A 144,179-nucleotide genomic window follows, 5' to 3' on the forward strand; every position below is an offset into this window, starting at 1 on the left:
GGGGAGATATTGCAAGCAATAATAAGAGTGATGGAACATGTGCTTTGGTGAGAGGTTTGTGCCATACCAGAGATTGAGTGAGTGTGAGGTAGCAGAAAAAAGATGGTGATACACACACCCCTTTTGCAGAGGAAGGTCAGCGATCTCCTTGTGACACTGCCAGCCATTCATTTGCAATGTGCTGACCCGTCTGATGACCATGGACAAGGCTGCCAGACTCTATTGGCATGACCTACTGTGTGAACCCTCCAGGAAGCAGATTGCCTTTCATTTCCACCATCTGGTCAACAGACCTCCAGGTGCCTTTAGGACAACCATGGTGCCACCTTCTCCTTTTCCAACATTTTCAATTCTGTCCGTCATTGAGCAGGGCAGCTTCAGAATGCTGGTGATCATCCCAGTGCACAGCTGATTGATTATAGTGCAGACATCTCATGCTGGTCTTTCAACAGATCCTCAATGAGTGGTGAGTTTTCCAGGAACAGTATAATTCCAATATAAAGGCTCAACCTTACCTTTAGCTTCATTTTTGCCTCACACAGGTGTGCAAATTTTTGAGCTGATACAAAGCACTATCTGACAATTCACATTCACTGGACCTGATCATTCTGCTGTCACCATTCAAACAGTCACAAACTATTTAACACCTTTAGACGCACTGACCTCAATGTGGTGTGGAGTGATTCATTACAACCATCAGCTGACATCCCTCCAGCAGCCATCATTACTAGATTACTGTTGTTATTCCTTCGAATACTCCATTACCAGAGACTGAGTACAGTTTTACAAAGCTTTCATTCAAATGACACAGGGAGAGCACCATCTCAAGTAAACCAAAGTGAAAATCTAAAGGATTACAGAAAACTTGGGTATCTTTTATCATTTATAGAGTTATGTAAGCATCTCAATATCTAAGTTCTAATTTTGTTTCACTCAAACATAAAAACAAAGTGTACATTCTAGGTATTGGTTAAAGTTATTAACATGTTCTTCATCCAGCCAGGGCACACTTAATCTTAATCCTAGCTGCTGTGATTTCAATATCTGGCATCCCCTGTTTCTCTCTCCTCTCTTAAGGTCTCCCTTGTATATTTTATTACATAGCCTTCTATGTGTACAAAGCTGCTTATAGTTCCCACTGACACACTAGTCTCTAGAATGTTTAAGGTTCATTAATTAAAGTCTGCATTTTACCCTAGCCTGGAAATCTTTGTCTAATGTTTATAGTCTATAAATCTAAATTCACTCTAGCAGTTACGTTGTTTCTTTCTAGCTAAACATTTATGTGCAAAGTGATTCAGTTTCTTTCGCTTAAAGCATTACCTTCCCCATGCTGTACAGTTTTCAAATCTTTTATGATATTGTCTGCAATATTTACACATCATGTTCTCCAATCTTGTTCTTTCTGCTGGCTTCTCTAAGTATTTCTTCCTTTTTTTCCAATGTGGTGTTCTTGTTTGTCTCTCAGCAAAACGCAAAGGGTGCTCCCATTAATAAATAAATTTTACTAATAACTGATTATCAGTGCTTCTGCACACATTGATAACTTTCTCCTTTCTCAACAGAGATGCTTTCACAACAGGATCTCTTACCCTACGGCAATGTTATCTTTAACGAGTGATAATGGGAACTGCAGATGCTGGAGAATCCAAGATAATGAAATGTGAGGCTGGATGAACACAGCAGGCCCAGCAGCATCTCAGGAGCACAAAAGCTGACGTTTCGGGCCTAGAAGCTCTGATGAAGGGTCTAGGCCCGAAACGTCAGCTTTTGTGCTCCTGAGATGCTGCTGGGCCTGCTGTGTTCATCCAGCCTCACATTTCATTATCTTGTCTTTAACGAGATCATCTTTCAATTGTCCAACCTCTCAGAATTCAGCTAGATGTATCACAGTAGCCACAGTCCGATCATTAGCCTCTCTGTCTCAAGTTCTGATGTTGAATGCATACTATTGTTGGAATTGTAGTAAAAGCAATGTCCTATTAATAATCAGCTGTCATACATTGACTATAATACCAGAGACTTTAATGAACTCAACAGAGTTTTAAAAAGGACATTGCTGACCTAAAATAACTGCAGTGGTCATTTGACAATGAACACGGTGAATTCCGATTGGCTGCCTTGAAATTACCAACTTAATTAAGAGACACTGAAAGTCAGTGAGGCATCAGGAAATTTGCAAATCTTATTTCATTTACACTCATAACAACTTTGCATTTGGAGGGATTGCTTTAGCTGTGAGGGCAATCATTTTGAAAAAAATGAATGGAACTGGTCTTGGAACCATACAAATAAATCATATATGAGTAGCTTGCTGCAAACACAGAACAGAGAGTGAAAACAACATTGACTGACAACACCAAGGACCCTCTTAGTTTTAATCTCAACAAAGCAATGTTGCATAAAAAGAACTTGCAAAATCCAACAATGACCGAGAATCTGAAGATATCTGCATACAAGGTGAGCTGATGGCCCAGTGGTATTATTGTTAGACTATGAATCCAGAGACCAAAATAATATTCTGGAGACCTGGGTTTGAAGCCTGCCATGGAAAAGGGTAAAAGTTGAATTCAATAAAAATATGTAATTCAGAGTCTGGTAATGATAATAAAATCACTGTTAATTGTTTGGAAAACCCATATGGTTCACTAATGTCATCAGGGAAGGAAATTGCTATCCTTACCCAGTCTGGTTCTACACCCATAGCTTTGTGGTTGAGTCTTAATGGGGTAATTAGGGATGGGCAATAAGTGCCTGCCTAGACAACGATACCACATCCCACGAATAAACAAAACAAAACAAAAAAAGACTTTACATTACAAAGGAATCAGGACAATTGCCAAATAGTTGGGACTCTGATTTGGGTGAGTAAAACCTAAGACTCTTCAAATTTGTAAATTGCAAACCTTGGAATTGGCATTCCTTCATTTCTGATCTGGTTAACTATGAAGTGCGATAGCTACATGCTAAAAGCATTTTTAAAAAAATATTGTTGCAGCTGACTGAGAAGCTGTAAAGAAAAGAAAGGACTCTTCCTTCACCCCCCAGCCTTTATAAGTAACATTAAGGTATGTTTCAAAATGCAAGCTTCAAAACCTGCAAAATTTTTCTGCTCCTCAGTGAGGTCAAAGCTACAATACAATCCATAGTACTCTTTCCCCAGCACTGATGGCAAAGATTGCTTTTCTTATTTGCTTAGGTTTGTCGAAAATATAGTTCTGTAGTGATTTCATAGCTTTTTGTGCCCACCTAGAGTGAAAACAAGGCCAATTTTGACTTGTATCTCCTTTCATTTCCACAGCAGCTGTGAATGGAACAGCTCAGCACAGAAACAGCCTTGCATATCTCCCTTAAACTTACCCCTCTCACCTCAAGCCTATGCTCCCAAGTATTTGACATTTCCACACTGGGGAAAAGACTCTGACTAACCACCCTATCTATGCCTCTCATAACTTTACACAGAATGAAGATCTTCCAACAAATGCAATGTTGATGTTACATGTGACGATAAAGATAGTGACTGTCAAAGGGACGGAGAGGATGCATCATACAGTCAGCTGGAACAGAAGATATCCAAAAGTCAGGGGTTGGGGGGATTAGGTGAGGAGTCTGGGGTTGGGAGCTGGGGTGGGTGGAATGAGACAATGAATGGGAGGAGGAGGAAGAGAACAGTGAGATAATTGTTGATGATTCAGTAATTACAGTCACAGGTCCTTGTAAGCAGAATTGATGTCCCATCTGTTGCTTACCAAATGCTGATGTAATGGGCATTGTGAACCAGGTTGGGGGAAAGGGTTCAGTATTTGTGACCCTTGATGAACAACTTTGGGAAGAGCAAGCAAGAGGTACTGTTTGGAGAGTACCAGGATCTCGAAGCAAAATAAAAGGACATGACCTCCAGCGGATTATCCTCTACTGTGAACTGTCAGGGCTGCACACAAATTGGCAAAGGTTAGGTCAATTTAGGAGGCGAACACATGGGCAAAAGAAAAGGTGTGGGAAAGAAAGGGTTCCAATTACAAGGACACAAGCACTAATACTGGAACTGGAAAGAAGTCACCTTTGGAATAGATTTCAGCTAAATCGAGTGGAATGAGGTCCTCATGGAAAAGATACATGAAGATGTCACAGGGACCTCAGTAAATTTAGGAGAGAGCTCAGGAAGAAAAGTTAGTATAAATATTGTCTCCAATGTAAGGAAAAGGGAAAAAGAGAAACTTATTGGAGTTGAGAAGAATGAGAGGTGTTCACATTGAAATATACAGGACTGTTAAGGGACTTGACAGGATAAATTCTGAGAGGATGATCCCTGTCATGAGTGAGTCTTGGACCAGAGGGTATAGTCTCAGAATAAAGGGGCACCAACTTAAGACTAAGCTGAGGAGGAATCTCTTCTCCCAGAGGTTTGAGAGTCTTTGGAATCCCTTGCCACAGACAACTGTGAGAACAGACTGTTTGATTGTATTTAGGACTGAGATAGATTTTTGATCATTAGGGGAATCGAGGCATATGGGGAAAACACAGGAAAGCGGATCTGAGGAATGATGGATCTTATTGAATGATGAAACAGGATTGAAGGGCTGAATAGTCTACTCCTTCCTCTTCCTATTTCTAATGGTCTTATTGTCTAACCTGTGCTTTAGGGACCGATGGTAAAAGGATATTTGAATGAAATAAAAATGCTTGAATCAGGAGACAGAAATACAAAAAAGTTAGCAAAATGTTAGCGTGGAAGGACAGACTAGAATATTGTTCCCTGTAAGCATATTTTATGCAAAGGCTCTGCATATGAGGAGTAAATGGGATCAATTTCATGTGCAAATTCAGAATGGTTGCCTTTATTGAGTCACAGTTACAAGCTGGCCAGGCCTGTGAACAAGATATATATGAGATTAAGCAAAATTTCACTAAAATGCTTTGCCTGTTCAGTTCGATGCACACAATATGGAAAGTTTTGGTTATTTTTTAGTATCTTGCAGGGAAGAATCTGTGAGCAATTATTGCTGTATCTTCTGGGGATGTATGTGAGCTCATGTGATTGCTAACAGGGTGCATTGGTCATAACATCTGCAAGAAAGATTGAAGAAAATAATGGGGGGTGGGTGGTGGTGAACAGCTTTAGTTATTAGGGATAAAAGTACTTTATTAGTAAACATACATAAAGCAAAATAATAAGCCAGCAAGTAGAATTAAAAATACAAAAACATGCATGGTTGTGGTCATTGTTGTGTATGAATCCCTCGTAGCAGTTATGAAGTGGAGGCTTGTATAAATACAAAGATTACTCAAGCACAGAGCAGAGAGTGTGAATTTAGTTGGGGATTTAATTTTTATTTGGATTGAATGGGTGGTTGAGCACATATTTGGAAGGAATTGAATATCTTGAGTGGTGTCTGGATTAGATTTCTGCGACAATTTGCCTGATAGTGAGGAAGAGAGCACAAAAAATTAGACACGGCAATGAGTAATGAGCCAGATTTGACTAATAGTGTAATGGTGTGAAAACATTTTTGTAATAGTAAACGTAATATAGTCAAGTTCAATGCTGTGTTTGAAAGGGCCAAAAAGTGAAGTGGCTACTTAGAGCAGAATTGAGTGAAAATTCTGGGAATAGGAAACAAGGTGGACAGGCGTGGGTTGGAGGTAAAATGTCAAATTCCTGATCACAAAGACGAAAGTCAGGAAATAAGTTGGTGATGACTAAAAGCAGATCATGTTTCCCAGCAATAAGTGTGGGAACTTATATTTAATGCATTAGTATGTCATGCATTTTCAATAAAATGCATGCCATCAGATTAAATTGTACTTCTGTGACGAGAAGAGCAACAAATGATTCACTTTTGTTTCAGGTTGGCACACAGCATGTAGGGTAGTCTTCCTGATGGATTTGGCATTAATTGGGCGTTCCTCTTGCACATGGAGTTTGTGACTGGAGAGAGGAGGCTGAGCTGATGCTTTGAGCTCAGGTAGTGGCATTCCAAGGGGGCCATAGCATGATTGCCCAAGAAAGGAAGGTCAAGTTGTGGCAGCTAGTCCAGGGGGACAGAAGGAAGGGAGAGCATAACTGTGGGAAGGTTAATCTCCACTGAAGGCAGGTCAAACAAGATACAGCAATGATTGACAGTGATTGAGGGCCAGGCAATGGTCAGACTGGCAAAAAACAAAACAGGGTAGATCAAGGGTGAAGAATGATGGTTGATGGGTGAGGATGCTAGCAGTTCAATAGCAATATGGTGACAGACATTTGGTCAAGGGTAACATAAAACAGGGCTACAGTGGTGGAAACTGATTGAGGGTGATGACAAGTAAGTCAAAGGTGATTAAGGGAGATGGGTTGTCGCTCCTGGGATCCAAGTGTTTCCAGTGATAATGAAACAGTGGCAGCTCTAAATCCTCCCCTGAGACAAAGTACAATGAGGCCAGTTTGCCATGTGAGGCTACCTATCTAAGTGTTCATGTAACAATGGCTCTTGACTTTTCAACCACTGTGAGAGAATGGTGGGATCAGCAACTTCTTTATTTGTCCCACACCAGCCCCGCACCCCCTACCCCCATTTCAGTGATATAAAATAAAGGTGTAAATTACCCTGTGAAAAATGTTCTCTCAATCTGAAGCAGGAGAAGCAGAAGTTGCAATAAAGCCCCTTCCTAGCCACAGTACAATTACAGTGAGAAGAGGGCAGCGCAGTGGCTCAGTGGTTAGCACTGCTGCCTCACAGCTCCAGGGACCTGGGCTTGATACCTGCCTCGAGTGACTTTCTATGTGCAGTTTTCAGATTCTCCCTGTGTCTATGCAGGTTTCTTCCAGGTGCTCCGGTTTCCTCCTACAGCCCAAAGATGTGCAGGCTAGGTGGATTGGCCATGTTAAATTGCCCATAGTGTCCAAGGATGTGCAGGCTAGGTGGATTACCCTGGTCAATGCAGAATTACAGGAATAGAGTGGGGGATGGTGGGTCTGGGTGGAATGTTTTTCAGAGGATCAGTGCAGACCTGATGGGCTGAATGGCTTCTATTTGCACTGTAGGGATTCTCTGAGATCTTACTACTGATATTACGTCTTACTACTGTTTTGTGAATTTCCTTTAACATTTAATTCCTTACTCTCTATTTAAAACTAAGCCTCAAGCAAACACTCGTTTCATAATATTGATGAGTCTCTGCAATTTACTGTTTAAAAACCAAGCTGTGCTGCCAAGATTGTAAGTATGGATACTAAGCAATACACAGCCCTTTGTTCTAGTAGTGAGATTTGGAGCGTATGATGTGACACAAACCAAGGTGCCCTTTCCCCTCAAAATAATTTCTTACATGTTCATCAGTGTGAGCAAAAAATGCACATGAAACACTTGAAATTGGAGGGCTCCATAATGTTACAAATTTGTTCCCGGAGAAGACTTTTTGCCTCATGTCCCTCTGATTCTACCAACCCCACCACTATTAGCAAAAAACACACTGCAGAGAGCAAAATAAGACAATGCACAGAATGGTTTCAATGAATTTTAAATCAGGCTCTAGACCCAACCATCACAAATCGAAAGCCACTAAGACTTACTCTTCATTTTAGAATTCCTACAGTGTGAATGCAGGCCATTTGGCCCATCGAGTCCACACTGACCATCTGAAGAGCATCCCACCCAGACCCAACTCCCCTACCCTATTTCTGTAACCCTCCATTTCCCATGGCTCATTCACTTAACCTGTACATCCTTGGACTGTGGGATGAAACTGGAGCACCCGGAGGAAACCGCTCAGACACAGCAGCACGTGCAAACTCCACATAGTTATCTATGGCTGGAATGAAATCCGGGTCCCTAGCACTGTGAGGCAGCGGAGCTAACCACCGAGCCAAGGTGTCACCCTTGAAAACATACAGAATGAAAGAGACTTCCACTACATGTGCCAGCCAGTGGCCTGCAGTTTACAATATACAGGCAGTATCTGATAACGCACCATCACCAAAGAAGAGAAGAACAAAACTTTTTTTCTTTTTGTCAATTAAATAAAATTTCTCTCCAGACCGCCTCCTCTCTTCCTAAAAGTTGCATTTCTAATTATTTGACGGTTGCTCACCATACCTCATACCACGATTTTATCACAGCATAGGGTGAGGAGATAGTCAGCACCGTGATCAAACTCTGCACTGTTGGCTGTATCCTGAACAAAACACTAGCCAACTGAGCTAACAGGCTCCTAGTGAAGACTTGGGTCTTCGATTTTACTGGGCTTAGCTCTTCGGAAAACGTAACTAATTCTTAAAGCGAGAGTTGATTGATGCAGCAGGTATATCCAATGCAACACATTAGGTAAAATCATTCTTACACTTTTCCTGCTGCCCTGTTAGATTCCTTGTTTTGTAGGCATGCAGTAAAACAAATTTCAATTCCACGGTTTCGACAAAAAGTGTAATCAACGTTACGGCATAACTGCTACACATCCACAAAAAGAGAAACAGGAGAAAGTGTGGCTCGTTTATAACCCGAGCATAATAAAACAGTTAACACTTACAGGCAGGTGGTTTAAAAATAGGTAATCAAAAGTGAGATTGAACTGAAAGGAAGCACATGATTTTCATTACTACCTTTTGTGTAAAATGAAGGAAGGGAACATCGAAGCAGCTTCAAGGACACAAACATTTCACAAACATAACTATGTAGGTTGCTAGGGTTGTAGTTGCATAGTGATAACATTTCCAAAATAAATCTTCTCACGGGGGCGTGTGAAGGGCAGTCCTGCAGGAAATTAAGGTCAACTACTTTCTGAGGGCATTTACTTGTACAATTATCCAGAATCTATTAATATGATGATATTTACTTAAGTGTAGTCCCAGCGACAAGAGCTGTCTGACCTGTTAATTTCTTGTTTCCCTGAACAAGAAATCCAGGCAGTACTTTTCGAATGGCATTTTTGCCAGTGGATTAAGCCTGCCGGTGGACAGATTGTATTATTCCCTCTTCTCCTCAATGCCTTTAGGCTATCACAGGTTTCCATATGTGAGGTAATTATGTGCACTGAGGGAAAGAATGATGACATTGCTGTCATGTTGTGTGCTGAGAAGGAGGCAACCATTGTACAGTACAATTGCCCTGCACAGTGACAGTTGACAAAGGAAAAAATGGACTCTGCACTAGGTTAAAGCTAAAATTTCTTTAGCACCAAAATGCCCATATTAACGACCACTCTAATTTCGTTTGATTTTACTGATTAATAATATATGCATTTCAGGTAGTCAGGTCCAAAATCTGGATATGTCTATGTGCCTGCTGCCAATAAAATGCATTTTAATTAACAAAGAGTTTTGTTTAGCTGTAACTGATTATAGGCACTGCAGTGAATGACTTATCAAAGTCTGTATAACGCTCAGGGGGTTTCCAATTTCTTTCATGAGACAACAGTGATCAAGAACGGCATATTAATGAATATTTCAACTCTGTGTTGTTCACATAGTTACGCTAATTAGGATCAGTTATTGTCTCTGCTGCCAAGGTGCCACTATAAGACTTTATAGAAAATGAATCTCCTAGAGCACTACTCAGATTTACAATGAGCTCATTTTCATCAGGACCTGTGATATTCATTGTTTAGACTGAAACTCAGCTACAGAATGGATAATAAAGCAGAGCTTTTAAAGCTTTTGGTAGAGTACTGAATATTCTTTGTAGCATTCACAATCCAGCCATTTTAAGAAATGATGGGGAATTGGACTGAGATTATAAATCAAAGGGTTTAACCAATTGGCTTATTATGTTCAGCCTGTTGATGTGTGCTGTATCCTGTACATCTCCTGATCCACCTTGATCTGCTGTAATCCGTCTGCCTTATTTCATTGTACTGTATTCTAATCAGTCAGTCTCAAATACCAGTTTGATCTGTGATGCATCCAGCCTCTCTCTTGTACTGTGCTGCGTCGAGTCCAATTCCTCAGCTGCATTTGATGTATATATATATTAGACACACATATATACATATATCGAATCTAGAAAACCATGTGAGGGAACAAACATGTTACCTATGTCAGATGTAGAAATTCAACTACAATTTCGCATGTTCCATAAACCTACTTCAATAGTATCGTCCAAGCCCGAGATTCAGTTACAGAGGGACAAGAGAAGGAGATGCATGGAGACAACATCTGGAAGTTCTCCTCCAAACCACATACCAGCCTGACTTATAACCATATCACTATATCTTCACTATTGCTGTGTTAATGTCCTGGAACTCTCTTCTCGTGGTTATCCTTACACAAGGTAGTGTGCCAGTGCAAGCAGCTTTCTTACCATCACCTTCTCAAGGGGAATTAGAATGGACAATAAATTTTGGCCTTTCTAACAAAGGGTCACCTCTCAAGCAAGAATGAAAAGCCACTAGCAGTTTGAAAAATGCATAAAATAACAGCTCACCATTGAAGACAAATAGCAGCCACGGCAAAATCCCTCCCTAAAACTTTCATCCTTAAAACAGTCTGCAAAACTTTATTTGACCAAGGTCTTATCCACCTATCTTAATATCTGTTTGTGTTTCAGTGTCATCTTTCTTTCACTGATTACACACCCGTGGACCACCTTGTGATCTTTTACCACTTAATGGCACCATATAAATTTATATTGCTGCTGTTACCATTTTAGCATTTTAGCAACAACCCTAATGTGCGATGTTGCTCACTTGTGAAAAGTTTGCATATGACAAATCGTAATGAAATAGAACTGAATGTATGCTCTGTTCAATGTTAATCCTAGTTATTGATGCGCCATATACGGATTCATTTCACGAGTCTAAATGTGTGATGCATCCAGCAAATCCCCTAAACGGCACTCTATCAGGCAGCAAATCAATTTGAAGCATTCTCATGGACACAAATAAGGAATTGAATGCACTGATAACCCTTCACATTTTACAGATGTTGTGGAGAGCAAAGTAAAGATTGGCACTTGCATTAAAGCCTGAATCATCATGGTTTTGAAACTTTTTCTTTAAACCGATTAATTATTATTGATAATAGAAGGCTAGGGAGGAGAGCTGGGTAAGGGTTGTGGTCCAGGAAAAACCTAGAGGTGTGCACTGTCTGCCAGGGCCCATGAATGGCCACAGGCTAGTCTGTACAGGAGCTGTCCTCTTCACCCTTCGCAGTGGTGGCCTGGTTGCTGTGTATCTTTTTAACTTCAAGATTTAGAAAACTGAGAAGAGGGTGCCTTTATGCTGAAAAGTACTGTCATTCCATTGCAGCTTGCTGTTCCTCTCAAACTGGAAGGACTTCAGTCGTGGGTTGATTACAGCAAACTGGTATGTTCAGCGTGGCTCAGTGGCTAGCACTGCTGCCTCACAGCATCAGGGACCTGGTCCAATTCCAGCCTTGGGCAACTGTCCGTGTGGAGTTTGCGCATTCTCCCTGTGTCTGTGTGGGTTACCTCCTGGTGCTCTGGTTTCCTCCCATAGTCCAAAAACGTGCAGGCTAGATGGATTGGCCATGTTAACTTGCCTGTGCTGTTCAGGGATGTGCAGATTAGGTGAGTTATAGGGGGATGGGTCTAGGTGGAATGACAGAGGATCTTGATCGGCGCAGGCTTGGAGGGCCAAAGGGCCTGTTCCTGTGCTGTAATTTTCTTTGTTCTTTGTTCTTTGTTGAATGCTCTGAGGGTCAGTGTAGACTTGTTGGGCTGAAGGGCCTGTTTCCACACTATGGAGATTCTATGGTTCAAATAACAACCAGCTTGTTATATGTGAAGGAACTAGAGACAGTTCTACTTGACTAGGTCTCACAGGAAAATAGCCAAGATCATTTCTCTCCAAGTCTTTCAGTCATGTATTCTCTCAAATCATAATGGGAGGTATTATCTATATAGAGCAGGAGATCAATATTTACAAATCTTAATACCACATTTTCCCCTCCACCAAGTTTTTGTTCATATTTAAATATTACTCCAATCTCCATCGACCCTTGCCTAAGTTTCTACCATCACAGATTCAATCAGTCAGGAGGCTTTGAAACTCTATTTTATCATGTGGTTCTAAGATGTGAAAGCTCAATAGTCAGTCTGTCTGTCTCGTTTTCTGAAAAGATTTTTTGTTCATTTTGATGGCCTTCATTTAGATCTGCAACATTTGGTTCTTTATACATTTCTGGCTTAATGTCTGATTCATCCAAACATATGACTTATTGTCATCTTTGATGAATAGAAATAAGATTCACCTAATTTCCACATGTAATGCCTTCTCTAGTGAATACTAAATAATACCTGTTGATCATCATCACTCTGTACTAGTATTCCTCTGTCTCCCGGTCTCTAACCCAAACCTTTTCACCCTTCATCAACTTGGGTATGTTCCTGGTTTGATATTTCTTGCCATAATTGTAAGCCTGTTGTTTTTAGGTAGGACTATTTCCAGTCTTGAATTCTTCAATAATTCTGAATTTTAGTAACGCTTTGGGAAAGATGGGAGCTTTTTGTCCATCAAATTTCTTCTCTCTAAGGTCACAGAATAAACCCCCAACCTCAAAATTTATGTGGCGTTGATGAGTGAAGGCACAAACCCTCATTTATCCTCATAGCATTTTGATGATTCTGATGCCTTTTTGTCTCCACCTTTGGAATGGGAATGCAATAAGACAAAACTAAGTACTAAAAATTCAAAGTCATCCTTGATGTGTGTGAAATGATTGTTGGCAAATTGTAGGCCACGATGGAGGACAGTCTGGTCAGGGATGTCATGTGATTTCCTTTAAAATCCGAATGACTGTCTTAGCTGTCATTATGCACAGATATTTGCCTTCAACCCACCTGGTAAAATAATAATCGAAGACAGTAAGGTAGTATTTTCCATTTAACACAAATAGATCTATCTCCAGATGTTCCTATGGTTTGGATGTGAATTAATAGTGAGCTGTGGTTCCCTTTGTTTCTGTCTGTGCAAACAAGGCATTGAAAAATCATTTCTTCTACAGATCCCAATATTCCTGGCTATCACGTGAAAGATTGAGCCCAAGCTCAAGATATGCATGTGGCCCTGCTAGACTTTCTCCAAGATTTCTGTCCAGTCTGTGCCTGGCACTATGTGCCTTTCGTCATAAATGGGCAATGTATCCACAATAATGAAGTGCTTCTTTTGTTCAAAGAAGATCTTTAACACCATACCACTGGGACACTGCACTGGGCAACCTTATATGCTGTATTTGCTGATGTAGGATGCAGCTCTGAGCTTACATAAGCATGTGATTAAATTCTTGCAGATTTTTTGAGCTTTTGTCCTGTGGCTAATCAAGAATTCAATATCATTAAATGTGATTTATGTCTTGTCATGTAGGATGGTCAATGGTGGCTCTGGACATCTGAGCTTGATGTCACTGTTGACAATATCTTCCAGCACGTCATTGCAGGTTGAAGTGGACTACTGGGATGGTAGTTGGGTGGATTGGATTTGTTCTGCTTTCAGGAAACTATCTCAGCCTTAAATATACCACAAGGACTCTGCCCCAACAGTTCTCCGTGGTGAGAAGTTCCAAAGACACTCAAAGAAAAGAAGTTCCTCCACATCTCAGTTTCTAATGGTGCCTGCTTATTCTGAGGCTATCCCTTCTAGCCCTAGACTCTGCCACAAGGGGAAGCACCCTATCAACATTTACCCTGTCAAGCTCCTAAAGTATCCTATATGTTTCAACCTTGCATTCTTCTAAATCCTAGTGAGTAGAGCCCCAATCTGTTACTTATAAGCCAATCCTTCCATACTGGGGATCATCCTAGTGAGCCTTCTCTGAACTGCCTCAAATGAAATAATATCTTTACTTAAAATGAGGATACCATAATTGCCCTCACTTTTCTAGATGTGGTTTCCCCCATAACTTGTACAGTTGCAATAAGACTTCGCTACTCTTATACTCCAAATCCCTTAACCACTTTCACTGGTCTGACTTCATTCTTCTTTAAAGTTGAATTTCCAGTGTTTTGGAGTCCATCATGAATGCCATTATGTTGTATGTTGATTAGTTGAGTTTCAGAGAGATTACTGAGTCATTGATAAATTTAAATAAAACTACTTTATTGTGTATTGATATAATTTAATCCAGTTCACATGACTGCAGAAAGAATTGTTGTATAAAACTATTATTAATTTCTGCATTGAACAAAATAATTCACTTGAGGGAGTAAAATATTACCATGAATATCTTATACTATCTTGTGTGTGCATCTATTTCTGTCTCCCACTGTGATCCTTACTACAACAATTCAGTAAAAACTGAGATATCCTATGTAAGTATATATTTTTTAAAAATAAATCATATTTCATTAATTCACTGAAAATGGAACTGTTGCTGAATTCTGAAAGTTCAGCATTGCAAAGTAGAATTTGAGAAATGCACAGAACCAAATGCTTCTTTATTCCTTCTACAATATCCTGCAAAGTAGATGGCTGTGACCCCTCCTTTTAAGTGCAACTATAGTCATTGCAAGAAAAAAAATGTGAAAAGGGCTGAGTGACAAAGCCCAAATGACCTATTTTATTATCTTCTGTAATGGTTGACATCGCAGGTGGGAATACAAAAGGAGAGAGCGTGTCTCTACGTTAGACAGGATGATTTACTGCTGACTCTCTTTGCTACGTACAATGTACTTTACATACCCTGTCAGAAAATTTAATCTTTGCTTTATTTTATTTTTATGATCTCATGGTCACACCAAGTAAACTTTCTGTTGCTTCGAGATAAATTTTGTTTGCCCCTGTCTGAAGCAACACTATGTGTGTCTTTGGCTCTCAAATCAATGTCATTCAGTTCACCCCAATAACCTGGTACCTGATCATTTCATTTGTTTAACAGTAATAAGTAATATGAGTCTTAATATTCATTTCATTTACTGAAGAATTCTGATCATTAATTATTCTTCTACCTGAGTGCACTGTTGACAGCTATTTCAAAGCCTTCCATTATCACAAATATGCTTCAATTCTTTTACCAGCTTTAAACAGGCATATCACCATACTTGTAAATTCATGTGTAGATAACATGCAGTGTGAACTGTACACTTCCTTCCATGAAGCCCACTTGCCAAAAATCAATAGCTTATTTTCTGAAGCATGCATAGATCTCTTTAGGGTCATCGGTTCTTAGGTGATAATAGGTTTTAATTCATTCATTCCAGTTGTTTTTTCAAATGTTTGAAGATGTGTTTCTAAAAACTCAGTAGCCCGGTTTCTTATAAAAGGCAGCATGTCTCAAGAGTAACTGCAGTTTAGCACAAGAAACTTTATGGTAACATACTATCTTGCACAATCTTCTATTAAAATTAAATGTCAATTTTGAAAGCCTTGTGCTAAACTCAGAAGAATAGAGAATTTATAATGCTTTCAAAATGCTTTTGTACAAAGTGTCCACATTATTGAAGAAAAGGAAACCTGCCAAGTATTTCTAAATTCATAATCTTGGTGGGGAAAAAAATAACTTTTTAACTTCCATCACTTTACTCAGAAGGGTAATCTTAGATTTCAAGGAAAAATAATAATAGATTAACAATTGCATTGATACTAGTCTGTCAAAAGCAAGTTTGCACTGCCAGTTACAGAGAAAATGTATTTTGTGAACAGATTATTTCTATAGAAAGAAGCTTCTTTATTATTCTAACATCTTTATGTCAATTCTATTCCAAGTCTAGTGGTACAATAAAATGTCTGAAAGAACAAGTAGTTCTCTTTGAAGGACAACATATTTTAGATTACACAATATAAATCAGCAATCTCCATTCCCCGCCCACCCCCCTACACCCAAGAGGCTGGTAAAAGAGGGGCTGCTGCAGATGACCCCTGCATTTTAATGTAATCTTTTTGGAATTGTGTCATATGGACTAAACAAAGGACCTTGGCAGAATACATTTCCTGTGAACGTTAACACTGATTTCCAAAGGTACAAAAATAATGGCAGTCACTTTAATACTTTGACTTTCTTCAAGCAAGCCTATCTACAAAGATTGTCAGATGTGAAACCAAACAGATATTAGACTGTCAGTCAGGGAAATTACAAAGTTCACCATAACTGGGGCAGAAATTATATGTGGGCAACTTTGATGGACACAGGTGTTAAAGTATTATGAAATGCCATAGGGTGTTAGAGTGAATGATGTGGTTCATAGAAGCTCTGCTTTCTTTTCCCAGCAGGGATGTACTTCCATCATCAGTCCCTTTTGCAGGAAGGACTGAAGACCTGAGGACGTAGTGATCGCTCTCCAGAGCACTACCCTGGTCAGATTATATGGGGCTGGGTCATTTCATTAAGTACGTAATGTCTCCTTTTCCTTTTTGTATGAGGAAGGTTAATGCAGCATCCAGCTTGGCTTCTCAGAGCGGGGCGGGGGGCGGGGTGGGGGGGGTGCAATCTTATGAGTGCCAATGGTTTGGGGATGTTATAACCTTTTCAAATGAAAAAACAGTCAGTTGTTTATTGCACTTGTTGATAATCTGTAAAACGTAGGACAGAAGCTTGTTTCATTGCTATGATGGCAGAGGTCCTCATTAACGTGGCCTAATGTTATTAAATATGAGCTTTGACACATCCCCAATAAAAGAGTGACCTTACCAGCATAAAAACTGTGCAAAGCCCCATGCAATTTTTCACTATGACTATCGTTTTACAAAATCATCTCTTAACATATTTGTCTCTATTTTGTGTTGGTGGTAAGTGAGCAGAATATACTGCTCATCACCATTTTCTTCCTAGTTTCATACAGTTTTCACCCAGTTGCAATTCAATTTGAACAATGTCAAGCAATACAAAAATGCAGAATCCTATTTAGTTTTATACTGAAGGTTACTCTCAGACCCGACTAATATAATCTGTTACAAAACATGTACAGTATATGCTTTAAATTATTGAATACATTCTAGTACACTCCAAACATAAATAGCAACAATAAATATAAGTGCATACAAGTTCAAGTTCAATTTCTTACAGAATTTTTCACAGTTCAGAATGAACTATGAAAGATTCTTAATGTCTCAAGACAATGCATGTTAAAATCAGAAATAAAATGAAATTAAATACTGATTTTTTTTTGACTCACTAAAGTAAAATGACAAAAAATGCTTGTTTCTCAGCATGTTTTGCTTCCCATTTTAATACATCCTACAGAAGGCAGAATTGGATTACAGTTCTAACTGTCCGAATAATAATCCATGGCGCCCTCCTTGTTAAACCCAGTAGAGTACGTATGTGCATTTATTACACATGTAGATCTTTTAAGAGGATTTTGTAACCATTGTCGTCAATTTTCTGGGCAAGGTTTTCGTTACAACCTCAAAAATAATGCAGCTCAAGATGTTCTCAGAATGTTCTGAAAAGGGAAAGAATGTAAGTAGATTGCAACAGCCGTGATAATAAAGGGTTGAAGCTGAAATGACATTAATGTACGACATGGGGATAAGATTGGAATACGATTACGAATTCAAATGATCAAATATAGAAATTATGGTGCACAATTGTAACTACTTACTGTCTAAGGTAATGCTGACTTGTTTTAGGTTCAGAATGCCTTTAAAGATAACACTTAATTTGCAATGTTTTCACTTTCTACCGATGAGAAAAGCATAAATTTTGTTAATCTTTTTCACTTGCATTCCTATGAGAAATATGAACATCTAATTATGTTTGATGGATATATTTTCCCTCATGTTCAGCCTCTAAGCCTTTGTGCTTTATTAGGCTCATTCTAATGAATACCCTGCTGCTTTATATGTTTTCATGTATCCTTTTGAAATGTGATCAATATACTTTTGTCCTGCAATACTATTGCAGAATGTCATGCATAACCTGAGTGTCTTTATTTTTTATCCACACAAAAGGATTTTCATTAACAGCTATGTGTTTTCAGTACAAATGGGCACTTCCTTGAAAATTTACATAATCGGAGACACTTTTAATTAGAATTAAGTCTTGTTCATTTACCTTTGGATTTTATCGTCTCTGCCATGTATTTCCATTTCATTCAGCAATTCATCCTCAGTAGCTAATTGTCAGCCATTTTGTACTTCTGTAGTTAGTAGATTCTGCAAGATGAATACCTAATCAGATTCATAATCAAATTCAACGGCTTCAAATAGTTTGAGTCTGCACACTATGATTATTCATGGAACACTTAAATAAATATGCACAAACTAAGTTGTTACTTGTCGTTTGCAGCTAAATAAATATTGCTATTCAACCTGCTCTGTATTTACATTGTACATGAGGCCATGACTCAAGATGAATGGGAATGATGAATGAAGCTTCACACAGGCCACAAATTCAAAGTGAAAAATGTTTGGCATATGGAGAAATCATGCTCAAAAGCAATATCATTTGTTTGAGTCTCAATTTATTAAGTAAAGTCTTATTTTGCTTCCACAGCTACACTGGCACTATCCCCCACCTCTTCCTCATTGATGACTGTATCGGCACTGCCTCATGCTCCCATGAGGAGCTTGAACAGTTCATCAACTTCACTAAGACCTTTTATCCCAATCTCAAGCTCACCTGGGCCATCTCTGACACCTCTCTCTCTTTCCTGGGCCTCTCTGTCTCCATCTCTAGTGACTACCTCAAAACTGATATCTATTTCAAGCCCACCGACAACCACAGCTACCAGACTACACCTCTTCTCACTCACCTTCTTGCAAGAATGCAATCCCCTAGTCCCAATATCTCCACCTCCGCCACATCTGCTCCCAAGATGGACCGTTCCACTCCCAAACATCCCAGCTGTCCCCTTACCTCAAGGACCACTACATCCCCCCTTCAGTGGTTGAAAATGCTCTCGACTGCATCTCTTTCATTTCCCGCACCTCTACCTGCACATCCCCTCCCCACAATAAAAACAAAAACCGAATACCCCTTATCCTCATATATCATCCCACCAACCTCCATATTCAACGTATCATTCTCTGCCACTTCCGCCATCTGCAATCTGACCCCAGATCCAAAAAACATTTCCCTCCCCACCCCTGTCTGCCTTCTATAGGGACCACTCTCTCCATGACTCCCTCGTCCGTTCCACACTCCCCACTAACCCCACAACCCCAGCACCTTTCCCAACAACCGCAGGAAGTACCACACCTGCCCCTACATCTCCCGCCTCACCTCCATCCAAGGAACCAAAAAACCTTCCACATCAGACAGATGTTCAATTGCACATCTCCTAATGTGGTCTACTGCAATTGCTGTTCCCGATGTGGCCTCTTCTACATCGGTCAGACTAAGCAGAGGCTCAGAGACTGCTTTGTCGAGAACCTGTGCTTGGTTCGCGACAAATGACAACATCTTCCACTCGTGGACCACTTCAACTCTTCCTCTCACTCCCTGGACGACATGCCCATCCTCGGCCTCCTCCAGTGTCACAATGACGCCACTCGGAAACTGGAGGAGTAGCACCTCATATTCTGCCATGGGAGCCTACAACCCACTGGCCTCAATGTGGACTTAACTAGCTTCAAAATCCCTCCTTCCCCAACCTCATCCCATGACCAACCCTCCCTCTCATACCCGCCTCCTTGACCTGCCGCAACATGTCTGTCTTCTCTCCCACCTATCCTGTCCTCTCACCTCACTGATCAATCCCCACCATTGCCTGCCTGCACTTACCTATCGCCATCCCACCTCCCTTCCCAGCCCCACCCCTCCTCTTCCTATTTATTTCTGAGCTTCCTTCCCCCTCCTCCAATTCCGAAGAAGAGTCCCAACCGAAATGTCAACTTTCCTGTTCATCTGATGCTGTCTGGCCTGCTGTGGTCCTCCAGCTCCACACTGTGTTATCTCTGACTCAAGCATCGGCTGTTCTTACTATCTCCTTGCTTGGATTTTGTTGGCTGTATCTTTTTACTAAGGAAATTAAGGTTATAAAATGTCATAGATCCTGCTTTTCATAGTCTGAGGCTGAGAAAGGAATGAGGGCATCTAGGATTGGATTGGGGTCAGTAGGGGGAGTGGGTGGAGGGCCAGTGAGTAATGTTGATGTGAAGATGAGATCTTCAAAGAGCTATACTGTCCAAACCTTGACACAGGCGAAGATTGTGGAGAAATCCACAGACTCAAATATCTCACTGTCCTTGCTAAGGAAGGCACTACAGATGTGGGTGAATGGCTTAAAAGGGAAATATAATTTAATACTAAAGGAAAAATAAATCAAACAAAAAACTGGGGATTGATTCCAGAGCATCAATTCAATTGAAGTGATGATGCCTCTTAAACCATGCAAGTTCAGCTTCAGTAGTTTGCCCAATACCTGGGTCTCAAGAAGAACTGTTGCATCAAATCCTTTGCCCCTGATTGAATATTTTGATTTGGTGTAATGTAAACCTCTGCCACCAATCCTTTACTGTACATGCCATTAAAGGATGGCGTGAAATGGTAAACAGTATCATAGAATACCAATTCATTTTCCTTACAGCAAGTTACAAAAGATCATTCCTGTACTGAAAATGTACTTTTTTCAGAAGCATAAAGAACAATTGTCAAGGGAAGAGACTGTTTCTCGATTAAGTATTCAACGTGAGTGACGAATTTCATCAAAGTACCTGTCAATTGTACAGCAGGACACTTTTTTACAGATGGATTCAAGTATTAAAAAGCAATGATTGCAACTGGTATTGACAAAATGAATTACCCCTTCCAGCGCTAATAGCACTTGATTTTATTTACGTATAATCAAATTTACATTGTAAAAGTTGAATGAATTCTAATTGGGAATTATTTTTAGCTCTCACAATGCAAGACAGAAGAAATTCACGAACTTGTGAAATTGCCAAATAGCGATCATGCACAGCTTTTAAATACCTATTAGGAGTCGGATTCCTACATCAGAACACGTTTCCACATTTAAGGCCACATGAATTACAATATGAATAGGGGACAGGTGACATTTTATTTGGTAGATTTCCACTCCTTCCCTTGCAGCTCAATAGAACCAATTAAGTCACTGACAGAAACATTGGGAGGTAAGAGCAAGAATGTGATTTCTGACCTCAACCATAGTTTCATGTTATAAAAACCAGATTCTGTATTTTACATATACATGAAGCAAACTAATGAGTGATTATATTACACTGCAATAATTAGCTAAATAGGATTGGGCAAGGAATATACATGATTGGAGGCATCTATGTTGCAGCTTGGTGAAAGAAATTTTGGAAAAGCAGCATTTTTAAGCTTAAAAATTGGAGCCATCTTTGAGACAGAATGCATAATCACCTGATATTGGGCCTTGGGTCTCATTCATCCAAAACTGCTAAGATCTGTTGGGCACCCCTCAGTAGCTCACCAGTGAAGAGGAGTGCCCAAATTCATTTTACCCTCTTTCACCCTCTTCCGTCAGACAGATGGTAGACAGGAAGGAAACTAGCCATCAGAATACATGAACATCAATTGGCAGCAAAACGGCATAATGAACTTTCCTTAATATCAGTACACTCGGACAATTAAGGTAATCAGTTTAGCTGGGACAAGGTAACTAGTAGCCCAAGCCAAACATAGACATGCACAGGAAATCCTAGAGGCATGGTTCTCCACTCATACTTCAATCAACAAACATATAGAATTGGATCCCATATACAAACCCATGCAAATCAAAACTGGAAATGACACTACTCACCATAACGGACCAGACTGTGTAAATTCCAAGTGGAGTAGAACAATATCGCTTCATTGGAGGCCTCACTGATGATGTTACCTAGCATGGTGATGAAACGTCTGAACGGGAGCAAGCCAGCTCAGCGAGCAAGTCAACAATCTCACCCGCAATCCGGGCCACAGATCTTTGCCAAAACATTACACGCCGACTATTGTTAGTCGCTAACAGTCCCCATTAACAACTAGTCACCCTCCCAGCCAGATTGTTATCAACACCTTTGTCTATCTAGCTGCTCTTCTCTCCGGGCTGTATCCTATCGTTTACTCCCTACCCCATTACCCTCCCTATTTTCTATATATAAACTGATGTTTTCCCAGCTACCATCAGTTCTAAGGAAGGGTCACTGGGCCCAAAACGTTAACGCTGATTTTTTTATTCACGGATGCTGCCAGACCTTCTGAGTTTTTCCAGCAACTTTTTTTTTCTCCATTTTTCTTTTTATTCATTTACAGAATGAGGGGATCATGAGGCCAACATTTATTGTCCGTTCCTTATTGGCCAGATATCAGTTAAGAGTCAACCAATTTGAAACATAGAGTCATACGGTATGGAAACAGACCCTTCGGTTCAACTCATCCATGCCGACCAAGTTTCCCAAACTAAATTAATCCCACTTGCCTGCATTTGGCCCCTATCCCTCTAAACCTTTCCTATTCATGTACCTGCCCAAATGTCTTTTAATTCTTGTAACTGTACATGTATCTACCACTTCCTCTTGCAGTTGATTCCAGATACGAACAACCCTCTGTGTGAAACAGTTGCCCCTCAGGCCCCTTTAAAATTTTTTTCCCTCTCAGTTTAAAAATATGCCCCTTAGTTTTGAACTCCCCTACCCTAGGGACAAGACCTTTGCTATTCACCTCATCTATGCACCTCATGATTTTATAAACCTTAGTAAGATCACCCCTCAATCTCCTGTGCTCCAGTGGAAAAAAGCCCCAGCAGATCCTTATAACCCAAACTCTCTAGTCCTGGCAACATCCTGGTAAATATTTTCTGAACCTTCTCCAATTTAATAACATCCTTCCTATCACAGGGTGGTCTAGAGCCACATTTAAACCAAATCCATTAATGATGGCAAATTTCCTTTCCTCAGGGCATTAGTGAGCCAGATGGATTTTTTTTTGACAATCAACAATGAATTCATTGCACCAGACTCTTAATTCCAAATTTTTAATCAAATTCCACCAACTACCAAGGCAGAGTTTGAACCTGGGTTCCAGAATGTTATCTGAGTCTCTTGATTAACAGTCCAGAGATAATACCGCACAGCTTTTGCATCTTATCTACCTGTCCCACTGCCTTCAAGGATCTCTAGTTACACAAAACAAGCAATTTATAGTCTTCTGTACTTCCTAGTGTCCTAACATTCAAAGTAGACTTCTTTTTCTTATGACTCCACCCAAAATGTATCACCTCACTCCCTTCCTGATGTTCAGCCCATTTGAGCATGCCATCTATATCTTCCTGTATTCTGCGACTTTCCTTCTTGTTATTTATCGCGCTACCAATTTTTAATCATCTGCGAATTTACTGATCACACCTCCTACATTCACATCCACACCATGAATGCACACTACAACAAGAAGGCACACAATTGCAACAATGTGCAAGATGAGCTTGAGGCAGAGGTGCTCTGTTTATTTAATGGAAAAAAATACATCCATTGATAGGTACTGCACTTTAGGAACATAGGAGCAGGATTAGCAGCATCTAGCCATCAAATGTGATCACAATCCACCTCAATTCCACTTTTCTGAGCTATCCCACATTAGTATCTGGAAATCTTGTGATTCCTATCTTGAACAAGATCAATGCCAGAGCTTCCATGGCCCTTTAGGGTAGAGAATTCCAAAGTTTCACCACCATCTGAGTGAAGAAATTTCTTATCATTTCAGTCTTACCTGGCCGATTGATTTGCCTCAGACCATATCTCCAGTTCTAGACTCAACAGCCTGGGGAGGCATCCTAGTCACATCCACTTTTCGAGTAAACCCTGTAAAAAAAGTTCTAAGTTTCAGTTAGATTACCTGCTATTTTTTGAGAACCTAGTGAATACAGGCACAGTCTTTCCACTGAAGATAAGCCCACTCTCCCAGGCAATAGGTAAACCTTGGCTCTCATTACATTTTTAAATTAGGATAAAAGGTGAAACGCAGCCCGAAGATAGTGATTTCAACTGCAAAGCAGGGAAGGAAGAAGTTTCTACCAAGACTCAGCACCTCCATAGCTATCCACTGACCTCTGTCAGAAACTGACCTCTGGTCAGGACAGAATGAGGATCAGCTTTACTGCTCTCGACTATCAAACAACTCTATAACATTCACTATCTGTGTTGATGCACATTTGGCACTTTCAAATGCAATACCAGCCCTCTTAGAATATCCCCTTGAGGTAGTAGGTCCAAGGATTGATGTTGAAGTGGGAGCGAATTATGCTATTGCACTTTTGTTCTAATATTTGGCAATCACTTTCAAAATGCCAACAACCCAGTTTCTTCTCATTAACCTGAGGATGACCTGGGTTCATCCTATGAAAAGGAAGAACAACCCAAGAAGGCACGCAAGTTATGGACGACAGTACAGCATCAAGGGGTGGCACGGTGGCTCAGTGGTTAGCACTGCTGCCTCACAGTGCCAGGTACCCGGGTTCGATTCCAGCCTTGGGTGACTGTCTGTGTGGAGATTGCACATTCTCCCCTGCCTGCAGGGATTTCCTCCAGGTGATCCGGTTTCCTCCCACAGTCCAAAGATGTGCAGGCTAGGTGGTTTGGCCGTGCTAAATGGCCTACAGTGCCCAGGGATGTTTAGGTTAGGTGGGTTAATCATGGGAATTGGAGGGGTAGGGGATTGGGTCTGGGTGGGATACTCTTCAGAGGGGTGGTGTGAACTTGTTGGGCCAAATGTCCTGTTTCCACAGGGTAGGGATTTGATGACTCTATGATGAAAATAACTTCTCTTTTAGAGATAGCTTGAGACAGAACCCCGAAAAGAGTTGGTGACACACAACCGGAGAAGCATTAAAGAATTTGGAGATAGAGAGAAAATGGATTGAAGAGAATGAGTTGGCAGCCTGCAGAGGGAGAAGGGATGAGAGACTGAGGTTGAGAGGAGGAAAGACAAAAGTCTTCAAGAAGGATAAAAAGACCTGCAGCACTTCAGGTTCAGAAATCATTAGGGCCAGATGGGATGCATCCTAGTTTGCTGAGACAGTTAAGGATGCAAATTGCACAACGATTGACAAAAGTCTTCCAGGCCTCTCTGAACACAGGATTAGTCCCGGGGGCTAGTTTAACTTGGAAACCTGGTTGGCATAGAAGAGCAGGACTGAAGGAATATGTTTCCATGCTAATGACTCTATGACTGGAGGATTACAAATGTGGCTGTTGTTTAAGAAAGGGACACAGAATAACCCAGGAAACTACGGAGCTGTCAGCTTGACATCAATAGTGACAAAACTGCTGGAGGCCATTATATCAGACAACGTTTATGTAACTTAGAGGAAAATAATTTCACACTAGACAGCCAACATGCTTTTGTCATGGGTAGGTCATGTCCGACAAATTTAATTGAGTTATTTGAAAAGACGACACAGGCAGTAGATGAGGTTAATGCTGTGGATGTTGTATATTTGGACTTTCAGAAAACATTTGATACGGTGCCACATAGCAGGTTAGTTAACAAATTAAAAATATTTGGGATTATTAGGTGCTTGGCGGCATTGATTAAATGAGGTTGCAGACTTGCTCGCCGAGCTGATGTGTTTGATTGCAGACTTTTCAGTGTGCCTCAGGTGAAGCGTTGATGTTCTGTCTTGCTAATTATTTATACACCTCTGTTTGCTGGGGTGGTTGGTATTACTTCCGGTTCTGTTTCTCAATAGTTGTATATTGGGTCCAGTTCAACGTGTTTGTTTCAGTTAGAATATGAGTACTCCAGGAATTCCCTGGAATGTCTCTGTTTGGCTGTGCTATTATGGATGTGTTGTCCCAGTTGAATTTGTGTCCTTTTTCTGTGTATTGAGACGAATGATTGAGTCTCTTGAATAGAAGTTGGCTAAAAGATAGGAAGGAGGAGGTAGGTATAGATTGGCATTTTTCAGACTGGAGATGAGTTGAAACGAGAGAAGCAATGAGACAAAGTAGCATTCCCCAGGGATTGATGTTGCGACCCTTGCTTTTTCTGATTTAAGTAAATGATTTGGAGATAGGTATTGGGGGAAAACTTTCTAAATTTGCAGATGATGCTAAACAAGGGAGAATAATGAATTGTGAGGATGATGCTGACCAACTTCAGAGAGACTTTGACAAGTTGGCCAAATAGGCAGACATTTGGCAAATGAAATTCAATACAAAGAAATGTAAGATAATACATTTCGGTAGGAGGAAGATGAAGAGACAATTCAGGCTCAGCGATACAGCTTTAAGGGGGGTACAGGAGAAGAAGGATATGAGGATTCACATATGGAATCCTCTGAAAGTGACCAGGCAAATTGAATTAAATGAACTCAGCAGGCCAAGCAACATCAGAGGAGCAGGGAAGCCGATTTTTCAGTTTTAGACCCTTCTTCAGAAAGAAAGAGGGTCTAGACCTGGACTTCACCAGTTTCAAAATCTCCCCTTCCCCTACTGCATCCCTAAACCAGCCCAGTTCGTCCCCTCCCCCCACTGCACCACACAACCAGCCCAGCTCTTCCCCTCCACCCACTGCATCCCAAAACCAGTCCAACCTGTCTCCGCCTCCCTAACCTGTTCTTCCTCTCACCCATCCCTTCCTCCCACCCCAAGCCACACCCCCATCTACCCACTAACCTCATCCCACCTCTTGGACCTGTCCATCTTCCCTGGACTGACCTATCCCCTCCCTACCTCCCCACCTATACTCTCTCCACCTATCTTCTTTTCTCTCCATCTTCGGTCCACCTCCCCCTCTCTCCCTATTTATTCCAGAACCCTCACCCCATCTCCCTCTCTGATGATGGGTCTAGGCCCGAAACGTCAGCTTTTGTGCTCCTGAGATGCTGCTTGGCCTGCTGTGTTCATCCAGCCTCACATTTTGTTGTCTTGGATTCTCCAGCATCTGCAGTTCCCATTATCTCTGATACTATTTTAACCTCACTGCGAAGCCTCTTCCAGGGATGCCTAACCTGAAGAAGTTACCCTCCTCCCTCCGGACCAATCTCAGGGAATCTCTCTCCCATTGCAACTCTCTTGTAATCTCTGTGGCCTTGAAACTGCTCGACCATGTCCTGAAGCAAACCAGGTACCACAGCCACATCACCTTCCTCAGCACCTGCCTACGGAACCGGATCATCCCAAAGGGACTACAGTCCACATTTCAGCCTTCCCAATTTGGCCCCAACCGTGACCACCTCTACACCCAAAATATCCAGACCCTTCAGAAGCGTTTCTCCCTGCAAGTCCTGAAACAGACACTCGCAGCCATGCGCCAGCACCCCCACACACTGCAATCCAGCCTGCCCCAGCTCAGAGCCTCCCTCTCCCAGACCTGCAAAGGACCCCTGCTGTTTTTTATCCTCCGCAGGATCCACAGACTGAACACTGAGTTTCACTCAGCTTTACTGGACACCAAAAATCGTAAGTACAACCAACTCACTGGCCCCTGCCACCCACAAGAGGATTCCGGCGCCTCCCAAGTCCCGAGTCTGTCCCTGCCCCTCCCCCACCATGCACCCGCCGCCATTGACCATGAGGACACGGCCGGAGACCCCACCGATGACGTCACATCCACCTCCGCCGGCCACACCACTTCCAGGACCGCTGCTGCAGTCACCCTCACCACAGCCGCTGCTGCCGCCCACCCCGACACTCCCACCGCCGACGGAACCCCGCCCACGGCCGACGCCGAACGGAACCCTGCCCACGGCCGACGACCTCATCGCTCCACCCACAACCTCCACAGCCAGCAACTCCAGAGAAGACAGCCACACTGAGCCCTGCCGCATCTTCACCATCCCCCCAGGCCTCCCACTAACTGAGGACGAACGGTCAGTCCTTAGCAAGGGGCTCACCTTTGTCCCCCTACAACCACACATCAACGAATACCAGTCACGGTCGGACATAGAGCAGTTTTTCCGCCGCCTTCGCCTCCACGCCTACTTCTTCAACCGGGAGCCTAACCCTCCCTCCACTGACCCCTTCACCCGCTTCCAACACAAGTCCTCCTCCTGGACACCACCCCCAGGCCTCCTACCCTCCCTCGACCTCTTCATCTCCAACTGTCGTCGAGACATTAACCGCCTCAACCTCTCCACCCCTCTCACCCACTCCAACCTCTCCCCTGCAGAACGGGCAGCCCTCCGCTCCCTCCGCTCCAACCCCAACCTCACCATCAAACCCGCAGACAAGGGTGGCGCAGTGGTAGTATGGCGCACTGACCTCTACATCGCCGAGGCCAGACGCCAACTCTCCGACACCACCTCCTACCGCCCCCTCGATCATGACCCCACACCCGAGCACCAAACCATCATCTCCAACACCATTCATGACCTCATCACCTCAGGGGATCTCCCACCCACAGCCTCCAACCTCATTGTTCCCCAACACCGCACGGCCCGTTTCTATCTCCTTCCCAAACTCCACAAACCTGCCTGCCCTGGTCGACCAATCGTCTCAGCCTGCTCCTGCCCCTCCGAACTCATCTCCACCTATCTGGACTCCATTTTCTCCACTTTGGTCCAGGAACTCCCCACCTATGTCCGTGACACCACCCACGCCCCCCACCTCCTCCAGGACTTCCAATTCCCTGGCCCCCAACACCTCATTTTCACCATGGATATCCAGTCCCTATACACCTGTATTCCGTATGCAGATGGCCTCAAGGCCCTCCGCTTCTTCCTGTCCCGCAGGCCCGACCAGTCCCCCTCCACCGACACCCTCATCCGAATAGCCGAACTCGTCCTCACCCTCAACAACTTCTCTTTTGATTCCTCCCACTTCCTACAGACTAAGGGGGTGGCCATGGGCACCCGCATGGGCCCCAGCTATGCCTGCCTCTTTGTAGGTTACGTGGAACAGTCCCTCTTCCGCACCCACACAGGCCCCAAACCCCACCTCTTCCTCCGGTACATCGATGACTTTATCGGCGCCGCCTCTTGCTCCCCAGAGGAGCTTGAACAGTTCATCCACTTCACCAACACCTTCCACCCCAACCTTCAGTTCACCTGGGCCATCTCCAGCACATCCTTCACCTTCCTGGACCTCTCAGTCTCCATCTCAGGCAACCAGCTTGTAACTGATGTCCATTTCAAGCCCACCGACTCCCACAGCTACCTAGAATACACCTCCTCCCACCCACCCTCCTGCAAAAATTCCATCCCCTATTCCCAATTCCTCCGCCTCCGCCGCATCTCCTCCCACGACAAGACATTCCACTCCCGCACATCCCAGATGTCCAAGTTCTTCAAGGACCGCAACTTTCCCCCCACAGTGATCAAGAACGCCCTCGGCCGCGTATCCCGTATTTCCCGCAACACGTCCCTCACACCCCGCCCCCACCACAACCGCCCAAAGAGGATCCCCCTCGTTCTCACACACCACCCCACCAACCTCCATATACAATGCATCATCCTCCGACACTTCCGCCATCTACAATCCGACCCCACCACCCAAGACATTTTTCCATCCCCACCCCTGTCTGCTTTCCGGAGAGACCACTCTCTCTGTGACTCCCTTGTTCGCTCCACACTGCCCTCCAACCCCACCACACCCGGCACCTTCCCCTGCAACCGCAGGAAATGCTACACTTGCCCCCACACCTCCTCCCTCACCCCTATCCCAGGCCCCAAGATGACATTCCATATTAAGCAGAGGTTCACCTGCACATCCGCCAATGTGGTATACTGCATCCACTGTACCCGGTGTGGCTTCCTCTACATTGGGGAAACCAAGCGGAGGCTTGGAGACCGCTTTGCAGAACACCTCCGCTCAGTTCGCAACAAACTACTGCAGCTCCCAGTCGCAAACCATTTCCACTCCCCCTCCCATTCTTTAGATGACATGTCCATCATGGGCCTCCTGCAGTGCCACAATGATGCCACCCGAAGCTTGCAGGAACAGCAACTCATATTCCGCCTGGGAACCCTGCAGCCTAATGGTATCATAGAACATAGAACATAGAACATAGAACAGTACAGCACAGAACAGGCCCTTCAGCCCACAATGTTGTGCCGACCATTGATCCTCATGGATGCACCCTCAAATTTCTGTGACCATATGCATGTCCAGCAGTCTCTTAAATGACCCCAATGACCTTGCTTCCACAACTGCTGCTGGCAACGCATTCCATGCTCTCACAACTCTCTGCGTAAAGAACCTGCCTCTGACATCCCCTCTATACTTTCCACCAACCAGCTTAAAACTATGACCCCTCGTGCTAGCCATTTCTGCCCTGGGAAATAGTCTCTGGCTATCGACTCTATCTATGCCTCTCATTATCTTGTATACCTCAATTAGGTCCCCTCTCCTCCTCCTTTTCTCCAATGAAAAGAGACCGAGCTCAGTCAACCTCTCTTCATAAGATAAGCCCTCCAGTCCAGGCAGCATCCTGGTAAACCTCCTCTGAACCCTCTCCAAAGCATCCACATCTTTCCTATAATAGGGCGCCCAGAACTGGACGCAGTATTCCAAGTGCGGTCTAACCAAAGTTTTATAGAGCTGCAACAAGATCTCACGACTCTTAAACTCAATCCCCCTGTTAATGAAAGCCAAAACACCATATGCTTTCTTAACAACCCTGTCCACTTGGGTGGCCATTTTAAGGGATCTATGTATCTGCACACCAAGATCCCTCTGTTCCTCCATGCTGCCAAGAATCCTATCCTTAATCCTGTACTCAGCTTTCAAATTCGACCTTCCAAAATGCATCACCTCGCATTTATCCAGGTTGAACTCCATCTGCCACCTCTCAGCCCATCTCTGCATCCTGTCAATGTCCCGCTGCAGCCTACAACAGCCCTCTACACTGTCAACGACACCTCCGACCTTTGTGTCGTCTGCAAACTTGCTGACCCATCCTTCAATTCCCTCGTCCAAGTCATTAATAAAAATTACAAACAGTAGAGGCCCAAGGACAGAGCCCTGTGGAACCCCACTCACCACTGACTTCCAGGCAGAATATTTTCCTTCTACTACCACTCGCTGTCTTCTGTTGGCCAGCCAATTCTGTATCCAAGCAGCTAAGTTCCCCTGTATCCCATTCCTCCTGACCTTCTGAATGAGCCTTCCATGGGGAACCTTATCAAATGCCTTACTGAAGTCCATATACACCACATCCACAGCTTGACCCTCATCAACCTTACTAGTCACATCCTCAAAAAACTCGATAAGGTTTGTAAGGCATGACCTACCCCTCACAAAGCCGTGTTGACTGTATTTGATCAAGCCATGCTCTTCCAGATGGTCATAAATCTTATCCCTCAGAATCCTTTCTAACACCTTGCAGACGACAGACGTGAGACTTACCGGTCTATAATTGCCGGGGATTTCCCTATTTCCTTTCTTGAAGAGAGGAATTACATTTGCCTCTCTCCAGTCCTCAGGTACGACTCCAGTGGAGAGCGAGGATGCAAAGATCTTCGCAAGTGGCGAAGCAATTGCATTTCTCGCTTCCCAAAGCAGCCGAGGACAAATCTGATCCGGGCCTGGCGACTTGTCAATCTTAATGTTTGACAAAATTTTCAGTACATCAGCTTCCTCTATCTCTATCCATTCCAGCATGCACACCTGCTCTTCAAAGGTTTCATTCACTACACAGGTCGTTTCTTTCGTAAAGACAGAAGCAAAAAACTCATTTAGGGCTTCCCCTACCTCCTCAGGCTCCACACACAAGTTCCCTATGCTATCCCTGATCGGCCCTACTCTTTCTTTGACCATTCTCTTATTCCTCACGTAAGTGTAAAATGCCTTTGTGTTTTCCCGGATTCCTTCTGCCAAGCCTTTCTCGTGCCCCCTCCTGGCTCTCCTCAGACCATTTTTGAGCTCCTTCCTTGCCTGCATGTAATCCTCTCTAGCTGAACTTGACCCTAGCTTCCTCCACCTTATGTAAGCTACCTTCTTCCTTTTCACTAGAAGCTCCACCGCTCTCGTCATCCAAGGTTCCTTTATCTTACCCCGTCTTGCCTGTCTCAGAGGGACATATTTACTCATCACTCCCAACAACTGTTCCTTAAACCATCTCCACATGTCTATAGTTCCCTTACCATGGAACAACTGCTCCCAGTCCATGCTTCCTAACTCGTGTCTAATCGCATCATAGTTTCCTCTTCCCCAATTAAATATCCTCCCATTCTGCCTAATCCTCTCCTTCTCCATAGCTATGTAGAATGAGAGAGTGTTATGGTCACTATCACCAAAATGCTCTCCCACCACAAGATCTGATACCTGCCCCGGCTCGTTTCCGAGCACCAAGTCTAGAATGGCCTCTCCCCTCGTCGGCCTGTCAACGTACTGCGTTAGGAAACCCTCCTGAACACACCTTACAAAAACAGCTCCATTCAAATCTTCTGCTCGAAGGAGGTATCAATGTGGACTTCACCAGTTTCAAAATCTCCCTTCCCCAACTGCATCCCTAAACCAGCCCAGTTCGTCCCCTCCCCCCACTGCACCACACAACCAGCCCAGCTCTTCCCCTCCACCCACTGCATCCCAAAACCAGTCCAACCTGTCTCCGCCTCCCTAACCTGTTCTTCCTCTCACCCATCCCTTCCTCCCACCCCAAGCCGCACCCCCATCTACCTACTAACCTCATCCCACCTCCTTGACCTGCCCATCTTCCCTGGACTGACCTAACCCCTCCCTACCTCCGCACCTATACTCTCTCCACCTATCTTCTTTTCTCTCCATCTTCAGTCCGCCTCCCCCTCTCTCCCTATTTATTCCATCCCCCTCTCTGATGAAGGGTCTAGGCCCGAAACGTCAGCTTTTGTGCTCCTGAGATGCTGCTTGGCCTGCTGTGTTCATCCAGCTTCACACTTTATTATCTCTACCCGAAACGTCAGCTTTCCTGCTCCTCTGATGCTGCTTGGCCTGCTGTGTTCATCCAGCTCTACACCTCGTTATCTCAGATTCTCCAGCATCGGCAATTCCCACCATCTCAGGCAAATTGAATTAGTTGTTAAGACAGATTATACGATCCATGGGTTTATAATTAGAGGTATAGATTATAAAAGCAAGGTAGTGAAGCTACGCTAGGCTTATTATCCTTGGAGCAGAAAAGATGAAGAGGTGGTCTTATTGAGGTGTTCAAAATTATGAACAATTTTGTCAGGGTAAAGAAGGATATTCTGTTTCTGCTAGTTGGTATGAAGGTAACTAGAGGTCACAATTTCAAAATTGTCAGCAAGAGAGTTAAGAGTGAGTTAAGGAGGGTGTTAGTTGATGGGAAATGTTCATCCTGGAGACCAGTTACTTGTGGTGTACTGCAAGGGTCGGTGTTGGGTCCGCTGCTGTTTGTCATTTTTATAAATGACCTGGATGAGGGCGTAGAAGGATGGGTTAGTAAATTTGCAGATGACACTAAGGTCGGTGGAGTTGTGGATAGTGACGAAGGATGCTGTAGGTTGCAGAGAGACATAGATAAGCTGCAGAGTTGGGCTGAGAGGTGGCAAATGGAGTTTAATGCAGACAAATGTGAGGTGATGCATTTTGGTAGGAGTAACCGGAAGGCAAAGTACAGGGCTAATGGTAAGATTCTTAGCAGTGTAGATGAGCAGTGAGATCTCGGTGTCTGTGTACACAGATCCTTGAAAGTTGCCACCCAGGTTGACAGGGCTGTTAAGAAGGCATACAGTGTTTTAGCTTTTATTAATAGAGGGATCGAGTTCCGGAACCAAGAGGTTATGCTGCAGCTGTACAAACCTCTGGTGCGGCCACACTCGGAGTATTGTGTACAGTTCTGGTCACCGCATTATAAGAAGGATGTGGAAGCTTTGGAAAGGGTGCAGAGGAGATTTACTAGGATGTTGCCTGTTATGGAGGGAAGGTCTTACGAGGAAAGGCTGAGGGACTTGAGGCTGTTTTCATTAGAGAGAAGAAGGTTGAGAAGTGGTTTAATTGAAACATATAAAATAATCAGAGGGTTAGATAGGGTGGATAGGGAGATCCTTTTTCCTAGGATGGTGACGGTGAGCACGAGGGGGCACAGCTTTAAATTGAGGGGTGAAAGATATAGGACAGATGTCAGAGGTAGTTTCTTTACTCAGAGAGTAGTAAGGGAATGGACCGCTTTGCCTGCAACGGTAGTAGATTTGCCAACTTTAGATACATTTAAGTAGTCATTGGACAAGCAAATGGACATACATGGAATAGTGTAGGTTAGATGGGCTTGAGATCGGTATGACAGGTCAGCACAACATCGAGGGCCGAAGGGCCTGTACTGTGCTGTAATGTTCTAAGTTCTATGTTCTATGTTCTTTACCAGACAGTTGTTCAAATTTGGAATGCGCTGCCTGGGAAGGTGGTGGAGGCAGATTCCATTGGTTTCAAAAGAGAGCTGGATATATATTTGAAAGTGAAGAAGTTAGAGGACTACAGAGATATGGTCAAAGAGTGGGACTAGCTGTGTAGCTCTTTCAGGAGCCGTACAGACCTGATGGGTTGAATTCCTTTTGTACTGCAAAATCTTATGTTTCTGTGATTCAATGAATGGCTCTGTGGGTAAGGAGGGTAAATGAAGGCGCTGGACAAGGATCTTCCCTGTGACAATAGTTAAAAATAATGGTCTTAACACAGATTTTCTCCCCCTTGTTTACAAAGCTCTCAATCCTCAAGACACAAAGTATAGAAGCCACAAAGGATGCCTGGTGGGTGAGAGGTGGCCAGTAGTCAATTATAATTCACATTAGAGATATTAGGAACTGCAGATGCTGGAGAATCCAAGATAATTAAATGTGAGGCTGGATGAACACAGCAGGCCAAGCAGCATCTCAGGAGCACAAAAGCTGACGTTTCGGGCCTAGACCCTTCATCAGAGAGGGGGATGGGGTGAGGGTTCTGGAATAAATAGGGAGAGAGGGGGAGGCGGACTGAAGATGGAGAGAAAAGAAGATAGGTGGAGAGAGTATAGGTGGGGAGGTAGGGAGGGGATAGGTCAGTCCAGGGAAGACGGACAGGTCAAGGAGGTGGGATGAGGTTAGTAGGTAGATGGGGGTGCGGCTTGGGGTGGGAGGAAGGGATGGGTGAGAGGAAGAACAGGTTACGGAGGCAGAGACAGGTTGGACTGGTTTTGGAATGCAGTGGGTGGAGGGGAAGAGCTGGGCTGGTTGTGTGGTGCAGTGGGGGGAAGGGACGAACTGGGCTGGTTTAGGGATGCAGTTGGGGAAGGGGAGATTTTGAAACTGGTGAAGTCCACATTGATACCATTAGGCTGCAGGGTTCCCAGGCGGAATATGAGTTGCTGTTCCTGCAACCTTTGGGTGGCATCATTGTGGCACTGCAGGAGGCCCATGATGGACATGTCATCTAAAGAATGGGAGGGGGAGTGGAAATGGTTTGCGACTGGGAGGTGCAGTAGTTTGTTGCGAACTGAGCGGAGGTGTTCTGCAAAGCGGTCTCCAAGCCTCCGCTTGGTTTCCCCAATGTAGAGGAAGCCACACCGGGTACAGTGGATGCAGTATACCACATTGGCAGATGTGCAGGTGAACCTCTGCTTAATGTGGAATGTCATCTTGTGGCCTGGGATAGGGGTGAGGGAGGAGGTGTGGGGGCAAGTGTAGCATTTCCTGCGGTTGCAGGGGAAGGTGCCGGGTGTGGTGGGGTTGGAGGGCAGTGTGGAGCATACAAGGGAGTCACGGAGAGAGTGGTCTGTCCGGAAAGCCGACAGGGGTGGGGATGGAAAAATGTCTTGGGTGGTGGGGTCGGATTGTAGATGGCGGAAGTGTCGGAGGATGATGCGTTGTATCGGAGGTTGGTGGGGTCGTGTGTGAGAACGAGGGGGTTTATCTTGGGGCGGTTGTGGCGGGGGCGGGGTGTGAGGGACGTGTTGCGGGAAATGTGGGAGACGCGGTCAAGGGTGTTCTCGATCACTGTGGGGGGAAAGTTGCGGTCCTTGAAGAGCTTGGACATCTGGGATGTGCGGGAGTGGAATGTCTTATTGTGGGAGCAGATGTGGCGGAGGCGGAGGAATTGGGAATAGGGGATGGAATTTTTGCAGGAGGGTGGGTGGGAGGAGGTGTATTTTAGGTAGCTGTGGAAGTCAGTGGGCTTGAAATGGACATCAGTTACAAGCTGGATGCCTGAGATGGAGACTGAGAGGTCCAAGAAGGTGAGGGATGTGCTGGAGATGGCCCAGGTGAACTGAAGATTGGGGTGGAAGGTGTTGGTGAAGTGGATGAACTGTTCAAGCTCCTCTGGGGAGCAAGAAGCGGCGCCGATACAGTCATCAATGTACCGGAGGAAGAGGTGGGGTTTGGGGCCTGTGTGGGTGCGGAAGAGGGACTATTCCACGTAACCTACAAAGAGGCAGGCATAGCTGGGGCCCATGCGGGTGCCCATGGCCACCCCCTTAGTCTGTAGGAAGTGGGAGGAATCAAAAGAGAAGTTGTTGAGGGTGAGGACGAGTTCGGCTATTCGGATGAGGGTGTCGGTGGAGGGGGACTGGTCGGGCCTGCGGGACAGGAAGAAGCGGAGGGCCTTGAGGCCATCTGCATGCAGAATGCAGGTCTATAGGGACTGGACGTCCATGGTGAAGATGAGGTGTTGGGGGCCAGGGAATTGGAAGTCCTGGAGGAGGTGGAGGGTGTGGGTGGTGTCACGGACGTAGTTGGGGAGTTCCTGGACCAAAGTGGAGAAAATGGAGTCCAGATACGTGGAGATGAGTTCGGTGGGGCAGGAGCAGGCTGAGACGATGGTTCGACCAGGGCAGGCAGGTTTGTGGATTTTGGGAAGGAGATAGAAACGGGCCGTGCCGGGTTGGGGAACAATGAGGTTGGAGGCTGTGGGTGGGAGGTCCCCTGAGGTGATGAGGTCATGAATGGTGTTGGAGATGATGGTTTGGTGCTCGGGTGTGGGGTCATGATCGAGGGGGCGGTAGGAGGTGGTGTCGGAGAGTTAGTGTCTGGCCTCGGCGATGTAGAGGTCAGTGCGCCATACTACCACTGTGTCACCCTTGTCTGCGGGTTTGATGGTGAGGTTGGGGTTGGAGCGGAGGGAGCGGAGGGCTGCCCGTTCTGCGGGGGAGAGGTTGGAGTGGGTGAGAGGGGTGGAGAGGTTGAGGTGGTTAATGTCTCGACGGCAGTTGGAGATGAAGAGGTCGAGGGAGGGTAGGAGGCCTGGGGGTGGTGTCCAGGAGGAGGACTTGTGTTTTCCATCCCCACCTCTGTCTGCTTTCCGGAGAGACCACTCTCTCCGTGACTCCCTTGTTCGCTCCACACTGCCCTCCAACCCCACCACACCCGACATCTTCCCCTGCAACCGCAGGAAATGCTACACTTGCCCCCACACCTCCTCCCTCACCCCTATCCCAGGCCACAAGATGACATTCCACATTAAGCAGAGGTTCACCTGCACATCTGCCAATGTGGTATACTGCATCCACTGTACCCGGTGTGGCTTCCTCTACATTGGGGAAACCAAGCGGAGGCTTGGAGACCGCTTGGCAGAACACCTCCGCTCAGTTCGCAACAAACTACTGCACCTCCCAGTCGCAAACCATTTCCACTCCCCCTCCCATTCTTTAGATGAAATGTCCATCATGGGCCTCCTGCAGTGCCACAATGATGCCACCCAAAGGTTGCAGGAACAGCAACTCATATTCAGCCTTGGAACCCTGCAGCCTAATGGTATTAATGTGGACTTCACCAGTTTCAAAATCTCCCCTTCCCCAACTGCATCCCTAAACCAGCCCAGTTCGTCCCCTCCCCCCACTGCACCACACAACCAGCCCAGCTCTTCCCCTCCACCCACTGCATCCCAAAACCAGTCCAACCTGTCTCTGCCTCCGTAACCTGTTCTTCCTCTCACCCATCCCTTCCTCCCACCTCAAGCCGCACCCCCATCTACCTACTAACCTCATCCCACCTCCTTGAACTGTCCGTCTTCCCTGGACTGACCTATCCCCTCCCTACCTCCCCACCTATACTCTCTCCACCTATCTTCTTTACTCTCCATCTTCGGTCCATCTCCCCCTCTCTCCCTATTTATTCCAGAACCCTCACCCCATCCCCCTCTCTGATGAAGGGTCTAGGCCCGAAACGTCAGCTTTTGTGCTCCTGAGATGCTGCTGGGCCTGCTGTGTTCATCCAGCCTCACATTTTATTATCTATAATTCACATTTACATTTATAAAACATTGTACCAATAGCAGTTCTCTTTGCCACGTAGTGCAATTGTGTATTTACACCTAATTTACATTTAGAAAAATAAACTTTAAGCACTACTTCAAAATGATGTGTAAATGAACCTTTTGATGAATGTAAATGCCCACACATGTTTGCGCTGTGCAGAATTGAGTGCCTGGCAGTTTAGGTGCATTGTTGAAATGATCGATCTGCAGTTAGACTCTCTGATGACTGTAATCTATCAGCATTGAGGATAAAGGAGATCTGACACATGGAAAATGCATTCTTCTGATTGGTTAGAGATGCATTAAACTGTATAAATATTTCAAAATTAGGCACAAATTTGCCTTCTCTCAGAGACCGAGCTCTCAATACCAAATCTCTCTAATATTCAATTCTATGCAGTATGTAATTGTTACTACCTATTTCTTATTTCTTTTAGAAAGACAAATCAATTGTAGCAGAACAAATCTTCACAATATAAGCTAACTAAGCATTCAGTGCAGTTGTCAAGTCGTGATTTCATCTGTGTTGTTTTACTTATCATTTGCAACATGTATTATGCAACAATTGCAAATATTCACGGTCCACTGATGATTATTTTTATTAAGCAGTAAGTAACAATTTTACTCTGCTAGACACCTCAGGTGTACACATCATTGCAAAATCTGCTAATAAAGGTGTTGCTTGTTACAATCATACTATGTAATATCTTTCAGCAACATCAATGGCACATATGCGCTCACCTACCACAAGGTTTTTATTTGATTGAGACATGCTCTGAAAGATCAATGAGCCAGTCCTTTAAGCACATGACATCCCCGCTTCATGCTACAGACTTGTAACAAGCTCACTGGAGCTTTTATTCATTGGGAGGTTACATCTAAATTGTTATCCTACAATAGTTGTCTTTAAATTTAATAAATCCCAAACATGTTTTCAAAGTCCTCCACAGCGACACTCTTCCCCACCTCTGGAGGTTCCTCCACATCAACAAACCTCCAATGTCTCTGCACTTTTCCAATTCTGTCCACCTAAGAATCCCCAGTTTTCATGCAGTATTGATCACTATGCCTAAAAGTACCACAACTCAAAAGTCTGGAATTCTCTCCCTCTTCTGCCATTCTCTCTCTCCTCACTCCTTTAGTCCCCATCTACCTGAATGGTGTCAAGTGTGATTTGATATCACTGCTGTGAAGTACATTGGAATGCTTTATTATGTTAACTTTACGATACAAATGGAAGTTGCTGAGTCAATTTTAATGGCTATGAAAGGAAGTGGCTGTGATCATTGTTCAAGCTTTTTGGAGAAGCAATACGATTATAAACTCATGGAGGTCATCAGTGGAGTGAAGACCAGTAGCAAAGGTGGCTTCCCTGGTGACTTGACCTCTTGCAAAGCCATTGAACTGATAGTGATATGTGCAGTACAAAAGAAAAACGCACTTTGTTTCTTATTCACTCACGAAGTGAGCACCACTGAATACTCTAACATTTTTACCAATTCCTCATTACCTTTGAGAAAGTGATGGGAGCTGTCTTCTTTAACTACTACAGTTCATGTGCTGTGAGTTTACCCATAATGCCATTCGAGAAGAAATTTCAAGATTTTGACCCAGCGACTGTGAAGAAACAATGAAATATTTCCAAATCAGGATGGCGTGGCTTGGAGGGGAGTTTGCAGGTGATGGTGTTCCCATGTACCTGCTGCCCTTGTCCTCACAGATGGAAGTTGTCATGGATTTGAAAGGAAGTTGCTGCCTTAAGGATCTTTGATGGATTTCCGTAGCGTATCTTGTAGTTGGTACACACTGCTCCTACTGAGCATAGATGGTGGAGAGTGTGAATGTTTGTGGATGTAGTGCCTGTCAAGCAGTTGCTTTGTCCTGGATGGTGTGAAATCTCTCGAGTGTTGTTGGAGTTGCACCCATCCAAGCAAATGGAAAGCATTCCATCACATTCCTGACTTGGTCTTGTGGGTGGTGGACTGGTTCTAGGGAGTCAGGAGGTGAGTTACTTGCTGCTGTATTACTTCATTCATGGGGTGAGTGCACTGTTGGCTAGGCCAGCATTTATTGCTTGTCCCTAATTGCACAGAGGGCAGTTAAGCGTTAAACACATTGTGGTGAGTCCACAGTCACATCTAAGTTACACCAGGTAAGGATGGCAGATTTCTTTCCCTCAATGACTTAGTGAACCAGATGGGTTTTTCCCAAGAATTTACAAGTATCTGTAGCCTTTCACCTGCTCTTGTAGTCAAAATCCTTATTTGGCTAGTCCAGTTCAGTTTCACTAAAATGAATAACCTGCATATTGACAGTGACAATTCAGTGTTATTAACAATTGAAAGCCTATAGGCTCTAGGGATTAGATTGTCTTTTATTGGAAATGGTCATTACCTTCCAATAGTGCAAAGCAAAAGCTATTTGGCACTTTTCATCCCAGGCCTGGGTATTGTCCAGGCCTTGCCTCATTGGACATGGACTGCTTCAATATCTGTAGAGTCAGAAATAGACCTGACAATTTGGAATCATCAGCAAATATCCCCAGCTCTGAGCTTACAATGGAAACATGAAACAGCTGAAATAGCTGGGCCTAGGACACTAACATGAGGAACTCCTGAAGGTATATCTTGGAGCTGAAATATCTGACCTCCAACAACCACAGGCATCTTCCAATGTGCCAAGTATGACTCCAACCAGCAGAGAGTATTTTTTACCCTGATCCCTCTGTCTGTCAGAAATCTTGAATAAATTCAATGACCCAGTCTCCACTGCTTTTAGGGAAGGTAATTTCATACCCCATTGAATCCAAGACAAAAAGTTTCACATTGCTATCTGAAAAGTGAAACCTCTTATTCTTAACTTTTGCTCTCTCCCTCAAGAGAAAACATCCTTCCAGTGTTCACTCCAGGACGTGGCCTCAGAAACTTTCATATATTGATAAGATCTCCAATATCTTTCATGAAACTCCAATGGGTTTAGGCCCAGCCTCTTCAATCTTTTATCCCCTCATTTGCTAAGTCCTTTGTCCCAAGAATTAAGTAATATATTTGAAGAAAAGACTTTACATACACGATGTTAAACAGAAAGCAGCTTCTGTATGTTGAATTCAAGTCATCGGACTGCTACATCTTTTCTTGTCCTCGGGTAGTGGTAGACTGCAGGTTAAGAAACGTCCTTTTGAAGAAAAGTAGAGACACATCACATCACAACAATGACTTTTCCAAGGGCTGTTAAGGTTGGGTAATAATTATTGGCCTTGTCAGCAACACTCACACCCCATGAATGAATTTAAAAAATGGAGATTTCAATGCTACATTGAAGGGCCTGAACATCGCAATTTACAGAGATTCTTTGTTAAACATCTTGTTTGCATCTAACATATAGCAACAGGTTGAAACCCACCCTTCAGAATTTTCCCCTCCAAATTGAACAGGAAGGAATTAAATAAGAACATTTTGGTATGAACACTGTTCAGTGACAGGAATGTGGAGAATTGCCAAGCATCAAGAAGGGCAAGTGAGTATTTTTCCCCTGTTGAGAAAAGTTACTCTTTGAGTAGAATGCTATTGTAAGTTATTAAGGCCATGGTGATTCTTTTCAAAGGAAAACTGTATCTTAAAACTTTGTTTCACAAGACACGCTTTGTCTTTATTTTATTTGTATTCAATGCTATTATGATACAGATGGAACCTTAAATTTAGGAACATAGGAACGGGAATAGGCCACTCAACCTGTCAAAACTTCTCTGACATTCAATTCAATCGTAGCTGATTATTTCCCTGAATGCTACTTTTCTGCGCTCATCCTTTCAGTATCCTTGATGTCCTTAGTCTCTATGGAAGTCTATTTTCTTCACAATGATGACCATATTTTTGTAAAGTTCCAGAGATACTGCACCTTATCTAAAATGGTGCTGAGACTCCAAATCTGGATATGACCCCACTGAGTTTCTTGCAAGTAGACAAGAGCAAGCATAGCATGTGGATAAGGGCTGTACAAGGTCAAGCTTTCATGTTATTTAAATTTTAAAAATATACAGCCTCCTGTGACTCTCAATTGGAAAGAAAGATCAGTACTTGCGATCTTAGCACCTATTGACATAAGACTGAATATTTATCACTACTGCTTCAACAACTATTTATTTTGCATTGTGGGTAATTGTAAATTTACAGTTTGAACAACAGCTCTGTAAGATTGTTTTTGATGTGGTTTAATGAATACTTCTTTTTTTAAAGAGACTAAGTACTTACTGGTCTTGTAGATTGAAGATTCATAGTGTTATAGTGAAAAAGCTGGAATACATCACTAAAACTGACAGCTCATGCAAAGAACCAGCAGGGCCACGTGTTGAATGGCCTCCGTGTTGTCTACGATTCAATAATTCTGAATCACATGATTTATGAACGTTGACAATATTTTTCTCCTCAACACATAGAAATACACCAAATCATGAATAAAATCCAAATCCTCATATTAAAGTTGCCTGCCTGTCTGGTCTCTAATTAGTGTTTCCAAGGACTTCTGTGCCCATAGCCCTGTGTGTCCTGGATTTGCCTGAATTTTTCAGGCCTGGAAGATTGACTAAAGCTGCTCCCTATTTGTTAGGAAGAGATTTCCTAGCTGACTCTCAAAGCAGTTGTTTAAAAATGAAGAAAATGTCATTTCTAATCTTCTAGGCTTAGGAAGATGTCTGGAAGCGGTGGTATAGCAGCAACATTCCTGACTAATAATCCAGAACAAATCAAGTCTCAACTTAGCAGATGGTGGAATTTGAATTAGTTAAAAATGGAAATCAAATCTAACCTAATGGTGACCATGTAACCAATTGTTATATAAATCTATCTGGCTCGCTAATGTCATTCATGGACGGATAACTGATCTAGCATCAACTGTCATTGGTGGAACAGAGGTCCTAACATCTACCACTCAGTGTGTCAAAGTGCTTCCTAACATCTTTCCTGAATGGTGTAGCCCTAAATTTTAGACAATGATCCCAGATCTGCAATCTCGAGCCAGTAGAAATAATTTCTTTATCTACTCTGCCTTTTTCTGTTAATATCTTGAAGTCTTCGATCAGATTACCCCTTCACCTTCTAAGTTCTTCAGAAAACAGACCTAATTTGTATTCCTCCTCTTAACTAAATGCCTGAAGCCCAGGTATCATTCTTGTAAACCTATGTTATACTACCTTGAGGGACAATGTCTCCTTCCTAAGGTGTGGTTGCTAGATCTGCTCACAATTCGATAGGCAGGATCTAAAGTTGTGTGGAGAAAGAAATCTGTCATCCTTACTTAGTTTGGCCTCGATGCAACTATAGACCCATAGCAAAGCAGTTGACTCGTAATTGCACACTGCGCAATTAGGAATGGACAATAATGCTGGCCTCAGCAGTCATGCCCAGATCCCATGAAAATAAAAACTGATGAGAATCATAGATGGAGCTGACATGCGCAGACAGAGAAAGAAATTTGCTTGGGCCGGTCAATAGGAACTCGTGGGGCACATTAACTGTCTGTGGATTAACTTTGGTGAGTGGAATTCTATAGCTTTTAGGACCATGTGAACGCTATTCTTGGAATGGAAAAAAATGCCTGGGTAAAATAGTGCGGATGCTAGTACTAAGCAGAAAGCCCGGGGGATTTGCTTATTTAGCTTTCAGGGTGGGAGAAATCAGACCATTTGGTATCTTTGAAACCTTCAACAGTGGAAATATAGCCTCACGAGGATATACTGGTAAAACCTGAAATAGCCTGCAGTGCAAAGACAGATGATGCAACCCAGAGACCTTAACATTCAGAGCACAATCTAACTGGCTAAGTATCGCAGTCATTAACTTTTAAGAACAAGATATTCCTCTCTCCACTGTCTTCATCGTTTTGCTACAGTAACCATGTGATTGCATATATACACCAGCACAGGTAGATAATTGCTTCAAGGAGAAAAAACTCATTAGGATTAGTCTGATCCAGTCGAGCAGAGTTTGACAGTGCTTGAGCTACAGATGGAGCTGTTACAACACAGCTATTGATTTTCTGCTGCTGAGTTCTTCTTGTTTGCTTTACACAACATGGAAGTAATTAGTTTCTAAGAACAACAGCAACTACAAGAAAAGGAAGGTCTGTATTCAGTAGCAGGCCACCCATTCACACCAGGCTTTCATACTTGCCTGTCTTCAGTTTCACTATTTTTGTCACTTTCCCACTTGGTTCTGTAGCCACTCCAGCTTGATTTGCATGACATCAAGTCTTGCTTCTGCTCCCAACATTGGTTGCTATGACTACCCACTAGCTTTTACCACTTCCTCAGCTTTAACTAGCCTGAATTCACAGCACTGAAAAGATGTGTTATTTCGAAGGCGTTTTATTACTAATACCTGACCATCTGTGAGGAAGAATGCTCAGGGCAATGACCTGGGTTCTATCCCATTAGAAAACAGCTTTTCCTTTGAGGATCATACATGCACAAAAGGATTTACAGGAAATCAATGGCATCCAGATCTCTTTTCTCCTATAGTTGAGGATGCGAACCCTCAGGCTGTCTACAAATCACACGTGGTAATTAATTGCTGGGAGGTGTGTGAAAATGGTGATGTTGGCCTAGTATCAAAAATCCTCTCTCCTTGTGAAGAAGCTTCATGCTTTCATTTGGCATTTTGCATGCATCCCACCTGAGAATGTATTAATGGATAATAATTCCAGTTTAAGAAAGTGCAGTGTTGCCAATTCAGCAAGAAACATTTTACCTGTTAGAATGTTGGAAAACTGAGCCACTGTTGCAGCGATGTTAGGAACACTCCTCTTGCAGTCTTCTAAAACATCTAAATTCTCAGTTTAATCTAACGGCACTCAGTGCACATCCCATCAACGAGAGTATTAAAATCAAAGAGTTGGAGATCCAGCAACTGGAGCTCTTCAAGGGCTACCTGTCACGTTAATGCTGTCAAAGCATTGATCGGATAAATCGTTGTTTTAACAGAGAGAAAAGAAAAGAGAATTGTTCCTCGATAGTGCAGCTTCCAGGAAGTCTTCTAAAGAAACACAATCCCGGATGAAACTGAGAAAATCCCCCAATTAAAAGAAGCTCCAGTTCAGCCTGAACAGACACTGCAGAAATGATGCATGGCAGTGGTTCCCTCACACCGGAACATGATCTGAACAGCGAGTAGCATTGGGAACACCTGTAAGATAATAGGAACCTGGAGCAGAAGTAGGCCATTCAGTCCATCAATTCTGCTCCACCATTCAATGAGATGATAAAAACCAAAAGAACTGCAGATGCTGTAAATCAGGAACAAAAACAAAGTCGCTGCAAAAGCTCAGCAGGTCTGGCAGGATCTGTGAAGAAAAATCAGAGTTAACGTTTCGGGTCCAGTGACCCTTCCTCAGAACTGAAATGATGGTTGATTTGTTAATCCTCAACTCCACTCTCCTACCTCTTCTCCATAACCCTTGATTTGCTTGCTGATTAGAAAAAAAGTCCATTTCAGCCTTGAATATACTTAACCCAGCCTTAACAGCTCTGTGTGGTAAAGAATTCCATAGATTAATTACCCTAAGAAGAAATTGTCTATCCTAACCAGGTGACCCATTGCTCTGAGACTAAGCCCACTGCTCCCACAATCTACCATAAGTGGATACATCCTCTCTGCATCTACTCTGTGAAGGCCCCTAAGAATCTTAATTGTTTTAACAAGCTCACCTCTCTTGCTCTTAAACACGAAGAAGCACAGGCTTGATCTACCCAACCCCCCTAGTAAGACAATCCTTCTAAGTCTGAGATCAACCTAGTAAAATTTCTCTGGACTGCTTACAATATCAGTGTATTTTTCCTTAGAAAAAAGGACCTAAACTGTTCACTCTATTTTATCTATGGTCAGACTAGTGTCTTGTATGGATTTAACAAGACTTCCTTTTTTTTATACTTTATTCCCTTTAAAATTCCATTTGCCTTCCCTACTACCTGCTGAACCTGTGCAAAAGCTTTTTGTGATTTATGGATTGGTGACTCCCATATCCCACTTTGCTGTGGCTTGCTACAGTCTTTCTCCATTTAAATGATATTCCCTCTTCTAGAACAGCACCCTAAACCAACACAACGGCCCAGGCAGAATCCCCTACAATGCATGTCTCTCACTTCTCTCCAGGCCATGGGCTCTGGCAATGAATCCAGTGACAATGCCTCTGCTGCTGAACTGCTGACAGTCTGAGTCCAGCTCAGTCACAATGCTGCAGAGTAAAGTGGACTCACCTTCAGCTTCCTCTCGACCCGCACTCTGTTCTTTCAATGTTTCTTCACCAAGGTCAGAAGAACAAGGGTCGTTTCTGTAGGGTAGGTGAGTTTAAAACTAGGGGGCATATTTTTAAGGTGAGAGGAGGATGATTTGAAAAGGGATATGAGGGGCAACTTTTTTTTTAAACACATAGAATGCTTCGTGCGTGGAATGAGCTGCCAGAGAAAGTGACAGTTGGAGGCACAGTTGCAACATTTAAAAGACATTTTGGACAAGTTCATGGATAGGAACAGTTTAAATGGATATGGGCTAAGTGCAGGTAAGTGAAACTAATTTAGTTTTGGAACTTGGTTGGTGTGAACTATTTGGAGCGAAGGGACTGTTTCCATGCTGTGTGACTATGGAGTGGTGAGTACCCAAAATAATAACCTTTTTTAGAATGGACTCATTGTCTTATGAGGAAAGGTTAGGCTTAGGGTGGGCTGATGCTCAGTTTAGAAAATAAAATGTCATCATATTAAAATGTAGAAGATCCTGAGGACCTTGGTACTGTAGATACTGACAGGGTGTTCCCTTCCTACAGGGTAGGTGGAAATGAGGGAGCAGCGTTTCCAAATCAGACAGCGATGAAGAGAAATTTCTTCATTCAGACAGTTGTTAATCTTTAAATTTCTCTTTCTCAGTGAGCAGTGAAAGTTAGTCACTGATTATATTGGAGGTGGGGTTGGACAGTTTGCTGATCGACATGGAACTCTGGGCTATGGTGATGGGTCAAGCAACCAACCTGACTTAAGATTACTCAGACTAGCCACGATCTTATTGAATAGTGGAGTAGGATTAATAGTCCAAATGAAACACCCCTGCTCCTATTTCCTCTGAGCATAATTTTAAACATTTACATTTATATACAAGGATTGTATTTATGTTCATCTGTAATACATGAAATTTATTAATTATATACCTAATGTTACAATGGCAATTTTTTTTTAGGTAGTTCTGGTAGGGAGGCATGAATTTTTAAACTGCTAGAATGGGGTTAAATTGGAAAATAGTTTAGGAAGCACTGAGGTATGGGGTTCAACATGTTAGGGACCATACATGGAAGGAATAAATTCATCTTTAAATGGGTGTCAGATTATGTCTGGAACATACTTCCTTTTACAAGACTACCATTTGCCAACAGAACATAACTGTAAGCTTGGTGTGATATTACAGACAAGTCAGGCACAGACACAGGCACAACACTTTTCAACCCCTGCGCAAATAAATAAACACAATGTCTTACAATGCATGCTTTATACAAATCCCCAGGTGCTGCTGCATATTTAAATTAGCACTGTGAACAGCCATATCACAAAGGTTGTCTGCACCCTGTATCTTAATAGAATTTGAATAAATATCCATGTGCAAATTCTGAGAGAAGTAGGCCTTTCAGCCCCTCTCACCTGCCCTACCACTAAATAAGATAACGGCTCAATAAGATGTGGCCTGACTGTTGTTATTCAAGAACCTACTTCTGCCTAAATGCATTCAATGATTGCCTGTGCCGATCACTGGACATGAGATTTCCAAAGACTCAAAATGCTCAGAAACTGCTCCTTATCTCCATCTTAAATACTGGGCTATGTATTTTAAACAGTGCCCCTTAGTTTTAGCCTCTTCAGCAGCATGCTTTCAGCATCCACCATGTCAAGTTCCCTCAGGATATAATAAGTTTCAATAAAATTGTTACATTACAGTATAGATTCCAGAGCAAACATTTAAAACCATTACATAAAATCTGATGTTCTGAAATAAAAGGTAGCTTCTGTTGCCTTCTGTTGCACTCTCTGTTTATCAGAAACTATGAAGAGACTTCAGTCACTTAGCTTTGTGAATGTGATATACAGTAGCAAAGCAAACCCAAGTGACACATCTACTTCCATGATATTGTAGCGATATAAATAGTTAGTATCAGAATAAACTTCAGGATATGTCACACGGTGGCTCAGTGGTTGACTCTCAGTGCTAGGGATCTAGGTTCAATTCCAACCTGAGGTGACTGTCTGTGTGGAGCCGACACATTTTCCCTGCATCTGCATGGGTTTCCTCTGGGTGGTCCAGTTTCTTGCTGCAGTCCAAAGATGCTAAAAGTTGAAAAGAAGATGGTAGTTGTCATAGTCTTTCTTCCTAACAGTCATACAACCTTTCTGAGTTCAGATCTGAAATTACAGCTTCAACCAAGACTAAAATTGCTGTAATATAAATCTGTACTAAAGCAGTGGCGTGAACTTTTGTGTTCCTAAGATACTGCTTGGCTTGCTGTGTTCATCCAGCTCCACACTTTGTTATCTTGGATTCTCCAGCATCTGCAGTTCCCATTACCTCTGATCACAATTTTAACCTCACTGCGAAGCCTCTTCCAAGGGTGCCTCACCTGAAGAAGTTACCCTCCTCCCTCTGGACCAACCTCAGGGGATCTCTCTCCCATTGCTGTCTTCGGTCCCCCTCCCCCTCTCTCCCTATTTATTCCAGAATCCTCTCCCCATCTCGCCTTTCTGATGAAGGGTCTAGGACCGAAACGTCAGTTTTTGTGCTCCTGAGATGCTGTTTGGTCTGCTGTGTTCATCCAGCTCTGCACTTTGTTATCTCGGATACTCTAACCCTCTCTCTCTTACAAAACAAGAGTTTACAAGACATCCAGAAAAGCTCTAATTAAAACAAAATGGCATTTTTAAAGATGCTGAAAGGATAGCTCTGAATTGAGGAAATGTTCCTAGATCAAAATACAAAAAAAATGTTAAAGGACTGTTTTCTATACCAGAGAGATCTTGTCCACAGTTCAGTTGCTTCAGCCATTATTCTTCTTCTAAATTAAGCAAAAATTTTTAAAAAGACACCGTTGCATCATCACTGTTTCAATTTTGGCATGAACACCATGTATGAAAATTAATCTTGCAACTTTTAAACAGGCAGCAACATTCAAAATTAGAGAGAGTATAAGAGAAGCTAATAACTAAAAGGAAAGATATTGCAGAATAGTGTTTTACAGATTCTTGCAGTGCCATTCTACAAAAGGATAAAGCTACATGAGGAGATAGAAAGCAAGTATCTTTCCATGGATTGGCAATCCATTGATATTGTGCCAGAACTTCAGTTGCTTGAAGAAGTAGTCAATCTTTTCTTCATGCGGGAGCAAATAGTTGACAAAGAATGATAAACAGTCAAAATTCTACTCATTTTTGGCACTGAAGAGTTAAGAATAAAATTAGATCCTCCGGTATTCCTGACAATGATCACATAGATCCTGTCAATTTAATTTCACATTTTCAATGGTTAATTTGAAGTTAGAATCAATTTTAGATTACACAGATTTGAGCTAATACCATAATGATGACAGACAATTAAAACAATCAACCAAATAGTTGGCTTGTGTCAATGCAAAGTGAAATGTAATTTCACTAATGACAAGCTTTGCCAAAAGGCTATTGAACTGGTCTTTGCCTCTTCACCCGTCAAATCCTTTAGAAAAGAACTTCTGGGAAAACTGAAAGAATGTATCATTGATGATGCGTTTGAAGAAGTATGCAGATTTGAAATAACCACAGCAGGCCAGCAGCATCTGTAAACACTTGATTCCAGAACAACTATTGCGGCCATCAGCAGGTTCAGTGCCATCTTCAAATTTTGTAAGATGTGCCTGACCCACCAAGACAGTGTCTAGCAGTTTCTGACATTAGCAAGATATGTTTTACAACTTGCATTTCTCTGGGCCACTGGACTTCCTGCACAATTTAACCCAATGCAAAACACAGTGCTCCCCAGCAGCACGTGAGGAGAGCTAACTAAAGAACAATACCAAAGAAGTTTTCATAGATTTATCCACGGACTGCAAAACATCCAAGAGATATTGCAGTTTACACAGACTCCAGTCAGTCAGTACATGTGGTAAACCTGACACACGACAAGTTCTTTTCTGAAGGATTTGATGGGTCAGGAGGCAAAGACCAGTTGCCATCAGGAAAACTAAAGCCCATATATCTATCCAAGTGATATATTCTTTAGCCAAACTGCTGACTCTTAAGTATTCTGGCACAGCGTAAGAATCAACAGCTAAATCTCTGCAAAGATAGTGGGAAAAATAGTGGTCACCTACAAAGCAACAATATCCTACTGTGCAAGACTGAATGAGGCACTGTTCATTAAGCAGAAATCTGGTGATAAGGAGTATTAAAGGGCTTCATTGTTATCAAAGTGACTAAATTAAACACAGAAGGGGAGACAACAAGACAATTGCACCTTGCCTATGCAATTTTTGAATGGATGATCTTAGAGTCACAGGGATCCTAAGTAAGTGTCAAACTTTCAAGAGAAAGGAAATAAAAATATGTGTTTTGAAGACATTGATAGGCAAGGCAACCAGAAACAAGATGCTGAGCTCAGAGTTTAGAGAAGAACAGACCCAGCTGAGTGATTGAAACTTGGCCAGCTCTCCCTCACCAGTGCAGACAATACCTGGGCCTCAGTCATGTGTCTGAGACAGATTTATTTGAAATCCAATGAAATTTTATGCCATCGTGCAAAAGTAAAGTACAGAAATGTAGATTGCAGTGATGGTACATAATCATTGTGTTCTCTGGAGAGCTAATGGACAACAATTTCAAAAAGAATGGTTATTGTGCAATATATGCCAAAAATGATAGTGGTATATCGTCCGTTTTCATAACTTATCTGAGATGTGCCATGGAAACTTTTCTTAATATGGTTCATTCCACATAAAATGAGTTAACTCCTTACAATGGATCTGACAACCTTACATTGGTATGACCTGTCTTAAATACCAATTCTCTCTGTACAATCTTACAACTTACTGAATTATGAATCATTACTTGCAACAATAGATTCCAGACTGCAATATTGAGTCTATCCATGATGTGACCAACCTTTGCTCAGACTGGTATGAAGCTATCACTAACTTTAAACACAATCCTGTTACATCTGAAAGATGATCACTAAACCATCTTTGACCCAGCTTGTAAATGTAGCATTCACATTCAACAAAAGTTGGAATGCAAATTGAATTCGATAATACACATCAGTAAACACCTAGAAAGTTAAGCATCATACTGACTGGTACAGCTCTATCCTTTGTTTTGATTAATGATGGTACAACACACATCAGTTTAGAGCAAAGCTAACTAATTACTGCATTAAAAAAGACGTTCATACACGGCCCGTACCTGGGACGAGATACCCAAGTTCTCCAGCAACTAACATTTTGCTTAAGAATGGACACTGGTCTATAAATTCTTTCCCTGGAGTCACAGGAACGCACACCTTTTCAAATATCTTTCAGTAGATACTGTTTCCTCACATTACCATTTAGATTAAAGGTCAACCAGAATATATTTGAACAGTGTATGATTGTATCATCAACCATTTACAAGGTTGTCACTGTATCACAGATGACACTATTTTACTCAGAAGCCCAAAACTGAGCATAACACAAATCTCCATAAAAAAAATGTCAAATCGACACAAGCCAAATCAATTTCTTCAGTTCAAACTATTCAAATGGTATTAGACCTCGTCGTAGGAAAACAGAAGGCATACAGAAAATGCCTAACCACAACTGACGTTTTAACTTTTCACCTCTGTGTTTGGAATATTAAGGCTGAACTATTTCCTTGTGTAGACATTCTCTGCAAGAATACACTGTACATATGGAGGAATCTTTCAAAAATGCTTGATTATCCCCTAAGTATGTATTTCACTACAATAACCCTGCCAAGCTGACCATATCCAAGCTGCAGAACATGTCTACTGCAGGATGGCAAGCCTATTGCAATTATTTCTAAGCTGCTTATGATGTTTCAGGCAAACAGCATGAAACAATAGTTTCTTGCTGTTTTTGGGATACAATGGTTTCATACATTTCCATTCACTAAGCACTCAATCATTTATGCCAAACACAAATCTTTAGAAATGATCTGTCAAAAATCTGCCACAAATTGGACCTCCATGACTACAATGTTTACTTGTAAAGATCCAAGGATAAAGTTTAGAAGTACTACACAAGCCAAGTTCCCAAATGACTATCTTGGATGGTCTTAGCCAGCTTCCAAATCCCAATAAAAACAAAAATATTCTCTTAGACCTATAAGTGGTTAGTATTGAACCTGAACCAGAAAATAGTCCTAACATCAGCTTCATACGTTTCGGTTGTATCCAATCACATTAGTCTTGACAAGTTATGTCAAACCATCTGCAACAGCTCAAAAAGGTGATCAGCAGGATGTAGTCGTACAAAATAGGAGCAGGTGTAGGCCATACAGCCCTTCATTTCACATGATCATGACTAACCATTCTACTCAATACCCTATTCCTGCTTACTCTCTATATCATTTGATTCCTTTAGCCCTAAGAACTACAGCTAACTCTTTCTTTAAAACATTCAATGTTTTAGCCTCAACCGCTTTCTGTTGCAGAGAATTCCATAGATTCATTAGTTCCTGGGCGAGGAAACGCTCTACGTCAAGATATGCTATACAAAAGCGTCCAGCGAAAAGATTGGAGCATGAGTCAATTTTGACACAGCATAGATAAGGACATCAATTCATATGAAACATATCTATTCTGTTACCCTTGATAATTTTTCCTTCCACAAGATTTCTTCTGCGCTGTAGTGTAAGATTGCAAATGGTATTTTTACATTCTGGTGACTGACTATTGTAACAAGTTCCCTTGTGTGTAACAAATTAAAGATACCATTAATGCACTAGCATAACCACCACACTCAGTATGAGGTTTCCTTCAACAAATTGGGCCAACAGCAATCCATAATACATTAATGTACACTTCTGAAACATTTGCAGAAATGGCATATTCAACATATTACCTTCTCTCCTCGCTACCCTCTGTTGAATGGTCTTGCAGAATGCAGTTTGTTCTGTAAAATCCATGGATCTTGAAATGTAAAGCAACTTGCCAAGGCTTTCAGATAGTTATGTTAAATCTGTGCTATTTCTCTAGTTTACCCTCACCAGCAGTTCTTATGTTTGAACAATAGATTCACACAATTAATCCCTCCCACGTTCTCAACAACCAACTACATGTGCATGACACATTGTTGTAAAGAAGAATGAAGATGGCACAAGACTATGATCAATGAACATGTAGGCAGCTATCCCAATTTGAACTAAATGAAGCATACTACTCTCATATTTTCATACAAGCATATGGATGTACTCCAGCTTTGTGCCCAACCAAGATTGCATAACATTGTCATAAACAATCGTCAAATCTTACGACAAACAGACAGTTTTACATGATGCCACTCAACATACAGGATGATGTCAACAATACTGAAGGTGTTATGCCAAGTAACAAACACATAAGCATGACAAATGATACACATACATCCTTGATGAAAGCTAGTACACCACAGACTAATAAACGCAGGGGAATTGACACGATTGTGTTACACATCCCCCATGACATTATCTGGAGATATAGACAAAATCTTCTATGCATCCTTGTAAAAGTTATTGGAGAAATATTACCATTCTTTAAAGGGGAGAAGGGGAAATGTTGTGAGATTGCATAGATTCCACAGCAGACAGGGCTGCACTTTTAAAACAGGTATTGGACATCAAAATCAATGCTGCTCTGGTATAAATGTGTCTGCCTCGCTTTCAGTCACTATGTAATGGAGTCAATGTAGTACCTTCAGTCATTCAGCTATTTTATGAAATATCCAGTAACATTAGTAAGCACCTAGATCAATTAATGTTTTGTAAAGACCACACGTTTTTATTTTCTTTAGTTTGAGATTGCAGACCGAAAAAAAAGACTGCCTTAAAGCAATGAGACAATGAAAATAGATGTCTGCTGTTGTAAAAACATATGTTTAGTAAATGTACATAATGTTCTGTTTCTACTGGAAACAGCAAGTGCAAAAGTAGATGCCCCCAGGCCAATAGGCTCTGAAGTAAGGGACAAATGCAAACCAACAACTCGCATCGGCACTGACCAGGTGACCATGTGGTTTATGTGGATCAGGGTGCAGGCAGCCACTCAGTTTACAAAGAGAAAGTATTATAAAGACCTCTCTCCGTACCTCTTTTTCTCTCTCTTTCTCTTCTTTGTGGAGTTACCAGAAAGCCTCCTGTAAGAGGTAGCCCTCTTCTGATCACATTTCTCTGCAAATTCCCTGTTATAGATAAATAAAATGCCATCAAAAACAGTGAAAGGGTAAATTCTCAACCAGTGAATGAATGAAGAGCATCAATTTGGAAACATCCTTATGTCAACAGCAAAGTTGTAAAAACAATTAAAAAAAGAAACAAAAAACCTCACTTACATGTGTCAATACTCATGCTGTCAAAACATTTCTCAATATTCATTTTTCCCCTCCACCCTTAACATCCATTTTTTAATTTCAATCTTTGTGTGACTGTTTGCAAATGGGATATTTAAATGTAGAGTTTAAATTGTAGAGTTATAAGTTAGCAACTCATATTTCCTAATTGCCAGGGGTAAAGACTAAATATGATTCCTCATAGAGAAATTGTGTGTGAGGGTATGGGGACAAAGTAAGAGATTGGCAGTCAGTAATGATGCACGTTTGAAGAGCAAATGCAGGCACTATGAGCCAACTGGGCTCTTTTGCAGTGTAATATTGATTCTGTGAAGACAATTTTTTCAATATGCACAATTATTTTCTTGTTAAGTACAAAAACCTGGTGAAGATTTTCTTTAACCAAAGTTCACCAGTCCAAAAAAATTGGGGACTAAAACAGAAGTTGCAGGAAACGCTCAGCAGGTCTGGCAGCATCTGGATTTGGATAAACTGGGGAGTTTGGCTAATTTGATTAATTCTCTTCAAGTTTGTAAATACTCAGTGAATACTGGTGCTTGATTGACAGTACACCTCCCAAGTGAGCTGTGACAATTTGGGATTCGTAGCCAGTATAACTTGGAACAAAAGCATCATAGAATTGAGTTTGGACTGGTAAGTGATCAAGGGATAAACAGAAACACAGATGTAAGATGAGACTAGAAACTGTGAAAGCCTTTCTGTGGGTAGGAGAGTTGTCCCCAACAAATTTGCAAGATATTCCAAAGGTCTGGTTGATTGAATTGGCAAATAAATAAGAAGTATAATTGTCTTTCAGAGCCAAGAAGGTAGAAGCAAAGCTCTTGTGGTGCCTTTGAGTTGTTTTCAGCGGCATGAGTCCAGGGGAAAGTGCAAGGGCAGCCTGGGAAGGTAAGCTTCCACCCAATAAATTTGGGAGTTAACTAATACCCAAGACACTACACGCATAGTGTCTCCCACCCTTCCACCTCCTCTAAGCTAATAACACTGACTAAGTGCGGTGAGCAGGTAATCCATTTGCATTCTTTTTCCTCATCTCTTTGTTACTTTTCGGGGTAGTCACCTAAACACCAAATCCTCTGGGTGCGGGTTGGAAGGCAAGTCGGACCCTGGTTAAGTATATAACGGAGTAAACTTACTGGTGCAGAGAACACTGCGAAACTAAAATAAAACTAACTAATTTGCAATAATTAACTAAGTATAGATGGCAGGCCAGGTGATGTGTTGTAGCTGTATGACGTGGGAGCTCGCTGATCCCATTGAGACTGCATCTGCAGCAAGTGTTGGCAGCTTGAGGAGCTCCGGCTCAAAACTGATGAGCTGGAATCCAACCTCCAAACACTGCGGCACATCCGGGACAGAGAGAAATACCTGGATGCTGTTGTTCCAGGAGGCAGTCACACCTATAGATTAACTAATGTTAATTCGATTGGCGGGCAGGGACAGCAGTGCGAGACTATGAGTGAGGCAGGTAGAGGGACCCTGCAGACAGGAACACAGGAGCCACAGCACTTGACATTGCCCCACAGGTATGAGGCACTAGCTCCCTGCTTGGATGAGGAACAGGGCTGCAGGAAGGATGAGCCAACTGACCAAGGCACCATGGTCCAGGAGGCCATTCAAGACGGGGGGAGCAAAAAGACAGATTGTAGTTGTGGGGGATTCCATCATCAGGGAGATAGACAGTATCCTTTGCGAGCAGGATACAGAATCCCACATGGTGTGTTGCCTGCCTGGTGCCAGGGTGCGAGACATCTCTGACCAGCTTGAGAGGATACCAGAGAGGGAGGGGGAGGATCCAGCTGTTGTGGTCCACATGGGTACCAACAACATCGGCAGGACTAAGAAAAAAGGCCTGTTTCGGGATTATGAAACTCTAGAAAAAAACTTAAAAAACAGGTCATCAAGGGTCATAATCTCTGGATTGCTCCCCGAGCCACGTGCAAATTGGCATAGGGATGCGAGGATCAGGGAAGTAATCACGTGGCTAACAGAGTGGTGTGGGAAAGAGGGTCTACTTTTCATGGGGCACTGACATCAGTCCTGGGACAGGAGGGATCTATACCGCTGGGATGGACTCCACCTGAACAGGGCCGGGCCCAGTGTTCTGGCAAAAAAGGTAAATAGATTGGTTAAGAGGACTTTAAACTAGTAAGTCAGGGGAAAGGGAGAAATGAACGTGGAGGGAGCACAACAATTCATGTAAGGCAAAGCAGCAGGTCAGCAGGTGACGGGAAGCTTCAACTCCATTGAAAATTAGGAAAAAAGTTAAAGGGTAGCAGAACTCAAGAGGCTGTTAGTTATGGAGGTAATAGGACTCCAAAAGAAGGTGCAAAAACTGGCATAAGTGCACTTTATCTTAATGCTCGGTGCATTCAAAACAAGGTGGATGAGTTGACGGCGCAAATCATGGCAAATGGGTATGATTTAGTGGCCATTACAGAGACTTGGTTACAGGATGGTGATGACTAGGAGTTAAATATCCAGGGGTGTCAAACTATTCGGAAGGACAGACAGGAAGGTAAGAGAGATGTTGTTGCTCTGATTTTTAAGGATGATATCAGGGCAGTAGTGAGAGATGATGTGGGTTCTACTGAACAAAACGTTGAATCCATTTGGGTGGAAATTAGGAACAGCACGGGGAAGAAGTCACTGATAGGTGTAGCAACTGGTTGGCGACCAAATAATGACACCGTACAACAAAACGTAGAAACAGCTAATGCATGTAAAAATGGTACAGTAATTATCATGGAGGATTTTATTCTACATATCGATTGGTCAAACCAGGTTGGTCATGGCAGCCTTGAGGAGGCGTTCATAGAATGCATGCGCAATAAGTTGCTTGAACAATATGTAATGGAACCTATGAGGGAGCAAGCTATCCTAGATCTAGTCCTGCGTAACGAGACAGGAATAATTAATGATCTCACAGTTAGGGATCCTCTCGGAAGGAGCGATCACAGTATGGTCGAATTTAAAATACAGATGTACCTATGTCCTGTGCTTAAACAAAGGAGACTATGAAGGAAAGAGGGAGGGGTTTGCTATGATAGAATGGGACCAAAAACTTTATGGTGGGTCAGTTGAGAAACAGTGGAGGACTTTCAAAATGATTTTTCACAGTGCTCAGCAGAAATATATTGCAGTGATAAGGAAGAACTGTAGGAAAAGAGAGAGCCAGCCATGGATGTCTAAGGAAATAAAGTACCTGTTTGAAAAAAAACACAGACAAAAAAGCAAAGAGTAGTGGGAAACTGGTAGACTGAGAAATCCTTAAAGGCCAACAGAAAGCCACAAAAAAAGTTATAAACAAAAGTAAGATAGATTATGAGAGTAAAATAGCTCAGAATATAAAAACAGGCAGCAAAAGTTTCTAGAAATATGTATATTGTAAAAGAGTGGCGAAGGTAACCATTGGTCCTTTAGAGGATGAGAATGTCAGTTTAATAATTGGGAATGAGGAAATAGCCGAGATATTAAACAGTTATTTCGTGTTGGTCTTCACAGTGGAAGATATAAATAACATGCTGAAAACTAATGGCAAGAAAGTTATAGCAGGTGAGGACCTCAAAACTATCTTTATCACTAAGGAGGCAGTGCTGGGCAAGCTAATGCGGCTACAGGTAAACAAGTCTCCTGGCCCTGATGAAATGCATCCCAGGATACTAAAAGAGGTGATGGGGGAAATAGCAAATGCACTAGTAATTATTTACCAAAATTCACTGGACTCTGGGGTGGTTCCTGCAGATTGGAAAACAGACCATGTGATGCCACTGTTTAAAAAATGAAGTAGACAAAAAGCAGGTAACTATAGGCCAGTTCGCTTAAGACCATAAGACAGTAAGACATAGGAGTGAAAGTAAGGCCATTCGACCCATCAAGTCCACTTCGCCATTTAAATCATGGCTGATAGGCATTTCAACTTATGGTCTTAAGCGAACTGGCCTATAGTTACCTGCTTTTTGTCTACTTCCTTTTTTAAACAGTGGCATCACATGGTCTGTTTTCCAATCTGCAGGAACCACCCCAGAGTCCAGTGAACTTTAGTAAATAATTACTAGTGCATTTGCTGCACTCTCCCCGTAGCCCTTGATTCCTTGTGAGATCAAGAATTTGTCGATCTCTGCCTTGAAGGCATCCACCATCCCGGCCTCCATTTCACTCTGCGGCAATGAATTCCACAAGCCCACCACACTCTGACTGAAGAAATGTCTTTTCATTTCAGTTTTAAATTTACCCCCTCTAATTTTAAGGCTGTGCCCACAGGTCCTAGTCTCCCCGCCTAACGGAAACAACTTCCTAGCGTCCACCCCTACTAAGCCGTACATTATCTTTTAAGTTTCTATTAGATCTCCCCTCAACCTTCTAAACTCTAATGAGTACAATCCCAGGATCCTTAGCCATTCATCATACGTTAAACCTACCATTCCAGGGATCATCCGTGTGAATCTCCGCTGGACACGCTCCAGGGCTAGTATGTCCTTAGCGAGTTTTCAGAAGATTTGTAGCTCAGGTTGAGGTTCTGGATGTGAGTTTGCTCGCTGAGCTGGAAGGTTAGCTTTCAGACGTTTCATCACCATTCTAGGTAACATCATCAGTGAGCCTCCGATGAAGCACTGGTGTTATGTCCCGCTTTCTGTTTATCTGTTTAGGTTTCCTTGGGTTGGTGATGTCCTTTCCTGTGTTGGTGATGTCATTTCCTGTTCTTTTTCTCAGGGGATGGTAGATTGGCTCCATATCATTGTGTTTGTTGATGGAGTTCTGGTTGGAATGCCATGCTTCTAGGAATTCTCGTGCGTGTCTCTGTTTGGCTTGTCCTAGGATGGATGTGTTGTCCCAGTCAAAGTGGTGTCCTTCCTCATCTGTATGTAAGGATACGAGTGATAGTGGGTCATGTCGTTTTGTGGCTAGTTGATGTTCATGTATCCTAGAAGCATGGCATTCCAACCGGAACTCCATCAACAAACACATTGATTTGGAGCCAAACTACCATCCTCTGAGAAAAAGAACAGGAAATGACATCACCAACACAGGAAATGGCATCACCAACCCAAGGAAACCTAAACAGATAAATAGAAAGCAGGACATAACACCAGCGCTTCACCGGAGGCTCACTGTTGATGTTACCTAGAATGCTGACGAAACATCTGGGAACGAACCTTCCAGCTCAGTGAACCAGCTTACATCCGGAACAAAATAAGGACCCACTCTTTTGTGGGCGTTCTCGGTCAGGTCCACTGGCGTCGAGCCGGTGTTCTTCTCTGACCAATGCCTCCTGCTGGCCGACTGTCACTAACAGGATGACCAGCAGGCTGGCAAGGGGACGTGGAAGCTCAACACGACTCTGTTGACCCCACAGAACATCGAGGAGCTTAAGAGGGAGTACGCTGGTTGGAGAACAGTGAAACCCCTCTTTGAGTCTCCAGGCGACTGGTGCGAGACAGTGAAGGAGAACATCAAGAGGTTCTTTGACCTCAAGGGTGTTCGGAAGGCGAGACAGAGGTGGGGAAAGCTGTTGCAACTCCAGAAAAGGGTGCAGAACCTGCTCCTTCTGCAGTTGATGGGGGTCAATGTCACGGAGGACCTCCGCGAGGTGAGGGGCCAGCAAGCCTTGCTCTTCGCCACGGAGGCCTGCAGGATAATCTTCCGGCCCAGGGTCCGCTCCATGGAGCAGGACAAGACGTGCTCGCGTTTCTTCTTTCAGAAGGTGCACCAAGAGAGCTCTGTGCTTAGCCGGCTGAAGGAGGATGATGGTTTGGTGACATCGTCTCGGCCCGACATTTTGAGGATCAGCAGATCCTTCTGTGCCGGACTTTACGATGAGAAGCCCACGGACAGCACGGCCTCTGAGTCGTTCCTGTCGTCTGTCATGGAGGTCTTAGACAACGGCACGAGGGAGTGGCTGGACCGGCCGATATCCCTGGACGAGCTGACCAGAGCCCTCAAGTCCTTGGAGAGGAATAGGACTCCCGGGAGTGACGGCTTACCGATCGAGCTGTATTCCGCTCTGTGGGACCTGGTCGGCCAGGACCTGCTGGAGGTGTACGATAGTGTGCTTCGGGCAGGGGAAATGTGCAAGTCCATGAGGAAGGGCATCATCACCCCCATTTACAAGAGGAAGGGGGAGAGGGAAGAAATTAAGAATTGGCGTCCCATTTCACTATTGAACGTGGGCTACAAAATCCTGGCCAACCGGGTCAAGTCTGTGCTGGAGTCGGTGATTCACCCTGACCAAACCTGTGCTGTGCCGGGCAGGAAGATCGCTGAGAGCCTCGCGCTCATCAGGGATACGATCACCTACGTGCAGGACAGGCAGGTGGACACCTGCCTCGTCAGCCTGGACCAGGAGAAGGCCTTCGACAGGGTCTCTCATGCTTACATGAGGGACGTCCTCTCCAAATTGGGGTTCGGGGAGGGCATCCGCAATTGGATCCGGCTGCTCTACACCAACATCGTTAGCGCAGTCTTGATCAACGGGTGGGAATCGGACAGTTTTCCCGTCAGATCTGGAGTCTGTCCTATCTTGTTTGTGTGCTGTGTGGAGCCCTTTGCCGCATCCATCAGGAAGGACATGAGCCTGAAGGGCGTGACTATCCTTGGCAGCGGAGGCCTTCAGGTCAAGACCTCCCTGTACATGGACGACGTCGCCATCTTCTGCACCGATCGTTGGTCAGTGAGTGGGCTGATGGACATCTGCGGCCAGTTTGAAATGGCCTCAGGTGCCAAAGTCAATAGGGGTAAGAGCGAGGCCATGTTCTTCGGGAACTGGGACGACCGCTCCTTCATCCCCTTCACCGTCAGGACAGACTACCTGAAGGTGCTGGGTGTTTGGTTCGGTGGAGCTGGGGCGTGCACTAAGACACTTGGGAGGAGCGTATCACCAAACTGAAGCAGAAGCTGGGCAGGTGGACGCTCCGGTCCCTCTCCATCGCGGGTAAGAACCTGGTTGTCAGGTGTGAGGGGCTTTCGGTACTGTTGTATGTGGTGCAGGCCTGGCCTATTCCCTGGACCCGTGCCGCTGCAGTCACCCGGGCCATCTTCCACTTCATTTGGGGGTCAAGGGTGGATCGGGTCTGCAGGGACACCATGTACAAAGACCTGGAAAATGGGACGAAAGTGCGTACCGAACGCCACCCTCGCCCTGATGGCTACCTTTGTGTGCGGCCGCATCAAGCTGTGCGTAGATCCTCAGTACGCAAACACCAAGTGTCACTACTTACTGAGGTTCTACCTGTCCCCGGTGTTGCGAAGGATGGGCCTGGCCTCGTTGCCACGGAACACTCCGAGTAGTTGGACCGTCCCGTACCACCTGTCCTTCGTGGAGAAACTTTTGAAGGGAAACACCTTTGACCACAAGGCCGTCAGGCAGTGGTCAGCACGTAGTATCCTCGAGACCCTTCGGGAAAAGGAGAGGGTGGATCCCATCGTGTGGTTCCCCACACAGACTGCCAAAGTTGTTTGGCAGAATGCCTCCTCTCCAGAACTTTCAAACAAGCACAAGGACATTGCTTGGCTGGCGGTGAGAGGGGCTCTGCCAGTGAGATCTTTTATGCATGCCTGGAATCTCTGTGCCACCGCACGCTTCCCTCGAGGCGGCTGCGCGGGGAGGAGACTGTCAATCATCTCCTTCTGGAGTGTGCCGATGCGCAGGAGGTCTGGAGGGGGATGCAGTGGTATTTGTCAAGGTTCGTCCCGAGCAGCTCCATGACACGGGACTCCGTGCTCTACGGGCTGTTTCCCGGGACACACACCGAGACCAACATCAACTGAGCCTGGAGGACCATCAATGCGGTGAAAGACGCTCTTTGGTCTGCCTGCAGCTTGCTGGTCTACCAGCTGAAAGAACTGACCCCGACTGAGTGTTGCAGACTGTCGCACTCCAAGGTCCAGGACTACGTGCTGAGGGACGCGCTACAGCTTGGGGCACCTGCCGCCAAGGCGCGGAGGGGAAAGACCACGGTATGAAACCCCTCGTCCAGAATAGAAAAAAAGGGCCCTAGCTGGTAACTGGGCCCAGCTGGCACCTTCCCCAACTGGTCAGGAGGCCAACTGGGACTGTGCGGGGACACGACTGCTGGGGTATTTTCTTTGCTTTGATTTTTTTTCTTTTTTGTTTTGTTTTTTTCCTTTAGTTGGTGTATGTACCCCCTGAGTAACCCAGAGCAGCTTGCATGGCTGGGTAGGTGTATAAATATGATTTATTTTTTGTACATCTTATGAATAAAGTATATTTCTTCAAATCAAACAAAAGTGATGAAACGTCTGAAAACTAACCTTCCAGCTCAGCGAGCAAACTCACATCTGGTATGTCCTTCTTGAGGTGTGGGGCCCTTAACTTTGGTAGTGGGGAAAATGCTTGAATCTATCATTAAGGAAGAAATAGCAAGACATCTGAATATAAATTGTCCCATTGGGAACTCCAAGCATGGGTTCATGAAGGGTAGGTCATGTTTAACTAATTTCGTGGAATTCTTTCAGGACATTACTTGCATGGTGGACAATGGGGAACCTGTGTATGTGGTGTATCTGGATTTCCAGAAGGCACGTGACAAGGTGCCACACCAAAGGCTGCTACAAAGGTTAAAGTTGCACGGTATTACAGGTAATGCATTGACCTGGATAGAGGATTGGTTGACTTGTAGAAAACAAAGAGTAGGGGTAAATGGGTGTTTTTCTGGTTGGTGGTTCGTGGCTAGTGGTGCGCCTCAGGGATCAGTGTTGAGACTGCAATTGTTTACAATTTATATAGATGATTTGGAGTTGAGGACTAAGTGTGGTGTGTCAAAATCTGCAGATGACACTAAGGTGAGAGGTAGAGCAAAGAGTGCAGAAGACACTGAATGTCTGCAGAGGGATATAGATAGGCTAAGTGAGTGGGCAAACGTCTGGTGGATGGAGTACAGTGTTGACAAGTGTGAGGTCATCCATTCTGGTAGGAATAACAGAAAAATGGACTATGTTTTAAATGGTAAAAAAATGCAGCACGCTGCTGTGTAGAGGGGCTTGGGTGTCCATGTGCATGAATCGCTAAAAGTAGGATTGCAGGTGCAGCAGGTAATTAAAAAGGCAAATGGAATATTGTCTGCCATTGCTAGAGGGATGCAGTTTAAATACAGGGAGGCTATACTGCAGTTGTATAGGGTCCTGGTGAGGCCACACCTGGAGTACTGTGTGCAGTTTTGGTCTCCTTACTTGAGAAGAGATATACCAGCACTGGAGGGAGTGCAGAGGAGATTCACTCGGTTGATTCCAGAGCTGAGACAGTTGGATTATGAGGAGATACTGAATAGACTGGGATTATACTCATTGGAATTCAGAAGAATGAGGGGAGATCTTATAGAAACATGTAAGATTATGAAGGGAATAGATTAGGTGGAGGCAGGGGTGCTGTTTCCACTAGCAGGTGAGACTAGGACTAGAGGGCATCGCCTCAAAATAAAGGGAATCAGATGTAGGACTGAGGTTGGGAGGAACTGCTTCACCCAAAGGGTTGTGAATCTGTGGAATTCCCTGCCCAGTGAAATGGTTGAAGCTGCCTTGCTGAATGTTTTTAAGGCAAGGCTGGATAAATTATTGAACAGTAAAGGAATTAAGGGTTATGGTGAGTGGGCAGGTAAGCGGAGCTGAGTCTCAAAAAGATCAACCATGATCTTATTGAATGGCAGGGCAGTCTCGAGGGACTGGGTGGCCTACTCCTACTCCAAGTTCTTATGTGTTGGTAGTGTCCCAACCTCTGGGCCAGCAGGTTTGAGTTCAAGTTCCCCTGCCACAGAGGGGTATCATAACATGTTTGGACAAATTTAATGGAAAAATATTTTACTCTCTGCCTTTCGGGAGAGGTAGGCACCACAGGTGCTTTATCTCCCCTTCCAATTCCATTTTAATTGAGCCCCTTCCCTCTCCTTGCCTTTCATGATCTGCATTGCCCTTACTGGGCCTTGCATGCACATTAATCAATTTGAAATTTCCAGTGATTTACTGGTGGTGGTTAATAGATTAACAGAATACCATGGATGATTTGGTGAAGAGTAAGAAAATATTCTGTTGCATGTAGGAACATTTCTGGACATAAAAAGAAATTACTGAAAAGCACTTGAGGTTAGAGATAAAAGAGAGCCCAGGTATTCCAAGTAGTGAGACCATGGAGTCAATCAATCAATCAATCAACTCATAATGAGTTTCAGTTGATACAGTGAAGAAGCCAGAGTTCCAAAGGACAGGTAAAGAAATAGGAAAGGGAGGTAGAGTTGAAAAAGGAAAAGATGATGGGCATAAAAAGGGAACTAGAATTTATATTTGAACTTGAAGAGAAACAAAACTAATGCGTATTTCAGGAGAGGGTGGGGAATACCATCATAAAATTATGCAGTAAAAAAAATGACCTCAGATTTTAAAAAAAGTGTTCTAATCATAATCTTAAATGTAGTAAGAAAAGGTTTCAGTTAGTACAGGCGCTGACAAAATTTGAGCAAAATGGATGCAGAGGCTTTCTTTATGTCATTTCAGTAAATATAGTGAGACAAATGAATTGTCCAAAAGAAACCTGGATGTTGCCCAAGCAGAGCAAGTGGACAGGTTAAGCACAGAAAATTTATTTTGTAATCAGAAGGTTACTGAGGCTGATGACATTGTAATGTGGGTATTCAGTGTGAAAATGAGTTAGTTCCTGAAGAACACAGACAAAAGTTTTAAAATTTAAGGAAACAGTTTAGACAACCTTATAGAATTTGAAAGGGTTAAGCAAAAGTAATTTTAACAGGTGGATAGGAGATTATAAGTTAACTTCATGCACAAAGTTCTGAGAGAGGTCATTCTCTGGAGGAATTAAAAAAACTCACTAACTTTTTTCATAGGTACCCATGTTGTAAATTAAAACATTCTAACCACTTTATGAACAGTAGCTTATGGCTGATGATCAGATCCATAAATCTGAAATTTTTTGTCACCCTCACATATTTGAGAAGGCTAGGGCATGGGAGTAAAACGAGAAGTCCAGCAGCCAGAATAAAGAATGGGTAGCTGGCAAAGTTCATCTCCTCAAATCAGAAAGGAAAGTACTGGGGTGAAGGTGAAAATCAAAGGCTGAGGATACATTTCAATTGTGACAAAAAGGGATGCCTTTGTTCAGAAGACTGAAAGTTGCAAGGGAACCCCAGAGGACTTATTAGACTTCATAAGAATGAGTCCAAAAAGGGAGCTCCAAACAGAATACCACAGATTCAATTATAACATAAACTACGGATAAAAACTGCTGTAATCGTGGACGTGAACTGGGGAGATGAGACACATGAAGAATTTTTGTCAACCAATTGTTCAAAAATGGAAGAAAGTGGAAAGCATTGTACAAAGCAAATTTCAATTAGTACTTTTATTGGGACCAGGAGTCTTAGTGAATGAACTCTATGAATGAAAAGAAGTTTTTTCAAACCATGTGGTTAAGCCAAAGGAAGTATTTGGCATGTCTTCATTGATGCTTAGTAAGCAGATCAACATTAAATAAGCTAGCCCAGACAGCTCACATGGAAACTGAGGCTGAAGGAGATCTATTATATTAAATATAGAACTCTGATAAAGAGGTGGAGACACCCTCATAGATCTGTGGATGAGAAATGGTGGCTGTTCATCAGATAGTGATACTACACAGATAACATAAGGAGACATTGCAAATAGTACATCACATTCCTATGGTAGCACATATAAGAATATGGAAATTTCAAGCATTGACAAGCAGTCATTTTACATAGCCAAGACATCCCCTATTCCCAATTCCTCCGCCTCTGCCGCATCTGCACCCAGGATGAGGCATTCCACTCCCGCACATCCCAAATGTCCACGTTCTTCCAGGACTGCAACTTTCCCTCCACAGTGGTCGAGAATGCCCTTGACCGCGTCTTCTGCATTTCCCGCTACACATCCCTTGCGCCCCACCCCGCCACAACCGCCCCCAGAGGATCCCCCTCGTTCTCACATACCACCCCACCAACCTCCAGATACAACACATCATCCTCCGACACTTTCGCAATCTACAATCCACCCCACCACCCAAGCCATTTTTCCATCCCCACCCTTGTCTGCCTTCCGGAGAGACCAATCTCTCCGCGACTCCCTTGTCCACTCCACACTCCCCTTCAACCCCACCACACCCGGCACCTTCCCCTGCAACCGCAGCAAGTGCTACACTTGCCCCCAAACCTCCTCCCTCACCCCTATCCTAGGCCCCAAGATGACCTTCCATATTAAGCAGAGGCTCACCTGCACATCTGCCAATGTTGTATATTGTGTCCATTGTACCCGGTGTGGGGAAACCAAGCGGAGGCTTGGGGACCGCTTTGCAGAACACCTCCGCTTCGTTCGCAACAAACAACTGCACCTCCCAGTCGCAAAACATTTCCACTCCCCCTCCCATTCCTCAGATGACATGTCCATCATGGGCCTCCTGCAGTGCCACAATGATGCCACCCGAAGGTTGCAAGAACAGCAATTCATATTCCGCTTGGGAACCCTGCAGCCCAATGGTATCAATGTGGACTTCACCAGCTTCAAAATCTCCCCTTCCTCCACTGCATCCCAAAACCAGCCCAGTTCGTCCCCTCCCCCCACTGCATCACAAAACCAGCCCAGCTCTTCCCCTCCCCCCACTGCATCCAAAACCAGCCCAGCCTATCTCCGCTTCCCTAACCTGTTCTTCCTCTCACCCATCCCTTCCTCCCAACTCAAGCCGCACCTCCATTTCCTACCTACTAACCTCATCCCACCTCCTTGACCTGTCTGTCTTCCCTGGACTGACCTCTCCCCTTCCTCCCTCCCCCCCTATACTCTCCACTCCACCTATCTTCTTTTCTCTCCATCTTCGGTCCGCCTCCCCCTCTCTCCCTATTTATTCCAGAACCCTCTCCCCATCCCCCTCTCTGATGAAGGGTCTAGGCCCGAAACGTCAGCTTTTGTGCTCCTGAGATGCTGCTTGGCCTGCTGTGTTCATCCAGCTTCACACTTTGTTATCTTGGATTCTCCAGCATCTGCAGTTCCCATTATCACTTGATATGGCTGCGGTTTTGTCAAACAATTTCAGCACGGACTGATTGGGCTGTAGGATCTGTTTCCACGCTGTATAACACTATAAGTCATTGTGTGCAGTAGTAGGTAAACCTCAACATGAAATCAACCTGGTACCTTTAATACCTGTACCAGCTTTTGAGGATCCACTCAGTCAAGTATTAGTGGATTGTGTGGAAATGTTGCCTATAACAAAAGCAGGACCTCAGTAATTCTTTACAACTATGGATATGACATCCTGATTTCCAGAAGCTATTCCTTTAAGGACAATGACAATAATGCTAGGAATAGAAAAATTAACAATCACATTTTCTTGCCATGGACTACCAATCGAAATGTAACCTGATCAATATTCTACCTTTATGTCAAACATTTTCCAGCTGGAATTTCTCACTGGGGTAGCAGATAAGGAATCAAGACCTATTCTTCCCAGAGTTGTTCCAAAAATTAAACATCATATCAAAGTTAAACAAAATCACAAACTTCCCCAATTTACCTGTTTTTACACCAGGTTGGCAGAAAGCACAGACTAAGTTTCTGTACTTTAGAGAACTGCTATTTGTAAGTAAGTAGATTTGGATACAGATAAACAATGATAAACAATCAACACGTAATTCTACACATTTAAATACTTACCATCTTATATACCTTCCCTCGTACACACCCACAGACAGACGTAAGTGGACTAAAAAGGGTGTTGTGGTTGGAAGGAAAAAGACTGGAAAGACAATTCAAAGGTCCTTGACCACAGAATTCGCTGAGATAAACCTGAGATCGGCAAGAGAGAAGACTTTGGTCTAGAATGAGCATATGAACAGAGAGGTCTTAGACACTACGATGGCGAGCTGAATTTAAGAACTTATTATTTACTGATAATAATGAAGGACAATTATAGCACTCAAAGAGTTGAAGACTTTTACTTAGCGATACATAAGAAATCTTAGGGACAATGTATGCAAGACATGTATCTGGGGTTGATTATAATCAACTATTAACTATTTAATCTTTCATTCATTATAATGGATTTTAATTTCAGATTAGTGTGTGTTATTAGTGAAATTCTAAGCCAACACAACAATTCAAATGGACAGTTTTGAACTGTTAGCTGCTCCTTCCTGGATGAAATTCTTATCTAAAAGCAACCAGAACAAAATGAACAAAAGTAACAGCTAGATTTCAATTTAAATCTCATAAATGAATAACGAGTAAATTAAACAGTAACAGCCGGAGAAAACCAGCAGATCTGGCAGCATCTGTGAAGAGAAAGTAGAAACAACATTTCAGGTTCAATGACCCTTGTTCAGAAGTAGTCAATTTCAGACTTTATGCTGCGTTGCCTATTGTTGCATTCAATTTGTCCATCTGCAATGCCTGCAGTTGTTGCAAAATACCTCAAAATCCATTCTATGTATACAGAACATCAGAATAATTTGCTATTAATTTGAGAGAGTGTGGTTTAATGAAAGGTGTAAATTTATTGAGGAGTTGGAATTCAGCTTCTGTCTTAGCACCCGGATTTAAAGGCAACAATCATTTATAAAGGGAAATGCTTGGAATCCAATAGTCTGGGATTTAAAAAAAAACAGGTACTAGAGCTGAAACACAAATCTTCCAATTTTTCATTGTTGATCTGGTTATTTTAACTTATCTTAAATGTACTTGTCGATGTGAAAGTGTCAACCTGGGCTAGGTTTTTTCCTAAAGTGAGTTCTCAATGGCAATATAGCTATGCTTGGCACTGGTTAGCTCAGCTTGCTGGCTGGTTTGCAATGCAGAGTGATATCAACAGCATGTGTTCAATTCCCATATCAGCTGACCTTACCATGAAGGACTCTCCTCAACCTTTTGCCCCATCTGAGATGTGATGACCCTCAGGTTAAACCACCACCAGTCACCTCTCTTTCTCACTAACGAGAGAGCAGGATGATGGTGACTTTACCTATTACCTTTTATGCTTGTAACATAACCCTGAGCACATCCAAGCCCCTACTTTGTAGCTCAATTATTGTGTGTATTAATTTAGACATACAGGGAAATATAAGTCTTGCATCAATGCTTATAGCACATATTCTATTGATTGAAACAACAACTGAATTTTCCATTGATAGATAAATATAAACCATTTATCTTGTACTCTTTGGGGCATGATTACACTTGTCATTAAAATAGATTTCTTGGTGAATTAATTGTCAGCTTTGCAGTTATCTTAAGGCATCAACCTTGCAAATTGTTGAAATAATACCTTTTGTAAAATATTTACTGTCACGCCATATGCTGTTCGCATTCTGCTCACTTTTCTCTGAGAGGTGCCATGTAAATGAGAACATGTTACTGCCGTAATATTAAAAATACGTCTTTAGGAATCCTTCGCAACACTGTTTTGTTTTGGCAATTCTGAAAAGACAACAGTGACTGCCGCTGATTAGGGACAGCATGCTCTGTAGCATTTTTCCTTGTAAACTGCTAATGGAGGCCTAGCAGTTAACAAGTTGAGGCTTCCCTGAAACAAACGACAGTGCCTGCAGAACCTCTGCGTAAATTAGTCTCTTTTGAATGAGCAGCCAAACTCATTAAACTGCTAGCTGCTGCCGTTGAAACACTTCAGGCAGAATAACTGGATGGCACTAACAGCTTAGCATCAATTATTATGGAATGTCTGAGGTATAATTTCCCCTGTGGTTTTGTTAGCTGAACAAAATTCATAATACTGATGTGTGGCAGGTACTTATTACTCAGCACAGGTGGGGATATGCAAATATTATTCTAACATCGTCAAAGAAAGCAAGGCTGTGTTTCATAAGTCAGTTCCCAAACAAAGTCCTATAGATATGGGACTTTCCAATGTGTACTAGCAGTGACAGCACCGTAGCTGGAACTCGAACAGGAATGAAATGGTCATGAATTAGTCAGAAAAACTATCAAAGGAAATATTCAGATGTTCAATGAACCTATTTGCTAGGCACTGTCATCCCTCCCTGCTCATGCAGATGGACTTTGGGAGTTAACAATGTTTTTCACACCTGCAGCTGTTTTTCTTCTTTTTGAACCCTTGTCTAAAACCTTGTTTCTGCAACCAGCCTGTGGAATAATTACTTCCTGAAGCATCTCTGCTGTTCTTCCTCCAGACCAGCTGTCAAGAGTTCACCAAAGGCAGCAGCTGTTACTTCACTGTGTGGGTAACTAAGGGACAAGTCTACAACAGACAAAGCTTCAATGGGCCTCAGGCACAGAGAAGTTTGTGTGCTAGACCATTCTGTGAATCAATGAAAAACAGGGAAATTCCAAACATCATTATTACACGTGACAGTCTGTATGACATCCGATAGAATTCTCTGATGTTACCAAATCCAGTTGTTAAGAAAACTCAGAAAGCAGGACACTTCTGTGGAAATTACCTGAACTCAGGAACATCTTACAGGAAAGGAATGACTTGGATGTGGAAAGTGAATGTAATATAGCCAAGTTTGCAGATAACACAAAAATAGATGGGAAGCATGGGGGAGTGAGAATGGCAGTCTGCAGATCAATATTGACTGGTTATAGTGGGCAAAACATTGGCAGATGGAATAAAATGTGTGACAATCTGAGATTATGCACTTAGCTGGGGTGAAGAAGCTGGAAGAATGTTATTTAAATGGAGAAAGACTGAAGTGAGCTGCAGCACAGAGGGATGTGGGGGCACTATTATATTAATCACAGAAAACTAGCAATTCAGCATTATCTCATTGTCCTATGATAGGAAGGATGTTATCAAGCTGGAGAGGTTTCTGAAAAAAATTACCAGGATCTTGCCAGGAATGGAAGGTTTGAGTTATAGAAAGGGGCTGGGACTTTTTCACTGGAAGTAAGAAGTTGATCATAAGAGGCATAGATGAACATAGAACATAGAACATTACAGCACAGTACAGGCCCTTCGGCCTTTGATGTTGTGCTGACCTGTCATACCAACCAGAAGCCCATCGAACCTACACTATTCCATGTACGTCTATATGCTTGTCCAATGACGACTTAAATGTACTTAAAGTTGGCGAATCTACTACCATTGCAGGCAAAGCATTCCATTCCCTTACTACTCTCTGAGTAAAGAAACTACCTCTGACATCTGTCCTATATCTTTCACCCCTAAGATGAATGGCAGGTGTTTTTTTGCCCAATGGTGGAGATTTCATGTCAAGGGGCACATTTTTGTGGTGTGAAGAGAAAGAAGACAAAAGTGGCATTTTTTTTTAACACAGTGATTTTTGTGCGGAATAAACTTCAGGAGGAAGTGGTGGATGTTTGGACAGTCACAACATTTAAAATACATTTGGATAAGTATATGAATAAGAAAGATTTGGAGGCCAATGGACCAGCCACAGGCAGGAGGCACTAGTTTAATTTGGGATTCTGGCTGGTATGGACTGGTTGTACTGAAGGGTCTGTTTCCATGCTGTATGACTCTATGACTCTAAGTAATAGGGAAGGCAAATAGTATAAAAATAGTGAGGTCTTGCTAAAAAGAACTATATAAGGCAGAAGTTAGACCACAGCTGGAATACTGCAGTGAGAACTTCCGTCTTCCCTGCCGCACAATTCAACAGGACGGGCACCAAAAAGGCTGGCTGCATAACTAATGAGAAACAAGTGGAAGATTGTGTGAGAAAAGTTGCCAAGGCCCTTGGCAGAGAACATTACTTGAAAAAAAATTGCCAGAAGATGAGGAAATTCAGTTGTTTCTCTCACTGGCTTACCTGCTGAGCAGTTCAAAACATTAACTCTGTTTCTGTCTCTACAGTTGCTGCCAGACCTGTTGAGTTTCTCCAACACTTCTGTGTTTGTTCCAGCAATTTCAGGTTTCCAGCACCTGAGATATTTTGTCCTCATATTTCAGATGCAGTCATGACTTAAAAATGAATTTCCAAGATTGCACCCTGCAAATCAGGAACAACAGATATTAATCTTATGTTCAACATATTATTAAAGTTAAGGATAAACAGGCAGAGGGCACTCATTCAACAATTATCTGAGAACCTCGAATATTGCTGAGCCTTGAGTATTGCTGATACCATTACATGCCAACCTGGTGAAGCTACTATATAGGACTACATGCATATTAAACTGGGACACCATCTTGTGTTGCAAACATGGCTCATATGTTTGAATACTTTAACTTTTTGTTTAGGCATTAAAATTTAATGGTGGAAAATGAGATTAATACAACTGAACCACCATGAAGGCTAAAGAGAGGAACATCCAGTGATGTTCTTCAGTGCCTAGAAGGGTAGGTTAGAAGGGAATTGGACACCAGATAAAACAGTACCAGGAATAGGAAAAATATTAGAAAAATCATAAGTTAATTGGTTGGGTCTGTGTTTCAACTCTAGAAATTTTGTAAAACAAATTTCTAAATTGGCACTGGGAAAGAAGAAATTTGTATGCACTGGAGAGGGAACTAATTTAGTTGGCAAAAGTCTGACAAAGAATTTCTTCTTTATACTGATCTCTAAGTTTTAGTTAATACAAGAGTAAGGATAAAATAAACTAAAGGTGTTAATGTTTCATTAAATGAATTAAAATTCATGGCAGAGCAGCTCGGTCAAGCAGAATGTCTATTGTGTAGCAGCTGGGGAATTGTGGATGCTTCTTTGAGCCTAAATAAAACCACCCCAGAAAATATCACTAGCAACAGGTGCTTGAGCTCAAGGTTTCAAAGCTTGGTAGTCATTGAGGTGCATCTGTGATGCAGAGCATTACATGAATAGCATGCTCAGCGAGCCACACCTCAGTTTAGGGACAGATGGGGGATGGATAACTGCAAAACAGTCCAAGAGGAACACATATGTAGTGCAGGGATCACAAGAGGTCCTGATTACAACTGGTTTTCCCACCTGGATATTGGTGAGTGCTCTGAATTCCTGAAGGAGCTACTGGTGACTGTAATTGCTAGGAGGCCCTAAAATAAATCATGGCAGAAGCACTGAATACTTGGGTAACTGTGCTTCTAGCCAAATTGTTCTAGCATGGTATTACACTGGAAACTATCTGACAATATGGAAAATTGCCTTGTTACATCTTATCAACAATAAAAAAGCAAACATTTAATCAGGCCAATTATCACATCAGCCTGCTCTCAGTCAGTCAAGTGATAGAAATTAGCTTCAACAGTGCTACCAAGTGGCACTTACAAAGCAAGAATCTGCTTAAAATGTTCAGATTAGGTGGTTTCAATGCCAGTAAGTTCCAGATCTGATTATAGCCTCGATTAAAACATGGACAAAAGAGCTAAATTCCAGAGGTTGGTAAGAGAGATTCCCCTCAACACCGAGGCAGCTGAAAGGGAAATAAATACTTGACGACAGGCAAAATACTGTGGATACTGAAAATCTGAAACAAACACAGAGAAGGCCAGAGTTCTGAAGTTCTAAAGAGAAGTCTTGCTGGATTTGAAACATTAACTGTTTCTCTCTCCACAGATGCTGACAGACCTGCTGAATTTCTCCAGCATTTTTTGTTTCAAAGCAATACTTAACAAGAAGCATCAGCAAATTGGGGTCAATGGAAATCTCTCCGTTGGTTGGAATTACATCTCATTCAAAGAAAGTTGCTTGTTGGAGGCCAATCATCTCAGCCTGCTGAACATCACTATTGGATTTCTTCAGCATAGTGTCCTAGGCCCTATTGTCATTAGTGACTTTATCAATGATGTTCCCTCTCTAACAAGATCAGAAGTGAGGTGTTTCTTGATTATTTCAAAGTGTTCAGAGTGATTCACAAATCAAATGATATTGAAGCAGTCTACGGCTCCCTGAAACAAGTCAGGATAGGAGTCAGGCTTTGACCAAGTGGTAAGCAACATATGTGTCACATAAGCACTAAGTGATGTTTACTTCCAACAATGGTCTTGTCACCTCCATTGATACTCAGCGATGTTGCTATCATTAATATTTGTAGTTCAGTATTGGCTAGAAACCTAAAACTTGAGGAATGCTGATGGTCGGAGGTTATATAAATATAAATGATTTAGTTACAAGAACAATTTAGAGGCTGGGAATTCGGCAATGACTAATCCATTTGCTGAACCACAACCTTTTCCACCACCTATTAGTTACCAGTCAGGAGTCTGATGGAATACCCTCCATCTGCCCTTTTGGATACTCATCCATTAAACCTCTAGAGCTTGATACTATCCAGGACAAAGTAGCCACTTGATCATAAGCCCATGCATTGTGTCTATGGTGCATACATTACACAAAATACATTGTAGCATCTTGCCCAGGCTTCTATGACAGCACTTTTGAAATTTGTGACCACTACCATTAAGAATAGCAATAGTGCAGCTATACAGGAACACCAACTGCAATTCCCCAAGTCACACATCATCCTAACTAGGCCATATACTGCCAATACTTCAACATCAGGTAAAATCCTGGAGCCTCTTGAAAGCCCTATATTCACTGCACAGACTTCAATGGTTCAAGTCAGCTCATTACCAACTTCTCAAGGCCAAATAACAAAGTGCAATAAGTTGTAACCTCACCAGCAGTGACCCACGAATGAGTAAGTGCCAAATATGAAAGAATGAAGGATTGATCTCCACGTTAACGTGTCAAAACTTGTTATTTTGAAATCATAATATAATTAAACAGGCCTTACACTAACAAGTAATTTGGTAAGCATTGTATTAAACTTGGTACAATTCAAAATGTCCATACTGTTTGAAGGGTTCCTATGGTTTGGAAGTTAGAAGTGCAAGTGAATGTATTCCTCACCAGTCACTGTTGATTTAATGGGCCAATATTTCATAACGTTGAAGAACACAAGGCACTGTGTAGATGGTTCATTGAATACTCATAGGAATAGATTATTGTTTCTGGTTTTCATTCTAGTGAATTATAACTTGCCAGGGCAAAGGGACTGTTAGCGCACCATTTATTTTGATGGAATAAAATGGATTAAGTTTATCTTCATTTACCACTTTAAAGCTAGTGATTGGGCTTCAGTCCTCTGTTTATGTTGGCACTCTATCTTTTTCTCTTTTCTTTGAAAGATGTCAATAAAAGGGTATAAATAAAAATCTGAGTAAAGTACTTAACTGTTGGACAGGGATACAATGTCATGAATCTTGTACTAATGTTTGTCCTTTTTGAGACTGCACTAACACCAGGCAAGTACAATGTTAGTTACTTACAATAAGAAATTTTCACCAATAATTTCCCATTAATATTAAATAATTACAGTAAATGCATTAAAAAAATTCTAAATCAGATGTCAACAAAAAAAATTAGAACATGAGAAACTAAACAACATAGATATTTCATGTTGCTGCAATTTACCGGAGTTTTTCGTAAACGTGAAAGGCTAAAGAGTGGATCATTGAATGTGCAAGTCGTTTTTCACTTCACACATAACTTCGAAAACATAAGACTTCAATTTCAAATAAATCAAAAAGCTGCTGTTGAACACATAAAAGTGTTTTCTACATTGCTTTTTGAATGCAACAGTCTTGGGTGTTTTGAAATGAAAGCTTGTTAATGCCGAAAGTGCTCTTTTACTGTCCCTGATGCCACTTCAGTACATGGTGTGGATTTTGTATTGTGATTGTAATTGTACACTAAGTGTAAATGCATGTTGAAAAGGGATTCTGCACTGGATCCTCAGTTGGGAATTACAGGGTTTTTTTTAAATAATCAATTTTTTCAAGTTGAGGAATGCTAAAATGGTTTGAGGTTAAGATTTAGAAGGGCAGAGTGCCTCAGAGAGGAGAAATAAAGAAAGCACAATGACTGGAAAAATGGTATGGGAAGAAACAAGGTTGAAATATAAGCTTGGGCTGATCTTGAGACCAGAAGAGTAGCTGAAATGCAGGAATGAATGGACATGGGCAAAACTCATTTTACATAGGCTTGGGTTTTAGGATAAACCAACTCCTGATGGTAAGGAGGAAATAGAAAACAGGAGGGAATCCTGTATGTAGAATGGAGTCATCATGGAAGATCAACAAACTGTTATGCAAGTTCAGTAATGGGTTTGGTACGTGAGTGATGTCCAGAATCTATTTTTAAAAAGTATTGGAGGAGAAATTTCTGTTGAAATGAAGACCACATGTCTGGACAGAACAGGCTGCAGGACAAAATAATACTGGTGAAGGAAATGCAGTGAAGGGCTGTCGTGTTCCTGGTGACAGACTCATTTTGTTCGGGCAAATTACATTCATTTTTGTTGACAGCGTTTTCCTTCGCCATTTTCATTTTGTCCTGCAAACACATTCCATCCACTCTCTGTGATAATGGGAAATGCAGATGTTGGAGAATCCAAGATAATGAAATGTGAGGCTGGATGAACACAGCAGGCCCAGCAGCATCTCAGGAGCACAAAAGCTTATGTGCTCCTGAGATGCTGCTGGGCCTGCTGTGTTCATCCAGCCTCACATTTCAACATCCACTCTCTGGTACATTTTGGCACGTGCCTTTAGCTGCCTGGGCCCTAAGCCCTGGAAACCTCTCTCCAAACCTCCTTATCTCACTTTCCTCCTTTCAGAGATTCCCTATAACCTACGTCTGACCATGATTGTCTGATCTAATGTGGTAGCATTGATTTCACTTTATGATGCTTGTGAGAAGGCCTTTGGAACATTTTATTATCTTAAAAGGGTTAAATAAATGCAAGTTGTTGTTGCAGGTTATGCAAAAATAATGCAGTTTCATCTGAAAGGGTGCTTGCAACACAGTTTCTCTGCCTCTGAACTAGGAGGTCTGGATTCAAATCCCACGTGCTCCAGAGCTGTGTAATGCCATCTTTGAACTGGTTGATTAGAAAATATTCGAAAACTTCATCTTCTACAATTGTTCTGAAAGAATTAACAAATCCAAAGCTCTGAAGACTCTTAAACGTAGAGTATTATTATGTGTGAATTTCAGTAGCTCTAAACTCAGTATCGAACAGTGCAAGTTCAGACTAAGTGGTAAATCATTTACAATACCGCAGCAGGTCTGTGGAAGATACAGGCTTCAGGTTAGTGTGCACTATGCATTCAGCTTACGGCAAACCCACACCCACAGATCAAATAAACTGAATATCACAAGTCTTACTTAAGCAATATCAGGACATGGTACTTCTCCAATATTTTGTAAAAAGCTACCAAACTACAGTAAGGTAAAGTAACATATTGAATCAGACTCAAAATAATTTTCTAGAGCCATTAAAACTGCTTAGCAAATTGTGTAATGGAAATTTCTTTTTTAAGATGTTAATGTCAATTATTTGCAAGTGTAAAGCAGGCAATCCTTAGCAGGCATTCAATGTGGAACTGCAAATCATTGAACAATAACACATGTATGCTGCTGGCACAGTTGGTTGCTAGGGGAAACACAAATGGTTTCATCCGATTTGCAGGGAAAATAAATGAAATCGAGAAATATTTGCTATTTAGACTCAGAAGAAACATTTGGTTCACAAAGACCTCGAGCAGTGAGAATGGGGTTCAGGAGAGGTGATGGCAAACATGGATATTGGGAAAGAAAGCCGTGTAATTAAGGAGCTTACATAGTTAATCTTCTCGTGTATACATAATCCTCTACTGCAGTGCTGCTGGCTGTGGTTGTGTACAAAAATTGGACAAAGATTTTGCAATCTGAGAAGTCCATCATGTACAAGGAATCACCCAGAGCTTTATTTCAAGGCAAAATGCACAATGCGTAATTATCCATTGAATATGATTTTAGTATGAAGACCCTTTCTTTGTGCATTCAACTTTCTGTCTAACTGTTGTCACTCAAGGAGGCAGGACATTTGCACCGGTTCAGCCTTTACTAAGAACTGTAAAAGAATAGTCCAGAAAGCACATCGCCCAGCTTAAAATTAGAGTATATTAATTACATATTGTCTTCTTTACATAGAGGCAACTCAATCTTACTTTAAAAAGCAACATACACTGGCATACCTGGATATTAAATAAAAACATTGCATTTGCAATTAATTATATGCAGCAGTTGAATGACTTAAACTAATACAGAGCCCTGCCGATTTGTCATATTTATTGTTTTTTCTGAGAAAATCATCTTCATCAATAATAATCTCTGCTGGGGCTTTGAAATTCTTGTTGATATAAATCAGGCTATATAAATAAAGGCTGCAGATTCTAGAGTTCCTTTGCCCATTAATGGACTTTTTTTTTCTTTCTTGTTTTGATGCTTTTGTCATGTATATGAAGATCATTATGTAGTTCAGGGGAGTGGGGAACAGATAAAGAGCAAGGGAAGATCAGGGATCTGTGATGCATCAATATTCAAACGGCAAAGATATTTCCCCTGAGGTGATAACAGAGGCCGTGGTGTTATTACAGATGCTATCCATTATCTCTTGCTGTACTTGATATTAAGACTATAATGGAAAGAAAGGGATTATGTGCTTATGTTAGAAAATGCGAAAGTAATTCTGAAAATAGGAAATGAATGAATGAATGCAGTCTTTCTTCAGACAGACTTGTTTGTTTAGCACGATGGTCTTCGCAGACAACTGAAGGAATTTTTAAAAACCAGCTGGAGGAGAAAGAACTAACCATAAGTCCTGAATGAATCTGGGTGTGACATTTGCTTAACCCTTTCAGGGAAACTAACCTTTAAGGCCCTACAATTTACCCTTGGGAAGAATGTAAATTCAGGTCAGTATTCAGAGAACCACTATGTTCAGTTTGAATAGGCCAATGAGAAGCGTCAAAGTCAGAATTTCGGCCACAGACTCATTCTCCTTATAAAAGGGAAGAAAACAAATCAGGACAAAATGTAGTTGAATGATAAACTAGGGCTAAAATCTCGAAAAATATCACGTGAGAGAACTGAATTTTGTTGCATTGATTAAATCTGAGCAGAAATATGATGTCTGGAGCTCTTGACATTCAGCTGTTGGCACTCCCATTACTCAGTGTCCCCAGAGCAACTGCACATCATCACAAACTCATCAGCTAGTCAAGATCCTCTATGCAAATCACAAGTTGCCTCTAAGATACAGGAGAACAATCAATTACCAATTTCAATATGCCTGTTTAGATCGTGGTACATTGTTAATACCAAGAAAGCAGATAAGAATTAACACAATTCTAGGCACCCAAGGCCTAACTGTTTGATGGCTTCTCCTACTGCAAATCAGACACTTGAAAGAGTTGTTCGACCCCATACGTGTGCAAATAGGGGACCTAACATTGATTGTTTTATAATCTTGTGTTCAGGAAAGCCACTTCTGTCCTGCATCACTATTTGCCCCTAATAGGACACTACATGTTGCCACCATTACAATAACTTCTGTAAAACAAAGTGCTTACCTAAATTTAGAATGCTCCTCCAAGCTGCACAATTAAAGTCAATAGTCATTGCTTGCCACAGTTCGATCGTCTGACACCTGATTTCCCCATTCTGCCACCCAATTGTTTTGCGCATCAATCAATCTTCTTCCTCCCAATATTACTGCCTACCCACCCCCAACTCTACTGCCAAAATTATTCTAACTATTACCAGAGCGGTAGTTAATTTTAAAATATTTAAATGGGTGTTGGAGTGTCTATAAAAAGTTTTACTTTTTTTTAACACCCTTATCTTCCTCAGTCAAACTCGGCTTTCTGTCTCTATTTTGGCTTCTGTACCTAATATAGCATTGAATTTAATATTTCTTGTTCAGACCTTGCAATATGTTAATGTTATTGGGAATAAAAGAAATAACTGCAGATGCTGAAGATCTGAAACAAACACAGAAATCACTGATGAAACTCAACAGATCTGGCAGTGTCTATGGAGAGAAAGTAGAGTTAAATGTTTAGCATCCAGAAGTTAGCATCTAATGTTTAGAAATAGTTCTGAAGAAGAGTCATTGGACTTGAAATGTTAACTCTGCTTTCTTACCACAGATATTGTCAGACCTACAGAGTTTCTCCAGCAATTTCTGTTTTTATTAATGTCAGTGGAATTGTTTAAGGAGGCACTTGTCCTGTTCACTCAGATCCCCTATGTGCTGTACGGGGCACATTGTCAATTCTTTCTCCCATAAAAGCAACATACAGCATACATTATCATAGAAATTAAACAAATAAGGACAAGTGCCCTGCCATTTGTTCAATTCCAAGTCATGTTAATTATTTTAATATTAAGAACCTGATTTGTGATATAATAATGATCATGGCTTCAAAGGCTAGTTTCACCATCAGATATTTGGATCACATACGCAGTGTGAATATTAAATCTGGCAGAGGCTAAGGAAAACTGCGTGACTAAAAGATAAAGACCATGAACTGCAATGGAATTTAATGTGATGTTTGATATCTGTTGTATTCTCAGATACCAGCAGTGCCAGCCTGTAGTTTAAAGGTTGGGGTAGTTTTCTGCCATCAGTCCTCCTTTTTCCATGCCTGGGGCCTGTATATTTGTCCTTGGAAAAGGATAGACCACTACTGAGGCTAAACAAGGCACAAAATATTTTCTTGCCTGATAACAATGGAGTACAGTATGTATTACTTGCAAAATAGTCTTACTAAGGACTCTTGGGAGCTGCATAGAATATATCTGCTTCTTTGGCTATATCTCAACTGTCTCCACCCAAAAACTGTGTAACAATCATCAAGTTGGACGAAGATTAATGCAACATGAAATTTAAACTTAAGCAACATCTTCGCCCAGGAGTGTTTCCCCATTAGTGATAATTATACATTTGTGGTTACAATTATATTACATTGACCGTCACTCCATTTCACCCCTGCATCCCAAGTCTCTGCTTCACTGCTGCCACAAGGAGGTGTTCAGGTTTGGGTTGTTCATTGCCACCAGTATTCCTTTCTCCATGTTTAGTCTAAGGCCTGTCTAATTATCAGCAGTAGAGCATAATCCACTGGTGGAATCTTAAGAGGAGGCAATTCTGATGAAGGGTCACCGGACCTGAAATGCTAACTCTGATTTCTATTCACAGATGCTGCCAAATCTGCTTCACTTTTCCAACAATTTCTGTTTTTGTTTCTGATTTACAGCATCAGCAGTTCTTTCGGTTTTTCTTGAGATGAGGCACGTATCTTACATATCAAGGCAGTTGATTCCATAAAACCAATAAGGTAAAGTTTACAGTAACTTGCAATACATTATTACTATGCACTGTCGGGAGCTGAACAGAATACATGTGTTTGCCTTAAACTCACACAGAACTCAAAATTCCTCACCTAAATACTGTGTGGCATCATCAGCTTGGGGTGAAGCTCTATGTAACAGGAATAGTAGCTTCTTCATAAACATTACTTCATTCAACAATATCTTAGCCTGGAACAAGCATGGTGAATTTAATATTGGCTATGAGGATTCTTATGGTGCAGTGATAATGATCACCTGCACCAGAGATGTGTAATAACACCTCTGAACAAGTTGATTAGAAAATATCTATGACATCAGGCATTTAAATTGCCTGCATGTTGTTTGGCTAAGTGATATTTTATTTCTTATCAGGCTTAATGCTTACAATGGTGCTGAAAGCCACATTGTCATTTATTAGCCGCATTTGTGCAATATTTTCTGGATGCTGGGTAACTATAATAGTGAACTGTGACTCTAAGAATATCTTTGTCTCACATCTATGATCATATATTAAAATAAATGGGTTGTACAAAGTATTGTAAGTTATAAATTTAAGTTCATTGAATCAATTTTGGTTGTTTTGTCAATGTCAGGGAATTTCTACTGCAACATCAGAATTTCTTGACCCCTTCCTGCTCCCACTTCCCCATCACCTCTCACTCTCACATAGTCAGCCTTGGTTAACCCAAAGTTGGACTCCTGCAGGGGTGGCCAGTATTCATTCAGTGTCACTGAAACAGGTTTTGCAGAGATTCAGTTCAGCCATTATACCATGAGGTTTGGGATCTGTGTCAATCCCAATTATGAGACTGTTTAGTTTCCAAATGGGAAAAAAATTGTAGGAATTAAGAGTGAGAGAGTGAAATTAGGTTAGTAATTCTTTAAAAAGAGATGGTAAAGATACAATGGGCCAAATAGCTTCCTTTGTTTTAAAGTTCCATCACAAAGGTTTGGATTCTAAGCCCCCTTCAGGGCTATTGACAGAAACAGGCCAATACTAAAAATACCCAACCCATCAGCCACCTGCCACAGGCGCTTATATAGAGGGGATCCCACTCTCTCTCATCACCCACACCTGGGCCTTGTCCTTGTGGTGGTCTCACTGCAAAAGCCGTTTTTTGTTTGAAGAAATTGGAGAGAGGGTGCTACCATCTTCAAGTACCCTCTCCCTCACACTTACCTCCTATTCCTGTTACTGTTTTAAGCTGGTTAGTTCATTTGTTTGTTCATTTGTTCATTCAACATAAGTTTTACTAGCTGGGTGAGCATTTACTGCCCATCATGAATCTCCCTTGAGAAGGTGGTGGTCAGCCACAGTCCATTTGGTGTAGATCTAACCCACAGCACTGTTAGGGAAGGAATGATTGCTCCTTCATCTCCATAAACCCACTCACCATCTTTAACTGGACAACAAGCCCTCCCACAGGTGGATATTGATTGGCTGTGCCATTCGATAAGACTGTGTCTCTAATTGTGGCCTTAACTCCACTTTGCTGTGTTCTTCATAAGCCTGGATGATCAAAGATCTGATCAACTCAGCCTTGAATACGTTCAATGGCTAAGCTTCCACTTCTCCATGGGGAAGGGAATTCCACAATTAATAAAGGCCCCACAAACTAACAATCGTTTCTTAATCATAAATGGAGGATTATTAGTTTTTAAACACTGTCCCTTCGTCATAATCTCTCCCACAAAGGAAAGTGACCTCTCATCACCCACCCTGTGCAACAGTGTAAGATTAGTAAGATTCCCCCAAATCCATTATATCAGCACAAGTACCAAGTGCTCAGGATGTATGCGTTCACAGTCGATTGTTAGATAAGGAGGCCCAAGTTTTAAAATATTAAGTCAAAGCAAACATTCATCTCATAATGTAAACTTATTAAATCTTGCACAAATCTTGCTTTCAAATATTCAGAGTGCAGTTCATTTTAAGGTCCCAAATTTCTTTCTTATTTCATTGTTCTTCCTCCGAGGACATAAATGAATAGATTTTCACTATAATTAATTTATCTGCAAAGAACCTACACACAGACCACTCTTTTTATTAAAAAGTCAAGCTGTTTGCTCACCACTTGGTGCTCCAACTAAAAGACTTGAAACTGTTTGTATTATTGGTTCATTCTATTGATTTATTTGGAGAACTGGCTTCACGAAAAAAAATTGCTGTAAGGATTAAATGCTGAGAAATGTCTCAATTTCCATAAATCCTGAACATAGCCAGGTGGAAACTTGGTGTCCTTGTACCCGATTAACTTTTCAACATTTCACAGTAAAAGTGGGAGGCATGACTGGGAAATTTGCAGATGACACAAGAATTGGCTGGGTAGTTAACAGAAAAGAGAATTGCTGTTGACTGCAGGAAAATATTGATGCTTTGGTTGAATGGGTGTAAAGGTGGTAAATGGAATTCAGTCCAGAGAAGGCTGAGGTTATCCATTTGGAGAGGGCAAAATAAAGCAAGGAGACACAATAAATGGAATGGTATTGGGAGGAGTAGAGGAAATGAGAAATTTGCATACATGCCCACAGATCCGAGAAGGTGGCATGGTAGCTAGATAAGGCAGTAAAGAAGGCACATGGAAACCTTTCTTCATTAGCAAGGCATTGAATACAAAAGCAGGAATGGAATGCTGGAACTGTCTAAGTCTCTGGTGAGATGACAGCTGGAAATGTGCAGACATTGCATTGCAGGGAGGACGTAATTGCTCTAGTGAAAATACAGAGGAGATTTACATGAATGTAGCCAAACGTTGAAAATTGTGGGTATGAGGAAAGATTGGATTAGCTGTCTTTGTTTTCCTGGGAAAGGATGAGGCTCAGGGGTGAAAATTGAGACATGCAAAGTAATGAGGAGCTTGTATATCATGGACAAGCTTGGCCTCCTTCCCTGGGCAGAGAAGTTAATTAACAGGAACCACAGATTTAAATTGAAGATTACAGAGGACGTAAGGAAAATCTTGTTCTCCCAGAGGGTGGTGGGTGTCTAGAATCTGCTACTCAGCTTTTTGATTGGGGTAGGAACCTGCAACTCATTTCAAAGGAAGCTGGATCTGCACCTGAAACACTATGAATTGCAAGGTTATGGACCAGATGTTCGTAAGTGGGAATGGCAGGTTTATTCAGACAGCATTGATGTGATGGGCTGAATGGCATCTTTTTGTGCTGTAATGTTTCTCTGGTTAATATACCCCAACTCCGATGTTCCTGACAGAGAGCTTTTTTCTCTTGGTACAGCATCCAACTATTTAAAAATAGATGTCGTCAATTTCAAGGCGATTTAACAGGTTCATTGCTACTTTCAATAGTCTGTGGCAGAGCTTCCACATTTGCAGTCAAAAGACTACAAAGTAACCAATGGAATATCTGCACTCAGGTAAGCTTTACAATCCAGCTTTCTCCATTATTGCAGAGAAACAATGTAAACAGCAAATCAGAGAAGAGGGTAACTGATGCAGCGATGTCACTCAGGTGACATTGCTTTCTACTATTTATGCAGCATCTTAAATAGATTTACAAGGTGCCAAATTAATCTCAACTGTCCCAAGTGATGTTAGCCATATCATCAATCCTCTCTGATATGTACAATTTTACTGTGCTTCTTCAGACTTCATTGCGAGGAGCTGACCAAAGATGCCATCTGCTGCCCAGGAGACAAATTTGTTAGCCAGGTGCCACAGAGACAGAGACAGAGACAGAGGCAGATGGAGGGGTGCCAGTCTCCAATATCGCTAACAGGAGATATTGGGTGCAAAACTGCTGACAAGAGGAGAAAAATAAGCAGCTGTGAGCTGGAGGTGACCCAGGTCCAGGAGCTGGCCTGAGCTGGTCGGAACCACTTGGTGCCAAACAAGTTCCTCAAAAAGTGAGGAAGATGAGGAAATGCAAAATCCTTATTTGGACGAGGAGCAACGAGATAATGCTTCCTAAGTCTCTGGTCCAGGGTCAATAAGGTAAAGACATGCAATAATTGAATTAGCCTGAGCCAACAGGAAAAAGACAACATGACTTGAGAAAGATAACGAGAAAGGATAAAAGAAGGCCATCAGGGCATGCAGCCAGCAAAAACTCCAGTGACCAACTTTAGCAGAAGCACACTCCTCATCAGGGACATGGTGACATTGAGTACAGTGTCTGGCCAATGTCAATCCTCTGCAGCAGCAGCTAGCCTGCATGGGTATTAGCTTTAAGATTTTATGACTACTCAGTGTGTCAGGAGACTCTAGTTGGTGCACAAATAGAGTTGAATCTTTTGGGGAAATGTTTGAATTACTTGTGTATTGTCTAACATATAAGCCATACATGTACCTTTTATAATAGGTGAGCAAATTGTTAAGTGGCTTATGGTAAAAGGAGACTCCTGCTTGTACAAGCCGATAACTGGAGGTGGTGCTCACCAGGTCCCAACACACTGGAAACTGTTGTTTTAATTCTCTTTACATATAGAATGTTACATAATACAATACAAAATTCTGTAGGAAATATTGAAAATAACTTACTTCGGTTACATGGATGGATGAGAGAAAATAGTTCATACAGAAAAAGAGAGGGTTGAATGGAGATTTGACAAAAATCTTCAAATTTTTGAGAGGTCTACATAGAAGAGATAGGGAGAAGTTTCCCGTTAACAGAAGGATTAAGAAACAGGACATAGTTTGAAAGCAATAATACACAAGGCAACTTGAGGAAAACATCTCTCTGCAGTGGTGGTTGCGATCTAGAAAGGCACGTGGCCGCAGATTCAATCATGGAAATTCAAAAAGGATAAGCTCCCAAAAAAAGAAAAGGTTGAGGGTGGGTGGGTGGTGGAGTGGAAATAGCTGCATTGCACTAGCAAACAGCTGACATATGAACCCTGGGCTGAAGAGAGGCCCTCTGGACCACGACCCTTCTATGCATTGAAGTAACAAACTTTGAGTCCTGGCCTAGTACTGCTGTGTGTTGAACTGACCCCCACCCAAATACAAAATTGGCCCATAGGCGTTATTATAGTCATTTTTACCACCACATTTCATAGAAGCATGTGATCAATTCAACACAGCTGCAAAAATCGCAGTAGCACTTTTATTCATGAAATCTAGCCTTGTTCAAGCATGAATATTTTGAAATAAGTCATCTTAATGCTTAATGTAGACAAGATTTCTGCAGGAAGGTTCAGAAATCACCATGTGAGGCAATTATGGTAAAATTTCCTTAAGCTGAGTCTTACTGCAAATCAATTCTGTTTTCAGTAATGGTATCAAGTGAACAATATTTGATAGGATTTTACATTCAATGCAAGCATACAAAATGGTGCTGCTGTTGCACCACGTATGCCCATGAAAGATATGTTATGCAGAGCCACATGCCAATGCTACTAACCAGTCTGCTGCCATATCAGCAGCTGGTAGAGACAAAGCAAGAGATTCTTTTTCTAAAACAAAAGAGGCTAAAGACAAAATAAAAATCTCAAAAGATCCTCTTGACCTTTAAGAAGCAATCAAAGATGAGTTTTAGGAGCTCACTCAAAACCAATTGACCAAACAGTACTCCCTGAACATACTGTTCCACATAGGTTCTGTCTGCAAGACACGCAGATAAATGGACTGTTGATGTAGATAACAGTCTTGAACAGAAAGAACTGACAATAATTTCCCCCACCCCCTGCCTGGGATGATTTTGTTGAGGCACATGTAAAGTATAAAGCCAACCACCTTTCTGCTCACCCTGGACTGTTGCCCATAACATAGGATGTGCAAGGGCATCAGTTTCACCAGTTGGCCACCACATCCCACTCCCCCACCATCTGCAAATAATGAATGTTCAATTAGAATTGATCCCAAGCCAAATGACCAGAATATTGTGCTATTCACACCATGATATGGTTGACATGGGAGGGTGGATAGGTCATATTTTGAACACAAGTTGTAAAAATGCAAGAAGGAAGGGGGCGTACATTATTAGAAACAACAGCAGAATAATTGGAACTGCAAGATAACATAGAGCTGAGTCAGCACAGCAGTAAATCTATTTGAATTCTTTTAGGAGGTAATGAACATATTAAACAGAGAGCCACTGGACATGATCTATTTGGGCTTCCAGAAGGCCTCTCACAAGGTGTCGCACTAGAGACTGCTAGTTAACATAAGAGCCCATAGTGTTAGGAACAAGGTTCTGCCATGGATAAAGGATTGACTGGCTGGCAGAAGGCAGAGAGTGGGGTTAAATGGGCCTTTTCCAGGATGGCTACTGGTTACTAGTGGAGTTCCTCAGGACTCAGTGTTGGGACCACCATTTTCACATTATAGATTAACGAGCTGAACAAAGGTGTTGACGGTATTGTTGAGAAAGTGGGGGGGTTGGAGAAGGAATGGATGGACTGGGAGAGTGGGAATAGATAGAGTGGATAACAAGTGACTTTTTCCAGGGCAAAAATGACTATTACAAGGGGGCATAATTCTAAAGTAATTGGAGGAAGGTATACGGGAGATGTGAGAAGTAAATTCTTTACACAGAGAGTGGTGGGCATGTGCAATGCCCTGCTGGCAGTGGAAGTGGAGCCAGATACTTTAGAGACTTTAAAGCGACTCATGGATGATTAGGAGAATATAGGGTATGCAGGGTAGGTTGATCTTAGTAGGATAATAGGTCAGCACAATATCGTGGGCTGAAGGGCCTGTACTGTTACATGTTCTATGTTCTATGTTCTATTTTAAATGGCAAATAGAATACGATGTGGGAGAGTGTGTGGTTAAGCGCTTTGGTAGGAAGAATAAATGTGGGGATTATTTTCTAAATGGGGAAAGGCTTTGTAAATCTGAAGCACAAGGAGACTTAGGAGTCCTGGTTCAGGATTCTCTTGAGGTCACACATAGCTTCAGTTGGCAGTTAGAAAGGCAAATGTAATGTTAGCATTCATTTCAAGAGTTTTAAAATACAAGAGCCGAATTTCTGCCACTGAAAAAATCCAAAAGCCACCTTGTGATGTTGGTGCAGGTTTTACAGTGGAATATTAAAGTTTCAAAAATTATTATTTGGCATTAATATGAATATGTACAGAATTCTAAAACCTTTGAGGTTCCACTTTTGTTTTTGCATTCCTCACGTTCCTCACAATGTGTCTTCTTTGCTTATTTACCTTAACTGGCAGAAGCAATGGAGCAAGGACTATAAGCTTCTTTCAGAGAGGTTTGTGTGTAGCTAGTCAAATATTGTACCTGACCTAATTACCCATCGTCTGATGGTTGACTTAACATATAATAATCCAGCTACATGATCCAAATCACTGCTAGACCCTAGGCAAGCATAAAATAAATCACAGAGGTGTAAAGAGACCATATTCTTTTCCAGTCAGACAGCTGCCATTAGGATGCTGCCTCCAAAATTGACAGGAGGGGCATGCCAGAGTTTTTTTCTGTTCATCTGTGGGACATGAGCATCGCTGGCTGGCCAGCATATCTTGCCCTTGCCTAGTTGCCTTTGAGAATGTGATGGTGAGCTGTCTTCTTCAACCGCTGCAGTCTACCAGCTGTGGGTTGATCCAACAGTGATATTAGGGAGGGAATTCGGGATTTTGACCCACTGACAGTGAAGCAACGGTGAACTATATGCAAGTCAGGATGTCAAGTGACTTGAAGGGGATTTTGGAGGTGGTGGTGTTCCCATATATCTGCAGCCTTTGTCTTTCTAGAAGGAAGTGGTCGTGGGTTTGGAAGGTGCTATCTGAGGATATATGGTGAATTTCTGTAGTGCATCTTGTAGATAGTGCACACAGCTGCTACTGAGCATGGTGGAGGGAGTTAATGCTTGTGGATGTAGTGCCAATCAAGCAGGCTGCTTTGTCCTGGATGGTGCCAAGCTTCTTGAGTGTTGTTGGGACTGCAGTCATCCAGGTAAGTGAGGAGTATTCCATCACGTTCCTGACTTGTGCCTTGTAAATAGTGGGCAGGCTTTGAGGAGTCAGGAGGTGAGTCACTCACCGCAGTTTTCCCAGCTTCTGGCCTGCTGTTGCAGCCACTGTGTTAATGTGGTGAGTCCAGCTGAGTTTCTGGTCAATGGTAACAGGCAGAATGTTGATAGTGGGTGATAATGGGAACTGCAGATGCTGGAAAATCCAAGATAACAAAGTGTGGAGCTGGATGAACACAGCAGGCCAAGCAGTATCTCAGGAGCACAAAAGCTGACGTTTCAGGCCTAGACAGAAGGGTCTAGGCCCAAAACGTCAGCTTTTGTGCTCCTGAGATGCTGCTTGGCCTGCTGTGTTCATCCAGCTCCACACTTTGTTATGTTGATAGTGGGGTTCAGTGATGATAACACCATTGAATATCAAGGGATGTTAGTTACATTGTCTCTTCTAGGAGGTGACCATAGCCTGGGATTTGTGTGGCACAAATGTCACTTGCCACTTGTCATCCCAAGCCTGGATAATGCCCAGAACATGTTGCATGTGAAAATGTACTGCTTCAGTGTCTGAGTAGACACAAATGGTGCTGAACATTGTGCAATCATCAGAAAACGTCCCCACTTCTGACCTTATGAAGGAGGAAGGTCATTGACGAAGCAGCTGAAGATGGTTGGGACTAGGACACTACCCTGAGGAATTCCTGCAGAGATGTCCCGGAGCTGAGATGATTGATGTCCAACAACCATGACCGGCTTCCCATGTGTCAGGTATGACTCCAGCCACCGGAGAATTTGCCCCCTGATACCCATCAATTCCAGTTTTGCTAGGGTTCCTTGATGCAATACTTGGTTGAATGCAGCCTTGGTACCAAGGGCTGTCACTCTCACCTCACCTCTGGAATTCAGCTCTTTGGTCCATGTTTGAACCAAGGCTGTAATGAGGTCAGGGGCTGAGTGGCCCTGACAGAACCCAAACTGGGCGTCACTGAACAGGTTATTGCTGAGCAGGTGCTACTTGACGGCACTGTTGATGATATCTTCCATCATTTTGCTAATGATTGAGAGGAGACTGATGGTGCAGTAATTGGCCGGGTTGAATTTGTCCTGCTATTTGTGTACAGGACATACTTGGGTAATTTTCCATATTGCCAGGTAGACACTAGTGTTATAATTGTACTTGAACAGCTTGGCTAGGGGAGCATAAGTTCTGGAGCACAAGTCTTCAGTACTATTGCCAGAATGTTGTCAGGGCCCATAGCCTTTGCAGTATCCAGTGTTTCAAAGTTACTGGCCTCAAAACAGTAACTGTTTTCACCTCACAGATGCTGCCAGACCTGTTAAATTTCTCCAACAATTTCAGTTTTTATTTCAGGTTTCCATAATCTGGAGTTCTTTGTTTTATTTGAGAAAATTATCCTCATTGGCTCAGTAGCTGACAGATTAAAAGTTAACAACTTCGCATTCTCTGGTTTCAGGCATAAGATGCCTGACCAGTTGTTCTAACTTTTCATTCTATTTGGCCTTAGGATAAGGTATTCCTACCTAAAAGTCCAAAAGTCTCATTCCGCAGATTGAATTCTCCCAGGAACTTGAACTGATCAGCAGCAGCAGTTCTAGACAAGACAGATAGCAAGTTTAAATTGAACTTGTCACTAGGCTGATGAAGTCATATTACACCATTTCCTGGCATTAAACCAATCAAGCATCCTTCCTTATTCATTTGCCTGATTCTGCTTCGATGACGAATCACCAAAAAAGTTACATCAAGGATTAAGAAAGCAATTAGTCTTAATTGCAAGGACTCAGACATACAGGAGCTATTCCTACTATGATGATTGAATAGAGTAGGAATAAATGAAAGGAAGAGCTCTAGCCAAGCTACTCTTTTGAGATTTGATTGTTAAAATGTTTCAAGAAATTGTATCAATGTAATACATTTTACAATTATTAAGGGCCTTCTCAAAAGTCCATACTCCAAATGTACAGTAATTGGCTTGGCTGGTAGGTGATTATGATTTGATTTTGTCTGTGGGTTGATTGTAAAATTGGATATCTGCTGTTCGTAACATCTGTCTGAAGTTGGTCGAGTCCTTCCAAGTCATTATATGCAATAATCCCATTAAAATGATCTGATTTGAAGCTCTGAACTGAGCAGATTTTAAAGCAAAATTTTGCAGATGTTGCAGATCTGAAATAAAAGCAGACTAACACTGCCAATGCAGAGCAAATCAGGCTGCACCTGTAGGAGGACAAATTGAATTCAAAGATTGAAAATTTGATAAATTGGGCAGAATTCACTGGGAACAGAGATGATGAGGATGGGAGGGAACAATGTAAGACAGTTTGGAACCGTATATAATGGCTCTCCAACACACAGTCCCATTGCAGGAACATTTCTTATTAGTGGACTATGAGGCAGATTGACTGCCCCAAGGAGTCAAGCAGCCTGTACGTTTAACCAAAGGCACTACTAAGGTCATTCTGTACAGGACTGCAGGCATTTTGCTGACAGTGGAGGCAACTCACTTCGTGGAATTATATATGATTTAATTTCAAAGGCCCATCTTCAGTTTATTGAATCTTGTATACTTCCATTCATTCAATTGAAAAATATTAGAAAGTACTTCACTTAAATTGTCTGATGGAGAGATCCAATTAAAAAGACAGAATTAGGTGTCCAGCTCCCCCAACCCACACACCAGGCCTTGTTACCACATAGCCTGCCATTACACACCACCTGTTGGTCACTAATAGTCCCCATTAACAACTATTCACCCTCCCAGCCTGGTCATTAGCAACTCCTTTGTCTGTCCAAATGTTCTTCTCTCTCTTTAGGCTCTATCCTATTGTTTACTCCCTACCCCACCCACCTCCCTATTTTCTGCATATAAACTGACATTTTCCCAGCCATCATCAGTTCTGAGGAAGGGTCACTGGATCCGAAACTTTAACTCTGATTTTTTCCTTCGCAGATGCTGCCAGGCCTGCTGACCCTTTCCAGCAACTTTGTTTTTGTTCCTGATTTATAGCATCCGCAGTTCTTTCGGTTTTTATTTAGAAATCCTCCCCGTTCGCCTGTGGGACATGATAGAAATATCACATCCTAAAGTGAACCGCTTGATATGGTATGCCGACGTGCAAGCACCTATACCCTTTTGAAAGGTTCCTGGTCATAATTATTATGCAAATGTAAAAGCAAAAATCACATGACACCAGGTAGTCTAACAGCTTTATTTGAAATCACAAGCTTTCACAGCACATCCTCTTTGTCAGATCCATTGAGAAAAAGGCCCACAGACACAGATTCTATCGGCAGAGAGATGAAAGGCAGAAAGTTCAAAGGATGATACAATCTGTATGAGTGGAGTGCACAAACTTAAAATGGCTGACTGACTGCGAAACAGTAAGAACATCCGATGCTGGAGTCTGAGATTATATGGTGTGGAGCTGGAGGAACACAACAGGCCAGGCAGCATCAGAGGAGCAGGGAAGCTGACGTTTTGGGTCAGGAATCTTCTTTTCTAAAGAAGGTCCCGACCCGAGACGTCAGCTTTCCTGCTCCTCTGCTGCTGCCTACCCTAACTGACTGCCTCCTGTTGAATCTTTAATCATTCATGCATTCCTGCATTCCAGAAATTGCAGGAGAACTCTGCTGGAAAGACAACACTAGTTTTGATTGTTTAAGATGCAAATTCCAGAATCTGTTTCAAGTCACTGCCCTGAAATAATTAAAGGTTTCACCTAAGTGCCTGCCTAACTTTTCAAACTTCAGACAGGCAGAGTGACAGGAATACACAAAAAGTGAGACATAGGTCAGACAGCGAATTTTAGGTGTGAGGCCTTGTTCAAAATCTGTCTTCAGAGTTTTAACCTGGAATCAGGTTGGTGTTATTCTGAAAGCAAGAATTTATAAAATGTCACACTGACTGACTGTGACTACAAATTGTGTGTTTCTCAAACAAAATAGAATGTACCTGCAAATAAACAGACATCACCTACAATTCAAGATAACAAAGTCTAGGCCCAAAATGTCAGCTTTTGTGCTCCTGAGATGCTGCTTGGCCTGCTGTGTTCATCCAGCTCCACACTTTGTTATCTTGGATTCTCCAGCATCTGCAGTTCCCATTATCTCTGATCACCCACAATTCACTGTCTGACCTGAGGTATCACTTTTTGTATATTCCTATTGCTCTGTCTGTTTGAAATTTGGAAAGTTAGGCAGACACTAATAAAACTATAATTATTTCGGGGCAGAGACTTCAGACGGGTTCTGCAATTTGCATCTTAATCAAAACTTGCATACCCTTTCTAACAGAATTCTCCATACCCTACATAATGTTCTAGAAACCTGGGTTTGAATCCCGCGAAGGCAGATGGTGGAATTTCAATTCAATAAATACCTGGAATTAGGAGTCTAATGATGACCATGAATCCATTGCCAATTGTTGGGAAACCCATCTGACTAATGTCCTTTAGGGAATGAAACTGCCATCCTTACCTGGACTGGTCTACATGTGACTCCAGACCCACAGCATTGTGGTTGACTCATAACTGCCCTCTGGGCAATTAGGGATGGGTGGTAAATGTGGCCTAGCCAGTGATGCCCTCATCCCCTGAATGAATAAAGAAAACAAAATATCCTGCTTCTGCAATTTCTAGAATGCAGGAATGTATGAATGATTAAAGATTCAACAGGATGCAGTCAGTCAGCCATTTTAGGTTCGTTCACTCCACTCACATGAGTTGTACGATCCTTTGACCTCTCTGTCCTTCATCTCTCTGCCTATAGAATCTGAGACTGTGTGCTTTCCTCCCACTGCACCTGACAAAGGGGATGCACTCTGAAAGCTTGTGATTTCAAATCAATCTGTTGGACTGTAACCTGGTGCCATGTGATTTTTGACTTTGTCCACCCCAACCCAACACTGGCACTTCCACATCGTGCAAATGTGAAGGCAATCATTTTTATACCTTCTATGACTGCTAGCAGTAAATTAATACATTTGAACCCAAGGTAAGTTACGACCAATCAGCTTAAAAAGGTTCTCATCATATTATATGTATCTGATTGTGCAGTCAACATTAGAATAACAAAATGGACTCCAGAGAAAATTTGGGCCTACCATTCAAATTTGCATACTTCAACCTTATCCATACTCTACATTGTCATACAAATGTTTACCATATCTCCACTCAGTATTCTTTTTCCTGCTGCAAAGACATTCACTGTCGCAGCCTTAGTTATTTAAGGTTCTGGATTTATTCAACTCTCTTTTTCCAAAATATCTCAAGCCTTTTTGTGGTCGAGTGACCAATTTCACATGGCACTGCCAGAACTGGCCTCATTATTTCTGATTTGTTCATCAATGTCTTGCAATTGCGTCCCTGTACTCATTTTGTCTTCTGGACACCTGCTTCACATTTGCTAGATACATTGAACAATAATCAAACTCAAATCTGATTCCTACTTTAAAATGGCCCTTTCATGTATTTTGTATTAAATTCCATCTGCCATGTTTCAATCCATCTGCCATTTTTTTTTAGCCATCTGCTTAAACAGTTTAAATCTCTTCAGCATTTTGAAGGCTTCCATGGATAATATACTTTGCCAATATTACTCCTTTTACTTCTCCAAATAGTTCCATATCTGATATTTTTCCTCTCTTCCTATAGTGGTCCATAGCAGTCACTAATTACTGTTTCATTGCCTTTTTAATCTAGATTGCTTCAACAATATCTTCATGCCTTTATGTAATCACCACTCAACAGTTGTTACCCCATTCCCTACCAATAACACCAACTCACATTGTAGCTCTATCCTATTGAAATACTCCACATTTTCCTACTTCTTTCTTTTCACTATATTTCCATGATGCCATTAACATCAATACCTTTACTTGCTACTATTACCTTTAATATTTAAAAGAATCGGCATTACAAGTGCAAATATCAAAGAATAGAATTTATAAATAGCTTTGTGCTAGATGCATTTCTTTTCTTTTTGCAGGTAGTCGGGGAGTGATGATCACCACGATCTGTCCTCGTCCACCAATGTTGACACTGCAGTCAAGAAAGCACAGTAAAGCCTCTACCTCCTCTGGAGGCTAAGGAAATTCAGTGTGTCCATACATTTTTTTTAAACCCACCAAAGAAAGCATTCTATCTGGATGCACCACAGCATGGTATGGCAAAAAGACCAGAAGAAATGACAGAGAGTTGTGAACACATGCAAACTGACCTCCCATCCATTGACTTCATCTATTCTTCCAGCTGCCTCCGGAAAGCAACCAACATAACTCATGTCAACTCCAGCCTCCCAGTCTACCTTCATCCCTTGCAATTTACCTACCAGTGCAACAGGTTCATAGCAGGTGTAATTTTCTGGCCCAATACACATCCCTGGAACATCTGGGCATTAATAATACCCACGTCAGCCATCTACCTATTGACTGCAGCTCCGCCCTCAACACTACAATCCCAAACAAGCTAATCTCCAAACTCTGATACCTGGGTCTCTGCTCCACCCTCTGCAACTGGATCCTCGATTTCCTGACCAACAGATTGCAATCAGTGAGAATGGGCAACAGCACATGCTCCACGACAATCCTCAACACTGGTGACCAGCAAGGATGCATACTCAGCCCTTATTGCACACTTGTACACTCATGACTGCAGGCCAAATTTCCTCCAAATTCTACCTACTGGTTCATTGACTATTGTAGGCTGGATATCAAACACTGATGAGATAGAATACAAGAAAGAGATAGAGTGCTTGGTGGTGTGTAAAGATAACAATCCCTCCCTCGATGTCAGCAAAAGTAAAGAGCTGATCATCAATTTCAGGAAGAAAGGAGGAAGACACACCCCTATCTACACCAATGGAGCCAAGGTGGAGTTGGTCAAGAGCATCAGGTTCCGAGGAGCAATGATCATCAACAATCTATCCTGGACCACCCACGTGAATGTGATGGACAAGAAGGTATAACAATACATCTTCTTCCTCAGGAAGCTTAGGAAATTTTGGCAGGTCCGCTAAGACTCTCATCAGCTTTTATAGATGCACCATTGAAAGTATTCCATCTGGAAGCATCATGTCATAGGATGGCAATTGCTTCACCCAGGACTGTAAGCAACAACAGAAAGTTGTGAGCACAGCCCAGACCATCACGCAAGCCAACCTTCCCTCCATTGACTTCCTCTACACTTCTCAATGCTTCAAAAAGGCAGGCAACATCAAAGTCCCCTTGCGCCCCAGTTATACTGTCTTCCAATCTCTTCTGTCAGGCAGAAGATATGAAAGCTTAAACACACATGCCAACAGGTTCAAGAACAGATTCTTCCTCACTGATCTGAGACTTCTGAATGCACCTCCCAAATTTCAAATCTCATGTTGATCGTCCTTTTTGTGCACTTCCTTTGCAGCTGTAATTTTGTATTCCTCTCTCTGCTCAATCACCCTGTGATCTTTGTATGGTATGATCTGCCCGTACTGCATGCAAAACAAAACTTTTCACTGTATCTAGGTACATATGACAATAATAAATCAAATCAAATCAACAAAATCAAAGGCCCCTCTCACCCCAGTTATACTCTCTTGCACCGTTGTCCATCAGGCAAAAAACACAAAAGTTAGTATACGAGTACAAACAGATTCAAGAACAGATTCTTCCCTGCTGTTATCAGACTTTTGAATGGACCTGTTTAATGTTAACATCGATCTTTCTCTGCACCTTCTTGGCAGCTGTAACATTGTATTCAGCACTCCGTTCTGTTACCCTGATATGATTGTATAGTACAATCTTCCTACAATACATGTAAGTCAACACTTTTCGCTGTATCTCGGTAACAATAAAATCAAATAAATCAAAACAACAATTTTGGTGGGATACATTTTGACATTTTTGTTGGCAAATTTCTGCTGCTAGATTGCCCGCATTACAATCTTGAAAATGGTGACTTCCGCCACATCTGTGTTATGCAGAATAAGGAAGAATGTGAGGTGTGGCAGTGAGCATCAAAATTATTTAATAGCCTGCAAACCTGGATCTACAACCTCTCTCCTGGAAATATAAAGAAGGATCTTTGTTGTATCATTCCTTCAGGACACATGCAACATCAGAGTGGAACTTGATTTCTAGACAATTCTTACACCTTGCATGATGCTTAGCACATCCTCCAATAAACGATGAACTACAAATATGTACTAATTCTGGCCCTCTTGCTTTGAGCCAGCTCCAAATGAGACAAACCTTGGCAATCCCTTCAGACTGAACTGACTAGCTTTGGGGAAGAATTTTGTTCATTACTTTCACACTTTAAAAACAGGTCACTTAACTAATGATTGCTGACATCAGCTTGGTGGTTCTTTGTATATGAAAGACAATTAATACACCATTAAAACCAGCATAGATATCATTCATAGACATATATCTTGATCCTATCAACAAATTCCACGGGATACAACACTTTCCTAAATATATTGGCTTTGTGCTAGACGAGTCGAGGAGAAATTTCTTCATCCTGGTGAGTAGGGAGGCTCTGGCATTCTCTGCCATAGAAAGTGGTTGAGGCCCAAATATTGAATGCATCCAAGGAGTTAGATGTAGTTCTTAGGGCTAAAGGAATCAAAGATTACATGAACGTTGGAACAGGGGGCTGAGTTGGATGTTCAGCTATGATCATGTTGAATGGTGAAGTAGGCTTAACGGGCTGAATAGCCTCTTCCTGCTCCTAATTTCTATGTTTGGATATATTCCTACATTGAATGTACATTGATATTTGTTCCAATTAACAGGTTTGAGGGAAAATACCTGAATCCCGTCTCAAATGTATACCATTTATTCATTAAAATTTCCATTTGCTGAGAAAAGAGTTTGAGGGCCTCATCTTTTCATCTTGTAGCCATCAGGAGAGAATTAAATACTTTAGCTTTCACAGCGTCACTGCTTTTTTCAGCAGTACTCAAGTTTTGTACTACCAAGGAGAAAAATTAATATTTATATCCATATTTCAAAACAAAGCTACTTGGTCAAATTTCCAAACACAGTTTGAGACAGTGACAAATTGACCTTAATAAATGGTATGATAAATCAAGATTGCATCCTGCAATATAAAGACACAATTTATTCAAACCAAAATTCATACCATCATCTATACTGCATCTGTGACAAGGGGTAAGGGAATTAAGAAGAGGGACAAACATATTTGACCTCACCCTCTCGCATCTGCCTGCCACTGAATCGTCTGTCAATGACAGCATTCGTATGATTGACCACCACACAATCTTTGTGGAGACAAAGCCCAGTCTTCTCATTGAGAATACCCTGTATCATATTGTATGGCACTATCACTGTGCTAAATGGGACAGAGTTTAAACAGATCTAACAACTCAACATCTATAAGGCACTGTGGACTATCAACAGCAGAATCAGATTTCAGCAGAATCTGCAATCTTATGGGCCAGCATATTCACCTCTCTACCATTAGTATCAAGCCAGGGAATCAACTCTGGTTCAATAAAGATTGTAGGAATACAAGCCAGGACCAGCACCAGGCTGCAAAAAACATGAGGTGTCAACGTGGTAAAGCCTCATGCAGAACTACCTGCATATACAAACAGCATAAACAGCAAGTGATAGACATAGCTAAGCAATCCCACAGCCAAGCAGTCCTTCCACATCCAGATGTGAATGGTAATGGATAATTAAACTACTTACTGGAGGAGGACACTGCATAAGTATCTTAATACACAGTGATGGGGAAGCCCATCATCTAAAGGTAAGTCTGAAACATTTGCAACAATCATCAGCTAGAAGTGCCAGTGGATGATCCTTTGCAGTCTCCTCCAGAGGGCCCAAGCATCACTGATGCCAGTCTTTGGTCAATTTGATTTACATACATAATATCAAGAGATAATTTGAAGCACTGGATACTGCAAAGGCTATAAGCCGTGACAATATTCCGGCAATAGAACTAAAGACTTGTGCTCTAGAACTTTCCCCAATCCCAGCCAAGCCTTTCAGCTACAATGCTGGCATCTGCCCAACAATGTGGAAAATTGCCCTGGTATGTCCTCTACACAAAATGGTGGACAAATCCAACCCACCCAATTGTCGTCCCATCAGTCCACTCTTGATTATCAGTAAAGTGATGGAAGGTGTCTTCAACAGTGCTATCAAGCAGCACCTGCTCAGCAATTCTATTTTGACTATGCAACAATTTGACAATGCAACACGAAAGAACAGCAATATATTTCCAAGGATGATGAGTGGCTTGGAAGAGAGCTTTCAAGTGGGGATGTTCCCATGTATCTGATGCCTTTATCCTCCAAGATGGAAGGGGTTGCAGGTTTAGAAGACTCTGTTGGAGGAATTTTGGTAAATTTCTGCAATGCATCTTGTAGGTGTTGCACATTGCGGCTTCAGAGTTTCAGTAAACAAAGAACAAAGAACAAAGAAAGCTACAGCACAGGAACAGGCCCTTCGGCCCTCCAAGCCTGCGCCGGTCAAGATCCTCTGTCTAACCTGTCATCTATTTTCTAACGGTCTGTGTCCATTTGCTCCCTGCCCATCCATGTACCTGTCCAAATATATCTTAAAAGACGCTAACGTGTCTACGTCTACCATCTCCGCTGGCAACGTGTTCCAGGCACTCACCACCCCCTGTGTAAAGAACTTTCCACGCATATCTCCCTTAAACTTGCCTCCTCTCACTTTGAACTCATGACTCCTAGTAATTGAGTCCCCCACTCTGGGAAAAAGCTTTTTGAGATCCAGTGGTAGATGGAGTGGATGTTTATGGATGTGATACCAAACAAGAGAGCTCCTATGTGCAGGATGGTGCCAAGTTTTTTGAATGCTATTAAAACATCACTCATCTAGGCAAGTGGGAAGTATTCCATTACACTCCTGATTTGTGCCTTGCAGATGGTGGTCAGGCTTTTGGGAGTCAGGACGTGAGTGACTTGCTGCAGAATTCCTACCCTCTGTCCTGCTCTTGTAGACACTGTGTTTATGTAGTGAGCTCAGTTCATTTTCTGGTCAATGGTACCCCCGCCCCCCCCATGACAATGTGTGTTTACCTACAGCACATGGACTGTCGCATTGCAAGGCACATCATCATTACCTTCTCAAAAGCAACTAGAACAGCAATAATTCTGGCTCAGCCAATAAACCTACATTCCAAGCGTGAATTTTGAAAAAAGCCTTAACCCTGATCCCATTTTAAAAAGGTGTATAATGAAAAAAAGCAAACTATCCACTTAGTCATAGAATCATAGAGCTGTACAGCACAGAAACAGATCCTTCAGTCCAACTTATGCATGCCAACCAGATATCAAATAAATTAATCGAGTCCCATTTGCTAGCATTTGGCCCATATCCCTCTCAACCCATCCTATTCATATATCCATCTATATGCCTTTTAAGTGGTGTAATTGTACCAGCACCCACTACTTCCTCTGGCAACTCAATCCTTACACACACCAGCCACATGAAAAAGTTACCTCTTAGGTCCCTTTTAAGTGCTTCCCATCTCACCTTAAACCTATGTCATCTAGTTAAGGAATCAACAATCCCCAGGAAGAGACATTATCTATTGTGTCTCATGATTCTATAAATCTTGTAAGTCGCTTGAGTTTAGTTGTTCACTTTAAGGGAAGCAATAATTTTTAAGTCCAAATTTAGAAATAGGTATCTAGTACCTGTGTGCTTAATTCTGTATTTTGGTTGACACTATATAATTCACAGGTAAGTAAATTATAAGGCAGCAGCATCTGTCTCCCATACCTCGACTCACCAAATGATTCAGTGAATTTTTAGAGGTTAATACATGAGGTTTATTCAATACAAGACTGCAAACCTTTGATTTTTCACTTGTACATTATTTGGGCAGAAAGCGATCCCAAACATGCTTTCATTTTCTTGTTTTTTCAGTTCTGCAGTTACCTTTGATTCAATGCTGGAATCCATAAGATTTTTGATTGACAATGGAATCAAGGATTATCAGTATAGGTATGAAAGTGGAATTAGGGCCCATCAAATCAGCCATTGTCTCATTGTCAGGTGAATCAGGCTCAAAGGGATAAATGGTCTATTTCTGCTCCAATTCTTTATGTTCTTATTATGTACACTGCAACGTTGCCCGAGGGATGTTATTGCTTTTGATTTGAGATTTCTCCCCTGGTAGTGATATACTCTTCCTAATGTTTTTTTTAAGTTTGAAATGATTTATCTCAAGGATATCATTCTTTAAATTAACTTAAGAGTACTTTTCTAAGGTGTGAATGCCCTATAGTAATACCACTACATATTTATAAAAAAATTAGGTACTCAGATACTTGACTCTGGCCTGCATTTGACTCCAGACCCACAGCAATGTGACTGACTCTAACTGCCTTCTGGACAATTGTGGAAGGGCAATAAATGCTGGTCCAACCAATGATGCCCACATCCCATGAATGAGTAATAAAAAAAACAATAAAGTGTGAATCTGGATGAACACAGCAGGCCAAGCAGCATCTCAGGAGCACAAAAGCTGACGTTTCGGGCCTAGACACTTCATCAGAGAGGGGGATGGGGTGAGGGTTCTGGAATAAATAGGGAGAGAGAGGGAGGCGGACCGAAGATGGAGAGGAAAGAAGATAGGTGGAGAGGAGAGTATAGGTGGGGAGGTAGGGAGGGGATAGGTCAGTCCAGGGAAGACGGACAGGTCAAGGAGGTGGGATGAGGTTAGTAGGTAGGAAATGGAGGTGCGGCTTGAGGTGGGAGGAAGGGATGGGTGAGAGGAAGAACAGGTTAGAGAGGCAGAGACAGGCTGGGCTGGTTCTTGGATGCAGTGGGGGGAGGGGATGAGCTGGGCTGGTTGTGTGATGCAGTGGTGGGAGGGGACGAACTGGGCTGGTTTTGGGATGCGGTGGGGGAAGGGGAGATTTTGAAGCAGGTGAAGTCCACATTGATACCACTGGGCTGCAGGGTTCCCAAGCGGAATATGAGTTGCTGTTCCTGCACCCTTCGGGTGGCATCATTGTGGCACAGCAGGAGGCCCATGATGGACATGTCGTCTAAAGAATGGGAGGGGTAGTTAAAATGGTTCGCGACTGGGAGGTGCAGTTGTTTATTGCGAACAATGCGGAGGTGTTCTGCAAAGCGGTCCCCAAGCCTCTGCTTGGTTTCTCCAATGTAGAGGAAGCCACACCGGGTACAATTGGTACAGTATACCACAGTGGCAGATGTGCAAGTGAACCTCTGCTTAATATGGAAAGTCATCTTGGGGCCTGGGATAGGGGTGAGGGAGGAGGTGTGGGGGCAAGTGTAGCACTTCCTGCGGTTGCAGGGGAAGGTGCCGGGTGTGGTGGGGTTGGAGAGCAGTGTGGAGCAACCCCACCACCCAAGACATTTTTCCGTCCCCACTCTTGTCTGCCTTCCAGAGAGACCACTCTCTCCGTGACTCCCTTGTTCGCTCCACACTACCCTCCAACCCCACCACACCTGGCACCTGGATTGGAGGGTAGTGTGGAGCGAACAAGGGAGTCACGGAGAGAGTGGTCTCTCTGGAAGACAGACAAGGGTGGGGATGGAAAAATGTCTTGGGTGGTGGGGTCGCTCCACACTGCTCTCCAACCCCACCACACCCGGCACCTTCCCCTGCAACCGTAGGAAGTGCTACACTTGCCCCCACACCTCCTCCCTCACCCCCATCCTAGGCCCCAAGATGACTTTCCATATTAAGCAGAGGTTCACTTGCACATCTGCCAGTATGGTATACTGTATCCATTGTACCTGGTGTGGCTTCCTCTACATTGGGGAAACCAAGCAGAGGCTTGGGGACCGCTTTGCAGAACACCTCCGCTTGGTTTGCAATAAACAACTGCACCTCCCAGTCGCGAACCATTTTAACTTCCCCTCCCATTCTTTAGATGACATGTCCATCATGGGCCTCCTGCAGTGCTACAATGATGCCACCGGAAGGTTGCAGGAACAGCAAATCATATTCCGCTTGGGAACCCTACAGCCTAATGGTATCAATGTGGACTTCACCTGCTTCAAAATCTCCCCTTCCCCCACCGCATCCCAAAACCAGCCCAGTTCGTCCCCTCCCACCACTGCATCACACAACCAGCCCAGCTCATCCCCTCCCCCCACTGCATCCCAAAACCAGTCCAACCTGTCTCTGCCTCCCTAACCTGTTCTTCCTCTCACCCATCCCTTCCTCCCACTTCAAGCCACACCTCCATTTCCTACCTACTAACCTCATCCCACCTCCTTGACCTATCCGTCTTCCCTGGACTCACCTATCCCCTCCCTATCTTCCCACCTATACTCTCCTCTCCAACTATCTTCTTTTCTCTCCATCTTGGGTCCGCCTCCCCCTCCCTCCCTATTTATTCCAGAACCCTCACCCCATCCCCCTCTCTGATGAAGGGTCTAGGCCCGAAACATCAGCTTTTGTGCTCCTGAGATGCTGCTGGTCCTGCTGTGTTCATCAGCCTCACATTTTGTTGTCTTGGAATTCTCCAGCATCTGCAGTTCCCATTATCTCTCACATTTTATTATCTTGGATTCTCCAGCATCTGCAGTTCCCATTATCTCTAATAAAAAAATAATGTGGCCATCATTTTATGATCAGACTTTCTTTCATTCTTTAACATAATGAGGGTAACACTTTTCCGGCCAACATTTATTATCCATCTTTAACTTCCCGTGAGCTGATGGCTGGTTGGGCCATTTCAGAAGGCAATTAAGAGACAACCAACCAATACATCTAGTGTCAAATGTGGGCCAGACCAGTAGAGGATGGCAGATTTCCTTCTTTAATTAGAATTTGTGAACCATACAGATTTTAAGGCAATTGATGACAGCTTCATCATCACTTTTACTTTCAGATTATATTCATTGGCTATAAATTCCACCTGCTGTCATGGTGGAACTTGACTCCATGTCCTGTCAGAATTAGCCTGGGTTTGCTGGATTACAGGTGACAGTACTATGACTCCACCTCACCCTTACTACTTAGTATTGTCTCTACAGGAAAGGACCAAAAAAAACATGCAGGAGGTCTTGACAATGCCTGAAGTGAATCTGGTGAATAATCTGGTCTCTCACTGTTCTGCATCACATCATTGTGTTTGTCTCATTTATTTCATGTGCAGTTCTTTTCGCATTTGATTATTTTTCAGAGTACAATAATAGAAATACAAGGACATAAACAGCTGTAATCGGATCAAGAAATTGAGACTGTATTGTGAGGAGTGTTAAAATTGAAGCCGAATCTTACTTATAAACTGTTCTATAATTCTTAAAATCCTTTCACATATTTTATTCTTTTTTTATATCATTTTCTGTAGTTTAGCTGAAGGTTTTATCAACTGCAATTTGAAACATCTGAACGGAATGGGGTTAAATCACCTGCAAGCAACGTCAGCTTTTGTGCTCCTAAGATGCTGCTTGGCCTGCTGTGTTCATGCAGCTTCACACTTTGTTATCTTGGATTCTCCAGCATCTGCAATTCCCATTATCTCTGCATGTATTTATTGTTCCCTCTGAAGTGAACTCCAGTTGTTGAATTTCCTGGTAACCAACTGCAGATTATTGTTCAGTAAATCTACTGCACAATTGTTAACTTTTTCGTGGACACCACTCAGACCAAGGAGCTGTAGTACATATACAAAAGTGAGAAGAAGTGTCCAAATAAAATGACCTTTAACAATAATATAGTGAAATTGTTGAAAGTGCAATGCGCAGCTTTGTACCCAAAACATATGGGCCTGATTTTCATACTAATAAGTCATTTAATTGCCGTATTCGTATTTATTTATTTATTCATGGGATGCAGGTGTCACTGGTTAGGCAGCATTTATTACCCAGAGGACAGCTAAAGTCAACCACATTGCTGTGGGTCTGGAGTCACATGTGGGCCAGACCAGTTAAGGATGGCAGTTTCCTTCCCTGAAGGACATTAGTGAAATGGGTGGACTTTTCCTGACTATCGGCAATGGATTCATGGTCATCATTAAACTCTTGATTGCAGATTATTAATGGAATTCAAATTCCACCATCTGTCATGGCAGGATTCATACCCCAGATCATTACCTGGGTCTCTGGATTAATAGTCGAGCAATAATACCACAAGGCCATCACCTGCACAATGTTATACATAGTTCTAAATAAGACAACAAAGTGTGGACCTAAAGGAACACAGCAGGCCAGGCAGCATCAGAGGACAGGAAAGCTGACATTTCAGGTTGGGACCCTTCTTCAGAAATCAGAAATTAAATATAGTTTTCCCCCTTTAATTCAGTATTACAATGCCATCCTATGATTCATTTTACCTGATTTCTTTTGGTAGATTTTTGTCAAAGAGTCTTGCTTCATGCTTTATTCTCCATCTATTTTGAACTCACTGATGATGCAATGAATGGTGTTATTAAACTAAAAAGCTATTACAAAGCCAGCCTTGAAGACAAATTGGCTTGATCTTATTGTGGTGTGGTGGCAAGGTGACCTAAGATCAGAATTAAATAGTTCAGGATACTTTATTTTCCTCTTTTTTATCCTTTCTTTAACTTTCCCTGGGGATGTGGACATCGTCGGCAAGGTCATCTTTTGTTGTTTATTCCCAATTGCCCAAGAACTGAATTGTTTGCTAGACCAGACGGCAGTTGAGAATCAACTACATTGGTATGGCTCCAGAGTCACAAGTAGCCCAGGCTGGAAAAGGATGTCAGATTTCCTTCCCGAAAGCCTATTAGTGAAGCAGATGTGTTTTACAGCAATCACTGAGAATGATGGTTCCAGACTGACTAAGTGAATTTAAATTCTGCCATTTACCATGATGGGATTTAATCCCCAGAGTATTAGTTGTGTCTCTAGATTATTGTTCTAATGAAATTATCATGAAATCACCATCACCCTCTTCAACAAAACAGAAACTATCATTGTGTGGTCAGCAGGGGGTTGCCTTAATCATAAAGGATGACATAAGAACAGGATTGAAGAAGGATCTTAGCTCAGAAAATGAGCATATAAAGTCAATAAGATTAGGGATAAGAAGTAACAAGTGGCAGAAAAAAAACTGACGGGTATAAGGTATTGATCCCTACTGTAACTATACTACTATAATTAAGACATAATAGAAACTTGAAATGAAGGTAATGCAATATTTGTGGGGGAGTTTAATCTTCACATAGACTGGCGATTCAATGTAGTGGCAACAGTTCAGAGAATGAGTTCAGAAAATGTATTCACAGCAGTTTTTTAGAGAAGTAAATAATGGAATCAACCAGAGAACAGCCAGTTCTGGATTTTGTTTTGTGGTAGTGATACAGAGTTAATAATAGTTTCATAGCCAGTGATCCTTTAGGGAAGAGTAATCAGCATATGCAAAATTCCACACCAAGTTCCAGAGTAAAGTACTAAAGTCTAAAACGCAAGTCATTAACTTAAACAAAGATAATTAGATAAATTTGAGGGACAAGCTGGTTAAGGTAGGTTGGGAAATTAAACTGTGTGAAACTGTACAATTGGTCATAAGCAATGACAATCATTTAAAGGAAGTAGTAATTCTCTACAAATTGTTTATAAAGAAGTTAAGAACAGCTTTAGGTTATAAGAAAAGGCTTATAATATTGTCTTAAAGGTACCAAGCTAGAAAATTGGGCAAGTTTTTAGAATCAACAAAAGATCACCAAAATGAATGAGAAAACAGAAGGTGAGAGTAAACAGGCAAGAAGTGTTCGACAAGGACACAAATGTGATGGAGTAGCACTCTAGGCAAAATCAGAAGAAATTTTAATCGGGCATAACAGCTGTTAAACTAATGTTTGGGTGGGAACTTTCCAGACCTGAATGACATAGGCAATGATAGAAAAATTGGGAAAATTTGGCATATCTCTAGTGCTCTTAAAATACAGTCGTCCATTTCAATGCTACAGTTTGGAATGTACCAACACTGTTCAGTGTAATACTAGTGCCATTATGTACAGGCATAAGCACTCACAGCATTGATTGGCCCAGGGTACATCCCAGAACTCCTTGCTTGCTCTCCTAGCATTCACTCACTTTATGCCTACTTGACGTTACACAGTGTCTCTACCTTGGCTCTTTCCATTTTCCTGCTTTATTCAAAAAATGAAATCTCATAGTACATGAAGTTTGCCCTCCTGTTTAGCTAAGACACAAAGTCAGACAACTTGATGTAGTTGTCAGCACAGAGCAGCCAAGCGTGTGGACATGTTTCTGTATGTCACCATGCTACACCAGCGTTACGCCTGCATTATGGGCTGGCTGTGTACGAGGCAAACACACAGAAGAGCTTAAGAAGTATGAGCAGGAGTAGGCTATTCAGCCTCTCAGGCCTATCCATAAAGACGCAAAATCATGGCTGATCTTCCCCAGGCCTCAACTCCTCTTTTGTGCTGACTCAGCATCCGCATCAAATCCCTGAGGCTTTAAATTTCTACCTACTTTCCCTTTCAATACTTTCAGTGACCTAACCTTCACAACTCTCACGGGTAGAGAATTCCAGACTTCCACTGCCCTCTGGTAGAGGAAATTCAATTCTAAATGAACATTACTTTATTCTGTACTGTATCCCCCAGTTTGCAATGCCTCCACATCTTCTCAATATCTACCTTGCCAAGCCTGCACAGAATCTTGCATGTTTCAATTAAATAGCCTCAAGTTCAAATGAAGTGCTCTTGATATGTCAACCCCTGGCCCATATCACTCCAAACCTTTCTTATTCATGCTCTTGTTGAAATGTTGTAAACATTGTAATTGTGCCTTCATCATCGCTTCCTCAGGATGTTCATTCCATGTGCAAACTGCACTCTGTGCAAAAATATTATCCCATGTATTTTTAAAATCTCTCTCTTCTAACCTTAAAAATGTGTCCCCTCCTCTTGAAATTCCCCATCCGAGGGAAAAGCCAACTGCCACTAACTCAATCAATACCCTCAAGTTTTTATAAACTTATTAAAACAAGTTCCTCAATGTCAAACATCCATGCAGAGGCATTCCATGGATGTCCTTGCTGGACTCCTCAAAGTTTCATTATATTAAACCATAATGTGTGTGATACAAATGCTGACTGCTCACTTTACTCAGAACATTTCTGTTCCTGTTATCCCCCACACAGGATTGTTGAAACCATGACCAATGTATTGAGTACATCATGGATCATCATCACTGCAGCCACAGCATTACATAGACACAGAGAAATTGCGGAGAAACAAATGCAAGCCCAGAACCAGCAGCAACCTCCAACAGCTGCTGACCAGCTTCCACATGAAGAGGTACAGCTGATGGTCCCCTCAGGATGCAGAGGTGTACAGGAGGCCCAGAGTCTATCATCCTCGATGCCCTTTACTCCAGATGAGTGAAGTGCAGGGTTGCTGTTGACTGAGGATGTCCCAGGATGCCAACACAAAATTATGCCAGCTGTTGAAGGACCTGTGGCCTGAAGCATTGGTGCCCATCTATTCCTGTGACCATCGTGGTGACATCTATGATAAAGTTTTATGCAAGTGGCTGCTTCCAAGGATCAACTTGGGGACCTGTGTGGGGTCTCTCAATCCTCAACCCACAAGTGCAGATTACTGTAGACCGTTCACATATCATATTGAAAGCACCATATCATAGCCTAGATGAGTCTCAATAAAAAAAGGATTCCAGTCCAACAATGTGATCATTGGTGCCAAATCATGGAAACCTGTGCTAGTTATCCTGGGAGCTGCCAAGGTGCCTATATCCCTGAGGACTCCAAATTCCTACTTCACTTCAGGGCCTGGATACATGACTAGAAGGGCTGCTGGGAGACAAGTTCTACAATGGCTGATGATTATGTTATGCAATCCTCTGACATTGCAAGAAGATTTAAGTTTAGAGTTAGAGATATCTTACTGTGGCTCTGCAGGGCTCTGGTGAGGCTATTCCTGGAATATCGCATGCAGTTTTGGTCTCCAGAAGAAAGGACATACTTGCCACAGACAGAGTGCAGCAGATGTTCACTAGGCTGATATTAGGGGTGGCAAGACTGTCCTATGAGGTGAGATTCCACAAACTCACACAGTGTCTTCACCCAGTGAAGAAGTTTCTCATTCTGGCCTTAAATGGCCTCCAACTGTACCTTTGAACTGTGGACCCAGTTCTGAACTCACTGGTCATCAGAATCATCCTTCCTGCATTCATCCTATAAACCCCTGTTAAAATTTTATAGGTTTCTATGAGATTCCCCACCCCCCCCCCACCGCCTTTGTTCTACTAAACTCTACTGAATATAATCCTGATTCAGTCTGTTTTCCTATGTCAGTCCTGCCATTCCAGGAATCAGTGCAGTAAACATTTATTGCGCTTCCTTCACAGTTAGATCATCCTCACCAAAAGTGCACACAATACTCCAAGTATGATCTCACCAATGTCCTGTATAATTGCAGCCTAAGACATTCTTGCTCCTGTACTCTAATCCTCACATTATAAAGGTCAAAATACGAGTCGCCTTTTGCATCTACCTTGTTTACTTTCAGTGACTGGTTTACAAAAACATAACACCTCTCCCTTCCCCAAACTAATGCCATTCAGATACTAATCCACATTCCTGCTCTTGCCACGGAAGTGGATAACCTTAAATTTATCCAAATTATACTTTCATTACATTGGCCCACTCACTCAATGTTTAAGTCACACAGAGATGAGGAAACATTTCTTTATTCATAGAGTAGTGAACCAGAAGGTTATGGAAGCTAGGTCACTGTTATATTCGAGAAAGAGGCAGATATACTTTTAGATTTTAAAGGTGTCAGGGGCATGTGATGAAAGCAGAAATACGACATAGATATGAAGAATCAGCCATGAACATATTCAATAGTAGAACAGATTTGAAGGGCCAAATGGTCTACTCCTGCTCTTACTTTCTATGTTTCACCACCAAATAAATAATCTGAACCCAATGACAACAGATTGAAACTTTGTTCAAGTCCCTTGTGATCAGTCATTAATACTAATCTGTACTATTGATGGGTATACATGTATTTGTGACCATGCATTGTATCTGGCATGGATAACTCTTCACTGCAACTGAAAACAAGCAAATTAGCTCATTATAATGACACAAGACAGTTCTGGATTGAACTTTAGTTTATATACACAAGGCCTAGCTCATTCAAAAAGCAATTGGAATGATGCTGTTTTACATTATCTTTGGACAATTCAAATGAAAATCCACAGGAAAAAAAAAGTGACATTGAGCAGACTGTGCCAGCTTGAGTGAAGGGCATGTATTTGATTAGCTCAATGTAATATTATGCAAAATCAGAAGACAAAGCTCAAATAAACATGTAGAGAGAGGTAGTGTTATGTTATGAAACATTAATATCAGTTGAAATGTTTCTTAAGAAAATGAGCAAGGATTTGCAGATTCTTCTAATAGAATTAGAGAATTCATAAGCATTTAAGTCTACCTAATGCTTGGAAGATGGTAGGTGCAATCCCAACATTTGTTTAGCTCAGAGTAGCTGTGAAATAGCTCCACAGAGGCTGGCATTCCCCCCACAAGTCACCCTTTATTTACACGTGGAGTCCTTGACACTGGTCTAGCTCCCCCAGAGCCAGCTGTCAGTGTGAGCAGAACCTCTGACACCCCTGTTTATATCTGTCAGCCAGGGTTCCCTGACTGAACCAAGTAAACCAAGTTCTCAATCAGGTAACTCGTATTCAATGACAGCTAACTGGCTGACTGTGTTACATTCACTACAGGCTGGACAGCTGGTTTGTGATACAGGACAATGCCAACAGTATGGATTCAATTCCCATACCAGCTGAGAGCACCATGAAAGTCCTGCCTTCAAACCTTGCCCCTTGCCCGAGGTGTAGTCACTGTAAGGTTAAACTAAACACCAGATGTCTGTTGCAGCCTCCTGGCTGCTAAAACACAAATAGGTTGCTAACTTGGCCAAACAGCAAGGAATGCTGGGTACATTGGCCAAGTAAAACTCAGAAATCACAAAGCCCACACAGCAAACCTAGTGCAAACACAGCAGCCAACTGCTAATGACATTAGCATAATGTAAAAGGCAACAGTTATTCTGGACAGACATACCCCAACAACTTATCCACTAAACAAAGGACGGCCCAGGCAGAAAGGCACAGGTCCTGTTACACAAAGAAACAAACAGTAGCAAGCCATCCATATAATTGACTCTGTTTCTAACTATCTAGTGTATTTCTCTGATTAGCCAGAACTACAGAAAGCTCCAGAAAACCATTTGAAAGCTAGGAAAACAGTGTTTACCTGCAGACCCCTCTCTTAAAAGCCCTTGGAAACTCTTGGAATTGTATGAGGACTGGGAAGAGGCCCAGTGCGACTGCACCTCCCAGTTGCGAACCACTTCAACTCCCCTCCCATTCCTTGGATGACATGCCCATCCTGGGCCTCCTCCAGTGCCACAACAATGCCACCCTAAGGTTGCAGGAACAGCATCTCGTATTTTGCTTGGGAGCCCTGAAGCCCAATGGTCTCAATGTGGACTTCACAAGCTTCAAAATCTCCCCACCCCCAACCACATCCCAATACCAGCCCAGCTTGTCCCTGCCTCCTTGACCTGCCCATCTTTTCTCCTCCCAGCTCACTGATCAAACCCCATTCCCACCTCCTACCAACCAGCCTCATCCCTGCCTCCTAGGCCTGTGCGTCTTCCCTTGACTGACGAACACCCATCCTAACTCTCCACCTACACTCACCTTTACTGGCTCCATTCCCACCTCCTTGACATATCCATCTTCTCTCTACCTATCTGCTCCTATATCGACCTTCCATCCGCCTACCCCCCCCCCCCCCCCGCCTCTGTCTACTTGTTTCAGAATCTCCTTCCCTTCCCCCATTTCTGAAGAAGGGTCCAGACCTGAAACGTCAGCTTTCCTGCTCCTCTGATGCTGCTTGGCTTGCTGTGTTCATCCAGCTCCACACCTTGTTACCTAGGATTAGAGATGGTATGTTTCATATTAAAGGATATTGTAACATTGTTCCTAATAAAGTTGGGACTGTTTTGCATCAGTACCGGCTTATGTTCATATTGATTTGACCACTTCAGGATTGTGGGTCACCTGGGCGAATTCATTCATAACATTCTGGTCAGAGTTGTCTAAATTGTTTTTAAGGAGAGCTAAGACAACCATGTCACTCTAGAATGAAATAGTAGCCCTCTGGGACTCTCAATGCATGATCTTTCCTTGTAATGCTGAAAATAGTTCCAGTGTTAGCGTTTATTCAATTCTTTACAGAAGTTACTCTTCCATCTTCCATCTTCTCTATTGTACTTTAAGGAAATATATTCATGATCATAACCTCCTATTGTGTTGAGAGAATTTTCTCTTCAATCTTTCCTGCAACTGTACAAGGTGCTGGTGAGACCACATCTGGTGCCCTAACTGAAGGAATAGTATTACTTCATTGGGGGCAGTTCACCCAGATGATCCCTGGTGTGAATGGATTGTCTTATGAGCAAAGGCTAAATGGGTTAGGCCCTCTACTCACTAGAATTTAGAAGAATGAGACATGACCTCATTGAAACACACAGGATGCTTAAGGGGCTTGACAGGTTAAATGCTGAGAGGATGTTTACTCACGTGGGAGAATCTAGGACCGGGGGTATATCCTCAGGATAAAGGGGTGACAATTTAAGACTGAGTCAGGGAAGAAATTCTTCTCTCAGAGAGTTGTGAGTCCTTACATCTGTTTCCCACAGAGAGCTGTGGGAGCAGAGTCCTTACATATATCTAGAGCTGAGATAGTTAGATTCTTGATTAGTAGGGCATTCAAGGGTTATGGGGAAAGGGCAAGAAAGTGAACGTGTGAAATACAGGATCAATCATGGTCCTATTGAATGGTGCAGCAGGTTTGAGGGGCCAAATGGCCTGTTTCTGCTTGCATTTCTTACAGCCACTTGGCGCAATGCCCCCTGAAAATTTTGTCAATTGTGTTCAGTCTGTGCCCGTTGTTTACCTCAGTTCCTTCCGTTGTCAAATTGTTCACTTCTTTGTTGATTATTTAATGAAAATGTTTCATATTTTGAACTTTAACTGAGCTCTAATGTCAGCATCAAAATTATAACAATAAGTGCAAAAAATAAAAGTAATCAGTGCATGTGATTTTCTCATCATGTTGTTCAGGATACCTACAGTAAGGATGGACATACGTTACCAATGCTGCTCTCTCTTCAGCTGGCCAAGACAGCCCACATCCTGCGAAAGAATAAAAAAATGTTGAGGAGTTGGGACTTATCTGTGAAAGGGAGCTAGGAAACGAAAAAGATTGAAAAGAAATAAAAACACAGCTGAAGAGTAATATTTAAAGACCTCATAGGTTTGTACTTTAAATGAATTGAATATGACATGTATGAGAAGACTGCCACATGCAAATTAACCTCTAGTCACACACCACCTTCATTTGAACTATATCTCTGTTCCTTCACTGCCAAAAACCCAGAACTCCTTCCCTATGCATAGGATGTACCTACAGCCCAAGGATTACCTCCATTCAAGAAGGTAGCTCCCTACCACTTTCTCAAGTGTAATTAGTTTAAGCAACTGATGCTTGCCTTGCATTCTTATGTTCATATTCCATGACTGAATATTTGACTTGTTAAGATGTAAAACTGATCAATGAGATACAGTCATGTGGACTAGAAGAAGAGAAACAACAATATAAATGAGGCCAACAAGGAGTCAAAACAATTCTCAACAGAATAAATAGCTGCACTGTTAATTTAAGCCTCAAGGCAAAGATAGGCTTCCACGGAGAAGTTATGACCAAGTCATGGGAATGATATGCAATTTATGTGCCAAGATAAACTGGAGCAAAGTTGTTTTAAAAAAATCACAACAATGTAACAGAGTATTGCTCCAGTGTTGTTAATGGGGAAATGTTCAACAATCTAAACTAGTTGGATTTGGATTTTGTAAAACATTCAGTGGAATCTTCCTCGCTTCTGATTCACAATGAGCAATGGCAGGTCAGTTTGGAAAATAGGGTTGAGATCAGCAGAAAAGAAATTCCCAATATTGAGAGGAACAAACCAACTCACCAAACAAATGTTGAACAGTGAGTGAAAGTCTCACTTGCCTACTTACATCAATTTGGAAGCATTAGGATGCCATTATTACCTAACTGTGCCTCATTGTAACATAGCCTTCCACTATCCCATCTATCAGATAGAAACTAGGCAGCAACAATTCCGAAAAGGAGTGGGTTACCTGCTCCTTGAACCTCTATCTTGGGCAGCGATCACCAATGCTTCAGGGCATACTCCACAGGCAGCATGTGCACGTGGCTTGGATCCACAGACATTGGCGCTGAATACTTGCCAGCCTCTCTCCACCCTCATGGTACATCTCCTATCCATTTATAATACAGTCGCGTACCTCAATGGTGTACTTTGAAACACACCAGTGCCTATCATTGTAATGCTGCTGCCAGGACACCCTACAGGAACAGGGGTCAACCTCATGGATTGGACCAGGCTGCATCTCAGGACTCCTTACTTCCTCTCTTACCCCTCAATCTCTTTGCACCTACTTGAATTCTCACAGCATCTTTGCCTTGCCATATATTTTTGCGCTTCTCCCACAGAGCTGGAGATTAAAGGTTCACAGTACTTCTATCTTCATTTGTTGTTGAGCGCAGCTTGGCAATGCAGGTTGTCATAGGTGTCAACAGTGGTCAATCAATGAAGCATCAACCAGGCCACCGATGTGCCTGGAAAAGCATTTCTTTTTGGTTCCTTTCCCAGTATATGCACACTGAATGGCAATTCCTGCCAGCAAATCTGACCTGGGGCACGGCTGAGCTTTAAAAATGGCACCGGTACCGGGGAATCCCAGGACAGTTCGGCAGAAGCGACGACGTTCACCTCTGATGAGAGGGTAGAAAGGATGAGTTGGCATGGTTCATGGATAATGAGGAGAATTTTGGAGAATATTGTGAGAAATCTCACTTGTGTTCACAGAGAGAAACCCTCCATGAAATTCATCAAAATTGACATTTAGCCCATTTCTGGTAAAATTCAACCTTTGTAGTTCATTGAGGGGATAATTAAACAAACTAAATAGGACATCACAAATTATAATAATTTAGTTAAGAAGATAGAACATAGAACATAGAACATTATAGCGCAGTACAGGCCCTTCAGCCCTCGATGTTGCGCCGACCTGTGAAACCAATCTGAAGCCCATCTAACCTACACTATTCCATTATCATCCATATGTCTATCCATTGGCCATTTAAATGCCCTTATAGTCGGCTAGTCTACTCCTGCAGGCAGGGCATTCCACGCCCTTACTACTCTGAGTAACGAACCTATCCCTGACATCTGTCCGATGTTTTCAAAAGTCCTATTTTCAAGAATTTTGGATAAAATACATGAAAATTATGCTGCAAAAAATGGGCCATTCAGCCCATGAAGTTATACATTCTATTTAGCCAGCAAGAACCTATCCATTGCCAGGTGTAGAAACTAGACAATCTGCTACTTGGTTAGAAATCATCTATTTAATCATTCAGAGTACAGTTGACTAAATTGAACCAGAAAGTAGAATGTAACACATTGAAAAAGTAATTAACTTCGGATTGACCTCCCCTCAACAGTTTGAGAGGATTAACTGTAGGAGATCTGTTTGTATGTTGCTTTTGTTTCTTTTACTAATTACTTTGAATCTGTCTCATCTCATTCTCACTCCTTTCATAAGTAGGAACAATTTCTCCCTAGCTCCCTAATCGATTTTGAATAGGTTCATCCTGTCTTCCTTCAATCTTCCTTCCACCAAGAAAAGCAGTCCTAGTTTCTCCTATCTATCCATATCACTGAAGTTCCTAATCCCTTCAACCATTCTTGTGAATCTTCTCTGCACCCTTTCAAACAACTTCCTAAAGTGTGACAATACAGCATGTTGTGTGGCATTATCACTGTACTAATGGGACAGACTTCAAACAGATGTAGCAACTCAAGACTGGGCATATATGAGGCGCTGTGGGCCACCAGCAGAAACAGAATTGTACTCCAGCATAATCTGTAATGTCATGGTGAATCCCCCACTTAACCATTAACATCATGGCAGGAGATCAACCCTGCTTCAATGGTGAATGCAGGAGGGCACGCCAGAAGCAGCACTAGGCATACCTGAAAATGACGTCACCTTGGTGAAGCTACCAAACAGGACTATTTGCACACCAGATAGCACATTCAGCAAGTGATGGTACACAGAGCTAAGTGTTCACACAACCAACAGATGAGATCTAAGCTCTGCAGTCCTGCCACATTCAGTAATGAATTGTTATGAACAACTAACAACTCACTGCAAGAGGTGAGTCCCACAAATACCCCCATTCTCAGTGATGGGAGAGCCCAACACATCAGTTCAAAAGATAAGGCTGAAGTGCTGAGTCATCTGATGATCCATCTCAGCCGGCTCCAGTGGTCCCCAGCATTATAGGTACCAGTCTTCAGCCGATTCAATTCACATATAATATCAAGAAAAGGTTGGAGGCATTGGATGCTGCAAAGGCTATAGGCCCTGACAACATTCCAGCAATAGTACTGAAGACTTGTACTGCAGAACGTGCCGCTCCCCTAGCCAAGCTGTTCCAGTGCAGTTACAACACTGTTATTTACCCGACAATGTGGAAGATTGCCAGGTCTGCCCTCTACACAAAAAGCAGGATACTTCCAACCTGCCCAATTACCACCGCATCAGTCTCCTCACATTCATCAGTGAAGTAACAGAAGGCAACATCAACAGTGTTATCAAGCGACACCTGCTCAGCAATAACTTGCTCAGTGATGCCCAGTTTTGGTTCTGCCAGGCCACTCAGCTCCTGAACTTATTACAGTCTTGGTTCAAACATAGAAAAAAGAGCTGACTTCCAAAGGTAAGATAAAAGTAACAACTTTTGACATTAAGGCTAAATTCTACTGAGTGTGGCATCAAGGAGCCCTAGCAAAACTGGAATCAATGGGTACTGGGGACAAATCTTCCTCTGTTTGGCATCATAGCTGACCCATAGGAAGATGGTTGTCATTGTTAAAGGTCAGTCATCTCAGCTCCAGGACATTTCTGGAGGAATTCTTCAGGGTCGTGTCATAGGCCCAACCATCTTCAGCTGCTTCATCAATGACCTTCCCTCCATCATAAGATCCGAAATGAGGATATTCACCAATGATAACACAATGTTCCACACCATTCACAACTAATCAGATACCATGATCAAACACAACCAGACCTGGGCAATATTGAGGCTTAGGATGACAAGTGGCCATCATCAATTAGAGACAATGTAATCACTATCCCTTAACATTCAATGGTGTTACCATCACTGAATGCCCCACTATCAACATCCTGGGGATTACCGTGGATCAGAATCTCACCATATAAAATCTGTGGCTACAAGAACAGGTCGGAAACTTGGAATACTGCTGCAAGTAACTCACCTATTGATTCTCCAAAGCCTGTCCTCTATCTAAAAGACCCAGTTCAAGAGTGTGATGGAATACTCTCCAATTGCCTGACTGGATGCAGCTCCAACAACACACAAGAAACTGGACACCATCCAGAATGAAGTTACTCACCTGACTGGTTCCACATCCACAAGCATCCATTCCCTGAAGCACCAATGTTCAGTAGTAGCATTCTGAACCATCTACAAGATGCACTGCAGAAATTCACCAAAGATCCTCAGGCAGCACTTTCCAAACCCACAGCCACTTCCATCCAGAAGGACAAGGGCAGCAGATGTATGGGAACACTATGACCTGCACGTTCTCCTCCAAGCCACCGAGCACCCTGACTTGGAAATATATTACCGTTCCTTCACTGTTGCTGGATCAAAGGCCTGGAATTCCCTCCCTTTGGGTATTGTAGGTCTACACTCAGCCCAGGGACTGCAGCAATTCAAGAGGGTAGGTGATCACTACCTTCTCAAGGCAACAGCTACAGCTAAACCCTGGCTAGTCAGCAATGCCTACATCCTATGTCCCATGAGTGAATAAAAAATTTGGATGCAAATCTCCAGCTGAGGCTAACCTCGTACCCAGTGCGAGTTCGTACATGACTTCCTCACTCTTGTACTCAGTGCTCCTAATAATAAAGTCCAACAATCTATGTGCCTTAATAATCATGTTTAAGATGTCAAATTAAGTCATCCCTGATATAAAAGACTATCATGATGATTAATAAAACAAAGAGATATTTGTCATAAATAACAAACAAAAACAGATATTGCTTGAAAAAGAAATCAGCAGTTCTGGCAAGTCTGTGGGGAGAAAGCAGGATTAATGTTTCAGGTCCAGTGACCTTCTTTTAGAATTTCGTCATAAATGTTTGATTAGCATTTCACATATATCATCGGTGATATTGTCATAATTCAAATGTTGTAAACTTCATATTCTTGATTTAAAAATTGTCAGTACAAATGAAGGAAGTTTACCAAATTACTGAATGGCAATTAATACAAAATTAGCATGTAAGATACTAAAGATTGCAAAAATTAACAATAGACATGTGGAAGAAGTTACCATATAAAGCTGAGCAGAGATAATGGGAACTTTCCGTCCTCTCCAGAATGACCTATCCCCTCCCCACCTCCCCACCTATACTCTCACCTCCGCCTATCTTCCCCTCTATCCATCTTTGGTCCGCCTCCCCCCTCTCCCTATTTATTCCAGAACCCTCACCCCATCCCCCTCTCTGATGAAGGGTCTAGGCCCGAAATGTCAGCTTTTGTGCTCCTGAGATGCTGCTCGGCCTGTTGTATTCATCCAGCTACACACTTTGTTACCAAATAAAGCTGTTCATGTTGTGTAAATTTTCTTCATTAAAAGCAGGATGGATGGAACCTGTTTCCGAATGAAGATTGCAAGAATAAGCATGAGCCCTGACCACTGAACATAGCGATAGCTATTTCTGTCAAGGCTATCGAAGTAACATTTACAGTGATAGCCTAGAGTTTGAATGGATTGTCTAAGAGGAAGGGGTGGAGTGACGGGTAATGGTTGTCAGCAGAAATTTCACAAACATGTTTCTTTGGACTTTTTGCCTGTGAGTCGTTGCCTTGACTTTGGAGGCAGAATAGATTCAGCAGCATCCTTGATCTTGCAGAGTGTGTACAACATGTAATTGAAATTGACTTTAATCAGTCAAATGGCCTTTTCTTTTGGTATGTTTTCTAGGTCGTCTAGGAATTTTCATTTTAAACAGTACTACTGGATTCAACGAGATCGCATCTTCAAATTATTCCTTTTCAGTTATTTTCATGCTTACGGGGATAACAGTACTTAAAATGAATTATAGCTCCTACTGAAGAATCATTTGAATCCACATATGTTCCAAGATGTTAATGGCACCAGTCTGTTGACTTACCTGCTAAGGCCGTTGCTGCTTGACTTGCTGAGAATTAGTGGGACCAATAACTTGAGTTGGCAGAGTTTACATTGCTTTTTATATATTAAGACTGTCATTGTGCCGACAAATCATTCATTGGTTCAGAGATTAACTTTGCACCAATAATTGGAAGAAATAAAAAAAACTGGTCTCAGAGCTTCCTGTAAAATTCCTGTAACATTACTTCTGTGGAAATAAATAACATCTAATACCTGAGTCTTTATTAGTCAAAGCAATATGTTCATTTTCCTGTGACTAAAATGCTACAAAATATTAGTGTGAGTGAACTCCTTTTTGCATATCCTAGTTGTCCTTCTTAATGTCAACATCCACACATGCCAGGAAGATATATTGCAACAACAACTTGCACTTATATAGAATCTTTAATGTTTTAAATGTCCCCACGGTGCTTCACAGGTATTTTACAGAATAAAAGTTGACACCAAGTGACATGGCAATATTACAAGGTGAAAAGCCCTGATGTTCTTGTTATCCACCTTCACCTTCTTAGTAAGGGAGCCATGGTGACCAATATCCCACCAGCAGCCCAACACATTACTCTTGCTGGAAATGACCAATGATGGAAACATAATGAACAAAACAGGTTCTTACCTCTGAGAACAGTCAGTGGCAGCAAGGTGTGCAGCACCCCAACAACAATGCCTTGGCTCCGTCACACATTCAGCTTCAGGCTTAGTGCATGTGTGTAAAGTATCCTTGCAGAAACCTTTCATTACTAGTTACAAGTGTGCCCTAGAATGCAGGTCTGTCCTTCCTGAGCATCTTACAAGTGGATTGAAGCAAAGTCATGAGGACCTTGAGCAGTTGAAAGTTATCAGATGCTACCATCTGTGGACTTGAGGCTCATGCCTGCAGATCCTGCTTTGCAATGGTGTTGTATACTGAGCAACACGAGTCTCTTCACACCAAGCTGAAGTCCACAGGTACCCGCACTGACTTCCATGTCTAGAATTTTGGACCCATGGTAGGTAGCAGGATAGAACATGCCTATTAATGAGGTGAGGTGTGCAGTTGAAAAGGTCATTAACAAGCAACAAGTCCCCTTAATAAGCCAGCTTGCTGGTGCCTAGTGAGAATCACACCTTGACAACCCAGAACTTCGTTAAAAACGCAGTGAGTTGCTTACAGTTTATTTAATCAGATGTCTGCTGACTGGCAACTTGAACTGGAAGTAGTGCTTAGTGAGATAGGGCTACAATCAGCAAAATGGATGCCATGAGGGTTGGGTAGATAGTAAATGAGGCGAGTTTGATAAGCTATAGAAACAAACTCTCTTGGCCTCATGGCTAAAAGACCTTCCAAAAAAACCTGACAAAATTGACACTTAGGCAAAAGATTAGGCAAAACATAGAACATAGAACATAGAACATTACTGCACAGTACAGGCCCTTCGGCCCTTGATGTTGTGCCTACCCGTCATACCGATCTGAAGCCTGTCTAACCTACACTATTCCATGTACGCCCATATGCTTGTCCAATGACGACTTAAATGTACCTAAAGTTGGCGAATCTACTACCGTTGCAGGCAAAGCACTCTATACCCTACTACTCTCTGAGTAAAGAAACTACCTCTGACATCTGTCCTATATCTTTCACCCCTCAATTTAAAGCTATGCCCACTCGTGCTCGCTGTCACCATCCTAGGAAAAAGGCTCTCCCTATCCACCCTATCTAACTCCCTGATTATCTTATGTGTCTCAATTAAGTCACCTCAAACTTCTTCTCTCTAACGAAAACAGCCTCAAGTCCGTCAGTCTTTCCTCGTAAGACCTTCCCTCCATACCGAGCAACATCCTAGTAAATCTCCTCTGCACCCTCTCCAAAGTTTCCACATCCTTCTTATAATGCGGTGACCAGAACTGTACACAGTACTCCAAGTGCAGCCGCACCAGAGTTTTGTACAGCTGCAACATAACCTCATGGTTCCGGAACTCGATCCCTCTATTAATGAAAGCTAAAACACTGTATACCTTCTTAACAGACCTGTCAACCTGGGTGGCAACTTTCAAGGATCTGTGTACATGGACACCGAGATCTCTCTGCTCATCTACACTACCAAGAATCTTACCATTAGCCCTGTACTTTGCATTCCGGTTACTCCTACCAAAGTGCATTACCTCACACTTGTCTGCATTAAACTCCATTTGCCACCTCTCAGCCCAGCTCTGCAGCTTATCTATGTCTCTCTGCAACCTACAGCTTCCTTTGTCACTATCCACAACTCCACCGACCTTATTGTCATCTGCAAATTTACTAACCCATCCTTCTACGCCCTCATCCAGGTCATTTATAAAAATGACAAACAGCAGTGGACCCAACACCAACCCTTGCGGTACACCGCTAGTAACTGGTCTCCAGGATGAAGATTTCCCATCAACTACCACCCTCTGTCTTCTTTCAGCAAGCCAATTTCTGAATCAAACTGCTATGTCTCCCACAATCCCATTCCTCCGCATTTTGTACAATAGCCTACTGTGGGGAACCTTATCGAACGCCTTGCTGAAATCCATATACACCACATCAACCGGTTTACTCTCATCATGAAAAGATTCAACCTTATGTTTTTAATGGCTTGACGATAGCCTGGTGGTATTTTCATTAGTGTGTTAATCCAAAGGTTGAGGTAATGTTCTGGGAAACCAGGTTTAAAACTGACCACAGCAGATGAAGTCATTCTGAATTCAATAAAAATCTGGAATTAAGATGATGGTGATGACGATGACCATGAATTGATCACCCATTGTCATAAAAATCCATGTGGTTCATTCATGTCTTTTAGTGACAGAAATTGCCATCCTTAGCTGGTTATAGAAATGTGGTTGACTCTTAACTGCCTCTGGGCAATTAAGGATGGGCAATAAAAGCTGGTCTGGCCAGCAGTGCCCGCATCCTGTGAATGAATAAAAAATAAATTAAGATTACTGAGGAAGCTGAAGTCAAAATTAAAAGATAAATAAGCTAACATCAATGGCAGGCACTTAACTTGCATGTTTTGAGTTCTTGTATGTTATGCAATTAATATGAAACAAAGCAAATGAACAGTTTTGAGGAGTTTAAAAATATTATTTTAATTTAAAATAGAAATTGTTTACATAGTTAAATGAGTAGTGGATTCTATTCCCGAATTAGATTAAAATAGTGGGAACTGAAGCATGGCTCAGAATGATTCCAGATGTAAAAGGATTCTGCTTAATACCAGTATTAGTATAACCACACCTACATTTTATTGGTTATTAGATATATTTCTGCTCCATTGCAACTACTATTCAATTCAAGAGAATTTAAAAACATTAAATTGCAATTTTCAAAGAATTGCTTCAAGAACAATAACATTTCTCTTCATGGATTCTATCAGTAAGATTGCATTTTTTTAAATATCTTAATGACTACCCAAAATATTGACATATTCAATAATGTTTTATAAAATGTAGCACTACGAGGATTGTTCAGCACTGGGGATCAATATATATTGTAACTCTTCATTTAAGCTATTATTGTATGGCAACTTTCTTTTTACAATATTAAGTTAAGTGCTGAGGATGGAATGGAAAGTTGCAGGATGGAATGAAACCCTAGTGACTCATAAAGCACACTACTTTATATCTGCTCACTACTGAGAAGCTGAGCTGCAGCTGTTCTCGGCCAATTGTTGTCTTTATTGCAGTATCCAGAGCAGCCCCAGACAGTCACAATCTGTCCTCCCATACAATGATAAAGCTGTTATAGCAGACCCTATATTGATGTACTTCATCAATATCTGTTTTGTTTAATAGCAGGACATACTCTAAATGAATATTGCTCCTTTCAGGTAGTTTTAGTTCCCTGACTGAAATTCTTTACCATTTGCGACAGAAATAAAAAATGAAATCATCTCCGGAAATTCTGAACAGCAATCAGCAGTTAAGGGTCTGTCTTGGATCCATTTAGGCGATTAAGCTGCTGTCATTCTGAAAATGGCATTGAGAAGGAAACTAAAGCACTCGCGAGCAATAACATTATTTGGAGAATGTGTTTCTTCCTTGAAGGCTTCCTGATTGAGTTAGAGGTAAAGACAGTAAAAAGAAAGCAATGCAATGGGTTGTTTCTCAAAGGATTTGTGTATCCTCAGAGCAGATAACTCTGAGCATTTAAAGATTTCCATCCGCCTTGAGAACATTTGCACTCTAAAAAAGTTGGAAATTATCAAGCAAATGCTTAACATTGATACTTAAAGGCATATATTTGATTTAAATGCTACACCTCAGTCATTTCATCTTTCCATTTTATTCATGTTGCAGCTTGGTAAAGGGCCAACCTAAATGCTGTAGACATCTTTATTCCTTGTTCTAAGTCTAAGCTTGCTTCTTTATTTTAACTGCCCACAGCTCCACAGGTTTAAACGGGATATTGGGCAATTTTTTATATGTCTCTAATTCAAAATAACCATCGAAAGGGGCTTCCAGCTTATTAAATCAAATTGATTAATTTCAGTGAGCTTAGTTTCTGATCACGTTCTGGCTGAATGATCAATAGGACAACTGAGTTAGAGGGCAAAGATCAGCAGCAGATCTTCATGTTAAATAGCTAATTGGGAAGCCACAAAGTGGATAGGTCCTATTCAGGTGTCATAATTTAGCAACTTGTGGTCATTGCAGTTCGTAAATTGTGAATACTGCACGCCCAAAGACAGTAATTTTGTAGCAGTCACATTAGCTTGAGATACATTTGATTCATAACTATATCAGAGGCTTGGCAGAAGCTACTGATAAACAAGGTTTCTGCTTAAAATCTGGTGAAGCTATAGCAGCAGTGCAGGAGCTGCTCTGAGGAGACTTGCATTCAGAAAGCTATCTCGAATGCCAAAGAGGAAATCAATATTCACAGAATATCATTTATATCTCGTGTTCCTTATGCAAATATTGCCATAGCAATTTTTCAACTGTCCCTATCGTTTTGCTAACTTTTAGATCGATGGTGTCATTTGAAGACTTAACATTAACAATTACAAAGCCTTGCCAAATGATGGGATGGAACTAACTGTGATCTATGTGGTGTGATCTGGGGCGTGGTGTATTTGAGCAGAAGGCAAAGCAAGTTCAGTCCTCAGTGGGAAGGAAAACTGCAGAAGCAACACAGATGTTTTCTTCTATACTGCTGCATGCATCTCTGCAATGCAAACAAGCATTTGAAAGCTCTCGAAATTTTCAACATCCAAGGGTAGATTCAACTGCCTTTGGTGCATTGGAAACAGATCAGGCTTTGTATTTCAGACCACCTACTGCCTGTTTTATTCAATGGATGCCCATTGCCGCAGCATCAATTCCCCAAACTGTTTCTCTTCATAGCTTTAGAAAAGACATTCGCCAGGTGGAGTGGGAATTCCATCTTGCTGTGCTGAAGCAAATGGCTTTTGGCAATATATTTTGTGGATCTAAATGCTGCATTTACAGAGCACACAAAACAACTTCAGCTTCCTTCTGCTCCTGCCATTATCTCTAGCCTCTTTGTATTAACCATGAAATTTCTGGATTAAAGTATGGACTGATGGCAAAAACCCACATTGTATAGCTGGCAGAACTATACAGAAAATATTACTGTATGTTGACAACATGAGATTACCACCTTCAACTTCACACCAACAGATTCTACAATACTTTGAGAAATTCAATCATATCATAAGGTACAACTCCCTGTGTGCTAAAGGAGACTTTGCTTCATGGCCATGCTGTAAAGGAAGGTGATTGCCCAGTGGTATTATTGCTCAACTGTTATTCCTGTGACCCACGCAATGTCTTGTGGCCAGCATTTGAATTCTGCCAAGGCAGACGGCGGCATTTGAATTCTATAGAAAATTGGAGATGATGAAACAATTGTTGATTGCTTTATGGGAAACAAGTATGTAGATGTGCACTTGCAATGTGAATGTATACAAGGCTGTGGACCAAGTGTTGGAAAATAGGATTAAAATAGTTAGGTGCTTGTTCTTGTCAGATTAGATGGGCTGCAGAGCCATATTCCACAGAATAAATCTTTATGACTCTATAAAAAAACACATCTGTTTTACACAGGATAACAAAGTGTGGAGCTGGATGAACCCAGCAGGCCAAGCAGCATCTCAGGAGCACAAAAGCTGATGTTTTGAGTCTAGACCCTTCATCAAACAGAGCTCTCTCTGATGAAGGGTCTAGGCCCGAAACATCTGCTTTTGTGCTCCTGAGATGCTGCTTGGCCTGCTGGGTTCATCCAGCTCCACACTTTGTTATCTTGGATTCTCCAGCATCTGCAGTTCCCATTATCTCTGGTTTACTCAGTGGTTTTCTAGGGTAGAAAACTGCCATCCTTACCTGGTCTGGCTTACATTTGACTTCAGATCCACAGCAGTTAGGAATGGGCAATTAATATTGGCCTGCCCAGCAACACTAACATCCTGTGACTAAATAAAACAAGTTAGAACATAGAACAAAGAGCATAGAACATAGAAAAGTACAGCACAGTACAGGCCTTTCGGCCCACGATGTTGTGCCGTGGAATAAACCTAATCCAAAAATAAAATAACCTAGCCTACATTCCCCTCAATTCACTGCTGTCCATGTGCATGTCCAGCAGTTGCTTAAATGTCACTAATGACTCGGCTTCCATGACTACCGCTGGTAAACTATTCCAAGTGTTCACAAGTCTCTGGGTGAAGAACCTCCCTCTGACGTCTCCTCTATACCTTCCTCCTAACACCTTAAAACTATGACCCCTCGTGGCAGTCAATCCTGCCCTGGGGAAAAGTCTCTGGCTAATGACTCTATCCATGCCTGTCATTACTTTGTACACCTCGATCAAGCCACCTCTCTTCCTCCTTCTCTCCAAAGAGAAAAGTCTGAGTTCAGTCAACCACTCCTCGTAAGACAAGCCCTGCAGTCCAGGCAGCATCCTGGTAAACCTCCTTTGCACCCTCTCCAAAGCCTCCACATCTTTCCTATAATAGGGCGACCAGAACTGGACACAATATTCCAAGTGTGGTCTCACCAGGGTTTTGTAGAGCTGCAGCATAGCCTCGCGGCTCTTAAACTCGATCCCCCTGTTAATGAAAGCCAAAACACCATATGCTTTCTTAACAACCTTATCCACATGGATGGCAACTTTGAGGGAGCTATGGACTTGAACACCAAGATCCCGCTGTTCCTCCACACTGCCGAGAATCCTGCCTTTAATCCTATATTCAGCATTTAAGTTTGATCTTCCAAAATGCATCACTTCGCATTTATCCAGGTTGAACTCCATCTGCTATTTCTCAGCCCAGCTCTGCATTCTGTCAATGTCTCGCTGAAGCCTGCAATAGCCCTCAATACTATCAACGGCACCTCCACCCCTTGTGTCATCAGCAAACGTACTAACCCACCCCTCAACCTACTGATCCAAGTCATTTATAAAAAACTACAAAGAGCAGAGGGCCAAGAACAGAGTCCTGCGGGACACCACTCAGCACTGACCTCCAGGCAGAATACTTACCAAATACAACCACTCTCTGCCTCGTGTCAGCCAATCAATGCTGAATCCAGACAGCCAAATCACCCTGTATCCCATACCTCCTGACTTTCTGAATGAGCCTGCTGTGGGGAACCTTATCAAATGCCTTGCTGAAGTCCATGTACACCACATCCACTACTCAACCATCATCAAGCTGTCTCGTAACTTCCTAAAAAAACTCAATAAGATTTGTAAGGCATGGCCTGCCCCTCACAAAGCCATGCTGACTCCCTTTAATCATGCTATGCTTTTCCAAATAGTCATAAATCCTATCCCTCAGAATTCTTTTCAAAACCTTGCTGACCACAGACGTAAGACTGACTGGTCTGTAATTTCCAGGGATTTCCCTATTCCCTTTCTTGAAAAGAGGAACAACATTTGCCTCCCTCCAATCTTCCGGTACGACTCCCGTGGAGAGTGAGGAAGCAAAGATCTTCGCCAGTGGCTTAGCAACCTCCTTTCTTGCTTCCCGGAGCAACCTAGGATAAATCTGGTCTGGCCCTGGGGATTTATCAATCTTAATGTTTGCCAAAATTTCCAGCACATCAACTTCCTCAATCTTGATCTGTTCAAGCCTGTTTTCCTGCTCCTCAAAGTTCTCATTCACAACAAGATCCCTTTCCTTAGTGAAAACTGAAGCAAAAAACTCATTTAGGGCTTCCCCTATCTGCTCAGACTCCACACACAGGTGAGCTGTGCAAGCACATCACCCAAATACCTTCAGCAATATTCTTCCCTCTTTGTTACAGCACTGTGAGCGAGCACTCTATAACTAGTGGAAGTAAAAGCTGAAGATGGTGTAGCCACCACCAGTTTGCCTAGGGCCAGACTGCTGCTTCCAGATTATTGCCTCCAGCTCAGACTGTGCTACCAATGACAAGTTGGTGCAGTCCGAAGGACCTGAAGGCCCATTGATTTTTGAGGCCATCTACTGAAGCCATTGGGAATCTCCCCCATTGAAAGTGATTGGCCTTTCCCCAGCTGTATTGCAGCCATTGGAGTGACAATGTGCTAGAGCATAGGAGCAGGGTGAGGTTACCACAAAACAGTGTCTTTGGGGACGTACAGCACGGAATAGTTACTGCATATGCAATTGAATAAGTTGTTAGAGAAGGGATTTTAGATGGGAGTTTGTATTTCAGGATTGTGGGCAAGAAGATATTATGAGAAGACTCAGCTGATGGATTGAAAAGTGGAGAATAAAGGAGGAAAGATGATGAGGATGACATGACATCTTTAGGGTACCAGAATCTCAGCTACACTGAGACAGCCTCAAAGCAAATGACGACCTTCTGATTTCCCTCTGAGTTCTCCATCTGCTCCTTCTCCAGAGATGGTGTAGTGATAATGTCGCTGGACTAATAACTCAGAGACCCAGGTTGATACTTAGGGAGGCAAGGGTTCAAAGATCACCACAATGGTTGTTGAGTATAAATGTAATTAATAAATCTGAAATTGAACATTGGTCTGAGCTATGAAACTACCATTGATTGCTGTAAAATTCTAATTCACTAATTGTTTTCAGGGGAGTCAATCTGCTGCCCCTACCCTCTCTGGCCTATATGTGACTCCAAAACCAAGGCCAAATGTTTGGTTCCAACTCTGAAATGGCCTAGCAAGCCCTCAGTTCATGGGCAGTTCAGGACTGGCAACAAAAACGTGACCTTGCAAGCAACACCCAACCCTATGAAAGAATGGTTGTCAGCAAAGTTAGGGCTCATAGAATAAAAGGGACAGTAGCAGTAGGAATGCAAATAGTGATAAGGAACAGAGGGCAATGGTTAATGGATATTTTTCAAGCTGGAAGAGGCTTGTAATGGAGCTCTCTAGGAAACAATATGAGGATCCTAGATAATAAAATGTGAGGCTGGATGAACACAGCAGGCCAAGCAGCATCTCAGGAGCACAAAAGCTGACGTTTCGGGCCTAGACCCTTCATCAGAGGATCCTTACCTTTTTTGATATACATTAATGATCCAGACTGGATGGGCCGGAAACAATTTCAGAGTTCGCAGATGGTGCAAAGCTTGGAAGCACAATAAAATGTAAGGAAAACAGTGCAGAACTTTGAAAAAAAATGGCCAGTCAGCAAAGTAGGCAGATAGGTGACTGTTATAAAGTGGATGTTGAACACTTCCCCCCCCCTCCCTGCCCCGCTTCTGATAACTAAAACCAAAACACCCAGAGAGGCTCGCCTTGCCCTATAATCTATTAAAAGAAGTATGCAAAGTGATATAACCTACCTCACAACACCAATCTGTAATAAAGGAGTGGTTAAATGAAATAAACATCTGACACTCACACGATAATCAGCAAGTAACAATTTATTTATCATCCTCTAACCATGAACAAATTAATTGAACCATTAACAAACCAAACAATTTTTCTCTATCTACCCACTATTCCTGAATGAAACAAGATTCTAATGGTATGGTGTCCCAATCAACACAAGTTCCACTTACATAAACCAAATTTTAAAAAAAGAACTTAGTCTCTCGAAATTACAGCCAGGTTACATCATCAGGAATGTTTTCTCTGCCAAATTCTTTTGTCAGGGATATTCTCTCTGTGAATTCTTCTGTCTGGAATGTGAGCTAAGATTGCCGTGGTACCTTTATTAAATAAATGATGCTTTCTCTAAGAGCTGAGAGAGCTGATCTCTTTATCAGATGGCACTCGATTCTCTGTTGATTTTTTTAAATGCCTTAATCTTTTATACCCTTGATGACATATCAATTTCTTACAAAAGGTTTGGCCCTACGTTGTCAAGATGATCAGATTTAAGTTTAATTAGTGTTTGGTATCTAAGGGTCTGGTGTAAATTAGTTGGCTAAATTCAAATTTGTTGTTTTGATGAAAATGCTGTTTTACCTGCTAACAGTGTAGCCTTTTGATACAAATGTTACAACTGAGATGTTCAGCGCACCTCCAAACCTACAAGCTGCCCACAGACCTTTTTGCTACTCTTCAAGCCTAGAAAAGGCACATTATTTTTCAAAGAGACCACACACAGCCATCCCCCTATCATTTTACACACATCAATATTTTAAAAACTCCAAATTGTAACATCCTGCCTTCCAGTCCACACATGCTCTACCCAACTTCACAACAGAGGCAAATGAAATTCAATGTGGTGAAATGAAGCATGATACATTTTGGTGGAAATTACAATGAGAAACAGGACAAAATAAACAGACAGTACGTTGAGGACCAGACAGTGACAGACAGGTGGAGAGAATGGTTAAAAAAGCATACAGTATCCAAGCCTTTTATGGATATTATGCCAGACTTGTGTAAAACACTAGTTAGACCTCATCTGAAACATTGTGCTTTATTTTTCTTAGGCAGTACCTTGAAGATGAGAATGGTTTTCCTTCAATCCAGTGTTATGGGTCCTGAGGTAATGAAGTGATCCAATTCTGGATCTGCCGTAGCTGACGCACATGGTATTAGGAGAGGGAGACAAAACTGTCTAGATCTTACTATGAGGACTGTGAATCACAAGCCTTATTACATTACCCTTCCCAAGCAACATGCAGGCAGGTGAGTTAGTCAAAAGGTGCTTTACCCCAGGGCAAAGCATCACCCATAACTCATAAGTTAGTTTGAAGGGCTGAGAAACAACCTTGACTTGGTGCAAAACAGCTCTGACCCCTCCCCAAACCATCACCAAGAGAAGTAAAGTAGACTAATAAGACATTTTTTATACAGAGGGTGGTTTGCATGTGGAATGAACTTCCTGATGAGGTGATGGATGTGGGTACAATTACAAAAGGCATTTGGACAGATATATGAACAGGAAAGTTTCAGAGGGATACTGACCAGGAGCAGGCAGGTGGGACTACTTTAGTTTGGGATTATGTTTGATATGGACTGGTTGGACTGGAGGGTCTGTTTTCGTGCTGTATGACTCAATGACTCTAAATAGTAAACAAACTAACTTCTCCTTCAGAAGGCAGTAGCTTAATGTTGACCAGCCTATAATTCAATAAGCTAGCTACTACCAACTTTCTTTCCGAGCTAAACCCCAAGAAAAATAAAAGGATTGCAACCCTTTAAAAAAAGCCTTTTAACATATGTGCAACCATGCTTATAGTCTCTGGGTAATGCAGTAACCATGTGGTGAAACTGTTCAGTGACATTACGAAAGTTATGTGCATTGTTTCATGAATTTAAGTTTGAATAAATCAGCCACTTTTCTTTACTTATAGCGTAACATATGTTTCATTCAATTGAAACAAAATACCAATTCTTTTGCATTTTCAAAGTTTCAGATGGTATTTCCTAGGTTTGAATTTCTACAGCAAACTCTAGTTGGAAGGTTAGATTTCCAGATGAATTCTAGTGTAAATTCCGGAGAACATAGAATCCCTACAGTATGGATGAGGCCCTTCAGCCCAAGAAGTCCACACTGAAGAGCATCCTACCCAAACCCATGTCCCTCCCCTTTCCCTGTAACCCTGCATTTCCCAGGGCTAACCCACTTAATCTACAGATCCCTGAGCACAATAGCATGGCCAAGCCACCTAACCTGCACATCATTAGACTGTGGGAGGAACCCTGAGTACCCAGAAGAAACCCACACAGACATGGGGAGAATGTCCAAACTCCTCACAGACAGTTGCCTAAGGGTGGAATTAAACCCAGGTCCCTGGTGTTGTAAGGCAGCAGTGATAACCGCTGAGTGAGCAGGAAACCTCAGAGAAACATTTCGTCAACAACAAAGCCTCTTCTTTGATATTTCCACAGATGTTCAGCTGATCCAACTGGCATCATAAAGTGCAACAATTAAAAAGGAATTCCTGCTTTGAACATATCTGGCCTTTTAATTGGTGTGCATTACATGGGGTATGCATTGTCTGAGGAGTCAGATCATTTTGCTAACAAAGTCATGGTCTCCTGGTGCACATATGCATTCTGTAATGTTTGGGATGTTATTGCTGAGAAAGGTACACTTGCTGATCTATGTACCATGTCAATATCTAGCATTTCTTGATCAGGTGAAGTTCTGCCCTAAGAACATGTATTTGCTTCTAACTTTGCCACAAAACATAGCGGTAGCAGAAACAAAGAAGTGAAATAGGAGAACATCAGGGAGGTGAAGAAGGCAGCTAATATTTTCCTTAAAAAAGCTCAAAAGAACCATTCCTGTTGTGCTATTGCATTACCAGTCTTTAGCACAACTATTCTAGTGGCCTATCTGGATTAATCTGCCAGTTAATGTTGAATTATAGGCAGTTTTGCGCTGTGAAGTCATATTCACCAAGAATTGAATTGATACTGTCCAGAGAAGAGGCTTTAATTCAATCAGCTGTGGCTGGAGTAAAACCAAGAACCCAGAGGCAGAAGAAAAACATTAGTTTAACCCGCTATGCTATCCAATCTCAGAAATAAATGATTGCCAACAGAGTTTAATCTCTTCAACCCAGCAACTAATTCAGCATTAACCCTGCAGTACCTCACATAGACAAAAGAACCAACTGCTAAAACAGAGCTATCTGCTTCTCAGATCTGTAGTTCTGTTTTGGAATGTAACTATGATGGTTGCCAAATGTGCTTGCAAAGTATTGCTCCTTAAGACAATTTCTGAGAGGAAATTAAGCTCATTACATCTGCATTCATTGGTAATAAAATACATTTTCTGGGAAAACACAAAATGTTAGATCCCCTTGTTAGTTGGCCACTGCTTGAAGGGGTAGATCTGAACAATATTTTCAGGAAATATAATCTTCAAAACAAGTCTATATTGGGGAAAAAGTACTAATTAGTGTTCCTCTTCAATGATGCATATCAAAATAATGCATAAGCACTTTTACTGTCTTCCTGTTTTTTTGCCATTTCCAATTTTTTCTATTTTTTAAATAATGGAGTTAATATTTCTGTAATTTTTTCTGCCAAGTTTTGTATGATGTGGAGCACTGAATCATCAGTTGTTGTACACACAGGGTGAAACTGTGGGGTACTGACTCAGAAACAAAAACACAAATTGCTGGAAAAGATCAGCAGCTCTGGCAGCATCTGTGAGCTAACATTCCAGGTCCAGTGGCCCATCCTCAGAACTGATAGTAGCTAAGAAAATATTGGTTTTTATGCAGAAGCTAAAGTGAGGGGGGGAGGAAACGAGTAGACAATAGGTGGAGACAGAGCCCAAAGAGAAAGGAGAACAGTTGGACAGACATAGGATTGGATAACAATCAGAACAGGAGAATGAATAACCAGAAATGGGGACTTGTAGCGGCTAACAATGGGTTGTGTGTCATAACAGACCATGTGATGATGAGAGATATTAAGAACTGTTGATGCTGGAGGCAGAGATAATGCAGAGTGGACCTGGAGGAACACAGCAGGCCAGGCTGCATCAGAGGAGCAGGAAAGCTAACATTTAGAGTCAGGATAACAAAGTGTGGAGCTGGATGAAAACAGCAGGCCAAGCAGCATCTCAGGAGCACAAAAGCTGACGTTTCAGGCCTAGACCCTTCATCAGAGAGGTCAGGACCTCTTCTTCAGAAAATTTAGGGTCAGGACCCTTCAGAAAATTTTGGGTCCTGAAATGTGAGTTTTCCTTCTCCTCTGATGCTGCCTGGCCTGCTGTGTTCCTTCAGTTCCACACTGTGCTATCTCATGTGATGATGAGGCCTGCCGTGTGGGGGTTGGAGTAAGGACATGGGAGAAGGTGTCTCAAACCCTAAAATTGTTGAACTCAATATCGAATCTCAAAGGCTGTGGAGTTCCCAAGCAGAAAATGAGGTGTTGTTCTTCCAGCTTGCACAGAGCTTCTCTGGAGTACAGCAGCAAGCCTGAGACAGAGATGTTGGCAAGGGAACAGGATCGTGTGCTGATGTGGCAGGGAACTGGAAGATCAGGGTCTTTTTTGCAGACAAGACGTAGATGTTAGCAAAGCAGTCAGCCAGTTAATGCTTTGTTTCCCCAGTGTAGAGGATGCCACATTTTGAACAGCGAACGCAGTAGACTAGATTGAGTGAAGTTCAGATAAAGCATCTGGAAGGTATTTTGGATCTTTGGATACTGAGGTGGAAGGAAGTAAACAGGTAGGTGTTAAAATATTTACAGTTACAGAGGAAGATGCCATGGGGCTGTGGGGAAGTGTTGGGAGTGACGGTGGAATGGACCAGGGTATCCTGGAGGGAACATTCCCTGTGGATGGCTGACAAGGGACAGGATGGGCATATGTGTCTGGTGGTAGCATGTCACTGGAAGTGGCAGAAATGGTGGCTAATGATCCTCTGGATGTGGATGCTGGTGGGATAGTAGGTGACAAGGGGCGATCTTATCTCAGGAGTGGAAGAGAAGCAAGGGGGTGAGGGCCAAAGTGTGGGAGATGGGTCAGACAGTGCTGGGGAATCCTCAGTTGAAAGGATGTGGACATTTCGGAAGCCCCTTGTCGAATAATCAGAACAGATGCAATGGAGACAGAGGAACTGGGAGAACAGGATAGAGTCTTTATGAAAAGCAGTATGTGAGGTGGCAGTGAGAGTCAGTGGGTTTTAGTGGGTACTGGTGGTCAACTGGTCCCCAGAAATGGAAACAGAGATGTCAAGAAAGGGAAGGGAGGAGTCAGAGATGGACGAGGTGAAGGTGAGAGCAGGCTTGAAACTGGAAGCAAAGTCGATAAACCTTTCCAATTCCAGATGAGAGAAGGAAACAACACCAATGCTGCCATCAATATAATGGAGAAAGTGTCGTGAGTGGGGGCCAGAATAAAACTGGAACAAGGAACATTTCACGTACCCCAAAAAAGAGACAGGCATAACCGGAGCCAATGTAGGTAATCATGGGCACCCCTATGACTTGAAGAAAATGAGAGGAGTTAAAAATAAGTTATTCAGAGTGAGGCCAAGCTCAGGTCGGCAGAGGGTGGTAGTGGATGGGGACAGTTCAGGCCTTTTTTCCAGGAAGAAGCAGAGAGCCCCAAGAATGTCCTGATGTGGGAATGGACATGTACGGAGTTTCCAATCAATGGTAAAGAGGAGACATTGTCTCAATCTGAAATCTACTCGAAAACAGGTTTCAGCAGATTCACAGGAAATGCAGTCACTGAGAGAAAACTGAGAAAGGGGTTTTTACAATTCTTAAATTTCAACAGTTGTCTAGCTCAATCTTAAAACAACTTAGACAACACCAACCAGACTGTTCTGAATGAATTTTTCTCAGTGTCCCACAATATTGAAGCAGTCAAATTCCTACGAACAGAAACCAATACTAATGCAAGACAGCCCAACGTGGAAATAAGAGATAACAAGATGCAGAGCTGGATGAACGCAGCGGGCCAAGCAGCATCAGAGGAGCAGGAAGGCTGATGTTTTGGGCCTACACCCTTCTTCAGGCTGATGTTTTGGGCCTACACCCTTCTTCAGAACCCTTCTTCCTGCTCCTCTGATGCTGCTTGGCCTGCTGTGTTCATCCAGCTTCACACCTTGTTTTCTTAGATTCTCCAGCATCAGCAGTTCCTACTATCTCATAGAGAGATATCTGACAGTTTGAAACATTGTCAATCATTTGCTACTGTTTGTTTCTTTGTGCAGCAGGACCTGGTGCCTTCCTGTCTGAACCTTCCTTTTTTAGTTAGATGAGTCATTGGGGATCTGTCTGTCCAGGATAAATGTTGCCTTTCACATTATGTTACAGTCGTTAGCACCTTGCTGCTGTGTTTGCACTGTGTCTGGTGGGTGGGTTTTGTGACATCAGTGTTTTACTTTGTCAATATACCCAGCATTCCTTGCTGTTTGGCCAAATTAACAATCTTTCTGTGTTTGAGCAGCCAGGAGACTCTTACACCACATTCAGCATTGGGAACAGTAACAAAATGAATTCGTGCAAAGAGGAATTTAGCACATTCAGAACAAAGTCACTGTTTTAATAAATCCTTTATTCTTCTTGAAAATAGAATTATAAAGTGGCTTAGTTACACTTAATCCCTTTCATTGTCTTCAGAATGAGGAAGAGAGTTATAAGTGAAACTCCTGGATGTACGGCATTGTTATCGTCCCAGATGATGGTTATTTTCACAAGTCAGATCCCAGTGTGAAACCTCGATTGATAGATCAATAGTTTTATTTTTGAACTTAATTAATCAGACACTGAACATGTTAATAAAAGGCTATTAATGCTCTTTTAATAACAGAGCACAAACATTCATTAGACAAACAGAGGTGTATAAATGATGCTTTAAAATGATCTTAAAACAAACAACAAAAATAATGATCCAACCCGTTTCCTGCAATATCCTTTATGGACACTCAATCCTGGTAAAGTATTGGTCCTGTCTTTACTCCTTAATTACCCAAATAACTCTTTCTTGTCTTTCCCCTCCAATGACTGAAACAGCTTAAATGTCTTTCAGCTCTGATGGCCTAGAGACTTCTCTCAGCTTTGATGATAAGAACATATTTTCAATTCTGACAACTTGGATATTTCTTCAAACTAAACTTTCACACTACGGATTCTTCCACAAACTATAAAGCTGTCCTTTCACTAAGATAACTGTTCTGTTTATTCTAAACCCAACCTATTAGTGGACCCAGAGGTAGTAGGAACTGCAGATGTTGGAGGATCTGAGATAACAAGGTGTAGAGCTGGATGAGCACAGCAGGCCAAGCAGCATCAGAGGAGCAGGAAAGCTGAAGGGTCTAGGCCCGAAATGGCAGCCTTCCTGCTCCTCTGATGCTGCTTGGCCTGCTGCGTTCATCCAGCTCTACCCCTTGTTATCTCTATTCGTGACTCCTGCCATTTGTATCCATGTAGATCATAAAACACAAATTGGCAAAAATTCAGCAATAACTCTCCAGGTAGATGATTGAGCCATTTGACTTAAGTAACATATAAAATAATCAGAGGGTTAGATAGGGTGGATAGGGAAAGCCTTTTTCCTAGGATGGTGACGGTGAGCACGAGGGGGCATAGCTTTAAATTGAGGGGTGAAAGATATAGGACAGATGTCAGAGGTAGTTTCTTTACTCAGAGAGTAGTAAGGGAATGGAACGCTTTGCCTGTAATGGTAGTAGATTCGCCAATTTTAGGCACATTTAAGTCGTCATTGGACAAGCATATGGACGTACATGGAATAGTGTAGGTTAGAGGGGCATGAGATCGGTATGACAGGTCGGCACAACATCGAGGGCCAAAGGGCCTGTACTGTGCTGTAATGTTCTATGTTCTATGTTCATATGAGGACTAGCCCCTGGCCAATATTCCCAAATTTGTAACATTCCATCAGACAGTACCCCAGTTGTTAACTCCCAGGTAAGGAGGATAAACTGGCTTCCTTTCTTTATTTAGCCAATCTTTCAGTTGCTTGCAACAAGATTAATTTTAAAAGATATCCCTTTCCTTGTCAGTGCATTTCTACCCGGCCAAATACATTTATATTTTCAAGGGAGCCAATTTAACCAGACTTCCTTGCGATAACAAAAGAGTTAGTTTGTTAGACATTAAGTGCAAGAAGTAACAATGAAACAATCTGAACGTACATAAGTTAGGAATAAGAAGTGATTCCAAAAAAATGATAGAACTTAAAAGAGATATACAAGTCAGTCTCTGAGTTGTTCATACAGAGTTATGGCTGTTGCATTGGATGACACCAGTAGCATCGGCTTTGCTAGGTTAGTCACTGATTTTGAGATTCTTACCTTTGCAGATTGATTGAAATTACTTTGTCTTTGTTTCTTTCAATAGCGTCTGTTCGACAGCACTCATAATGAGATAATACATTTCCTTTTTCTTTATCTGCAGTGTATTTACAGCACACTGGCCGACACACTAATACATAAAGCCACTAGGAAATGGAGATCAGGAGTTGTAATCACTTCTTAACTCAGTATTTATATGGATGTCTCTGGAAAGGTCAATCATAAATGTATCTCCAGAACATGGCCGGGAGGTGTTTGGTAGGCAGTTTTTTATAATCTCAACTTTCTTAATCTTCTATTTGAAGTTTCCCTGACACTGTACAGGTGTGGCATTTCATTGGTCCACACAGGATTTTGCCAGTCATTGAATTTACATCCTCAGTCAATCATCTCATCATAGCAATCCTTCTTTAAAATAACATATTAGAATTAAACGTCAATTTGTGCCTAAATACTTCAGGGTTCTGATCCATCATAATGATAGTCACATGCTTTCTTGGAAAAGTTGCCCTTGGTTCACTGTTAAAAATTACTTCTTGAATTTTGTTTTAAGAAAACTGTTACCTTCGCAGAACTGAAAATTAGCTTTCATTTCTCCTCCTTTTAGATCTAAGTTCCTAAAGAATAATAATCCTTTGCAAACCTATATCACAGCATCAGGAGGAAGACATGAGATGTCAGCAAAATCACAAGCAGAATATTGCAACAGTAGCCATTTCTGTTTATGCGTTGCATTTAACATAAAATATCCCAAGGCATTTCACATGCAGGATCAATATAAAACAAAATTCAAAATAATGTCATACATTGGAATATTAATTCAAATGTCCAAACATCAGAGAGATCAGTTTTAAGGAGCATGAACAGACAGATTGAGGGGCAGTAAGTTTAATGAGGCAATTCCAAGGTTTGGGGCTGGGGCAACTTGAGGGTGTGGTCACCAATAATGGAGTAACTGGGGCCATTAAAGAGTGAGATTCAGATAAGCATGGATATCTCAGAGGATTATGTGTCTGGAGGTAATTAGAGAAGTGAGTGGGTTGAGGCTACAGAAGGATTTGGAAACAGGGGTGAAAATTTTAACATCAAAGCATTGCTTGACTGGAAGTCAATGTTAGTTACGAAGGCTAAAGGTAATGGATCACCTGGACTTGATATGTGTTAAGAGGCAGCTCTGGATGACCTCAAATTTATGAAGGCTGGAATGTGACTGGCTGGTCGGGGTGGTTGGAATATTAAAGTATGTGGCATCTGAAATAAAAGAAGCTGCAACCATTGCTCTCTCTTTAACTGGGTCTAATGCCTATTCGGTTTAGGAATAACCACTACCGACTTTCAACAAGATGTAGTTTATTGCATGATAGTGGTACAGTTACAATAGCTACTTAGAGATTGGAGTGAATGTTCACAGAAATTGGTTAAGTTTCATTTTTGGGAAGTTTGATAGAAGGGTCCTCTCCTCAGTTCCTTAAAGATAGTAGGAACTGCCGATGCTGGAGAATCTGAGATAACAAGGTGTAGAGCAGCACGGTGGCTCAATGGTTAGCACTGCAGCCTCACAGCACCAGGAACCCAAGTTCAATTCCAGCCTCAGACAACTGTCTGTGCGGAGTTTGCACATTCTCCCCGTGTCTGCGTAGTTTCCTCCGAGTGCTCCAGTTTCCTCCCACTGTCTAAAGATGTGTAGGCTAGGTGGATTGGCCATACTAAATTGCCCGTAGTGTTCAGGGGTGTGTGGGTTATAGGGGGATGGGTCTGGGTGGGATGCTTCAAGGAGTGGTGTGGACTTGTTGGGCTGAAGGGCCTGTTTCCACACTGTAGGTAATCTAATCTAATCTAATCTAGAGCTGGATGAACACTGCAGGCCAAGGTGCATCAGATGAGCAGGTAAGCTCCTGAAACCAGGTCTTAGCTGGTTTCATAGAAATTCTACAGTGTGGAAGGAAGTTATTCAGCCCATTGACTTCGCATCTCATGCAGACCAGTAACCCAATATTTACCATGGCTAATCGACTTAGCCTACACATCCCTGGACACCACAGGGCAGTACTCCCACAGCCAATCCACCTAACCTACAAACCTTTGGACTGTGGGAGGAAGTTGCATGGTGGCTCAGTGGTTAGCACTGCTGCCTCATGGCACCAGGGACCCAGGTTCGATTCAAGCCTTGGGCGCCTGTCCATGTGGAGTTTGCACATTCTCCCCGTGTCTATGTGGGTTTCTTCCAGGTGCTCCATTTTCCTCCCACAGTCCAAAGATGTGCAGATTAGGTGGATTGGCAATGCTAAATTGCCCATAGTGTTCAGTAATGTGTAGATTAGATAGGTTATGGGGGATGGGTCTGGGTGGGATGTTCTGAGGGTTGGTATGGACTTGGTGGGTTGAAGGCCCTGTTTCCACATTGGAGGGATTCTATGATGACCACATCTGGAAGTTGGAGCACTTGGAGGAAATCCAGACAAAATCGGGGAGAACACACAAACTCCTAATAGCCCCCCAAAGCTGGAATTGATCCCGGGTCTCTGGCACTGTGAGGCAACAGTGCCATTGTGTTGCCTTGGGCCTCTTGCACTATCATCTTAAACTCATCTTATTCACTATGCATCATGCTAGTATGGTGTCCCATTGATCATATCTTCCCACTTGCTGCAAATGGAGGCATCGGCCACTTCCATAACTTCCCGACATATGTGGCACCAGCACCAGCTTTAAAATTCAGTTGTACACCCAGCCAAGATATGGCAGTCCACAAAGCTGCACCACATGGTTTGTTTTATTTGCCCTGGACGTGTCAGGGACAGGGTATTGGCATTTCACTTCACTGACTGGGAATTGTTGTCTATTTCTCTGCAATGGATGGGAGATGGGAAACTGTACATCAAAGAGGAGAGGTCACATTGTAATGAGGATATTAGTATATGTAATGTATGCTAATAGACTCCTTGTCTCTTACTAGTGAGAAGCTCATCTCCCCTTTCAAAATTTAATTGGAAAGTAAGAATTTGTGATCTATGTGGGAGGCAACCCCTCATTGCTATTTCACAAAAATCTCTGAATTTTCTCACCAATACCAACATTGTTCAGGGGCTAAGAAGATTCTGCCCCACTAAGACCGTTTGAGGTCACAGATGACACATCTTTGCCCTTCAAGTGCTACTCTCCTAATTTACATGTCCAGAAACTGTCATCATCATCAGATTGATCAAATTTAATGCCGCCTCCAACATTAACCCTTTCGGAACCATCCAACAAAGTCTTGAAATCATAGCAGCTTGGATAAGGGTTTCCACAGCAGATGAAAAGAAGCAGAGGCAGTGCTGGGGGTTTAATGGAGGTGATAAGATTAATGATGGCACAAATGTGAGATCAGAATGCAGCTTTAGGTCACATGTTGTTGCAAATTGTCTGAACTAGTTTCAGGCAATTTTCACGGCAAGGGACAGTCAGTAGCTCGCACTCAGAGTTTGTGGAGCAAAGACAATGCCTTCATTTTTAAAATTTATTGAAAAAGAGGAGGCAGCCAGAAGTAGCTTGGTGTCTGTTACAAGTGGGCATGTAAAGGGGCATTAGCGTTGAGGGGTACGCGGGATATGATACAGGAATGGACATTGTTTTGAATGCTGTAAGAGGAAGAGATTGAGGTTAAGCACAATAAAGAGCCAAGAAAGGAGTGAGCTAGACTCACCTTTACTGGAAGTGTGTGATTTGCCCTGAGACACAAAATTAATGAGGCATATGCTAAATTATTCACCTTCATTGTCTCAGAAATAATTTAGCAGAGACAATCATTCAGCCATTGTAGAATCCATTCCATTTTCAGCCTCCTCAAATCCAGCTGAAAAAAAACTACCCTCATATCATTCTACTCCTAAAAAATTCTGATAAAGACTTGTCTTCAAGGCAAAACTCCTTGAATTTAGCATTGGCAGAAATATAGTAACACAATCACTGTAAATATTACTAACTTTTTTACTTTGCTTACAATTACCTATGCAAAGGGGGCTGGCGACAGTTACAATCATCAATTGATGACATATTGACTGCTTCACTGCCACAGTGCAAACATTCCATTATCTGGGTATATATGTAAATGACTGGGCAAGGAACCAAATGTTACACTTATGACTTCCAGTAAATTAATTACATCAAAGCCAAATACAAGTATCATGCAAAAAATAGGATTATAAAATCCATTACTTAATTCTACATTGGACCTTGCTAAATGCTACATTAATGAGCACTGCATGTGCATAATTGTATTATAATGAAGGGTAATAATTTAAATTTAAAGCTAAGTTTGTACAAATCTTTTCATTTAACTTAATTGTCAGACAGACCTTTTCAAATAAACTTGTATTACTAACTCACGTTAGAATGTGTAAAATGTTATTTTGAAGATGTTTTGGGTTGATTGACAATCAATAGAAGGATTGAAGTATTGGCTCTGGTCTAATCGTTTTATAGCACAAAGGCCTGTGCTTTAAAAATTTAATCTGAAAGAGAAATTTTCCCCCAAATCTCTGCTGTCAATTGTGCAGAAAATAGGAAATGACAGTATGGCTGCTTGTGGATGCTGAATTAGATCTCTTTCCAACATCTTATAATGTCATTATTAGCACTCAAATACACTGCGTCAAAACATGTCTGTATGGACATACAGACCAGAGAAAATCAGATTTATCACTCAGTCAATATGACATGATGCATTCAACGTGAGCTGCACTGAATGCACAGGACATTCACAGATCCTTTAATCAGCCTAAAACTCTGCTCGATGTATTGACCTCTGCAGCCATCTACTGTGTGCAATCAGATTGCAGACCTGCAATCCAGTGGGCGAAAATGTTTGTTATTATAATATTAGGGGCAGAGGCTACGTAGTGATGTGTTTGAGCTGACAATTGAAAAGGTGCAAAGGTCTGGGAATGCTTTGATATTGTACAAATTGACTCCTCCGATCTGCATGCTTTGTCTCAGCTGTACTTTTTACACTATCACTGAAAGCTGTCAGAATCCTGTCGTATATGGCCTAAGGTCAAAGTGCTGCTCACCAGAGGTTAATGTAAGATTGATATTTGATCCTTCTCTTTGAAAGGAATTTTAAAAAGATTTTTCTTTTCTCAGGCATTCATCAGGACATTAAAACAGGAGACTGAAGCTATTGATAAAATTAGATAGTAATTCTGTGCAAAGAAATGTCAGTGTGCTTGACTGACAAAGGGAACATTCCAAGTGAATGAATATATCTTTCTCCTAGCCTTTGAAAAGTAAGAAACTAAACATTTCACTGTTTCCTGGTATTTTTAAATTAAATTGCTCTTATTTCATTCATAGCAAAGTCAATGCTAAAAGATGAAGGAACAACATGACTGAGAATCTTACTGCTTACAATAACTGAACTATAACTCTCAAATGTAGAATTATATTTGAAGCAGTAACAAAACTCTTTCACCAGGCAACAGATAATAGGTTACTGAAAAGTGTAAAAGAACACAGACTGCAAGTCCTCAGGTCTGTGAACACGGCTTCAAAGGTAAGTGGGGTAGTCAAGAGGCACAGAAACTATTTGACTTTATTAATTGAGGCCTAGAATATAACAGCAATGAGGTTAGACTAGCACTGTAGAAAACACTTTAAACCAGATCTTGAGTATTCGATGCCATTCTGCTTGGTGCACTGCAGGAAAGATGTGACTGCCCTAAGAAGGTTACAGGGCAGAATTATGACAATGTTGTCTGGAGTCAAGGATTTTAATCATGAGAAAAATTTGTTTGTCTACAGTAATTTTCTTTAGCACTAAGGAAACTGAAGTGATCCCTAACTGAAATGGAGAAAACTGCATCTAGAAAAAGTAAATAAATTCCTCTTGTTTAAGGGTTCAAAACCAGTCCACAGGTTTTAGGCTACAAGTTAGAGGAGGCTGAAAGGCAATGTGAGGGGAATGTCTTTTCCCTTAGAAGTTGATGGGGAATTCAAACTCCCTACCTGAACAAAGAGATTACCAAGAGGAGTAGGTTTTCTGGCTGCTCAAGCCTGATCCACCAGTTTGATGTAATCATGTT

The 144,179-nt window shown here is 42.2% G+C and overlaps 1 long non-coding RNA gene across 1 annotated transcript; it reads left to right on the forward strand.

The window, feature by feature from the left end:
• Nucleotides 1-17,132: 17,132 nt before the first annotated feature.
• On the forward strand, nt 17,133-98,240 carry LOC125456530 (uncharacterized). Its single transcript, XR_007248462.2, has 3 exons — nt 17,133-17,326; nt 81,557-81,637; nt 95,539-98,240. It is a non-coding gene; the product is annotated as an uncharacterized LOC125456530 (long non-coding RNA).
• Nucleotides 98,241-144,179: the final 45,939 nt, after the last annotated feature.

Source organism: Stegostoma tigrinum, chromosome 8 (genome assembly GCF_030684315.1).
Source record: "Stegostoma tigrinum isolate sSteTig4 chromosome 8, sSteTig4.hap1, whole genome shotgun sequence".
NCBI lineage: Eukaryota > Metazoa > Chordata > Chondrichthyes > Orectolobiformes > Stegostomatidae > Stegostoma > Stegostoma tigrinum.